Source organism: Coffea arabica, chromosome 1c (assembly GCF_036785885.1).
Source record: "Coffea arabica cultivar ET-39 chromosome 1c, Coffea Arabica ET-39 HiFi, whole genome shotgun sequence".
NCBI classification, from domain to species: domain Eukaryota; kingdom Viridiplantae; phylum Streptophyta; class Magnoliopsida; order Gentianales; family Rubiaceae; genus Coffea; species Coffea arabica.
In genome coordinates this window covers 57,343,951-57,480,212 of record NC_092310.1, presented here as the reverse complement: position 1 = coordinate 57,480,212, position 136,262 = coordinate 57,343,951, and the positions used below count along the sequence as shown (strand labels likewise).

General features: G+C 37.3%; 20 protein-coding genes and 1 non-coding gene across 38 annotated transcripts in view; 10 read left to right on the top strand and 11 right to left on the bottom strand.

Moving 5' to 3' along the window:
* Positions 1–4,622, bottom strand: part of LOC113696126 (B3 domain-containing transcription factor ABI3) — a 4,724-nt gene extending 102 nt beyond the window's left edge. The window contains exons 1-7 of the mRNA XM_072081647.1: positions 4,283–4,622; positions 1,455–4,084; positions 1,192–1,284; positions 965–1,065; positions 794–840; positions 611–687; positions 1–508 (exon numbers count right to left, since the gene is read on the bottom strand). The exon at positions 1–508 is cut by the window's left edge and continues 102 nt beyond it. Of these exons, the coding sequence (XP_071937748.1) occupies positions 362–508; positions 611–687; positions 794–840; positions 965–1,065; positions 1,192–1,284; positions 1,455–3,512 (2,523 nt within the window). The 5' untranslated portion in view covers positions 3,513–4,084; positions 4,283–4,622 and the 3' untranslated portion in view covers positions 1–361. The remainder of the gene's footprint in view (positions 509–610; positions 688–793; positions 841–964; positions 1,066–1,191; positions 1,285–1,454; positions 4,085–4,282) is intronic.
* Positions 4,623–5,813: 1,191 nt separating this feature from the next.
* On the top strand, positions 5,814–9,963 carry LOC140037481 (uncharacterized). 6 transcript variants are annotated; one of them, XM_072081642.1, is made up of 5 exons: positions 5,820–6,689; positions 7,053–7,160; positions 8,887–8,957; positions 9,040–9,265; positions 9,345–9,963. In XM_072081642.1, exons 3-5 carry the CDS (start codon positions 8,919–8,921, stop codon positions 9,392–9,394), a joined length of 315 nt encoding a protein of 104 aa, XP_071937743.1. In that variant the 5' UTR covers positions 5,820–6,689; positions 7,053–7,160; positions 8,887–8,918; the 3' UTR covers positions 9,395–9,963. The 6 variants fall into 6 exon arrangements, with proteins under 6 accessions (XP_071937727.1, XP_071937717.1, XP_071937731.1 ...); XM_072081626.1 differs by having other exon boundaries at positions 5,814–6,689; positions 7,053–8,957; XM_072081630.1 differs by lacking the exon at positions 7,053–7,160 and having other exon boundaries at positions 5,815–6,689; positions 7,697–8,957.
* A 6,248-nt stretch (positions 9,964–16,211) lies between these two features.
* LOC113689896 (uncharacterized) lies at positions 16,212–20,206 on the bottom strand. The gene is made up of 2 exons (XM_027207703.2): positions 17,151–20,206; positions 16,212–17,051 (listed from the first exon to the last, which is right to left on the bottom strand). The coding sequence occupies exons 1-2, from the start codon at positions 20,074–20,076 to the stop codon at positions 16,528–16,530; spliced, it is 3,450 nt and encodes a 1,149-aa protein (XP_027063504.2). The 5' UTR covers positions 20,077–20,206; the 3' UTR covers positions 16,212–16,527.
* A 2,735-nt stretch (positions 20,207–22,941) lies between these two features.
* On the top strand, positions 22,942–25,448 carry LOC140037480 (uncharacterized). 2 transcript variants are annotated; one of them, XR_011841350.1, is made up of 5 exons: positions 22,942–23,401; positions 24,219–24,280; positions 24,370–24,474; positions 24,572–24,707; positions 25,117–25,448. XR_011841350.1 is itself a non-coding variant. In XM_072081602.1 (4 exons), the coding sequence occupies exons 1-4, from the start codon at positions 23,158–23,160 to the stop codon at positions 25,246–25,248; spliced, it is 543 nt and encodes a 180-aa protein (XP_071937703.1). In that variant the 5' UTR covers positions 22,946–23,157; the 3' UTR covers positions 25,249–25,448. The 2 variants fall into 2 exon arrangements, 1 of the variants encoding a protein (XP_071937703.1); XM_072081602.1 differs by lacking the exon at positions 24,572–24,707 and having other exon boundaries at positions 22,946–23,401.
* A 154-nt stretch (positions 25,449–25,602) lies between these two features.
* LOC113714165 (alcohol dehydrogenase 1-like) lies at positions 25,603–28,659 on the bottom strand. The gene is made up of 10 exons (XM_072081594.1): positions 28,528–28,659; positions 28,196–28,332; positions 27,704–27,750; positions 27,223–27,548; positions 27,051–27,133; positions 26,782–26,857; positions 26,623–26,684; positions 26,430–26,525; positions 26,028–26,189; positions 25,603–25,909 (listed from the first exon to the last, which is right to left on the bottom strand). The coding sequence occupies exons 1-10, from the start codon at positions 28,562–28,564 to the stop codon at positions 25,793–25,795; spliced, it is 1,143 nt and encodes a 380-aa protein (XP_071937695.1). The 5' UTR covers positions 28,565–28,659; the 3' UTR covers positions 25,603–25,792.
* A 2,189-nt stretch (positions 28,660–30,848) lies between these two features.
* Positions 30,849–37,040, bottom strand: LOC140037478 (probable sugar phosphate/phosphate translocator At3g17430). The gene is made up of 10 exons (XM_072081583.1): positions 36,814–37,040; positions 35,373–35,693; positions 34,815–34,922; positions 34,444–34,475; positions 34,305–34,355; positions 33,911–33,972; positions 33,562–33,823; positions 32,621–32,886; positions 32,423–32,517; positions 30,849–31,484 (listed from the first exon to the last, which is right to left on the bottom strand). Exons 2-10 carry the CDS (start codon positions 35,457–35,459, stop codon positions 31,299–31,301), a joined length of 1,149 nt encoding a protein of 382 aa, XP_071937684.1. The 5' UTR covers positions 35,460–35,693; positions 36,814–37,040; the 3' UTR covers positions 30,849–31,298.
* Positions 37,041–41,588: 4,548 nt separating this feature from the next.
* LOC113714136 (putative kinase-like protein TMKL1) lies at positions 41,589–44,697 on the top strand. Its single transcript, XM_027237933.2, has 2 exons — positions 41,589–43,093; positions 43,969–44,697. The coding sequence occupies exons 1-2, from the start codon at positions 41,734–41,736 to the stop codon at positions 44,604–44,606; spliced, it is 1,998 nt and encodes a 665-aa protein (XP_027093734.2). The 5' UTR covers positions 41,589–41,733; the 3' UTR covers positions 44,607–44,697.
* Positions 44,698–45,228: 531 nt separating this feature from the next.
* Positions 45,229–49,815, bottom strand: LOC113714128 (probable pectate lyase 8). Of its 2 annotated transcripts, XM_072081564.1 has the most exons (7): positions 49,603–49,812; positions 49,424–49,480; positions 48,757–48,831; positions 46,613–47,255; positions 46,409–46,512; positions 46,189–46,327; positions 45,229–46,096 (listed from the first exon to the last, which is right to left on the bottom strand). In XM_072081564.1, exons 1-7 carry the CDS (start codon positions 49,686–49,688, stop codon positions 45,875–45,877), a joined length of 1,326 nt encoding a protein of 441 aa, XP_071937665.1. In that variant the 5' UTR covers positions 49,689–49,812; the 3' UTR covers positions 45,229–45,874. The 2 variants fall into 2 exon arrangements, with proteins under 2 accessions (XP_071937665.1, XP_071937670.1); XM_072081569.1 differs by lacking the exon at positions 48,757–48,831 and having other exon boundaries at positions 49,603–49,815.
* An 8,608-nt stretch (positions 49,816–58,423) lies between these two features.
* LOC140006033 (protein LATE FLOWERING-like) lies at positions 58,424–58,993 on the bottom strand. Its single transcript, XM_072047580.1, has one exon. The coding sequence runs from the start codon at positions 58,991–58,993 to the stop codon at positions 58,424–58,426; it is 570 nt and encodes a 189-aa protein (XP_071903681.1).
* Positions 58,994–60,871: 1,878 nt separating this feature from the next.
* Positions 60,872–70,337, bottom strand: LOC113714120 (sterol 3-beta-glucosyltransferase UGT80A2). Of its 3 annotated transcripts, none has more exons than XM_072081555.1 (14): positions 69,865–70,337; positions 69,343–69,527; positions 67,035–67,271; positions 66,108–66,219; positions 64,824–64,994; positions 64,376–64,439; positions 64,172–64,229; positions 63,800–63,977; positions 63,427–63,557; positions 62,706–62,808; positions 62,520–62,596; positions 61,655–61,702; positions 61,417–61,566; positions 60,872–61,314 (listed from the first exon to the last, which is right to left on the bottom strand). In XM_072081555.1, exons 1-14 carry the CDS (start codon positions 70,034–70,036, stop codon positions 61,147–61,149), a joined length of 1,854 nt encoding a protein of 617 aa, XP_071937656.1. In that variant the 5' UTR covers positions 70,037–70,337; the 3' UTR covers positions 60,872–61,146. The 3 variants fall into 3 exon arrangements, with proteins under 3 accessions (XP_071937656.1, XP_027093720.2, XP_071937659.1); XM_027237919.2 differs by having other exon boundaries at positions 69,853–70,336; XM_072081558.1 differs by lacking the exon at positions 69,865–70,337 and having other exon boundaries at positions 67,035–67,254; positions 69,343–69,483.
* An 8,364-nt stretch (positions 70,338–78,701) lies between these two features.
* LOC113714114 (3-ketoacyl CoA thiolase 1, peroxisomal) lies at positions 78,702–83,902 on the top strand. Its single transcript, XM_072081552.1, has 14 exons — positions 78,702–78,942; positions 79,673–79,749; positions 79,842–79,926; positions 80,242–80,368; positions 80,703–80,801; positions 80,881–80,948; positions 81,040–81,147; positions 81,235–81,312; positions 81,444–81,576; positions 81,681–81,777; positions 82,962–83,085; positions 83,169–83,277; positions 83,413–83,496; positions 83,638–83,902. The coding sequence occupies exons 1-14, from the start codon at positions 78,841–78,843 to the stop codon at positions 83,745–83,747; spliced, it is 1,401 nt and encodes a 466-aa protein (XP_071937653.1). The 5' UTR covers positions 78,702–78,840; the 3' UTR covers positions 83,748–83,902.
* A 916-nt stretch (positions 83,903–84,818) lies between these two features.
* LOC140037456 (uncharacterized) lies at positions 84,819–87,051 on the bottom strand. 2 transcript variants are annotated; one of them, XM_072081553.1, is made up of 2 exons: positions 86,911–87,051; positions 84,819–86,340 (listed from the first exon to the last, which is right to left on the bottom strand). In XM_072081553.1, exon 2 carries the CDS (start codon positions 86,316–86,318, stop codon positions 85,173–85,175), a length of 1,146 nt encoding a protein of 381 aa, XP_071937654.1. In that variant the 5' UTR covers positions 86,319–86,340; positions 86,911–87,051; the 3' UTR covers positions 84,819–85,172. The 2 variants fall into 2 exon arrangements, with proteins under 2 accessions (XP_071937654.1, XP_071937655.1); XM_072081554.1 differs by having other exon boundaries at positions 84,819–86,327.
* A 2,345-nt stretch (positions 87,052–89,396) lies between these two features.
* LOC140037442 (sm-like protein LSM5) lies at positions 89,397–92,500 on the top strand. Its single transcript, XM_072081551.1, has 4 exons — positions 89,397–89,680; positions 89,808–89,931; positions 91,782–91,854; positions 92,155–92,500. The coding sequence occupies exons 1-4, from the start codon at positions 89,647–89,649 to the stop codon at positions 92,185–92,187; spliced, it is 264 nt and encodes an 87-aa protein (XP_071937652.1). The 5' UTR covers positions 89,397–89,646; the 3' UTR covers positions 92,188–92,500.
* A 2,154-nt stretch (positions 92,501–94,654) lies between these two features.
* On the top strand, positions 94,655–96,790 carry LOC140037428 (uncharacterized). 2 transcript variants are annotated; one of them, XM_072081549.1, is made up of 5 exons: positions 94,656–94,965; positions 95,061–95,148; positions 95,252–95,739; positions 96,076–96,349; positions 96,479–96,790. In XM_072081549.1, exons 1-5 carry the CDS (start codon positions 94,960–94,962, stop codon positions 96,496–96,498), a joined length of 876 nt encoding a protein of 291 aa, XP_071937650.1. In that variant the 5' UTR covers positions 94,656–94,959; the 3' UTR covers positions 96,499–96,790. The 2 variants fall into 2 exon arrangements, with proteins under 2 accessions (XP_071937649.1, XP_071937650.1); XM_072081548.1 differs by having other exon boundaries at positions 94,655–95,148.
* A 1,416-nt stretch (positions 96,791–98,206) lies between these two features.
* LOC140037434 (uncharacterized) lies at positions 98,207–101,701 on the top strand. Its single transcript, XM_072081550.1, has 8 exons — positions 98,207–98,648; positions 99,983–100,063; positions 100,175–100,263; positions 100,386–100,460; positions 100,726–100,832; positions 100,921–100,998; positions 101,081–101,146; positions 101,295–101,701. Exons 1-8 carry the CDS (start codon positions 98,526–98,528, stop codon positions 101,399–101,401), a joined length of 726 nt encoding a protein of 241 aa, XP_071937651.1. The 5' UTR covers positions 98,207–98,525; the 3' UTR covers positions 101,402–101,701.
* A 1,347-nt stretch (positions 101,702–103,048) lies between these two features.
* Positions 103,049–106,044, top strand: LOC113714105 (protein SULFUR DEFICIENCY-INDUCED 1). Its single transcript, XM_027237907.2, has 5 exons — positions 103,049–103,192; positions 103,309–103,602; positions 104,543–104,755; positions 105,012–105,167; positions 105,310–106,044. Exons 2-5 carry the CDS (start codon positions 103,465–103,467, stop codon positions 105,712–105,714), a joined length of 912 nt encoding a protein of 303 aa, XP_027093708.2. The 5' UTR covers positions 103,049–103,192; positions 103,309–103,464; the 3' UTR covers positions 105,715–106,044.
* A 936-nt stretch (positions 106,045–106,980) lies between these two features.
* On the top strand, positions 106,981–109,869 carry LOC113714096 (pantoate--beta-alanine ligase). 2 transcript variants are annotated; one of them, XM_027237895.2, is made up of 4 exons: positions 106,981–107,926; positions 108,145–108,258; positions 108,518–108,667; positions 109,495–109,869. In XM_027237895.2, the coding sequence occupies exons 1-4, from the start codon at positions 107,321–107,323 to the stop codon at positions 109,609–109,611; spliced, it is 987 nt and encodes a 328-aa protein (XP_027093696.1). In that variant the 5' UTR covers positions 106,981–107,320; the 3' UTR covers positions 109,612–109,869. The 2 variants fall into 2 exon arrangements, with proteins under 2 accessions (XP_027093696.1, XP_027093701.1); XM_027237900.2 differs by having other exon boundaries at positions 106,983–107,926; positions 108,518–108,649.
* A 677-nt stretch (positions 109,870–110,546) lies between these two features.
* On the bottom strand, positions 110,547–113,900 carry LOC113714089 (vesicle-associated membrane protein 725). Its single transcript, XM_027237889.2, has 5 exons — positions 113,498–113,900; positions 111,543–111,684; positions 111,307–111,427; positions 111,136–111,198; positions 110,547–110,941 (listed from the first exon to the last, which is right to left on the bottom strand). Exons 1-5 carry the CDS (start codon positions 113,685–113,687, stop codon positions 110,795–110,797), a joined length of 663 nt encoding a protein of 220 aa, XP_027093690.1. The 5' UTR covers positions 113,688–113,900; the 3' UTR covers positions 110,547–110,794.
* Positions 113,901–116,597: 2,697 nt separating this feature from the next.
* Positions 116,598–120,624, bottom strand: LOC113714083 (guanine nucleotide-binding protein-like NSN1). The gene is made up of 9 exons (XM_027237884.2): positions 120,453–120,624; positions 120,099–120,343; positions 119,590–119,704; positions 119,319–119,492; positions 118,855–119,072; positions 118,367–118,634; positions 118,086–118,265; positions 117,724–117,935; positions 116,598–117,174 (listed from the first exon to the last, which is right to left on the bottom strand). The coding sequence occupies exons 1-9, from the start codon at positions 120,469–120,471 to the stop codon at positions 116,809–116,811; spliced, it is 1,797 nt and encodes a 598-aa protein (XP_027093685.1). The 5' UTR covers positions 120,472–120,624; the 3' UTR covers positions 116,598–116,808.
* Positions 120,625–120,732: 108 nt separating this feature from the next.
* Positions 120,733–120,817, bottom strand: TRNAM-CAU (transfer RNA methionine (anticodon CAU)). Its single transcript is given in 2 exon segments — positions 120,733–120,768; positions 120,780–120,817. It is a non-coding gene; the product is annotated as a tRNA-Met (tRNA).
* A 5,584-nt stretch (positions 120,818–126,401) lies between these two features.
* LOC113714066 (uncharacterized) lies at positions 126,402–132,916 on the top strand. Of its 6 annotated transcripts, none has more exons than XM_072081542.1 (9): positions 126,402–126,647; positions 126,975–127,127; positions 127,357–127,671; positions 127,792–128,023; positions 128,675–128,809; positions 128,892–129,016; positions 129,597–129,801; positions 130,753–131,006; positions 132,467–132,916. In XM_072081542.1, the coding sequence occupies exons 2-9, from the start codon at positions 127,021–127,023 to the stop codon at positions 132,531–132,533; spliced, it is 1,440 nt and encodes a 479-aa protein (XP_071937643.1). In that variant the 5' UTR covers positions 126,402–126,647; positions 126,975–127,020; the 3' UTR covers positions 132,534–132,916. The 6 variants fall into 6 exon arrangements, with proteins under 6 accessions (XP_071937643.1, XP_071937645.1, XP_027093671.1 ...); XM_072081544.1 differs by lacking the exon at positions 132,467–132,916 and adding an exon at positions 131,077–132,338; XM_027237870.2 differs by having other exon boundaries at positions 126,403–126,647; positions 132,354–132,916.
* Positions 132,917–136,262: the final 3,346 nt, after the last annotated feature.

Here is a 136,262-nt window from a genome sequence, read left to right as displayed (position 1 = left end):
TAAACATACAGAGCTTTAAGAAATTACATGGTCGAAGAAACCAGTTAAACCAGCAGCAAGATACACACCCACAAGAAGCAAATTTTCTTGCACCCGTTGCGGGCCAACCAAAAAAAAATGAACTGGGATTAACATTTTAACAGGTTAGGAGATTGCTAGATGAAGCAAATTGAAACATATACGTACTGAGATGAAGCAAATTAAAGCATATACTGGACTCTTCCATTTTGGTCTCGAAATGGTTAAATATCCTTTGGACCTTGCTGAGACTCTTATTCCGTTGCAATGCCACAAAAACCATTTGTCAAAAGAAAATGCCACATCTCTTCTTTCATTCATATTGCTGGTTGCTGTTCCTCCTCTAATTTGTTGTTCGTTTCACCGTTTGTTTGAAAGATGCAAATGCAAAGTTATTGGCCGCTTGGGGCACATTACGCTGGTTTCTCCTTGCCGGCTTCTTTGCCTCTGATTTTGACCCTGGCTGCCGAACTTTCACTCCTCTTATCAGCTGTAGTACAGCAAGCAGCGTCATCTTAATTAAATAAACTTGAGCAACTGCTTAGATGATTGGGAGGGCTACAGTCTAAAAAGGAATCAACAAGTTGCTTACGTATTTGCCACATTTCGTGTCCGAGTATATGACGATAAAGTCGCCCTCTTGAAGTCCATTTACGCGCACAAAGTCCCCTAGAGGCGAAAGAAAACGCACTTTAATGAAAGAAACTTTTTATTTATTTTTTGGTTTTGAGACACCTTTTTTAATGGTAGGGATCAACAAAAATGGATTGCTTACCGGTGTTTTCAAGAAGGTACATTCTGCTCTTGTTATTTGGCCAAAACCTGGAAATTAAAGCCGTTAATAGAGGTGGCATGCGAAACACAAATCAGTTTATTTTTTCAAAAACCATTTACGTACTACTCAAGTAACGAAGCTTAAAATTGTTAAATGAACTTGTCATCATACCTATACCGCATGTTCCAGACATTAGAAGTGCCAATGTCTTCCAGGGCTATGGGGATTCCATCCCTTGATTCAAGTTCAGGAAGATGCGTTTCTGCCTCTTTCTGAGGGATCAAATCGAAAATCCAATTACAAAGTAGGCAACATTTACAATGTCAGTAAGATACAATCTCATAATTAAATGATCAGGATACAAATCTATGAATTACAAAATAAATTGAGGAACGTACTTTGGGCAACACAATTCTTCCCAAATTACCCACATCGCTTTGTTTCAACACTTTCTGCAGCAAAAACTTCAAGTTCTTCTCCGTTTTCCAACTCTACATGACAATATTAATAACAACCGTTACAATTCAACAGTATCCAGAAAGCTATACCAACAGATACACCGAAACTCACATGATCAACATTGAAAGAGCAACGAGCGTGAATATATATATATGTATATATATATATATATAAAAAAAGAGGCCAAACATGATGTATACACCTGCTTTCTATCAGATGATGGAACCTGACGCTGATGATTCTGCTGCGGTTGCAGGTACGCCCGATCCACAGGTTGAGTTGGTGCTTGCCTATGTGATGGTTTATCAGATGAAACCAAAGGCGGCATAGTCGAAGCCATCGGAGCAGGAGCAGGCGGAGGAACTGCAGGGGACCAGTAAATCCAATTCCCTGGATTAGCTCGAGAGTTGGAGGTGCAATCATCTCCAACAGCAGGGATCCTCGTTGCATGTTGTTCATTCACTAGACTCTGAGGCTGATTTTGGTGAGTATGATGATGATGACTATGATGATGCCGATATTGGTGCAGAGAAATCCGTCGTTGGCGTGCCATCCTTTTCTTGCGGGCCTCCTTGGTGGCTGAAGAACCATATCTCACCAATCTTTCGCCACTGCCCCCATCAAAAACCTGATACGGATATGGATTTGCATACAGAGCTTGAGCTTGGGAGCCGGACACGGGAAGTTTAGTATTATCCGGGAACGGGTTGTACTGAGCCTGCGGCATCGAATATGGTCCACTCCACGATTGAGGAGAGTCCGTGGGTTGATGATATTCTGCTGGAACGAGATATAGATTTGCATTATTCATAGTTTGGTTCGACACGGGAACAGGAACAGCAACAGTTGCCGCTGCAGCACTAGAATAAGGATCACGCGCATATCCTCCCATGGTGGGCGGGAATGGCGCCGCGAGGGAGTTAGGACAAGACTCGCATGGAGGTGCAGGTGGAACCCAAGGTGATGGAGAGGGAGAAAGGCAAGCAGTTGATGGATCTTGATGACTACAGGGAACAACCGATTTGCAGTTAATCAAATCAGTAGTAGTGGGGCTAGGGTTAGGGTTAGGGTTTATGGTTTCGTGAGCAGCTGCAGCAGCCGGTGCCCGTTCATGATAGTGATAGGAGATTGGGTCAAAGTCAGCTGCAGCTCTTGAACCCATTTCTGTGGCTCTTCTTTTGTGAAGTTGGTATTGTTCCACCCACTCCAGAATGAGCTTCAACAATTGCTTCTTGCCCTCTTTGGTGCTGCCCAGACGTTTGGAGGCGCAGTCAATGGTAGAGCGCTTGAGCTTGATACTCCTCATATCTTCAGCCGAAATGTGATCTTTGTTTTGCTTGAGCCATTCCAGGAATATAACACCAAGCTCGCTGTTTCCTTGTAGAAAGTATAGCCCGCCATCATTTCCATTATCATTTCCGTCTTCCTCCAGAGGCTGATGATGCTGAGAGGGAGCTTGTATTTGGTCTTCCTGGTGGTTGGGGGTCGCACATGCTGATGATGCAGGTTTCCGTTCTTGAAACTGGTGATCGTGATCTTGTTGTGGGGGGTTAACGTTTTCGCTCTCAAAAATTGAGCAGGGGTCCCAGATATCGCTGTTATCCAGCAGATCCATGTACCCGAAATTCTCCATCGCATTCATGCAATTCATATCCCTGTTGCTACAGTAGTCATCAGGTAGTGGAAGAATCTCCATGGAGGCGGTGGATGACAAGGCCGCGGCCGGAGCAGCAGCATTCACCACCTCATCACACTGCCTCTCCAGGGGGTGGTAGCGCTGCATTTCTGCCTCTGAATTAGGGTGGAAAGAATCGTCCGCCTCTGACTTGAAAACTGCCCAAGAAGTAGCCGCGGAGGAGGACGAGGAGGAAGAGGAGGAGGATGTGGAAGCAACGGCCCTGGCAGGGAGGGGAGTGGAGGAAGATGATGAAGAGGAAGACATGCATGGGAAGTCGGGGATGGGAGGGAAGTCAGTGTAGAAGAGGGAGCAAGGATCATTATTGACATCAGCATCATTATCGTCATCATCAAGTAGACTATTGTCTTGATCATGACCACGATGATCTCTTCCAAACCAGATCTCCCTCTCACCGCAACCACCATTAACGCTCATCACTTGCTCATCTTGCTTCATATGATCTTCATCATCATCAAATGCTGTTGCAGGAAAGGCAGATTCTTCCATGATGACATCCATGCCCTTTATTAATCCATCTCCGTCGTCCCCTGCTTGCAGTGCTTCGGAAGCATTCTTGCTCATCCTGCAGTCTGCTTCTACTCGGAAGTAGATGGTGGTTTGAGTTGGGATAGGGGCCTAGAAATTAAAGTGGTCGAGAAATTCCAAAGAGAGGAATAGAATCCGGGGGGCTGAGAACCGGGGGCTTTTTCTGGGGGGGTACTCTTATATACGGCTGGGGATGGGGCAGAGAGTGGTCGTGGGTCGGGGGTGGGGGCGGGAGGGGGCGTGATTTCGCTTTTGTAACTGATTAAGGAAGCTAGCGAGTTAAAAGGGCCCGCCTGTTTTGGATTTGCCCATCAAATCAAAACCTTCAAGTTGGGGGGGCGGATTGAGGAAATGCAACATAAAGCATCTGGGGTTGTTTTCTCTACAATTACAACAAACAACAACAGAGCGCAGTGGCAATAACTGGAATTCACGCATAAAATATCGAAAGAAAGCGACTTGCCTTCATTAATCTATTGCCAATAATCACACAGACACCTAAATCCACATCTACCACTTCTTCTCGACTCCAAATATCGCCATCATTATTAAATCATCATCATCGGTCTCTATAGAATCCAGCACAGTACAGCAGTAATATAATTAATCTACACAACAACAATTGGAGAACTATTTATATTAGTATTAAGACAAATAGGACGGATTAACATGATCTACAGGAGGATTAGCACACACTGCTAGTATAGTACAAGACTACTAGTGTGTGTGTGTGAGAGAGAGAGAAATAAAAAAGCGTCGACGGCCACCGTAATTCGATGAAGAAGACAGAAAGAGAGAATTCGAACCCGGCTTGGCTAACACGCATATACACATTACTTAGCACGACGCCATACAAAAAGTTTTAGTATAAACGCCACCGCCAACTAAGAAAGTTTTGAAAAAGAAGAAAAATCATCAGATTCTGAGACCCAACCGCCATCTCCATGACTGTTCTAGTCTGTTCTGGCGAGTTCCTTTTGTTATTACTACTATTTCTGTTTCGGCGATATCTTTTGTTGGGTAGCAGATAAGTTCAAATCGTTTTATAGCGTTTTACTCTCAAGTGAGAGAGAGAGAGAGAGAGAGAGAGGATTTAGAGAGGAAATTGGATTTTGAATGAGAGAGAGAGAGAGAGAGAGAGAGAGAGAGAGAGAGAGGGGAAACAACCAAAACAAAACCTCGTGCCGCTACTTTCTCCGCTTATCCCCGGATTCTACGCCAGTAGCCATACGCTCTCACCTGAATGGCTGTCTCTGGCGGTGCCCACTGCCAACCAACGCCTCAAAAACCACTTCCATCCTTTCACATTTTTTACTTTTTACTGACTAACATTCAACCAATTTTGAAATGTGCACTTATTTGTCCTCACAAGTCATTAGTAATTGCTTCCTTCATTCATTAGCAATAGAATTAGAAGCAGCTCAATTCTCTCTCAACCCAATCCGACCGAGGTAATTATTGCAAAAAAAAAAAACAAAAGAACAAATTAAAGCAGGAAAAATTATACTCCATATTAGACCGACTGGGGACAGATGATAGAAGCAAGCACTATGGGAGGGAGGATGGCTTGGCTCCTTTGGTCACGGCCTCATTCGTGGATTGAACGGCGACGCCTCTTCATTACCAGCTACGTGTCTCTTCATTTCTGACGTAACACCAGACCAAACAAGCGGCCCAGCAGCAGCAAGCAGCACCTCCAACAAAAAAAAAAACACCTTTATTCTAATCAGAATCGGACGTCTTTCTTACCTTACTGAGCCAATAAACTTTAATTGTTGCTTATCACATTTTAACCAAAAACAAAAAAGACCCGCTGTCCTCTTTCCGTTTCGTGTCCATTAAAAACTGTTCGTCGTTATCTGCTGCGCCCCTCTGTAATGCATTTAACAGCATCGATCTGAACTTATACGTAGTAGCAAAAAGCGACAAAAAAAAGAAGAAGAAAAGGACCAATGAAATTCAGACAGGAGACCGTAAGGTGGCGTAAGTGACGATGGAGTTGAAGCATGCAGAGAGCGCTGATTGGCTAATGAAAACGAACTTTGGGCGTTGCTTATTCGATCACCCAGCGACCAGCCGTTTGTACTTTGGCCGGGCCTCCATTTCATTTCCCTCTCCCTATTCTCACAAGCGGTTGCTGTTCACGTGCAACCGCGCCACGAGGGCCTTAGCGCCCATCATCTTTTGATGGCAAAAGTATAGTCTCACGAACGACTGACCAAAAAATAAAAAAGGAAAAAAAAAAGAAAAAGAAAAGGCGGGTCACTATTTTTTCAAAAAATTTAATAAGTAGAGAGGGGAGGAAGATTTGTACCCACGACCTGTCATCTAGTATTAGCCTCTAATTTTATTTATTTTTCTTTTTTCTTTTTGGGTCAGCGACAGCATCTAAACTTTTTCTTTTTACCCATTTAAATTAGAGAGGTGTACTAGTAAACATTTTCTTGAATTTTTTCTTTTCTAGTTGTAGGTATAGATTTGGAACACTCGACCTTAGCGGATTTTAAATCTCTTTTTGGTGGCCAATTTATCTAAGGGTATGTTTGGTACCCCATAGAATTGGGGTTTAGAATTGGAATTGGAACCCCAATTCTAATTCTTGTGTTTGGATGCTGCATTTTCCATAGAATTAGCATTGAATTCTAATTTCAAGAGGTTCCAATTCCATGAGTTGAATTCTTTATCAGACCAAAAGAATTCTAATTCCAATTCCACATCTAAACCCTCAAAAACGGGTCTACACGACGATCCAACGTGGGTAAAAAATAAAAATCGGGTCAAGTTCATTCGCGTCCCCTTCTCTATCTAATTAACCGTTTTTCCTCAGCACAATTGCTCTGATGTCCACTGTTGCTTCCACCTCAACCCTAACATTTTGCCTCTTCCACCACCGTCTCCCCCATTGCCCTTTGTTCCTCCGGCCATCCCTCTACCCTTCACCACTCCTGCCACGTATCTACCCATCACTTCACCAATCACAAGACTGTTCCGAGTGCTCTCTACTTACCCGTGCCTAATTTTCTCGAATTGGGTTCTTCAGTCCAAAAGGTAACAACTAAAAGCTCTACTCCGTTCTGCTGTTGCCTTTTGGCCTTTGGGGGAACTTACAGCTTGCTAGTTGCCTCTGCTGGATTTCAATCTTTTTCTTTGCTTCTCCTTTCTGGTGGCTTCAAGGATAAGCGATTTGGATCTTGGGCTTCTGGTTTTCTCACAGTAAGTTCAAATGTTGTGCCTTTTCTTCTGTTTCGATGTGATTCTCGGGTTTTTTTAGTGTTTTAGTGATTTTGCTAGCATTAATGTTTTATGGGTTGTTTCTAATTTAGCTACTTGTTGTAGGTTTTTGTAATTCTGGACTAAATTTATGGCCTTTACTTGCTGTGGATATTTTAAAAACAAATGGTGAAAATGCTATACAGTAGAAAATTTCAACGGCAAGATCCCTCTTTTTAGTTTGTTTGAGCTATCCCCAATAACAAGACAGAAACGAAACCATATCCATTTTATCTTTCATATCCATTTCTGTTCAGGTGGACTTGTTCAAGTTTTGTTTGGTTCATTTCTTGTCTTGTTCATCAGATATCTAATGACAAAAGAAGTTCCTTTGCACCTGTTTCTCTGGCTCAGTATAGCTGATGCTGTCTTCCATACAAACAAAATTTTGTTTTTGACTTCTTGAAAGTTGGGGTAAGATGCAACTTTTGTAAATAAATTAATGTTCTCCTCAGTTTAGGCTTCTTTTTTAGTTTCTATATACTTTTGTGTGCACATGTATTTTGAAGCAGTAATAAATAGATTGTTTGAAAGTTATGAATGATTTGCAATTCGTAAAGCACCGCTACAAGATCTGTGATGGAATCCACTAATGGCCGTTTAGCCAAATAGTGGTTTACTATGTGATTGGTGTAAACTACATTTTGCTTTATGCTCAAAAGCTTTCATTGTACCAGACATTAGGCCCACCTCTTTTGGCTTTGCTTCTGAACCTCTGTTAAGATTCACTTTAGCATTTCATTTGATTGGTTACAAATCACGAATTTCTCATCGCAGAGAGACACTTTGTTACTGCAAAATGGAAATAAAGTGTTATGAGAAATGGTTATAGTTATACTGTGAGGCAGTAAGATGGCTGATCAAAATGCTTATGAATTTATTCTCATGTATGAGCTGGAAGAGAAACAAATATGTGTTGTTATCCTAACATAGAGTAATTACTTCTGCAGGCCATTAGCAATAGATTTTCGCATAGAGGCCCTTGGCAACTTTGTACAAATTCTCCTTCTGCTCTGTGTTATGCAATATTGTTCACTGTAGTTGGTTTCTGTTTGTGTTACTGAGGTCTATGCCACTCTTAGGATCCGTTTGGTTCAATGGAAAACATCTTACCGTTAAAAATATATTCCATGCATCCAAATTATCCAAGAAAATATTTGTTTTTATTTTTTCAGTTATTTAAAGACTCTTGAATAGGTTTTTAAATGCTTCTCGTGAAACTAGCCAATTTTCTATTGGTACTACCTACCTTTTGTACTACTTGACACCCTTCCTCACCTCAGGCAAAGGCAATTACTGACACAATCATTCGTAAATTTCAGATGGAAGGCTAAGATATATCATCCCACATATTTTTAGTGCAACCGACATTTATTTCTTAGAAATCTGAACCAGAATGCTGTTACCACTTACCACAGAAGCGTTAATGAATTATGAAATTTTTTTTTAAAGTCTATTGTGGGACTAGCATTCTTGAGATGGTGATTGAGAATTGAGAGGCAAACATGATTGATATCCTAGGTTCGGTGGTGGGACAATCCGAAGTTGAAAGAAGGCCTTGCGTGCTTTAGGGAATAAACCTTTTCTTTTCTTTCTTTTCTGGCAATGTCTTGGAGCATATATGTCCACTTCCATTTGCCATTGCTCAAGATTCATTTGTCTGAATTATACTACTGGTTCATTTGTCATGATTTTAAATTACAGAATTTGGATATTGACATGGATAAAGAAGGAGATGAGCAAAAGGCAAAAAAGAGAAAAGTGGTAGTTGCAAATTATATGGTAACAGTAGCCATATTAGTAGTCTGGAGGCATGAGAAACATATAGTAAAGGAGCCTTATTTTGATTTTAAAGTAGCACGTAAAATATATCTAAGGCATCTTTACTATGGAAACTGCAGAGTTTGTGTAGAACAACTTCGACTCAATAAACATTGTTTTACTGTTTTATGTACAAATTTAAGAGAGCATTGTAGTTTGAGAGATACTATAAATATTACTGTTGAAGAAGCAGTTGCAATGTTTCTCTATGTTCTTGCTCATAACTTTAAGAATCGCACTGTCAATTTTAATTTCATAAGATCAGGTGAGACAGTTAGTCGATACTTTAATATAGTTCTATGTGCTATCATAAAACTAGGGAGACACTACCTTATCCAGCCTGAAACGGAAATGGAAGGTTACGAGCATGAAAAGTGGGAATGGTTCCAGGTAATCAATATTTTTTGATATTTGTTAATGAAGATAATATTTACAAGATTCATCAACTTATGATATATTGTTTGTAATACAGGATTGTCTTGGAACGTTAGACGGTACTTATGTTAAAGTACATGCTCTTCTTAGAGATCAAGGAAGATATAGGAATAGAAAGAATGAGATAGCAACAAATGTTTTAGGTGTTTGCTCCCGTGACATGAGATTTACATATGTATTGCCTGGATGGGAATGTTCTGCAGCAGATAGTAGGGTTCTACGTGATGCATTAGTTAGATCAGATCCATTAATTGTTCCCAAGGGTATGTGACAATTAGACTTATTGAGTGTTTTTTTTCTTTTAACTATAAATGAGTAACAATTTGTTGTCCAACGTTACAGGCAAGTACTTTCTTGTTGATGCGGGTTATGCAAATAGCCCCGTTTCTTAACTCCATATAGGGGTGTTAGATATCATCTTAGTGAGTGGTCTGCTAGTGGGAACAAGCCTCAAAATTTTAAAGAGTTATTCAACCTTCGACATTCAATTGCTCGAAATGTGATTGAAAGGACATTTGGTTTGTTCAAGAAGCGATGGGCCATTTTGAGAGATGCATCTTTTTTTGATGTTAAAACTCATGTCATGATAATTAATTCATGTGTCATCCTTCATAATCTTATTCGAGTAGAACAACCAAATGATCCTTATTTGGATGAAGTTGATGCTGAGATGCGAAGAGTACAGCATGAGGTTGATGATGAAGATGAAGATGAGGAAAATGGAATGGAAGATGATGGTCCAAATAATGATGGTGGCGTAAATGCTATTAATGAGAATCGAATTCGAACAATACAACCAATCAGGGAGTGGACACAATTTAGGAATGTTTTAGCACGAGCAATGTTTATTGACAATCAAATTAGACAAGGCTATCATGGAAGTTGAAATTTGATAGGAACTTATTCGGACTTAATTTAATATTTGAATGGCCATTTATTGAAGAATAGTAGCAATGTATAATTGTGCTTCTCTCTCTCTCTCTCTCTCTCTATTTTGCTAAAATCACTTTGTTTGCATATTCATCTATTGAAATTTCTTGTAAGATACAAAATTCAAATTTTTATAATAGGCACAAACTATGACTTTCCTTCCCAATTAATATCATAGAGTAGGCTTTTGATTTTCTAAAATTTAAAGTTCTTAGCTTTATAAAAAGTATCAAGGTTTTAACTTGATAAATATTAATTACTTTTTAAATTAGAATATATAGTTATTTTTTATTTAATATAATTTAATTAAGAAGAAAAGAAACAAAAATAATATTTTTTTTTGAAGAAAAGTAACTAATTTTTTTCTTTAAAGCTTTAGCAACAATTAGTTAAATGCAAGAAAAAATAAATTATTAAAGGCACTAATTGCTTTTTTCCTTAAAGCTTTAGTAACAATTAGCTAATTGTTAAAAAAATATTATATAGTAAAGGAAAAAGAAAATTTTTATGTAAGCAAATGTTAGTTGGAAACAATTCTAATTCTTAATGAATTCTTCTCGCATTCAAACAAAGAATTTGGAATTCCAAATGAATTTTATATCAATTCTATGCATTTCCCAAACAAAAGAATTCCAACGTTTTGGAATTCCAATTCCTAGAATTATAATTCTATAGAATTTCAATTCCAATTCAATTCCAATTCTGTTGAACCAAACGCACCCTAAGACAAATTGTTGATCAATGACAACATCTAAACTACTGAAGCGGAGATGGAGATTGGGAAACAATTTCAATTTAACTGTGCATACAATAGTTTGAATTCCTAACCCAACAATCAAGAATACATCCTATGTGTTGCACAATAATCTTGCCAAGTGGCAACCCAAAATATAATTTGCGATTTTGGCTACATTACAAGGCTCAACACATTGAATTCTGTTTAATTTATCAAACTTAATTCTCATTAACTTTTTTTTTTTAGTATAGGCAGGAGAACTCGAACTCGAGACCTCTCACTTACACTCCCTCCCCCCATACCACCCAACCCAACCCTCCCCCTAATTCTCATTAACTTGTATACTTTCTAGTCCACTATTTTTTTTTCTAGCAATAGTCCACTAATGTTACGAAAGAAGAGCTAAGCGCTATACCTCGTCTTTCTATATATAAAAGCATGAAGGGTGACCTCTGGTGTTGATTTTTTTTTTTCATTTTTATTATATCAATTTTACCCTCACATAAGTAAGAATTTACATTTAATCGTCACGGACAAATTGTTGGCAGTTATTAACTTCCAATACTTTTTACTATTTCAATGATTTCTATAATTTTAATTTTCACTATCTTTTTTTACTTTCCTTTACATTAGACTTCTGATTATTACTACTCTTATATTATAAAGAAAAATATTTTTTAATATGCACACCTAACGATGTTCTTTTCCCACCAGTAGAGGTGGGCAAAATTATCTGCTAACCCGGAAATCCGTCATATCCGATCCGATCCGATCCGAAAATTAAGATATCCAATTTTTATTATTTGATCGAGTCAAAAGAAGGTCGGGTATCCGCTAAGATGCGGGGCGGGTTAGGGTCACATAAGAAGGTCGGGTACCCGATCCGTCCCGCATATATATATTTTATTTTTATTTTTATTTTTATACACACACTATAAAATAATAAGTTAGAACTAAATAAGTAATTTTATTGAACAAATTGCATTACAAATATGAGAGACTATAGTTTATTTACAAGATTCATTTGTAAAGGCCAAGATCTTATATTTTATAGAAAAAAGTTTAATTAATGTGGACCATATATATTAAAAATTGTGCTACTTATTTCAAAATTTTATTGATTTTGAATTCGTTTAATTTTTTTTCTTTATCTTATATTCTCTTCATATGCTTGTTTCTTGGTGAGAAACATTTTTTTTAAAAAAAATTATTAAATCTTAGATGAATGTGTAAAATATAAAATTAAATTAGCATAAATCATTTTTTTTTAAAAAAATGATAAACGGGACGGGACGGGTACCCGCTGATCCGATCCTATCTCAGTAGGTACCCGTTATAGAGTACCCGCTGATATGCGGGGAGGGTAAGGGTCAGAAAATGACTGACTCGCAAGGTACGGGTCGAGTCAGCCAAATGATGAATGGGACGGGTATCTGACCCGCGCCCACTCCTACCCACCAGTTGTAATTAAGTATGAAGAGTGCCTTTTGAAATAGTACAAACTCGTATTAGTTCTCAAAATTCGGTGCAGATCCATGGTCATAAATAACTTATTCTTGCCTGGGCATTATCAAGGCTTAACGGATGGTTTTATCCAGTGTTGTATTTGGGCATAACTTGGGAATACATTTGATCTTAACTTTTAGGAAAAGTCTTATAGAGGCAAAAGTCCATATTCTTAAAAATTTGCTTGAAAATTTTTTTTGTAAGGAAAATATTTGGGTGGGTTCAACAAATCATGCCTTCGAAACCATAAATCAGGTATAAAGTTTCTTATAAATCACCCGCTAACACAACCTTTATATCGGCAGAGAACACATGAGCTTTTATGAAAAATTTTACTTGATAATACCGTACTGCTACTATATTTTGTAGAAATAGAACCCATGGAGAATTTAACCGTCCGAAAACTTGACGTGGTTTCAAAGGTTAAGAGTTTGTTTTCTAATTAATACTATGGTTAGAGAGAATTTTTTATTGAACAAATAATAGTACAATTTGGAAAGAAATAATCATCAAATATGACAAAACAAATAATGATACATTTTAATTGCAGCACGCACTTGTACACTTTGTTTTATCAATATTTTTACAATTTTACCATTCCCAAAAGATTTCTACATATTTCAATTGAAAATCGGCCAAGAGCAGACATAAATTGTTTTAGAAGAAATATCCTCCAGTGGCTATTTATAGCAACGTGTTAATTATACAACGTGTCAATATGTCTTTGAGTTAATTGCACAAAAGCCACATTCCAATTAAATGTGTCTATAACATCATTTCAATAATTATACCAACACAAAAACTTATATGAGTTGTACACGATGCAAAAACGATTGCAAAATAATTCCATATTTCAGAAATACCCAAATGACTCCATAAATCAAAGATTTAAATGTATCAAAATGAGGGTATTTCAATAAATATATCTAAATATATGATGCTCCTCAATTGTACCAAAAGGTTTAAAAAAAAAACTACACAACATTTCGTATTTAAAAAAAACCCCTATTAATGCAATTGAAATTCAAACCCTTTTTTACCACAACTCATTCTTATATTCTTATACAGTATAAGGATACGAAGGTTGGAACTAATATCTATTCTTTCTTTTTGCGAGGATTGAAATTCTAATTCCACCACAATTTAAGTCATTGAACGGAAAAGATCAGGCTTCTTTCAGTTTTTTTTTTTTTTTTAAAATTTTTTTGAGGGGGCAGCAGTCAAGTAGCAATCATCCTATATTACTTTTTTAAGAATAGAAATTTTCTGCTGGTAACTAGTTAGAGAACTAGGAGCACGATATTGCTGACCAACACTTGGTAATAAGTGTGGGGTATAGAGTTAAAAATTCATCTACCGTATATGACTTCAATGAAAAAAGACAAACCATTCCCCCAGTTCTCCCACCACGTGGCAGCCATGCACGCTAGATCAAAACCTTCAACTAAACGGACGAATAATGAGTTATTATATATAATTTGTTTTCTTGATTTCGTTATCTAATTTTTTCTTTTGATCATTAGGGAACCATCGAAGCTGTGACTGTTTGCATTTGTTTAGATATGTAGGAAATCATGTAGTACTTCTTAACATAGTGAGTTCGGCACCGTAACGTCGTATCATTCAAAGTTAATTGTAAACCCTTGGTACTTAATCTTGTCAATAATTAATTATCAGGATTTTTTTTTTGTTTTGATAATAACTTCAAAAAAAACTTGATGGAATTTGTGGTGTTTCTGAACGTCGAGTGAACGAGCTATTTGTATAATGCAGCACGATTTTGATAAAAATACCTGAGGATTCCTGACTGTCAAGTCACGAATCCTAAGTACAGTCCGATGTAAATGGCAGTAAATATCAGTAGAAAGAAAAAAATTTTGAAAAATGAGATTAAAAAAAAAAAAAATCTTGTATCTGGACAACAGATAGCAGATAATGTGATCAAATTGAGCACACTCGGCTCAGCTTACTAGACTAGAACATTCAAATGATCACAAGGAGAAACTACTCAAGCTAGTTAGGTAACTGGAAGATGCTTTAATTATACGTATGGAAAAGTGCGATTGGCGTTAATTTTTGGTGTTCATGCTGCGCTCGACTTTCTCAGCATTATGTTTTGCGAACTCCTTGGCTTCTTCGGCCTTGCCAACCACCGTCTCTTTGATTTTTTGAGTGGTGTCCTTGACCGAGTCCCAGGCTTCTTGTGCCGTCTGCTTCGCTTTATCACTCATGTCTTTTGAAGCTCCGGCCACCTTTCCGGCCACATTCTTGGTTTTCTGCATCACCTTTGTTTATTTCACAACAGAGACAGGAGACACGCATGCCGTTAGAAATAAAACCAAGATCATCCTTGATCAAGCAAGCAATTTTAACAGGAATCAATGATCATGAACTAAGTTGATCATCATTGCTTATATATATATATATACACACACACACACACACACACACACTATATATATATATATATAGAGGCAATATTATCAGAATGATTTTGTACGGACTGATGAGTAGTAATTACTGGTAACTCACATCCTCTGCGTTAGAAACGGCCGCGTGTTTCATTTCTTGGCCGGCTTCCTTGGCCGCCTCAGTTCCTTGTTTGGCTGCTTTGCTGCCTTGTCTTGCTGCATTGGCTGCCTGTTCGTATGCAGCAGTTGTCGCATGCCGCCTAGTTGCCTGCTATCATGAATTATATTAGTAGACTACTACCAATTAAGAGCATTGGCTCACCCCTTGCAAGCCTTCGCTGGATCACTACTTTTGTTAAGTTTTTTTTTTTTTTCGACAGATCATATTTTTAAGTTGATATATATATAGAAAGAGAGAGAGAGAGGATTCACCTGGAAAGGCTTAATTGGCGCAACACCTACGAAAATCCTAGAGCTCCAAGGCCTGCGCACGATGATTGCTCTTGAGGTTTGGAACTTGAAGAGGGTGGTGGTTAGAGCCATGCTTGCCATCTTAATTATGTTTGAGCTTTTCCTAGGCCTCAATAACAGAAATTGCTGTGAAATACTAGTAACTTCACCTCTAGTTTGCTTTCGTCTTTCGATTAGTCCTACTACTGGGGATATAAATAGGGAGATCAAGGATAGCTCATGTGGCTTTCCTCCAGAGCTATGCACAATTTTCTCGTACCAATGGTTGAAGAAGAATAATTTTGCTGATCCAATATTTAAGGGTCGACAATTATTTGTTTACCGGGTTTTAGGCCAGATAATGTATCCCTGTTTGGTCACGGGAAGCTGAAATTAGAAATGGCGTTGCTGACACATAATTACCCACCACTATAATTTCCCTCAATTTTCCTGTGCTTCAAGATCGATATTGTTCGCAAGTCTTTTAACACGAGCTAGCTAGGAAACTTTTAATCTTTCACCATACGTAATTGTGATTAATTGACAAAACAATTCATGATCTTTCAAATCATATTTTTTATTTGGACCAACTATCATTAGAATAGTTGGCCATCACAGAAGATTCAAGTCTTTGCGAGACGGGAGGTTAAAGGTTCAAATCTTGCCTTCCGTTTCTCTCCATGTGAGTGCATCTTTGTGAGATGGGAGGTTAAGGGTTTAAATATTACCTTTCATCACTTTATCAGTATGTAGCTGCTCCAATTCCATATGGGTGCGTAGTGCACTCGTATGGTCCAATAATAATTCAGTTCCTGTCAGTTTCCATTAGACTATTTGGATCACGCCCTAGAATATATAGACTTAGAGTAGATGTAGGAGTAGATGTAGGGTGGATGGTGACGATTGATTTTTAAAAAAAAAATTCTGATTTTGATATATATATGCCCCAGTACATGTTCTTTTCCCCCTTGTATTCTATGTAATTCCTATCCCATGTATTCGTAAAAATTGCGGGTCTTAAAACGCCCAAAAAGCCCAATGCATCCACTGGAAAATCTTCTGCAATGCCTTTGAGAATCAGGTGAACACCAATTTGTGCAAGAAACTTCCACACCTCGTCCGCTAAAATTTTCAAAACATTATCAAGGAACAAATGTACCATTTCTACTATGGAGTTACAAATCTGCAGCTGACTAGGCCATGATTTGATTTCTTTTGGTTTTTTGTTTCACCCTAAGATATAGTTGCCTCTAAAAGAGTGCTAAATATGCTACATCAAGGGATCATTATTCAAGCTTTAAGCCCTCATCGTCGTTCAAATTTCAACAACGAAATTGTTCAAACACCTTGTGGCCCCAAAAGGGTTTATTCTAAGTCTAGAAGTAGTACTATAATTGTGAGGCTAAAATGAAAAATTTGGACAAAATTTGAAGGACAATTTTGAGAGCTCTCCACTGTTTAAGTCAAGGAATAAGACAATTATGAGAGCTATTCATCTAAAACCAACTTTTCCACTGGAGGAAGAAGAATGCAGCAATGAGGATGCGGTAAAGCTTGAATTGTGACTTTCCAAGCACAAGCTGTTCATAGTTGTTGATGATGGCCCTCCTCCATGATAAACCTTATCATTGTCTTTTCCAGTTCCCTTGTGCTCATTAGCCTGAGAATCTTTGAGCAGCATCTCAACTTTCATGTATTCCTCTTTCTCATGTTTTATTTCTTTGAGCATTGCTGCCACATCCTTCATAGTTGGCCTATCATCTGGTGATGGATTTACACAAAGCACAGCCACTCCAAGGATTTGAGTCATTTCTTCAATTTCTGATTCAGGCCTGGAAAGTAAGCTGGGATCCAACAGCTCTGCACCTGCCCTTTTTTGTCTTACCCAGTCCACAATGTGTAGCCCGTCAGGTATTGTGGGATCGATTGGTTGCTTTCCTGTTAGAATTTCTAACACTACTACTCCATAGCTGTATACATCGCTTTTCTCCGTGATTTTCATCATGTAACCATATTCTGCAAGAACAGAAACGATCGACAAGCAACCATAATTTGTCACATCACTTAAAACACTCAAATCAGTTTGGGGAAAAAAATTGCTAAATTTGGACTAACCTGGTGCAATGTACCCATAGGAACCGGCAACAGTTTTGGAAGAACGAGCAAAGTCTTCATCATCAACGAGTTTTGCCAGTCCGAAATCAGCAATGTAGGGCTCAAATTCAAGACCAATGAGAATGTTGTTTGCCTTGATGTCCCTGTGAACAATTGGTGGAACACAATCGTGGTGTAAATAAGCCAAGCCTTGAGCTGCACCTAGGATGATCTGATACCTCAGTTCCCATTCCAGGCAACCACTGCTTCTTTCATGGAGGAGACTTCCCAGGCTTCCATTAGGCATGTAATCATACATCAGCAACTTTGTATTCTGATTCCAACAGCAACCCAAGAATCTAACAATGTTTTTATGACGAATTGAACCCAGTGTCTTTACTTCGGTGGAAAAAGAATCGCGAATCCCACCCGTAGCTCCAAGTTGATCATTTTGGCGGCTGTATCCTACAGCCATTGTTGATGTCCATAGTTTCTTCACAGCAATAACTTCACCGTTATCCAGGTCTGCACGATAAACAATTCCAGAACATCCCTTTCCAATCACGTTGGATTCCACCAAGCATTTCAGAACTTGATCCACTGTGAAATTTAATTTCTGGAATGGACTAAATTGCCAAGGGGAAATGTCCCCTCCTCCCAACTCATAATCATTATCTTTTCTCTTCAAAGTTCGAACATGAAAAACTGCAAAGAAACCTAGAACTGCCAAGGCCACCGCTAAAACAGCAAGTAGAGCAATTGCAGTTTTCAGTTTCCAGGATCGTCTAACATCTTTGTTCTTTGGCATTCCCATGCCTGGTCCACTGCTCAAGAAGCAAGAATCATGCCCCAAAGAACACAAGCCCTGGTTCCCTGCCAGTTCAGTTGCTGATAACTGTCTGAACAGCTTATTGTCCGGAAGATAACCTGTGAAGTTGTTGTAAGAAATATTCAGGGAAACTAGGTTTTCTAGCCCGGAGAGAGCCATCAATTCTCCTTCAAGTTTATTGTGTGACAGGTCCAGCACAGAGAGTTTGTTTAGAGCAGATATCTCAGGTGGAATTACCCCTGTCAAGGTATTCCAGCTCAAATTCAAAGCAATGTCCAGGGACTCAATTTTAAACAGTTCCATTGGGATATTGCCAGAGAGATTGTTGCCACTTAGATCAAGCAATTGGAGGCTTGTCAAGCGGTCCAGTGTTGAGGGGATTGACCCCGAGAAAGAATTTCTACTTAAAACAAGCCTATTAAGGGAAGTAAGTTGGCTATAACTCCCAGAAATCCGACCAGAAAAAGTGTTCAGAGAAACGTCCAAGACCTGAAGTCTACTTAGAGAAGATAGAGAGCTTGGCAGAGTGCCAGAAAGAGTATTGTTTCTCAGATTCAGCATCTGCAACGCTAGACAATTGCCAATCTCATCAGGTATTGATCCAATGAGATTATTATTAGAAAGGTCAAGAAAAGTGAGACTCCTCAGCAACCCAATTTCGCTTGGAATTTGTCCACTGATCTTATTATCAGTGAGACGTAATCGCATAAGTGAGCTACAATTACCTGTCTCGTGAGGGATAGAGCCTGATATATCGTTGGAAATCAAGAGAAGCTTGGTTAGATTTTTCAGCTGAAAGATGCCAGGGGGTAAGCTACCGGTGAGAAAATTGTGTGACAAATCCAGAGCTTGAAGACTTCTGCAACCAGCCAATCCAGGTGGAATGCTTCCCTCAAGCTTGTTCTGCCAAGCAAAGAAGATATTCAGCTCTGTCAAAAATCCGAGCTCCATTGGAATCGAGCCGGATATCTGGTTAGTATCTAGCTGTAGTTGTGTCAGACTTGTAGCATTAGAAAGAACAGGAGGAATAGAACCAGAAATATTGTTGTTACTAATCATCAACTCCAACAGGTTGGTGAGGTTCCCAAATGACCAAGGAATGCTTCCAGTGAAAGAGTTCAATGAAAAATCAGCAATCAACAAACTTCTGCAGTTCCCAATTTCATCAGGAATATGCCCAACTAGATTGTTTTGCCACAATAACATCTTCTGAAGTTTCTGAAGCTTGCCCAGCTCTGCTGGAAGCGAACCTGATAAATTGTTCTCATACAAATACAAGTCAACTAGCTCTGAGCAATTGCCTATATCCGAAGGTATTTCCCCTGAAAGCATGGTAGTATAAACTGACAATACTTGAAGATTTCTTAGCATGCCCAAAGATGCAGGAAGAGAACCAGAAATTTTAGTATCAGCCAGACCCAGCACTACCAAATTCTGGCAATCTCCCAATTCGTCAGGAATTTTACCATCAATTTCTTTGTTCCCTCCAACTCTTAGGACCACCAGAGATGCAAGCTTTCCTAGTTCAACGGGAAGATTTCCACTTAGCTCATTGTCAAACAAAAGGATATTTTTTAGGCCGATGCAATTGCTAAGCTCTGGTGGAATGTTTCCAGTAAGTTTATTGGAGTGCAGTGTCAAGTCCTCAAGATTCTGAAGCTTACTAATGGTGATTGGGATGCTGCCCACAAGACTGTTTGAACTGATATCAATAGTTCTAAGGGAAGTGCAATTTCCAATCTCAAGTGGGATAGTCCCAGTAAGATTAGCACCAGAAATGATAAGAGTGCGGAGGGATCGGAGAGAGGAAAGGTTGGAAGGAAAAGGAGTGGCAAGCTGGATGGATTGAATGTTGATTTCTGTTACAAAATTATCATAAGAACATTTAATGTAGGGCCAGTTACAAGGATTAGAGTCTAAGGAATTCCAGTCTGAGAAGGAAGAAGGTGGTGAAGGAGAGGTTTGAAGCCAAGAAAACAGAACGACAACTTCATTATTAGCGGCTTCTGCCACAGCTTGCGATAAAACAGAGAGCAAAAGGAGGAGATAGCAGTATTGAAGGTGGTGGTGATTTTGATGGTTGAGAGATTGCATTTGCCTAGGCATTGGCATTTGCATTGGCCTCAAATCCCAATTCCAAACCTATCTTATCGGTTTTGCATTGGGTTTCTCGGTTCTTGAATTCACGTCCTCTATTAGTGCTGTGAATGCAGAAAGAAGCCAAGTATATTAGCACTACGAGTACTACTTTCCAGCTTTGCAAGGAAGCAAGAAAAGAAGAGACAAAGAAAGAGGGTGCAATAATTATTAAAGATTAGGAATCACACCAGCAGCTCCACCTCCCATCTTTCACCTCGGGGTTCTGCTTTCCTGTTTTCTTCCCTATGTACTAGTAGTAGTATTATATTTTGAATAGCCATGGATAGACTGGTTCACGCTTGGCTAGGAGCAGAACCACAGCCATGTGTTCCTGCATTGTTTTCCTCAAAACAATCAGTGACATGGTGGATGGCTTTTTACCTTCATGGTATAATCATCCCACAAATTTTCTCCATACAAATCACAGTTAACAATGAGTGTGTTTGGATTGTAAGTTATTTGAAATATTTTTACTGTAGCACTTTTTGTGATGTGATGTATGTGAGATAAAAAGGTAATTGGGAAGATAAAAAGGTGTATTGAAAATTGTAATGGTGATGTCAGCAAATATATTTGGCCAAATAATTGGCTGTCCAAACACACTCAATTTTCTTGATGCCTAACTCGCAAGATTTCCAGGACAGTGATTCCCATTCAATTCCTTTACCAATAATCTCCATTCTGGAAATAAAAAGCTTTTGTTTATTTTGGCTCTAGTCCAACTTTCCAATCCATAAATTACGCGGTAAAAGACACTTCCAAATCGTAGCCCTCCATTGCACCCTACCCCGGAAAGAAAAAAAAAAAAAAAAAAAAAGACAGAATCCTTCCAAAAGCTCTCCTTGGCATTGCTGGCAGATTTTGCATAAACAATTCCACAGGATTTGCAAATAGAAAAAGGAAGCTGGGCTAATGCTGGATTTGGTTGATAGCAAATTCCCGAGAATCCCAGTTGAAATTGAAGAACATAGTATTAATTTGTTGCAGATTTTTAGGCCTAACCACGTGGTGAAGGTATTCATTTTCAACCGTGCGTCAGACAACACATCATTCCTTTTGCAATACATTTCTTTCTTTCTTTCTTTCTGGTTTTGCCTATAGAGCTAAGTGACGAAGGAGGCCCGGCGCGCGGCGTTTAATCCCAGTTAAAGTCAGTCTCTTTCTTCTTCTTCTTTTTTTTGACTAAAAAATGCAGTTTTAGTCAATCTTCAAATGCAGTGGTTCCATTGGAATGGGGGGTGGTGTGGTAAGTATAATTGATTGAGGTCTTTTAAAGTTTGACATACTATTAATAAACCTACATTGACTAAATAAGGCAGAAATGAAGATTAAAATATAGGGGGCAAAGGTGCAGAGCCCATAGCCCTAGGAGAGGTGTGAGTCAAGTGACCTTGGAAACATCTCACCATTGGAATCCAATTCCCCCTTCTTGTGTACTATACTATTTAAACCCTATAATCAAATTATTCCCTTCCTCAGCATCCTCTTTTTTTTTTTTCTTTTTTCTTTTTTTTAAAAAAAAATTCTCTTATCTGAACCTTCATCAGGCATCAATAACAAGGGGTGTCCACCCGACCGACGGAACAACGTTGTGATCTGGAGCAGTTCTATTAGCTCGACAAAAAGTTGAACCATAGCTGGTTCACACGATCACAGAGTACTCGAGTGGACGGTAACTATAAAGTTTGAAAAAAATATATTTGGTTTTTCATACTTGAGAATCATAAAATAATTAAACATCTAAAAAAAAGTCGTTTAAATTTACTTCATTATTTGTTAAAAAGATCACATAACTATTAGTAACTAGTGTTTTTTTTTTTTTGGTCGGCGGGGCGAGGAGTGGGGAGAATTTGGACGTTGCAGGATGCCATTGTTGAATTTGTTTCTCATGCGAACCGAAATAAGCCACTTACATGATGCCATGACTTGCTCACGTGGGGAGGATCAGACATGAGACGGGCTTTTTTATTCCGTATTCCAAAATCAAAGGAATCCGGGCCATCAATTGCTGCTCAGTTTTTCAATTTTCAGTGTGATTGGAACATCCTCTCATCAACAGCCGGCCAGATCCTGGCAAAATATACAGATCTTCTGTGTGGGGTGAGAAAATGATCCGTTCTTATCCATCCATTGAAGGTCCAACCAGGGAGAGACTTAAGTCCCTTCTTGGGTTGTAGATGAAGGTTCAAATCTTATCTACAGAAAAAAAAAAATTTAAGGGTAGTGTCATAGCATTTTCTTGATTTAGTTGGGTCTGTATACCCACTAGCCTCTAACACAAACCCCCTTAGGCTCCACTTGGGATCCTCGGTGACATGTTTTCTATGCCAACCCAATGCCACCAATAGTATTGCGCCAAGTGTCTTGTTATTATTTACACTTTAATTTTCTAATAATTCAACTTGGCTTGGTTTAACACAAGTGTAAATAATAACATGACACTTGGCGCAACACTATTGGTGGCATTGGCTTGGCATAGAAAACATGTCACCGAGGATCCCAAGTGCTTAGGCTCCCCCTCTCTCCTCTCGCTCTAAATTAGGAGAGATTAGGTTATACAATCTATTGTTGCTCGGAAAAAAAAAAAAATTGAAGGTCCAACCTGTGTTGGCGATCAAATCTTCTTCAGTGTTTGTGATGGGCAGCCCAAAGTTCGGTAGGATTTTATTAAAGCCCAATATGGACTTTGCCCTCCTGTCTTCAGTCTAATTTCAATGTTTTCTGTGGAGCCCAAAAAGGCCCAAATTTGTTTACCAGAACAGTCCATAAGTTGTGGACCGTAATCACTCCATTTAAGCCCAAATTAGTCGCTTTTCTCATGCATTCCCAGCATCATTCGCTCTTTTGATTTTCTGGTTACTATTTCCTGGCAAAATTTTCATCCCCCATAGGCCATACATCCACTCAGCGCTCCACGGCTCCACCGAGACGGAGAGATTTTAATTCCCACCCCATGATATACGATATAACGTCTTCTACTAGTTTATAGAGCATCTTATACAGCCACAAGAACCATTTTTTATTTATATATATATTTATTGAACGAATAAAGCAGTTCAAATGGCTTCAGTAAGCTTATATAGCAGTGGCCTCTTCTTGCCTATTTCACATTACTCTCCCAGCAGTTGTTGCATCAAAACTCAAGCTTTGGCTCTGAACCAATCTCGCTTTCTTTCTTCCAATTCGGTTTTGAGGTTCAAAAGGCAAATTCTGGTGTCAACCGTTCAATTCAAGAAGTTGACGAGCCCCAGACCTCCTCAGGTTGTACCCACTGTTCTGTCTGCACAATCCAATTTCCTTAAAGGTAAGCTGCCACCTTCTGTTTCTAAAAATTTTCTTGCGTATTGGGTTTTTCCCAATTATTATACTTTGTTATGAGGAGTTCTGGTCAGTAGTCTAGTATTGGTTGTTGATATGTCTATCATGGTTGTTGGCATTTTTTTTAGCGGTTGGGCTTGGATTGCTGTCAAAAAGAAACATTTTTGGGGGATGTACTGTCATTCGGATAAAATGGACATTCTGGTGGCATGTTGTAAACCTTTGATAAATTGAATGTAGTTTGGTGCAAACTCCCTAGGTATGTGCGCAATTTGTAGTGGGACTGGATGACCTAAGGGCTGCTTCTATATGAATGAATTGGCTCAGCTACTTAAAGAGGTGAACTACTCTGAAGCTTTTGTGGGAATTGGAAGAAAGAGCGTTGTGTTTTTAGTGAGTGGAGGAAGGGTTATCGGTGTAGAGTAATCGATGCCTACATTTTGTTGGACAGTGTGGTGATAATGCATTGGACTATAAGGAAGTTCTTTGCTGTCCTGCTAGAGGAAAGTTTTCAAGTTTTGCTATAACAACATTGTTTAGCATTTCATTAACATTATCTGTCGATTTGCATCTCGAGTCTTAGTTCTATGTGTTGGTAGAATGGTATTTACCGTTCTTTTTCCTTTCGTGCCTTTGATTTTGCCAAGTTCTTGTACTACTACTCTTTCCTCTAATTATTTAACCGTGGTTCTCTCTCTCTCTCTCTCTCTCTCTCTCTCTATATATATATATATATATATATATATATATATTTTTGGGGGGTGAGGGAGTGGGTTTATGTTTATATCATCCTGGTCAACCAGTTGTTCGAACAGTATGGAAGGTTGGGATGGATGGAATTGAAGCAGGAACTAATCTTGTGCCTGTAAGTTTACCAGTCTCACTAGTGATTTTAAAGCAACTTACTTATTCAAACTGCGATCTCACAACCTTCTGCATTTTGTTTCTTGTTAGGGAGCTATCCCAAGGCCGCTAGCAAGAATTGCAGTAACTGTAGTTGCTCTGTCTATATCACTCATTGTACTCACGTCCTTCCTGTCTACTGCCTTCACCGTGCTGGTATGCTTTCATTCTGTTTTGTATCTCTTTTCTTTCTTTTATTTTTTTTTAATTTCACTATGCCATTTATTTGTTACTGTTGCTTCTTTATTCTCAGGACTACCACTAAATTTTGTTAAAGCTGTCAAAGTTGAAATGTATACTGAATTCAACATTTAATCAGCTAACGGAATTCCACTTGTTTGTGGGGATATGCGGTGTGTTAACTTGCTCAATATGCTACTAAACCCTGGGTATTACTTCTTTCACTTCATGACTTTACAATAGTGAGAAATAGAGTTTAGAAGATTTAAGGGAAAAAAAATTTGTCATTTTTACTAAGAATTGCTTGTTCACTTTCTGTCATGCTTTGCTGCCCTGAGGAAGTCAAGCAAGAAACTAGGAATTGGGATTGCTAATGGTAGGATAGCTATAATGACTATTGCTAAAGTAATATGTCTCTAACTTGGGAACACTGGAGTTTTATGCAGTATGTTGTTAGGAAAAGGATAAGATTTAGACGGGATTACCTTACCCAAGCAAAGATTCACCTTTTTTGCTTGTGATTGTATGTTCCTTCTGCTCAAATTCTGGCATTACATTTGCTGTGCAAGGAGTCAAATGCAGCCAATAATAAAACCTGTCTTCCTAATTTGTGAGCAGGCGATGATGGGACTCATTTACTTTACGTTCATAGCATTGAATAAAGATGAAGGCCCGAAAGGAGATGGAGGTACTACCTCTGTGGAAGACAGTCTTGAAGAAGCAAGAAAAATAATGGAGAAGTACAAGTAACTGAAGCACGACCAAAGATGTTGGTTCAGTCCTTCCAGAGAATTTTTAGCATACCTTTCTCAGATGAGGAGCTTTCGTATCTGAAGATGTACTCCTTCTTCTTCATTCACATGCACTTGGTGACGTGTAAATATGTGCGTAATAGCATAGTTTTGAAGTTACTCATTCAAGTTTTCGAAATGTGTACTTATTATTCTGTAGTTGTCTTGTGCTAATAGCTCGGCGGCTGCTAATTGTCCCAACTCATGAAATCCTCTAAAAGAAATAAATAACACAGCAAGGAGGTGGTGAAGAATCTTTGCATCTGCACGCTTCTTGTGCACGATCCCAGATTTGTGCTGATGTAAATGGAAATTGATAATCAACATGTGCCTCTTTATATATTGGGAATCCATTCCTCGCAATTGCGATATGTTGCATATGCAAGTAGAAAGAAACCAAAAGAAAACACAGTTAAAAAGTACAACACAGAGAGGATTTTCATTACATCAAGAAAGAAGCTATATCAAGCCAGAAACGAATTCTCTTCTTGAACATGAAGGCATCACTCTTCCATGTTGATAATACATCTCAGACCCTCCCCTCTCAACATGAGCTCGAAAGCCCTGTTGATGTCGGAGAATGAAACCCGATGTGTAATGAATTTCTCCAGCTCTAGTTTCTGCAGGATTGTAAAATGATTTCGTGCAGCGTATCAGTACTTCTTTTTTTTTTTTTTTGCATGATAACGGGGCAAAGTGAAATTGAATCTTCTGAGGCATTAGATAATCTGTTACTACCTTGTTCATGTACATTTCAACCACGGAAGGAAGATCAGTACGAGGTTTGTAATTCCCAAAGAAAGTTCCCTTAATTGTCCTCTCATTCAGCAAGTTAATGGGCTTGGTCATGAAGACTGCATCCTTGTTGGGCACTCCCACAAGTACGGCAACCCCCCATCCCTGCATGCTCAGAGAAACAGAAGCGCCATAGTCAATTAAATGAATTTCCTAGCTTCATGATGAACCAAATCTAAGTCGAGAACTATTCATATGAAGTTATATTCTACAATAATTTCTTACTAAAATTCCGTCATCTTCTGTAGCACTAAGCCAAATATAGCTGACACTCAATAGCCTTACAACATCGTCTGAAACAACAAAGAAGAACATTTGTACGCAAGAGCAAGTTTAAAACCGTACGTCATGGACGCATTCAAAGGCAGAAACCATGGCTTCAATGTGACCGGTGCACTCCACACTCCTATCAACTCCACCGTCTGTCATATCTGCAATGACCTGACCAGAAACCCAAAATCATTAAAACGCGGCAAACTAGTTAATTCAAATTTGTGCTCATTCTACCCATAGTAAAAACTCCGGAGACAATCTTCACCTGTTGAACTGGTCTGTCGTGGTCCTTTGGATTTATGAACTCTGTCACTCCAAATTTCTTGGCTAACACCACAAAAGAGGAGATCCAAGCTATAAGGTTTCTCATTCGTGGTTCATTTTCTTATAATTATCGGGAACTAGTTGAGACTGAAGAGCATACCTTCTTCAAATCTATTAGGGTTCAAATCAATCCCAATAATCCTTGATGCCCCAGCAATCCTTGCACCTTCAGCAGCCTGAAGCAACATAAATGTTAAGAAGATGATTCAAAATGAGCTAAGAAGATAGAAAAAAAAAAAAAAAAAAAAAGTGGAAACATAACCTAACCTCTCATACATGGAAAATTATTAAGCTAAGATACAGTAATCAAATGTTTAGTTACCATCAAAAAAATTAACTAGGGACAAAAAGTAAATATATTTCGCTCACAGCTAAACCAACAGCTCCTAGCCCGAAGATGGCAACTGAGGATCCTTTCTTTGGCTTAGCTACATTTAGTGTTGCACCCAACCCTGTTTTCCATAGAAAAGACAGAATGTTTGACCAAACTATGTCATAGAGATATAAACTCATGTTATCATTTTAAGATTTGAAACTTTACCAGTCGAAATGCCACAACTCAGTATGCATACTCTATCCAATGGGGCCAATGGATTGATCTTTGCAAGGCAGCCCGAATGGACAACAGTGTATTCACTGAAAGTTGATGTTCCTAAGAAATGATTTATTGGCTTTCCATCAATAGAAAACCTAGACTTTCCATCAGTGAGCATTACCCCTCTGTCAGTATTTATTCTAAGCAGGTCACACATATTGCTTTCCTCAGATTTGCAATGTGCACACTCCTTGCATTCTCCTGTGAAAACTGGAAGCACATGGTCCCCAGTCTGGAGATCAGACACCCCTTCCCCGACACTCTCCACTATCCTGTGGAGGACAAAGGTTGAAGCAGTGAGGTTTTAGAGAAAAAACCTTACTGAATTAGCACAACAGCACACGTACATTTGAATTATATAATTCGATGGAATACTGGTGTACAAATAAAAGCTCGATATTCAGATATAAAATGTTTTTAAGATTACCCTGCTGCTTCATGACCAAATATGCGGGGAAACAACGGTGCTTGGCCCTGAAAATAACACCTAACAAATTAAGGCTCCTTCCAGAAGTCAAGACGAAGAAGAATTCTTGAAAGGGTATAATGGTTTTCCACCAGAAAACTCAAACTTGGATGTTGTATTTTAACTGAAGAAATTTCTAATAATGCACCTTAAGTGTTTCCGAAAGAAGACGTGATTTTGGAGCGAATTGCTACTACATGCATTTGCCTTGCTAACTTACAGCCGAATAGCATAATATCTATACAGTAGGCAAACCCATCAAGGGACTAATACAGTACTCCGTATGTCAGTCTTATGCATCTCCACTGAATGTTACATAAGAATGAATAATCTGAAACAGACAAGGCAGATGTGCTGAAAACATGAAAAAAGCTACTACAAGTAAGAATTATATGCTATAATCCGTGAAATAACTCAAAGAGGGCAATTAATTAAAGGGAAAAAAAAACTGACTTTAGCTTCCCAAAAATAGAGGTCAGTGTGACAGAGAGAAGTGTATTTGATCTTGATCCTGACTTCCATGGTTTGCGGTGGCGCCACCTCCACTTGCTCCATTACCAATGGCTTCCCTGCTTCCCATGAAACCGCAGCTGCAGTTACACGGCCCAAACTACATTATCTACCTTTTTTAGCTGGATAAGACATTATGCATAGTGATACATAGCAAAACCAGCATGACACATCGCAAAGGTAGGGGACACAATAAAGCCAGAAAAGAAAAGAGCAAAAATGGTAGGGGAAAAGAAGAGAAAATCGTGGAGAACTCATAGTAAATGACAGTATACCTTTACAGGGAATCACAAGACCAGCGGTGCTTGACATGGTAGAAGCTACGAAGATCTAAACTAAGCAATGATTAGGGATGGCAATGGGGGCGGGTGTCCGCGGGGGGCTCTCGGGGCGGGGGGTGGGGCGGGGGCGGGGGGGAATTTTTTCCCCCCGCTTAGAAACGGGGCGGGGGGCGGGGGGCGGGGGAGTATACCCCCGCCCCATCCCCCGCCCCGCCCCCCGCAAAACAAAAAAAAATATAAAAAAATATATAATTATATATAACATGTAAGTTAATTAGTTATAAACTTATGATAATGATATTATTAGTTAGATATATTATATAATGTATATTAGTTTATGTAATATAATTGATATTATCAATTATATGAATAATTCTACATGTTTACTAATAGAATTTATTAATTAGTTATACTAAATTTACTAATATATTTATACTAAATTTCTAATTACACTTAATAGAATAACACTTTTTTCTCAAAAAAAAGCACAAACACAATAATGAATTAGTGATTGCATTTGTACTAAAAGTGAAAACTTGACTATTTTAGTTATATTTATTTCATCATATTGGATTGTATTCAAATAACTTCTGTTTGATTGTTTTTATGAGTTTCAATTGTAAAATTACAATGAATAATAATTTGGTGATGTGTTGATATTTTAGTACTTGATTATTTATTAAAATTTAATTATAATAAAATTATATAATAAAATTGTATTAACCCCACGGGGGCACCCGCGGGGGAAACGGGGCGGGGGCGGGGCGGGGCGGGGGGAGCAGGAGGCGGGGGACGGGGCGGGGGACAGGGGGAACTAATAGGCAACGGGGCGGGGGACGGGGGAGGGGACCCCCGCCCCAACCCCGCCCCGTTGCCATCCCTAGCAATGATGATGACTGATGAGCTTTCTTTGGTCACCGGGCTTGTGTTCCAGTTAAATATGTGCATTGGATCGATGCATGGCCTTTATGTAAAGTTTGGGCCGCTGAGAATTGATTGAATCGTCAAAAGCCACTTGCCCATTGCCCATAGATTCGGCCCCTAGCAATTAGCGAGCACTAAAACTTGTTAAGCGATCAGGAAAAACTTATCCTTATCTGCCACTAGGATTTTCCATTTGAGAGCGCAGCCAAACAAGGGCAAATGACTCGCATTTGTCAATTATTCGTTGTTGGTCTTTTTGAGGCCTTCATATCACAGCTACCAACATTTCAATTTCTTCGATGTATTTTTTATTTTCATCATATAAAAAGAAAACTATTTTGTACTTCTCTAGTTGTGACTAAGAATTTTTTTTCTAATAAAGAAAAAGAAATTCGTTAGGAGAAAGTGAAACTAAAAATACTAGTAGTATTTTTCCACGTTTGTATTTTTCTGTAGGTCAACAGGGAAGGGGGAATCAAGTGTTGCGTGTATTTGCCTGGGGAAGTACTAGTGGCTTTTAATCGTCACGTTGCGTGTTACAATTTTTTTTGAAAGCAGAAGACTTTAATATCCGTTTGCCTTGCACTTCATCTTTGATATTGTTTTGATTCAAATGTGATAAGCTTACTACTTTTTCTAACCACACTTGGCATTCCAATTGGCAACGTCAATTGGAGACACTGAGCAAGTCATAGATTTATAAATCTATTCCATGGATTACAATTTTTATATCAAAGAATCTATTTAGCCACACAATATCATGGGAGTGTGAGCATCCTGACTGGATTTGTACTTTGTCTCGACTAGCACCTCCAGAACTCAACGATCCCACACCACCGCGCCCCACCCCACCCCACCCCCCAAATTTTGCCGTTTGATGATCTCTCCGCCTGTATTTAATCATCTACAAGCATGCTTTGCACCAAACTAAAGAAACATGTGATTACGAGGCTACGAGCAACCAACACTTTCATTCTCCGACTATACTCCTTTTATATAGCGTGATCACCATATTGTCTAATAAGCCAGCAAACGAAGCTTGTGATCAACTATATGTTCATCACTTTTTTTAAGTCAAAAGCAAAGATGCACATGCGCGTAATGGGCAAGGTTACTAGCACCGTCCAAGAGCAAGGTGCAGCAAATCCATCAAAATTTTTAACCTGTTCAGCGGAAATGAACATGGAAGAATAGAACAATCAACAAACATCCAATTACTGCGCTTATACCTTTGTTGCACGCGCAGGTAGATGTATCAAGCAGACCTGCTTTAGCTTGAAGAGAATACCAGAAAACCGTTTCAAGCATTTGAGTAATTTTCTGACACTTTGACCTCGAATCTGCTTTTAGACCATGATATCGAAACACGCCTGAAGAATCCGCACTGAGGATTAAAGAATTAGAATCCATTAGTATTTTCTGCATATACTGATCGTTACATTGCACCCCAGTATTGGGAGGGGGTGTTGAAGGAAATATTGAGGGATCCCTTGCACCAAATTAGAAAACTATTGAGGGCCTTCCCACAAGAGTGAGTGGAAATGAATAACATTTAACTATAGCTCCTAAGTCTGCTAAAGATTTAAACCAAGTCTAGAAAGCAGGGAGACAGCATGCCCAAAAAATAAATCCACTCTTGAACTAAACTATTCCCAATGAATCAGAACAAATATACGACAGTAAGATGCTCTACAAAGCGTGACAGTTCTTCGCCCCCAGAGCAATAAAAATAGGGGGCTACGCACTTCAAACCTGCTCACTGCTTCTCTGCTGAAATATTTTTATGATGTATTGATGGTGATCTGGAAAAATTTAAGGAAGCGTTTCTGGGCTACCAACGATCAAGCTGAGTGGCTGCTATAGTGGCTTTGGCCCAAATGGGATAGCCTTGAGGAAGCCAACAGAGGTGCTTCTTCATCCACGTTAACATCAGAAGCAGAATTTCTACCAATCCTCAGCCCACTGCTACTGTTGATAGTGTCATCTGGGACATACAGATCAGATGACTTCTTTTCCATCTTGAATTCCTGCCAAAGGGGGGCAAACCAACTTAAAACATCTCTAACACAGAATAGAGGAACCCTCAGTGGAAAAAAGAGAAAATAGAGAGACGTATACACCGAATAGCCCCTTTACTATGAAGCCCGTTAAGCAAACAGCAGCAGAAGATGAATCATGGTAAAACTTCAGGATCTTAGTTGACATAAGAGTCACACTACAGGGCCATTTGGAACAATCCCAGTTTAGGGAAAAAAATAATTAGAATATAGCATTTGGTTTAAGCCTATAGCACGCAAGGCATCTCACACAGATGCTCCAATGCCTTCTTCGTGAGTTCTCTTTACAAAGTTCTACAAGTAAAAACAGTCGAAAGCAAACATGGATTGACACGAAATTCCCTCTCTTAACTCAAATTCCCGATCTCAACCACTATATGGCTTGAGTTCTCTTTGCGAACTTCTACCAGTAAAAACTTTCAAAAGCAAACATGGATTGACATGAAATTCCCTCTCACTCTTAATTCAAATTCCCAATCTCAGCAGCTATATGGCACAGTAAACAATCCCATACATGATAGATGCGCAAACAGAGAAGCTGGATGGAGCCAGCCCAAATCAAAAAAACTGAGAGAGAAAGCGAGAGAGAGTGGTGTTGTTGGTTAAGCAGAAGGATAATGACACATAAGCAGGAATAAGGCATAGGATACTGAAGATACTTCTTTCCTAATCAACTTTCAATGATATTTCAGAAACTAGTGAATCCTCAGGAACAAAGATGACAATAGATTTTCCATCTGATAAATAATTACTGGACTACAGAAAAACAGTCCATTCTTCCCAACCCCCAACAATGAAGTTTGACATCGTACTTTAAAAAAGGCCAATCCAATGAGCGAAACCATTGTCTTAATTACAGATTAATTAGTATAACATAAAAAAGAAAACTAAAAGTTTATGATACTTACCTTTGCTGTTCTTTCTGCAAGATTCTCAATAGGAAGTTGTGATGCACGGACATCTTTGACTTTCAAGTAATTATACATGATTACACCACATATGGCTGCCAAAGACCAGGTGCAATTAGATAAGAGGACAAGAGAAACACTTGAGATAGCTTTTAAATTGCTGGTTAATTCCAAGCTCAACATGGAATATAAACCTACCAATGGCATAACCAACAATGTTAAGAGTGGTAATAGTTGATTCTGGGAAAACAACAGTCGAAAGGGCAATGAGTATCCAGTCCTTCAAGACACCAGCAACTCGAATTGTCACAGCGCTGGTTCTACCAATAACTAGAAAGATTGAGAAATTCAATGCCAGGGCACTAAGAGCATTGGAGAAGAATATCCCAAAATTAAATTGAATCTGTGAAACTTCCATTCCAGGCTTCTCCAATAGATACCAGGGCACAAAGAGAAACACAAAGCTGAAGATCAAAGTGATAAAAAGCGTCACAATCACAACAATAAAACACATAAACAAACATCATTGTTGGGGAGATATTCCATGTAAATGTACATAGAATGCAGGCCAAGTCGCCACAAAGCAGCAAAGACAAGGTAGTGATGTAAAACACAATATATAAAATGTCAAGTCTCCGTTTCAGTTAAACAACAAAAGTTAAATATAGAAAATAAAAAGCATGAAATCTTCTATAACTCACTGTCTGTAACAGCTAATACACTACAACTTTGGTTGTCTAGATAGTTTCAATTTTATCATCGCTGTACAAGTTCCAATTCAAGAGGCGGTATATCTCCATCATCCAAATAACCCAAAGATCAATTCATCAAATGTATAAGATTACTTGGCATGCATCTGTTAATTCATTCTTTAACTCCCTCCATCCATACCCACTGTATTCCTCACTCTTTATGTGCATGCAAGCAAACAGATGTGCAACATGTGCTATTTGCTCCGTATAGCTGCCTCAAAACTTTTGAACTAGACATGTTTCAGTTACTTTGGCTTTTGATTTCACTTCAGTATAGATGCTCATGCAATTGTTGCAAGCGGCATTGCATAAACCAGTAGCATAATGCTGGTTAAAAATATATATATATATATATATATATGAGACTAAGAGATTGCAGAATCATACCTGCATGGAGCAATGTAATACAAACTGGTAATAGGATTTAGTGTCAAGCCTTTCTTCTGGAGAAGAACTTGAGTTAAGACCAACCTAAGTGCTTCAGCAAATATTCCTGTGACCTGATAAACTGTGCCGACTATGTTGAAATGGATTTCACCATATGAAGATACCACAACTCCAATGCTAACCAACACCATGTTCAAGAATATATCCCAACGTAGTTTATCGGTACCACAAATAACAGCCATGAGAAAAGTGGCTACTGGCACTGTAGTACAAGGCAGAACACTCGGTTAGTAAAACTCGCTAGAGTATCTAATGGAAAATGCAAAACACATAGAATAGCAAGACATACTGAGGGCTTTGAGCATTTGGATGAAGGCCACAGAGATAAACAAATATGCCGTGTTGCCAAACCTGTAAAAACATAAAACCAGCTGCTGTCAGTTGGAAGAATTCAATAAATGATAAGAACACCTAATTTGCATCTAGTGTCCTGTTACTGAAAAGTTCTAAATAAGTCCACCTTTCCTATGAAACCTTGCAAGCTTCCCAGTAAAAAAATGGATCAGACTAAGCACAATGTGAAATAAGTTTTTAACTGCTCACAAATTAAACTACCAACTCCAAATCATTAGGTGTAGTTGGACACATTTAAAGTTTGTGTGGAAGAGAAACAATAACATGGAAATGCTGATGAAATGTAATAACAAAGAAAGCATGCCCAGCTTCACCAAAGGAGAGATTACCAGAGGCTTGAAGCAAAGAAGGCACTAATGGGGATTACACATGTTGCATAACTGCAAATTCAGTAGAAAAAAGGGTCATAAATGATTTCAGAAGGCCAAAAAAGAAAAGAATATATAAACCTAGATGTGATTGTCTTACATTTCAAAAGTCATTTTGACTGGAGTTACAACCTGCAGCAAGAAAGATTAAGCCATTTATTTATCATTTCCTAAGAGCAGAAAATTGATCAATACTATTGAGATAACAAAACACAGAATTTCTGAAGAAAGCATGCAACAAGGTTTAAAAAAAAAAAGAGCAAAACACTGCAACAAGTATATATAACATGATACAACTGTGTTTTCATTGGTAGACATCAGAAGACAAAAATCAAATTCTACCATCCCTTAAAGTGACTCAAGAATTATGTACAACAAACAAGATTATCTAAGTCTGTCTTAAGCATAACAAATAGCAGAGCAGAAGCTTAAAATACATTACACAAAAAGCAGAATTTCTATCTTTCTTACCTTGAAAACTCGTACTAGAAAGAAAGCTACCAATCCCGAAAAGCCCATATGAATCATTGTAAGCGTTATAGGAAATGGGAAATTGAAATACTTTGGTGAGAGAACCCACTGCACAAAGCAACAAAACATGCTTAGGACCCAAAGCTCCAACTTGTCAAGAGGGATAAATGGATAACAGATGTAATTGTAAATCCAGTGCAAAATATTATAGGTAATCCTTGGCAAAAACATAAAGCAAAAATGGAGATTAAATATAAAGCCAAGCCAAGAGCCAATCCACATGAAGCCACTTTTGAGTGAATCATTAATGCAGTAATTTAGAGATAGCCAATTTCACATAGGCAAACATTTTCATGACAGAGCAGTCTGAAATTTAGAAACTTGAACCAGCATAAATTTGAACATGTGCACCGTGAGAAAAAAAGACTAGGATGGTTTTCTAATGAAGAACTGTAAGGTTCACTTGAAGGTGAACGGTGACAAAAGGTCATCTGTTTTACAGAACAGAACTTGTAACTTTGCAAATGTAGGCAGAATAAAACAGCGAATAGCACATACCTTGTTATATAAAATAACACCTGACGAAAGCAATATATACACCAGAAGATAAAGATAGGTCAAAACTAGCTGCCTGTTAATGACCATGTTGCTAGGTCTAACTTGGCACCCTACTGATAATCTTCACGTCACCAACCTCTACGAAGATATCTTTTAGCCCAAATCTGGATCAAATGATTAAAAGGAGATATTTTGCCAGACATGAGAAGCAGATTTCAGTTCAATTGTGGTTATTCATCCCGTTGAAAGCTTTAATCAAGCGTGCAGCATATGTAATAGAAAAGACTCAGCTGTTGATTCAGAGATGGATGTTCACGGAACCTGAAAAAGGAAAGTAAGTGAGCACATTGGCAGAAAAGCAAGACCAAGGAAGAAATTGACATGTGAAGCAAGGAATCATGACTACAGTGTTTTTAGTGAAAAAAATAATCCAATAAAAATACAAGCTGTCTTGCCATAGAGTCAGCAATATAACAAGCATGCTACAAATCAACCCCAAAAAAATGGATAAATAACAAGAAGGTTTTTCCCAAACCAGCTAACTACGATCACATTACAATGCCACAACGAATGATGAAAGCTGACATAAAACAAATGTTGAAATCTTGATACTTGATGACAGCACATCCACCACACCAAATTTCAAAAGTTTACCACTAATTCCTGTCTCTCAAGTGACACCAGAAACACGGTCTTGAACACAACCTCAGAAAAAGCTGTTGCTCTATTAACAAAAATGCAAATGAAAAGACAAATATGTTCTAGCGACACAACTTGATCTGTTCTTCTGGAGCTCGAATTCACCTAAAACCCGGTTCTACAATAGACGTATATTCAGGAACGAAGAGCTTGAGTTCAGTTTACACTTCCCATCACGGAAAAATCTCTAGATATCTAATTGAGTCGAAAGTTCTCAATATCAATATTCCTAATACACGTAGATATTAGCATTACTCAATTGATCTCAACGACTGATGTACACATGCACGTATCACAAGCTTGGCTTCAGGTACTAAACCACTTAAACTCTTATTATATTAGACCTTGATCAAGGACTAAATTGCATTTAGATCATAAACAAGCTAAACATTTATCTAACGACACCCTTGTTTGTTCGCAGGCGTACAAGTGATAGACTAAAAGGATTCAGCAAAAAACTATGACTAGGATTTGAGAGTTCATTAAGCCAATAGGAGTAGACAAAATCCACCATAAAGACTGCAAACACGAACTTATTTCTTCATAAAACCAAAACGATGGCAAAAAAAAAAAAGCAGCGTGAATAAGCATTGTAGGAAGGCAGGACGAATACTTGCAGTTAACAATCAGATCTAATTTGATTATTCTACCATTGGATTCTTAAACCACTAACTGAATGCAAATATCGGAGCTGGACAATCACGAGGTATACGAGTGAAAGGCGCGCAGAGATGACTCTTACCAAATAACCACACCAAACAGCTTCAACAACAAATAACCAAAACCTTCAAAACCTTATCCATCTGTGACCAAATTGCAACAGTGACGGGACCGATTCGAATCTCTCTCAGATCTGAGCCCTTAGTAACGAACGAGGGAGACAGCGAGGGAGAAAGAGAGAAAGAAAGAGATGGAAAGAAACAGAGAGAGTGTTTATTGTCTTAGTGAGAAGCTGTGCTTAGCTTGCTTGCGTCAGACAAGATCAAGATCGTCCAATCTAATTGACGATGAGATGATGGGTGTGGAAAACCGGGCAGTAATGAATTTGGAAATTTAGGTCAAGACTGTGTAATTCAATCGATTGCTTCGGAGGGAAATTACGATTTCGCCGTTGATCAATTTGATCGTACGGTTGTTAAATACAGTAGCTAAAATATCTTAAATAATACATCATAAACATATTTTTTAATCCATTTTCTTATATTTTTAATCACATTTTTATCTCACATACATCACATCAAAAAAATACTACCATAATTATTTCAAATAATATATTTCAAATAATACTCTATCCAAACAAACCAATAAAATATTTTCGCGTTTTCTTGTTTCTCTGTACTTCTTAGCTGTTAATGCTGTGCTGCCAGACGTGCGGTAGAGTGCAGACTATAGACTGACCGGTGTCTTTACCCTTTTTGTGCTATTGTGGTCAAAGTTTGTTTGGAAAACCAATTAATTAATTAATCAGCACAATTTTTTTCTATAATTTTCCAAATGCATTTTTTTCCTTTTCAATTGTTTTTTTATCTAATATTTCTTTTGTGTGTCGTGTTAATTAAAACAGTTTGGATTAACTATTTTTTTGAATGTTTTTGAAAAATTTTACTGTAGTAGGAGTTTTTATTGTATATTTTAGGATATTTAATAGTATAAGAGTTTTTAGAATATATTTTGAAATATTTTTTAAACATTTAAAAAAATTTAGACTACTTTTTAGAGTACCTTTTAGAATACTTTTAAAAAATTTTAATAGTATTTAAAAAATTAGTTTTTGAAAAATTCAGCAATCCAAACAGAGAAATTTCAAAATAATCGTTAGTTCAAACACAATAATTCTTTTGTTGATTGTTTATACTTTCAGAGTAACTTCTATGCAATATTTGGAATCACTTTAATATGCTCTACTAAAATGTCCTGCACCAATTGTTAGATGCCTCTTTACATTTTATGAAGGTGGGCGTGAAAAGGAATAGGCTAATAGGAAATATGGAAGAGATAATTACCAAAACAAATTATTCTACTTTGATTTATTCAATTCTTGATATCCTCCCTTTTGTAATTGTTTGTTTATTGGTTCATATTGGGGGTTCTCATGGATCGAGTAATGACTCTATTTGTAATTTTGCAAACCCTAATCACATGTGTTGACTAAAATTCCATTCAACATCCTAACCCTATTCAACTTGATTAATTTATAAAAAAATAAGGCTGGGTATACTCGAAGTAACCTAACTCTCTTATATTTTAGGAAAAAAATCAAAATTATATTAGTTGAAATTAAATAAAAGTATTCAGTGCTACAAATTTTTTGAACATTTCCAGTTCATACAGTATTGCTACGTGATTAGAATTTCGAAATGAAATACTCCCTCCGTCTCACTTTGATAGTTCTATTTCTTTTTTCACACAGTTTAAAAAAAAGTAGTTAACTTTATTAGAAAAATAAATTTAGATTGCTATTTTCCTAAAATACCCTCACATTAAATATGGTACAACTTTATGGGAACTTGAATTGATGGTAAAAAATGAATCAACTCTCATTAAATGAGGTAAGTTTATAGTAACAACTACTTACATTGAATAAGGGTATTTTAGAAAAATTAAAATACAACTACATTCTTCAATTGGAAAGTGGACTACAATTTGGGACAGATGAAAAAGAAATACAGGACTATTAAAATGGGACGGAGGGAGTAGTACATCTCGTTTTGCTGGCATATTATCTTGTGAAATGTGCTTGCTTGATTCGATAAGGTGACCGTGAATCTCAAAATTCGGTTGAGATGTATGCGTAATTGCGATAAAGTTGAATACTGAGGCCCGAGAGGTTCATGGGATTTGCAGAATTACGTGCCAAATTTGGGAGAGGAGATTCACGAGTCTACAATCCAAGCAGGCGATTGGAAAACGACTTTCAGCACGCAAATTTGACTAGGAACCAGCATTCATTGAAGTCGCTTTAAGTTGGGCGGCTCGGCATGCCTCATGCGTTGCTTCTGTTTTGTTGGGAGCAAATTAAATGTGGGGCAACCGTCCTCGTGCTGTCATGCAAGATGCACCGACAAACTTGCATGCATCAGTTTTGAAACGTACATTTATTAGAACTTTTACTGAGACGGTAATTATTAAGTGTTTAAATACCTTTAAATATATTATTTGAAGACATATAATGCTTTTGAATAATAGATTATTTAAAATAATTTTTTGAAAAAAATACTATAATAATTTTTTTTATGTGATACATATGAGATAAAAAGGTGATTGTAAAATAATTGATGACGTAAACAAATAAATTTTTGCAAAAATCTACGATCCAAACAAACAAATTAGTTAAATGTTTAATAAGTACTGATTGTATTGCAAAAGGCCTCGGGCGGTTCCCTTTTTGTTGGTAGTGCAAAGTAGGTACAACTATTGGTAACACGCTACCTTTTCCAAAGTGTCGAGCAATTAAAAGCATGTAGTAAATAATTTTTCTGGGGAAAAAGGTGTTAGGTACAATCGTAAGCATCATCATCAATGTGCTGCATCCATGCCAAACAACGAGATGGGGGGACACAAAATGAGAGGTTATTAATCATTAGAATTTCACACTCGGCATAATTGGTTACCTGAACAGCCAGACAAATCATTTTACGCCAGTCCGTAAATCAAAAGGTTGGAAACCCGCGATTAACACGGGTATGAAGCATAAACGAGCAAAAATTAGAGGCAAAAGGAGGTAAGATGCTGAAATTGGACGAGTTGAATGATGTTTGATCTTGGGGTCGGGAGGGATTAATTATTTAATCTGTGTGCTATTTAGTGCCAAGCAAATCTGATATGATTTGGGTGATCATTCGAAAGAAAGCAGTCTAGGAAGCTTAAACAATGCTTGATATAGCACGCGACGCCAAGATTTATGCTTGGTACTATAATAATCAAGAAACCCACGACTGCCTCAATGGAGAAAAAAGGGTAATCAATGCATTCAGATACATAGAGACCATTTGGATTGCTATTTCTTGAAATTTTTGCAAAAAAAAAAAAAATTTACTGTAGCAATTTGATAGTTGTAATATAGTCTTTTTTTTTTTAAAAAAAAAGACAATCCAAAATTTCTAAGACTTTTTATTTTTCAAATATTACATCGCTTGCATCGTAGATGCGTTTTTCAATTACTATCTTTTTATATTTCAACCAACATTTTTATCCGAATTACTTCACATCTCCCAAAAGCACTATAATAATTATTCTAAGTAATATTTTGAATAGTATAACATCTAATTACTACAGTATATCTTTTGCATCAAAACCTATTCTTAGCAAAATTCTAATATTTATTAAACTCGTAGTGTAAACACCGTCTAAGTCTCTAGCAAATCGTTAAAAAAATTTGAAAATGAAATACGTAAAGTAGTAATGTAGTAGTGGTATATTTTTTTCGGATACGATAAATTTTATTCTACACCTGTTCCTACTCTATATTAAGGAAAATAGATGAATCTAAGGTGGTCAACGAGAAGTTCGAAGGGAATTGAATCGTCACTAAATTAGACAAGTGCCTTTACACCTACTAATGAAATTTTCAAAAAAATTCTAGATAAAATAGGGGTCAAGGGATTTAATCGCTTAACCCAGTCCTAAGGGTTCCCCTGGACCCAGTTAGATATTCCCTTTAAATTAGAATAATGCAGGATACTATAGATAATTTTGTTTGTATAGTGAAATTATCCCAAATAATATTTTATTTGCATCATAAATATATTTTTTAATTCATTTTTTATATTTTTAACAAATTTTTTATTTCATATATATCACATCAAAAAAAATATTATAATAATTATTTTAAATAATATTTCAAATAATATCTTATCCAAACAAAAGAGACTTGACCACCAAAAAAAAAAAAAACCCCTCCGCTCCCAAAGAGGTTTAAAGCTCTCCCGTAGTAGTAGTAGTGTCAAGTTTCAACTTTTTAGTATGGGATCCGCAAGCGCAAGCACGAGGGCCCCACCAGGAGAAATCAATCACAATCACTGGATGCATACTACACTATCGAGTACAACAGACAGCGTTGGCCACAGATCTCCACCAGCACCGGCTGGCTAGGGTTGCTCTCAGGCTCGGGCCTCAGTCAGAATGACCAGTCATACACGTGGACGGCTAAAGATAACAAATAAAGCAATCTCTGTTGGCCAGCAGCTCACCCCGGGCCCCAGCTCCTCCCATCTAAAAAGGAAACCATTTCTAAACCTCAGATAAAAATTTTCTGAATTCCAAAGGTGTGCGAGCGTGCAGCCGATTCACGACAAAAGTCATGCTGCTTCTTACTTTATTTAGTAACCGTCCGATTACTAAACATCTCTGAAATATCAGCACCTGAGGACCAACGGCTCAGACATCGGACGGCCAAATTTAAAAGTTAGGATAATCAAAATCAAAATCGTACGCTCGAAAAAATATATAGTACTAGTAACAGACAAGAGGTCTCGCCCTTAGTCAAAAGCCCCGTCAGCTTTACCAAAAAGAAAACCTCAAACAAGAAAAGAACATAGTAGTGTACTACTAAAAAGGAAAAGGGAACCCTCTCCGGTCTCCACTACCAAGCACTTCCTTCACTTTTTTCTTTCTCCTTCCTTAGTACTCCGTGCTTTTTCTCCCACTCCAAATCCATTCATTTATGGAGTTTCTGAAGCTTATCTACCTGTTAATCACCCTCGTTATCAGCCATAATTTGCCTATTTCTTCATCTGCAACCTCAGATGTTGAGCTGGTTTTGCTGAAGATCAAACCTATATTACAGGGCAGCTCTGAGAACTTGCTACTTTCTTCGTGGAATACGTCAATTCCACTCTGTCAATGGAGAGGCCTCAAATGGGTCTTCGCAAATGGGACTTCTTTGGCCTGCACTGACCTGTCTTCTCCACAATGGACAAGCCTTTCGCTTTATAAAGACTCCTCTTTGAACCTGCTTTCTCTGCAGCTCCCATCTGCTAATCTAACTGGAACTCTTCCAAGAGAGCTGGGTGAGCTCACAACTCTGCAAAGTCTCTATCTTGGGGTGAATGGGCTAACTGGAACCATCCCTCTTGAGCTTGGATACAGCTCTGCTCTGTCTGAAGTTGATTTGGGGAACAATTTGCTCAACGGGTCACTTCCAACTTCAATTTGGAATTTGTGTGATAGGCTGGTTTCGCTTCGGCTTCACGGTAATTCTTTATCTGGGACTCTTCCTGAGCCTGCATTGCCCGGTGCTACTTGCAAGAACCTAGAGTCCCTTGATTTGGGGCACAACATGTTTTCTGGAAATTTTCCTGAATTTGTAACTAGGTTTAATGAACTTAAACAACTTGATCTTGCTAGTAACATGCTTTCTGGGCCTATTCCTGTGAGTTTAACCGGACTACATTTGGAAAAATTGAATCTTTCGTTTAATAACTTTAGTGGGATGCTGCCAAATTTGGGAAACGTGAAGTTCGGGGCTGAGGTTTTCGAGGGTAATCCTGGACTCTGTGGGCCATCTTTGAGGGCTTGTAGTGGAAGCTCTGGATTGAGTTCAGGGGCAATTGCTGGTATTGTCATTGGCATGATGACTGGAGCAGTAGTCTTGGTGTCAATTTTGATTGGATATTTGCAGGGAAAGAGGAGGAAGGATGTGGACGAAGAGGAGGAGGAAATGGAGGAAGGAGAGGATGAAGAAAGTGGCGGCGGCGGCGGCGAGGGCAAGCTGATTTTGTTTCAGGGTGGCGAGCATTTGACATTGGAAGATGTATTGAATGCGACAGGACAAGTTATGGAAAAGACTAGTTATGGAACTGTATATAAGGCAAAGCTTGCTGATGGAGGAACAATTGCGTTGAGGTTGTTGAGAGAAGGTAGTTGTAAGGATAGGGGTTCTTGTTTGCCAGTGATAAGGCAGTTTGGCAAAGTTCGACATGAGAATTTGATTCCGTTGCGAGCTTTCTATCAGGGGAAAAGAGGGGAAAAGCTACTCATATATGACTATCTACCAAACAAAACCCTCCATGACCTCTTGCATGGTAAGCCCATACTCCTTTTCTTTTCTTTATCAACTGAATTTACTGTTTTTCTTCATTGTCTATTTGTGGATAGTAGTATCAAATAGTACTACAAAATTAAGCCGACCTTGTAGGATTTTTTTAATGTGATACAAGTGGTTGCTCGTATGACGCACTAAAATCTCTGTTCATGACAAGTAACATAGAGTAAACCAGATACTGCTTGAATTATAGTTGCATATATTGACATCTATACCTTTTCAAAAGGCCATTCAATGCAAGCATTCAATATGTCATTAGACAGACATTACCAGCAAATAGCATACAATTTATGTGACAGACTAATGGAATGTGAAAAAAAAATATCAAGCACTGCATTATGTATGTTATGGTTGACTCCAATAATTTTGATAGTTTCCAGCCTTCTAGCCACCTTTGGCCTACTGATCTCAGAATTAACTCGGCATACTGCCAACTCCTTTCTGCTTCTCTTCCAATAATAAAGAGTGAAAAAAAAGGCCAGAAGAATATAGAGGAAGCGAGCCAGTTTCGGTTCACCCTTCTGCACATATTGTGTTAATGGTGTAGGATAACTTTAGGGTCTTCAAAATGACTTCCATCAATTTACAATGTGAATCCAACTAGGGTTTTGAAGTTCCACATTGAGAGAGAGAATTTTATTTTATGATTGATAAAGTGTTTAATCTCCCTTTGATCTTTTGACGAGTTAGGGAGGCTGGTAATGTTTAGAATAGATGAGTATCTTTCATCTTGACCACATATAAAATGCATAATTTCTTGATTCCGATGCTTCTAGGAGTTGCTATATTCTGTTTTTGAAATGGCTAGAAATTTAATTGGAAACATTCATTATCATGCATCTTGCTGGCATGCAGAATCAAGGGTGGGGAAACCAGTGTTGAATTGGGCTAGGCGACACAAAATTGCTTTGGGCATAGCCAGAGGTCTGGCATTTCTTCACAGCCTTGAAACACCAATTACTCATGGCAATGTGAGATCCAAAAATGTACTTGTAGATGACTTCTTTGTGGCTAGGCTTACTGAGTTTGGACTTGACAAAATAATGGTCCCTGCTGTCGCTGATGAGATAGTGGGACTTGCAAAGGTTGATGGTTACAAGGCACCAGAACTCCAAAAGATGAAGAAATGCAATTCTAGAACTGATGTTTATGCATTTGGGATACTGTTATTGGAGATTTTGCTTGGGAGAAAGCCCGGAAAGGGTGGCAGAAATGGAGATTTTGTTGATTTGCCTTCACTAGTTAAAGTAGCAGTTCTTGAAGAAACAACGATGGAAGTTTTTGATGTAGAGCTATTGAAGGGCACAAGGAGTCCGATGGAAGAAGGGTTAGTTCAGGCATTAAAGCTTGCAATGGGTTGTTGCGCTCCTGTGGCTTCTGTAAGGCCTGCCATGGATGAGGTTGTAAGGCAGTTGGAGGAGAACAGACCAAGGAATAGGTCTGCTTTATACAGCCCAGCTGAAACTAGGAGTGAAAGCGGTACTCCATTTTGATTTCCTTCTTTTCCATTGATTGTGAATTTCATTGCGTTTTCACATCTGTCTCCCAAGGAGCATAAGTTGATAATCATTTCAATCCGCTTCATTTCTTTGGTGATACTTCCTATAACTGTTGCATCACGTCCTGTGGTAGCTAAGCTTTGAACAACACTAGAACCACCTAAAAAGGAAACAAGTAATATAATCATCTTGGCCGGAATCCCCTCCTGTTATTAAACTGTGGTCATTAATTGTAATGATTGCAAAATTAATAAGAAAAGGATCATGAATTTGACAAATTGTTGGATTCAAACTAGTGTTATTTAATTTAATCTCAAAATGGGGTCTCCCAGTAAAAAAAATAAGGAAATGTTGGAATGCAGTTGAGCGTTGTTGAGTTGGTTTCAACTTTCAAGTCAGTCACCTTACAAGAAGGTTTATGCACAAGGTAAATACTCGCCTCACATGACCAATAGATGTGGAGCGAGCCTTGAAAGAAGCTATTGGTAAACAGCGGCATGTTTAATGGGCATGGGATGTCATGCCTCCCTGCACCACTGCCCTGCTCTGAGGAATCAATATCGTCAAGAATCTAGTTATAAGCATAAGCTCAGGAAATCTAATACGGTCGCAGCAATTGCCAGAGAAAATGGAGTAATTATATAGGCATAGCATCACCCTATCCGATTTTATTGCATTAAGTAACATGAGCGAGAATTTACAGAGTTGCAATTTTCTACGTAGTCCAAACCATAATTACATCGTCCTAGAATTGAGTTTCTTCTTTCCTTTTTCTTGTCTCCAATCTCTTAAACTCTGTATAAGCAATTTTGAGGCATATAGGCAGGAGATTCTTCCCCTCGCATGCAGAAGAAAGGGAGGACAAATTAATCGACTCTAAAAATGTAAAAGAAAGAGAAGAAAATGATTGTTTGCATGGGAAGAGGAATGAGAGATGCAGGGATAGAGCAGGGAACATCGGCTTCTGCGCCCCTCAAAGTTTCAAAGTTTGAAACTGAAGCAGGCCGAGGTTGAACAATAGGTGGAACCGGGACTTAGAGATGATGGAGATGGGTTGACTCCGTTTGCCGTGAAAAAAGATGTACGCGAGAGATAAGATACCAATGGGGACAGAATTGAGGAAAAGATTCTGGAAAAGGGATGGAGTAGGAAAATTGGGTAGGCTTCAGTTTAGTAGCTCTTACGGAATGATAAAATTGGATACATGTTCAACTTGATAATCACTGCTGTATACTCTTTCAGCAAGTGTACTTTTGATCCGATTAGCACTGGTGCCCTCTGCGGCAAGAAAGGACCCCCGCACCAGAGGTAAGGGATCCCACTAATGAAGAGGACTTGGCTGCTAAGCTGGAGGCTCTGGCATAGCCGGCCGAAGCTCCAAGGCCAGATGAAGTGAAGTAGGCTCCGTTCAGCATTAGGTCCCCATCAGACCTCCAGTTCCAGTGCTGCCAAACCCCTTCATTTGTCAACACTCTCTTTGTCACCTGTAGAAACCATTCAGCTAGAATTCAATAATTTGAAGTCGACAACGAATTCTGTAAAATAATCAAGAAAATTCCACTTTTGACAAACGAACCTCTTTCGCAAAAGGGTTGGCAGGGGCCAGATATCTGTTCCCCTGGCTGTTAATGGTTGGCTCAGCACTGCCACCAATCGCATACATCTTCCAATGAGTGTAGTCATTGTTTACCACATGGAAATATCCATGCCTGCACCTGCACATTAATTAGCGGAAGTCTAGTGAACAGAAAGCCTTGTAACGCAGAGATCACAAGACAAAATGGAGTGTGTATAACCTTGGCATCCTCTGTATCAGCCCCTCCCCAAAATGGTTGTAGGCAATGGTGACCTGCATACTCTTATCCCTGACGTAGTCGTCGCTGTGGCCCAATAACATAACCTGCGATAAGAATAGCATTCCAGATGGTTAGGCATGTGGTAAAATAGGAAGCTCCACCGTCAATTCAAGAAAGCAAGTGCTCAGTCGGGGGAAAATTGACCTCATTATGGTGAGTGAAGTAGTTATTAGAGATGGTAATTGCAGTAGAGCCCATGATGGCATCAATGAGGCCATCAGCACAGTTGGAAAGAGAATTATGATCAATCCAAATGTGGCTCGAACCAAATATGGAAATGCCATCACCATCAGCCATTGTCCTCCAGCCATAGTGACTTGGAGAGCTTCGAACCATGGCATTACCGGTTTGTTTGCAGTCATGTATGTGGAGGCCGTGAATGATGACATTGGTGATGAATTGGATGGTTATGCAAGCCCCGTTTGCAATGTGAACATTAACACCCCGGCCATCAATTGTCTTAAAGCTGTTCATAATAAGCTCTTGCTTTAGGGTGATCACCATGTCCCGTTTGAACACAATCCAGAGAGGCCTGTCCTGAATTACGGCATGACGAAGTGTTCCAGGCTGGGGGTTAACAGGGTCATCATCACCAGGGTCCGTGACTATATAGAACCTGCCATCACGACCGCCAATGGCATTGCGCCCAAATCCAATGGCACAATCGGCCAGGCGTTTGCGTTGGCGTTGCCAGTTTGGGTCACAGCGCCAGCAATCATCAATAGGATTTCCTGTCCCGCATGAGAAGAATCCCAATTTCCTCCTCTCTGTGTTATTGCGTATGCTCCTGGGAGGAGTTGTAACAAAAAAAAAAAATTTTTTTTTTTTTGGGGGTTAATCTATAGCAAATCACATAGCAAAAAAATTACTGCTAAATTTAAATCATTAGGATGCTCACTTGCTTTCAAGAAACACAATCATTACTTGGTGAATGCTGTGGTTGATTATTAACAGACGTTAACAAAGGTTCGACGTGACAATGTGGTTTGTTTCAATAGAGTATTTTAAGGGCTCTTCTTAACTGTTCGAGGACTGCTGTCTAAAGTCAAAAAAGAGTAGCATGTGAAAGAATGAGAAATCGAGAATCAAAGACACGAATACGGAAATAGTACTACTGCGTTCTCTTCGGCAAGTTAGCGGCAAATGGAAATAAATGCGAAAAGGTTGGCGGTGATTTTCCATCTGCTCCGGCGTCGGTGGGGTTATTATAATACTCTACAACTAGGGAAAGTCCATATTTAATAAGGTAATGGGCCCTGCCAATTTAGCCATCCGTAGAATAAGAATGCCTGGATCTGCCGACTGCTCCGATGAAATCGAAACTAGATCTGAGGACTGGGATAAAGAGGGAAACTTGAAACAGGGATAAGAGGAAAAAGGGAAGACACTCAAAACAAATTGAATCGTTTTGAGCGGATCTCAAGACAGGAGCATGCGGGCATACTGCCAAGAACAAAATGAATCAAGCACAGAGAGATACGGGCCATCATTATACAAATGAGTTAAAGAGTGCTCGAGTTCGAACCTTTTCACTTACACGCAAAAAAGAGAGAAAGGGAGAGAGAGTTAGAGCGCCCCCGGCAAAGCAATTTACTGTCCTTTTAAACAGATTAAATACGGTGACCTATTTCTTGGATATAATATCGCACTACTGGCCATCATTAAGTTCAACAATTTTTTCTTCCAGCAATGGAGTGTTAGTCGATGCTTTGCACGAGAGTAAGGGAAAAAAAACTTCCACCATTATCCTCTAGACGATACTCTACTTTGTTAAACAAGTTGCACAGGCAAAAGGGATGATTACGACGACTTAGAAAGGCACGAAGGGAGTGATCAGCCAAGAAGACGGCAAAATGAGGGCGAGGACCTAGTTTGGGTTGGTAAGAAATGCAGGGATGGGCGTTGAGGCAAATTCTGGCAGAAACCACAGTAAAATCCATTTCTGACAAAAATTGCGTGGGAATGCATTGCTGGGACGGGGTCTATAACAGGGTCCTTGCGATTATTAAAGTGGGGCAAAATTCTAGCTCCTTTCGTAGAAATTAATGCGGCTTCACATCATACTACAGACAAACTTTTAACTGCAGTTTTACATTGCATGGGTAAGTGTTGGGATCATGTGAGGTGTGTTTTCACATTGTCTTTGTCCATGATCCTTCATTAATTGAGGACACACGAGTTCTGTTCTGTTCTGTTCTGGGAGGGGGAATAGATCCAAGTTACGCAAGATAGGAAATCAAATCAGTACGAAGTAAAAGAAAATCATTCCGTTAATCGAGGACACTCACGTATCAACCATGGAAGCGACCATTTCTGGATCGTCGACAGCGTGCTCGTGCTTGAATTCAGCCTCTTCATTTGGCCTGGAAAGAAAAGTTATAAATTGGGAGATTAGAGAGAGAAAAAAAACCCCCCACAACTCGCGACTACTTGCCATTCTCCAAAGCCCACATGCATATTAATTCCATTTGCAACCACAACCTTAGGATTTGATCGTCCATTAGTTCTTGGTACTTTTATTAATATTACACTGTTCGAGACAGCAACACATGAAACAGAGCTTGCTATTGGCTGGAAACTGAAGGGGCGGTTGGTTAATGAATATTCATTCCCTTCTACTCTCTTGTCTATTATTGACATGGCCAGCCTCATACACTTTCGATTTTCTCTAAAGCTGACTCTGGAATCATCAGCACACGAAATGCACTTGTTTCCGATGGCAATCTTGGGATCCAAATCAAAAGAACTTTTCGAGAAGAGACAGTTTCGCTCTGTTTTACCAATGCAGGAATACGGTTTACTAGACCATCATGTTGTTAGTTTCTTCAAGAAATTGTTGAAGACAGGGCAAGAAGCATGTTAGTATGCAGATCACTACCTGTGCTTAAGGACGGAAATTAGGAATTGGAGATGCAACCCGGAATTGGTTCTAAAATGCCTGTAAAAGGAACTAACCTTAATGGGATTGTTGAGTTTCCTGTGCTCTGCAACACCTCGCCGTCCTTAACGTAACTGTGCAATGTAGCGGTACGTAGATGATCAAAAAATCAATCAAATTGCATTTCAACTGAACACTCTTTTTCCTTCTGTAACTCGCTAAACAAAGGTGAGTTAAAACAGACGAAACCCAATACCTGTCTCTTTCTGCACCCGCATTGAGAGATACGAGCATTATGGTTAACAATGAACAAAGACTGAAACATTTAATAGAGACACTCATTGTTGGATAAGAAAGACAACGCACCCTCTGTACTTCTTTTCTCGAAGAAGAAGAAGAAGGAGGAGGAGGAAATGGAAATATAGAGAGATGGAGTCAAAGAAAAGCTTCAATGAAGCAGCCCTTTTATAGTAGGAGAGCAAAACAGCAAAGAAAGCACCGGACTCCTGCTTCTCGCTGCGTTACACTGCTAGGCTCATTAGTCAAAGGGTGTGTGATTTCCAAATTAGATTGTTATAGAGTATTTACTTAGTTGGATTATCAAGATTTTTAAAGTTCGATTCTATACTACTAGCTAGTATTATTTAAAATGGGATCCTATTTTTAAAGTTCGTGTGGCTGATTGTATTGATTGAGTTATTTTTAGTCTATTATGTTGCTTACTTAGTGGTGGTTTTAAAAATCAAAATCATACCTTGGATTGTTTTGAAACCGATAGAATCGGACTTTAAACTTACAGAATCCAAATAAAAACTAACAATTTATTTGTTTGTTAGCTTATAGTACTCTATGAAAACATAAGTCAATGAAGGTAGAAAATGCAATGCTAGCCAAACAATTAAGTTTGTTCAACTAAGATGCATAGTTTCAACTATTATATGCTAATAGTATAAAAATTCAAGACCTTCTAGAATTTATTTTACATTTTGGCTAATATATACAGATATATATATATATATATATATATAGAATGTATCTAAAGTTTTTAAAATATAAGACTTAATCCACAAAATTCTAGTCATCTAAGTGGTTAAAAGTCGATAATGCTACTATGTTGAAATCAAATTTATAAATTTGTAGAGCCATAAAATCTTAACAACAATAAATTTGGAAGTTTCACAACAATAAAAACCTGTTGCTAACCGAAGATCTAACCTAACTTACCTAACTGAAATCTTTCTTTTCTCGCGCTTTCTTACTTTTTTTTTACGTCCGTTGGATTAATTGGTTTTTCTAATGTTTTCAAAATAGATCTTTAATCATTTTGAAATCGTAAAATTAGGTTGTAGAATCGTAAAATTCTATAAATATCGTCCAAAAACAAAATTTGTTTATTTGTGAAATTATAGTTTATGAAAACATATGCTTTTCGATAAATGTAAAAAATACAACTTTAGCACAAAAAAGATCATGTGCATTCTCAAGTATTATATCCTAATATTTAATTTAGTTTATGTTTTGTGAAAAATAATTTATCCTAATGATCAAACTATAAATTTACAAATACTGGTGTTATTCGAATTTGTAAGTTCGTAGAATCATAATTTCTTAACAATAAATTTGGAAGTTTCAGCCATTGCTTATCTATGTTCGTGCCAAGTGGAAAAAAAAAAACCTAGTGCTTGTCCACATCCGAAGGTCTAACCCTAACTCACCAAACTAACTAAACTGCCACTAAGTGAGAGTGACTCTTCGCTCTTCCTTTAACCTCTCGGGGTCGGGGCACGCTGCCCTGCGTCGGTCAGTCACGTGCCATACCACTGGTAAAAGTTACCATCAATTAGGAGTAACACCAAAATTGATCCGCATTTGTTTGGATTTCCCAATATAACTAATAAGGATTGAGTGAGATTATCCTCAACTAAATTGATCATTAATCTCCATTTCAAACAAATGGTAGTTGGTGGGAGCGGAATTGAGTACTGTTTAGCCTCTTTTTCATCTTTCGGAAACAAACGCTTAAGAGGATCTCCTGCCTCTCATTTTATGTATACATGCCATTATAGTTCTGAGTATTTGGTGCGACAGCAAAATGTGCCCTAGTATCACCTTTTGTTTTGGTACCAGAATGTCGATTGATCCCTGAGCTTTATTCATTCTAGATTTTTTTTAAAAAAAAAAAAGAAAAAAAAGAGAAAAAAATCTCAAGCCTTTTGTTTTACTTAAAAAATTTCAAATTTTGTTTGAGATTCAAACTGCAAATTTTTTTTCCCAACAACGATAATTGTTTGTAGGCTATTCTAATCTAATCTAAGAGTAAGAGGAGGGGAAAGCCACACAAATAGTGATTGATGGGAGGTAAAAGTTGAACCCTTGACCTCCCGCCTCCACTAGTTCAAGAGTAGGGATGGCAACGGGGCGGGGTTGGGGCAGGGGACCCCTCCCCCGTCCCCCGCCCCGTTGCCTATTAGTTCCCCCCGTCCCCCGCCTCCCGCTCCCCCCGCCCTCGCCCCGCTTCCCTCGTGGGGGTACCCGCGGGGTTAATAAAATTTTATTATAATTAAATTTTAATAAATAATTAAGTACTAAAATATCAACACATCACCAAATTATTATTCATTGTAATTTTACAATTGAAACTCATAAAAACAATCAAACAGAAGTTATTTGAATACAATCCAATATGATGAAATAAATATAACTAAAATAGTTAAATTTTCACTTTTAGTACAAATGCAATCACTAATTCATCATTGTGTTTGTGCTTTTTTTTGAGAAAAAAATGTTATTCTATTAAGTGTAATTAGAAATTTAGTATAAATGTATTAGTAAATTTAATATAACTAATTAATAAATTCTATTAGTAGACATGTATAATTATTCATATAATTGATAATATCAATTATATTACATAAACTAATATACATTATATAATACATCTAACTAATAATATTATTATCATAAGTTTATAACTAATTAACTTATATATAATATATAGTCATTTATATATATATTTATATTTTTTTTTTGTTTTGTGGGTGGCGGGGCGGGGGATGGGGCGGGGGTATATTCCCCCGCCCCCCGCCCCGTTTCTAAGCGGGGGGAAAAATTCCCCTCCGCCCCCGCCCCAACCCCCGCCCCGTGAGCCCCCCGCGGGCACCCGCCCCCATTGCCATCCCTATTCAAGAGGTCGTTGGCAAGACTCAAACTACTTGAGAGAGAGTAATAAGTAATTTACTGGATTGACCCCCGCCCCCCGCCCCGTTTCTAAGCGGGGGGAAAAAATTCCCCTCCGCCCCCGCCCCGTGAGCCCCCCGCGGGCACCCGCCCCCATTGCCATCCCTGTTCAAGAGGTCGTTGGCAAGACTCAAACTACTTGAAAGAGAGTAATAAGTAATTTACTGGATTGGTGATATGCTGTATCTGCTCTACCATGCATCTAACTTAGAATACTACGCCAAATAATGCGCTAAATTCACACTCGGCCTTTTCTTTTGTTTAGCTAGAATTTAACACGAAAGATACACTTGCCCTCGATGATGTAGATAGTTAACTTCCAATGTGGAGGAGTTTTTGTTGGACCAAATTAATCTAGAAGTCGTAATCTATCGCATCAATTAACTTTGGAGTAAACTGAGTCAAGCAGGCAATTAAGTTTTGGTGTAGCGACTTTAATGAAAAGGTTTGACTAGTGCCATTCCTTATATTCTTTCCAGAGTGGGGTTAACTTAATCAATTCTTTGAATTGATGGATAGGGTTAGTTGACTATAAAGGAGCAACATTATAGTCCTCAGTGGAGAGTGGAGACTCGACACGCGAAAGTATTTCAAGTTGGTTGGGAATGCGCGATCTGTGTTTCTTTGCATTCTACCTACGACGTAAATCTTGCTTTTATTTTAGTATAATATTACTATTCCCTCCGTCCCACTTTGATAGTCCTGTTTTTCTTTTTCATCTGTCTCAAATTATAGTCCACTTTCCAATTGAAGAATGTAGTTGTATTTTAATTTTTCTAAAATACCATTATTCAATATAAGTTATTGTTACTATAAACCTACCCTATTTAATGAGAGTTGATTCTTTTTTTACTATCAATTCAAGTTTTCATAAAGTTGTACTCTAATTAATGTGAGAATATTTTAGAAAAATAGTTACCTAAATTGATTGTTCAACAACGTTAACTACTTTTTCTTAAACTGTGTGAAAAAAGAATCAGAACTATTAAAGTGGGACGGATGGAGTATAATGGTTAATCTTCTAATAAGATTTAAAATTTAAGCAAGTCAATCGGGAGAGTAGGATTTTATGACAAAAATACACTCTCCTTGTGCTTTAAGTATAAAACAAGGATTAGAAAGCTTTTCTCTCCTCTATTTTCTTAAATTGTTTACAAAATTTTTTATTTTGCGCAATACCTTGTCAAGACATTGCAAATATGATGATATCGAAGTGTGGAATTTTATAACCTGTTTGCATGTCATCGAGCAAAGACAATCTTAGAAGGAAAATTTTATATTTATTCCATTATAAGGTCTATTTTTTCTCAAGTGATATGTTAGTAAAAATATTTTCCCTAGTGGTCCTTTTCTTTTCATAAATTTCCAGATTATAAGAACATGTAAATTTTTTCAAATTGAAGCAATTCTCACATATTAGCAGGGCAATTTATGGGTATATTTGTCCATTTATAATGAAGTTGGATCTAAACATGTCTTTTTATGTGAATTATAAAATGCCTTCTCATTCGACCGTTAGTCCAATGACTTAAATGACTAAAAGTTAACGTTAGGGACTAAACTGATAGTTGAGCTATAGTTTAAGAGGGTAAACTGACAAAAACCCTTAATTATAATCCGCTTCATGTATGTATGTGCATGCGGTACATAAGTTTTCTATTCGCAAGAGGCATACATGAAAAATTGGACCTGAAGTTGAAGATCAATACTCTCTCACAAGTCACTAAGAGCATAAAAGGTTAGAAAAGGATGAAAGATCAATTGCCACCCAGTTGAGAGTCGAAATGGGTCGACCTAAATGACTTGCAGCTTCTCTGGTGGTTTCCTCGTTAATTGAGTACTCATTTCACTCACCCAATTTATTTAACCAGGCCTCAACTTTTCGTCGGTTAGTCAATTCACCAACCCCGGCAAGTACGTAGGGAAACTTTTTGTTTTAAAGGAATTAAATGCAGGATTTCGTTTTCCAATACCAAGAAACTACTGCGGATTTCAATAATCTTTTCTGGAATGGTCAACACTTGCAACAGCATGCCTGCATTTTTCCGGGGCTAGCCTAAGAAATCCAATATCATCAGAAGTTAGTTAGATGGTTTGAGATGCACCGCTAATCAAGGGGGAAGGGGAATTAGCTTCTCCCATTGTTGCTGCGAATTATTCAATTCATACCCGCACCAGTCAGGACTTCGCTAGTCTGCTGCCAGTCTACGTTACGCTTCTAACCTTTTGCTTGCAGCCGCTCAGCGATTCGCGGTCCGTCTTCAATAAACAACAATTCTGAATGGTTAGTAATAAAAAGATAAATAAATAAGTGAACCCTATTCTTTAATGGTTAATAATAAGGCCCATAGAAGTAATTTATGAAATCCACGAAACTGATTACGGTTAATTTTTTTTTTTTTATAAAATATCATAATTTCATTAAAATCTGCACTAATTAATGGTAGAAATTACATATCAAATACACACAGATATGAAGAAAGAATACTCCAGACCTAAAAAATAATAAAATTATATTATAAAGTTCCAAGTTTAAAAAATAAAATAAAATAATCATAACTCCACGGACATCTGTGCATGCTTCCAATCACCAGATTTGTTGATTACATGCTTCAAGTCTAGATATGATGGTAAGATCTGTCAAATAAATCCAAGAAATTCTAGATCTGATAATTAAAATTTGAAAAAACTCAGATCTAATAAAAAAAATTATCAAAAACCTTCACTAGGAATCTCTAAGAGAGAATAAAATTCTCACTAAGGAGAGAAGGAACTCTCACTAAAAAATCTTAAGAGAGATTTTATTCACACAAATGAAAAGAAACTATAGAGAGGGCTCTTCCCATGGAGAAATATCAGAAAAATCTAATCTCTCCCATAGGAGAATGGAAGGAAGTTTTAGTTAGAGAGTTTTTTCAGCAAGAAGAAAGGGAGAAGGAGCCTTCCCTGCTAACCTTAGAGGGATTAGTCTGGCCAAAAAAGGCTGGGACACCCCCCTAAGTGAAAAAAAAAAAAAAAAAGAAGAAGAAAGGGAGAAGGAGTGACCTTTAATTGGTGATTACGGTTAATTTTAAATAACTATTATATGAGTATGATTGAAATTAAAACCCATTCATCGTCATAAAAACACCTCCTTAATCTTTATTTGTAGATTCCAAGCCTAATTCTTCAACCCAAATGAAGATGGATAGCATTTGCGCAATCAAGGAAAGAAGTGAGCTGCTGGTTCTGAATGCCGATTAGATGATTTGTTTTGAAGAAGGCGGTGGTGGCTGATTCACCATTTTGCACTTGCTTTGCACCATCATCAAGGGGCCAAACTCGAAAGAGTGAGCCACCAAGTGAACTAACAAGAAAGTGACTGCCTGTAATTAAGTCTCAACTCACCCATCCACAAAGGGCACTGCCATATTTCAACTACATACATGGACATCTATCCACCCTATATGTCCCTTTCGGGGATTTTACTCTTTTTTTTTTTGTCGTTTAATTCATCGTTGTCGCTGGGCATGCGGTTAAGCGCACATTGTAGAAAATGGCGATCAATAATTCTTTTGGTCGTTGAAGTTGACCATCTGGGAAGTGATCCTAATAGAATTCCAACATTAGGTCTGACAGTCAATTTCAATCCAAAACCCACTACCGTAATTCCAGGCACAAGGTTGTATGCCGAGATTCAACAGATGTTTAGCTAACATCAATCAAAATTTGGTAAGCCGAAAAGTTACAAGTAATGGAATAGAAGCATAATTAGACTTTTGTAAGTGGCATAGCAATTAATCTTGTCCATCTTTATCATTCAAACTGAGTCAGTGGTGTATACCTGTGCTTCGTCTTTTTTTGTTACAAGTTAGGCATGATTGCGGCCAAATTACATAAATTTTGGTGAATGATGTTCTGGTGAATCCTCTCCTTGCAAACTGCAGCATTCACCGCACACAAGCACGTGAGGTGCAGGGAATCCTTTCATTGAGAATCATCAAAGCCAGCCCATGTCGTCTTTCTTTGTTCCAATTACTAGTTCTATTTTGTCGACATAACAGTAACACTGGCTGATTCAGGTCTGGCGACGGAATGGGTCATGTGAAAGTGGGAATATGTCTCGTCGCTTAGCTTCTCATTTCATAGTTGTTTTCATCAAAATCCTAATTCCTAATATACTAGTACTACTAGTTCAATTAATTGCCAAGCAAGCACGCCTACATCCATTTTGTGATCCAAGTAACTAGCGGAAGAAAAAAAAAAAAAATTGTAGCAGACAAACTTGATAAAAACCTTGTCTGCCGAACAAGGCCTTTGGTTCGCATAGTTTCTTTTAGCGACGGAATGGGTCATGTGAAAGTGGGAATATGTCTCGTCGTTTAGCTTCTCATTTCATAGTTGTTTTCATCAAAATCCTAATTCCTAATATACTAGTACTACTAGTTCAATTAATTGCCAAGCAAGCACGCCTACATCCATTTTGTGATCCAAGTAACTAGCGGAAGAAAAAAAAAAAAATTGTAGCAGACAAACTTGATAAAAAACTTGTCTGCCGAACAAGGCCTTTGGTTCGCATAGTTTCTTTTTAGCTTTGTATCCCGAACTAACTTATATACAAGTATGTTATTAGAGAATGCACATGAGACTTGCATGATTCCCCTCGAACCATGAAAGAATGGTATATTGACTCTCACAAATTCTAAATTCCCTCGAGTGATCAAGCATTTTACGTTTACAGCTTGCTGGTAACAAATTATTGCTAAAAAGTTTTATGGAGTTTTTGCGGTCATCCTCGCACCACATTATTCTCAGAATCAATCGGTAGCAAAATTATTTGCCAGCAGCCCTGTGATCGACCCCTACTCTTTTACTCTGGATTGGGCTAGAAAAAAAATATCTCACCGGCCCATTTCTTCTTATTCTGGATCGACGACGGCAACAGGAGCAAATCCAGTTCCGCTGCCTAGATTCCAGAGGAAATCCCATTCCAGTGCTGGTCATCATCATTACAATTTACATTTGTCATCTGTGTACTGTAGATCACTCATCCTCCCTCTTCGGCTACTAATTATGGGACAAACGCAAGATTCAATCCGTATTGCTATTCTTCAATCTCCATATCAATCCGTATCAAATACTAACGTTGTACCCAAAAAAAAAAAAAAAAGATTACAATTAATAGGTAGATCTTAATTTATAGGAGCATAATCCGTGAGGTTATGAACGAAAAACGGTTTAGGTCCAAGTAAACCAAAAATATTTGCACACCCAATCACTTGATCTTAAACATGCACTAACTTGCAAGCATTTTCAAAAACACAGTAGTGCAATTGAGTAGATTTTGTATTCACTTAGCTTGGACTAATAATGGTAACCAGGAATCCGGATACTTAATTGAGACAAGGAATAACATAATCCATTTTTGCTTTGATTTTCTGTGGGATTGTCTTTCATGGTTTATCTAAATCAACATAAAACAGTCTTAAAAAATTACATGCCCTGATCATGAAAACAAACTCTCCTATCATCTTAAGAAGGGATTAATTCATGACATCTGAACTGTTTTCTCCTTTTTGGTTTTCAAATCTGCGGAGGTTATATATTAAAATAATTAAAAGTTCACTGATTGAGGAAACCACCGTAATCTTTTTATTAGGAACAGGAGGACAGGTGAAGAAAGAAGTTAAACGGCGTAGATCATTAGAATAAAAAATCTGGAAATAGTTCCTAGCTTGAAAAAGGACTAACATGATTCGAGGTCGGTCAACAAAATTAGCCTAACCATGATGCTCGAGGCCATGAAAAGCGGCCTAGCCAGACATGCAGGTATTCATAAAATATTCCCAGGCTCTTGTTGCCTACAAATGGAGAGACAAATCAAGCTTCTGATCTTTATCCTTATCATCGACACCACAGCTTTGGTTTTTATTTAGCGAGGGCGTAATCCCCGAGCATTCTCCGCTATTGCCATTGCACCTAGTTGAATTTCTTTGCCAATTTGACAAGCTTCTCTCATCCGCTTCATGCTGATTATACGGGTTATTCAAGTAGTTGCAACGATAAAGCACCATATTCTCAAACCGCGGTGCTGCATTGTTTGATCCAAACCTGTGAGAAACTTGATGGCCCGCAGGGAATTGGCAAAGGTTGCCCGCATGAGCAGTTAGGTAGACAGAAGGGTTGAGAATACCAATAGGATGATTGGGAGCAAATACTAGTGGTGGTTGTGGGAGGGAAGAGTAGGTGTTCAATTCAGGAGAAACCCTTTTATTCTTCCTAGCTGCACTCCTCTCTTTCTTATGGGCATTTTGATGACCTCCTAAAGCTTGTGAACTGTGAAACTTTCGCGAACAATACAAGCAAGGAAATGATCTTGTTGCGTCCTCAGCGTTGGTTGGTGAGACATGGACTCCATTCTCGCAACTCATACCTATAATATATGACGACAACATAACAACGGAAGGATTAATGACAAAAGAAACATGAAAACATATAAATCAAGCGGTTATTATTTTTTTAAGAAAAAAAATTTTGTTTAAGAGGGGTAGGTAGATTGAGGATGGATTGGACATATTTACATATGAGGCAGATGTATGTAGTATATTCAAACAAACCTTGAGTAAGTAGGGGATGTTGGCTTTCCTTGTGCAGAAATAACAGGTGGAGGAACAGAATGGAACTAGTTTAGTACCTGGGCTGGGGAGGGGTTTGATGATCTGATCAAAAGAAAAAGAACTTAGTTGCAAGGATGGTGGGAGTTCAGTCAGCAGTTATGGGAGGCTTGGGAAATGTGAAGAGCTGTCTGTGGTGTAAGTGGGATCATTAAAAAGAGTGCATGGACAAAGAGCAAGAGAGAGCGTATGGGCTTGGGAGTGGGAAACAGAAGAAGAGATAAGAGGAGGATAAGTTACTACAGAAGCATCCTCCTCCAATACGATACGTTTATGCATGCTGAAGCAAAGAGAGGTGATATTGGTGGAAGCAAAGATAGAGATGTGTCTATGTAAAATTGGCTCGGGGAAATGGGTTCTCTCTCTCTCTCTCTCTCTCAGCTGCCTCTCTTCCTCTGACTTTGGCACCTGGGTTTTTCATGCAGAGATAAGCGTCATGAATCATCACTCTTCTTTTATTTCACTCCTTGTCATCGTCAGCAACCAAAAATCCATCCCCATACCTTGAGAGAGTTTTGGTTGTAACTATTTCCATCGAAGTAACCAATTTACTGCGAGTGACACGCTCTTTTGTCCAACCAGCATCAAGCGGTGAATCAATTAAAAGGTATGCATGATTCAGGAAATTGGATTAGACGCAGAGAAAGTGAAGTTCTGAGCTGTAATACCCAAAACGCCAATATGGATGACCGGGGGACAATTCAAAGACAAAGCTAGAATTGTCCCCCACTTGGTCAGAGAGGCAGTTGCCTGAGTCCAGCTTCTCTATCTCTCTTTATGCTAATGGCCTATGCTGCCATTTTTAGCTTTATAATAAATAGTTATGGGGGGGATTCGGCCACTACGCACTGGTTCATCTGTACCATCTGACACATCCACCGCCATTTCCATGCAACTTGATCAGCTTTCATCCATTCGTCGTTGCTTGCCTGGGTTTTCCACATGACACACGTACAAGACAATTTACCACGGATTGTAGTGAATACTGCTGCTGCATAATGAACCTCCCCATCGTTTTTTCCCAAACTGTGTCATAGCACTCACCAACGAATCAAAAGAGCCTACAACTTACAAAACCACTTTGGTCATAAACTTTGCTTGAGAACTGCAGTGCCGATTCTCCACGCCAACCGCAAATTTACAATGCAATTAATTATCGGTCGGCAAATGTCCCCGACCAGAAAACAAGGCCGTAGATTTGCTTTCTTTAACCATGAGAAAGAAATCAAGAATGCAGCTCAACAGCATCTCCCGAATTAATGACTCGCTGCGACGGCCAACCCCAGAAGGCAAATATCATAACGTTTTCTAAGATTCGGCATACGAACTAGTTTAAGCAAAGCCCAATTTAATATTGCCTTGGCAGTAGGAGAATTTTCCTAATCCCCCCCCGCCAAAGATCGCCCGGCTGGTCCTGGTAAGAAATCAATAACCATATCGCACATATAGATTAATAAGCATTACAAAAAAAATGCATTCAAATGATCCTTTAAGAAAATAGTAAAAAAATCATACCAGCAGGACCCCCGTGGCCAAGTGCGAGAATAATCGAGGATGGGGGGTGGGGGGGAAGAGAGAGAGAGAGAGACTGTGTGTTTATAAACGGATACATCCATCCAGCAACAGATTCAGGAATGAATGATTAAGAATAATTTCTTAATTGAATGAAGATTAATCAAGATGATCGGTAACCGCCGAGTGCATGAATACATTTCTTCCCTTTGACTGGGGATTGGAATTGGCGAGAGGAAAAACTAACCCGATTTTGAAAAGCTATAGACAAGGTAAGAAAAATTAGGACTGGAGAAAGGCCAAAAGAAAAAACGAGGTGCAAACATAATTACACTATCAAAAATCTACGACTAATCAAGAATAGACAAATCCAAAAGCATGGTACCACAAATAAAATCCTAAGAGCAGCCAAAGCATTTTCTTATAGACAGAAAGCTTGAAGCTGCAGGTACTGGCTCGGGCTCCATTTTTTTACGCGGCAGATGTTTGAGGAAGGCTCTCACTGCTCCTGTTACTCCATCTTCATCCTCCATAGCCTTTGCAAGCTCAACTGCACGCTCTTTAACCTGTGCATCATCATTTGAATAGCACCACAAAAAATATTTTTCCTTACAAGGCCTCAAACGGAGAGAAGGGATATTAGACAAAAGCAAATTTCGCACAAGTACCTCCGCATCTAACATGAAATTAATTGCATAAACCAATTTTGGAAGTGTGAATTCATCGACTGGTATAGGAGGAGGACCTACACCTCTAGCATGTACTCTCTCACCCCAAAATGGTTGGTCACCAAAGAAAGGTACAACCGTTGTTGGACACTGCAGTTTGGACCGATTGTCATGTACAGCTTCAGAAACAATAATCAAACAATCCGCTATATGTTACATTGTTTCATGTTCTACTTACCGCAGCCTTAAGACCAGCAGCTGTTGTTCCAGCACCTCCATGGTGCACCTGAAACAAAATGCAAAACAATGGGGATTAAGCTCACCTGCTCATATATGAGTGCAGGTAGGATACTTTTTCAGGTCCAGCTCAGAACAAAGAGCACCATTTAATCAAATAGACATTGAACCAAAAATATTCATCTGATCTGAATTCTTAGATGCACAACAGAAATTACAAATGACTTAAAAGTAAGACCAAAACTCTCATAAAGAAGCTACAGGTGTAGATTTCACAAATTGGCAACGCCAGCTCGAATTTACTATTGGAAACCTGTGCTAGAGTTTGTTATACCAAAAACATAAATCAATTAATGCTAGAACTGTCATGTTTGCTATTAACTGTATGCTCAAAAAACTGGTTTATTAGCTGCTCAAATGGCTGCAGACCATGTTGGTCCACATAATAAAGCTGACTCTATCACCGCCCTGTGTTTTTACCCTTTTTTTTTTGTTCTTTTTCAAGTTTCTGGCTGTATGCACACACTGTATGCCCAAGGATAGTGAAATGTCAACTAATTATTAAAACTAATGCCATCCCTCTCTCTGTATGAAGTTCAGAGAGAACAATGATTTTTAATGCTTCAAGCTATCTTGAACTCATGTCTTTCCACCAACTGTAGTGCAAAATTATGGTCATACTCGTATCCACCAATCAATACACAGTCATCAAAAAATAACATTTGAAAGAGATTTCATGAACTTCTATTTCTCCATGCTTAAAGCAATATGCTACTCTGAGAATTCCAAGAAAACATTCATGTCCATAAACACATAATAACACCAGTTCAAGCAAGCACATTGCAACAAAGATGACAAAAGCTTACCACGGCAGCACATTGCAAGAAGAGCCAATCATGAGGGACATTATCCAGCAAATATATGAAGTCCTTTGGTTCAGCCACTGGAAGGAAATCAGCTAAATCAATAACAGAGAATCCCTATAGCAAGAAGTATGAATTTGCCAATGCAATCATAAACAAGAGAATCAAGGACAAGAAACAAAAACTTACAGTTACCAAGGCCTCCCCAGCCTTTGTTAATGATGCCTCTTTGCCCAGTTTTCTCCAATGCTTCAACAATTATTTGGGTCATTTTCTCTGGCTCTTGAACAGGCTGAGACAAAAGATACATGCCAGATTAAGGTAAAAGAGACACAAATCTGGATAGCCAAGGTGCATGAAGGCATGTAATAGCAGTTTATAATGTCAAATAGCAATGGAGATGTATGAATAAGTGCCAAAGTATGGAGCATGTTAGGTGAATTTTCTCACTAAATGAGGGATAGCCAAGAATTTTTCCAGCGTATTTTTTAACAGAGGATCTGTTAAAACCCAACCAATGACAAAATAGTTCTGTTAACTCCTTTTTGGTTCAACTGATGTTGGTCCATCAAGAGAGGGGAAAAAATTCTACCAGCTTGATGGGATTGAAGTCTGTGAACAAGATGTAAAAAGTTCGAAAGCTTAAAGCTGTACTTAGCAGAATCATAATCAGAAAGGCATTTCAAGAGCTGCTTGGAGTATTCATAGGGAAAAGAATAGTTATTGTCAAAGCAGTGATTTCAAGTGATGTTGTCCAAGATGATGAGGGATTAGCTGATTGGTAACTGAAATTCAAGGGAACCAAAGTCAATCAGGACTATCTTCTCTATATCAAAACCAAAAAGAAAGTCAACCACCATGACAGGAATGGTGAACACATAACAGTAAAGTTGGAATTTTCCAAACTCACAAGGCTACCAAATCCAATGTAAATGGGTTTTGGACCAGCGTTAAGCCAGTTTACAAGTGGTTCAGGAGGCTGATAATTTGATGCTAGATCAAGGAAGCAAAAACCTACAACATCCACCTTTTGTCCCCAATCTACAAAATAAAAAACACAAAGAAGGGTCAGACTCTAAAACATCAGTCCAGGCTGCATTGTATGCCAAGAGAAAGAAAACAAGTCACAAGCTATGAGATCTAGAATAATTAATATCTAATTGTCAATAGACTGCATACCCATTCAACAAACTCAAAATTGTAAAATGTTCAGATATAAAACCTCCTGGATTCTTGGAAAATGAAGCATAACTTTCTCATAATAGGGGGTATCTGTTTAATACCTTTTGGCTTAGGAACAAGGTGGGGACTCCATATGTAACCATGTGGAATATCAGACTCAGAGCCTTGTGAGCCGCTCAGGTAAGTGACTGGCCGTAGCTTCAGTTTTTTCTTTCTTGCATCATTTATCATATCCCTTATTCCTAGCCAGATTAAGGAGTCAACAATCTGATATGAAAGCTGCAGAATTCACACGAACAATTGTTACCCAGGAAACAAAAAATTCTGGTGAAGCAAACCAACAATTGAGAAGAGGAGAGGATAAAACTAGTGAGAGAAAAGTCCCAGAGGAAAGACAAGAGAAAGGAATTCTGAAGCACAAAATTTCAGATAAATGATGACAAGATCGCAAAAAATTACAAATGAACAATTACCCTATATCCTGCTGGTTGTTTAACACGGGATAAAGGATGGGGAAATTCACTAGTTGGCCTGTTGGAAAGATAAGATGCTAATTGGTCAATATATCCAGAATCAGCAATTGAAAATACATAAGGATAAGAAGGTTAATCAACAATATAAATGAATTTGAACTAAAACTACATTTGTTATAACTCTGCTAACCATATAAAACTTACGTCCATGGCATTGTAAAAAATATGTGGAGTGGAACTTTTAATGCCTCTGCAACATGTGTATGTCCTGAAACATAACTTAAATTGGTTAGCTGCAGATATTAATGTGTTTGCCTGCATTTTTAGTGACACTCTCCTTTAATCATCTAAACTTGAACTTTATGAGGTGCCCAACTACATAAAAACCACATAGGTGTTATTATTGGACTTTTTGGGTTGTGTCAAAGATGTTAACTGGACTTTTTGGGTTACTTTATTAAATTAGTTGAATTATAACATGCCTCTGCACAGTAAAATAATGAAAGAAACCTGCTGATTATTGACATGCATTTTTTTGTTGTTGGGGGGGGGGGGGGGGGGGGGGAGCTTCTACTACAAGGCACAGGACAAACAATTGTGTAATTAAGTGGACAAGAATGACCAGTAGATTTAATAGACTATGGAATCTAACCATATGCTGGAGGATTTGCAATAATTGCATCAGCTTTGAAAGGAATTCCCGTATCAACATCAGGTTCTTTACAAGCAGGGAGTAAAGAATTTATTATTTCCTTTATTTGATTCCGTTGGATAGGTATTTCTGAAGGTCCTGATGGCAGAAAACCTTTGTTCTTAACCATGTCTGCAAAAATTCCAATCAAAAGAAGGGAAAAAAAAAAAAACAGAACCGTTATTTAACATCCTTGCTACTGCACAAGCATTCACCAATGAGAAAATGCCAAATTTGAAAACTTAGTGGTAATTCAATTGTGTCTCAATATATTACCAAGTTCAGATTTGACCGCCTTACAAACTGCTAAAAGCCCCAACACCACAACTTAGAGTGCATTAAAAAATATATTAGCATCCCAAAAGTTTGCCAAAATAGAGGATGATCTACAAACCAAGATCAGATGCAACTGAAAGACAAATCTTCGAACTGGGGAAGTGCTAATAAGAAGACGAAAGCAGGGTTAAGTCGAGAGCCTGGCAGGGACAATATTTGGAGTGAAGTCGTAGTTAGCACATAGCAGCAGGGAAGAAAGATGCGCTTTATATTGGAATGCACATTATCCACTTTTCAAATGTTCAAGATATGGCTAACTAAAGGAGAAACGAATTTTTAGAGAGAAAAAGATGATGATTTGAAGAATCTAGTCCCAGGAACAATAACCTGATAAAGCATACTAATGCACTGCAAAATGAAGATGGACATTATAAACTTTACACTTCAGATGTTTTAAAGCCTGATAAACCATAAGATTGCTATGTATACATCATGATTATCAGAAAGCATGTCTTATCTAACTGTAAAGACACGTCTTTTAGAGTCAAAAGTTGCTTTCCTTTTGTGTGGACGCATTTCAGTGTGACAACAGTAAAATGTATAGACAAATAAGAATTGAGAAATCTGGTATGCACAATATTTGACAGGCAAAAACAGGAAACAAATTCAATGCATGCCTATATCCAATATAATTGTCCATATCGTCTTAGCAACAATGTTCCAACCCATCATCCTAAACCAGTTGAAAACTTTACAAGATGTTCATGTGTCATTTGATTAGGATATAATCAGAAGTCTTGCCTGCATTAATTGATCAAAACATATCAAACAAGTAAACACAGAAGTACATCCTCGGCAGTTTAAACCAAACTTTAACATCAAATACAAGATAAGTACGTCGTGAACAGAAAAAAAACAATCATTTCATGACAATTGTATTAAATTAAACAGGAAAAATGAAGTACGGACATCCAGCAAGGACTTTTGGATCGCCACCAAGAGGATAGAATTCCAACCCAGAAGTCAACACAAACTCTTTAAAATTTGAATGAGTTGCCAGCCTTACACGATGGCCATAGTCCTGCAACAAAATCTTTATCAGTAAAATTTCATGAACTCAATCACATTATTATCTTTAATGATGGTTGATCGACTTACTAATCCCTGTTTAAGAGAGAAGAATAAATCATCCAAGATCTAGTTTCAAGGAGATTGCAGCTCCAATGGACTCAGCTTCTTTAGCTTTACTAGAGTTATCAAGTGCTAATCATCTAGGCCAAATTAGATGGCCCAAAAACATGGTAAACCATTTATATTCCAATAAGTAAACACTATAGAAGGAGGCTCCCAAAAGCCTATTTTTATTGATAGATTAGAACTGGAACACCAAAAGAAACATATGACAACCAACATCCTTTTCCCAAAATGGATCGGTGGTTGCCCAAAAACATGGGAAGAAAAAGTGGTTGATGTTGCAGTTACAATATCCAGATACTAGGGTCTAAGCTGTTGCATTTATGACACCTGCATCCTCCAATGGTGCAGGCAAATGAAGAGAAATCCAAATCCAGTATCTTCTAAACTTTAGAACAGAATAAAGAAACAGTGGCACTCCACACAATGCAAATCATGCAAACCTCAACTCACAGCTGGACAGTATCATAGATGGTTGGAATGATAATATACACATGACCAGTAGGCAACCAACTGAAAGAGTACAAATGACCAGAAAACCCAAAGATATCCTAGTTGGAAGGAAAGATAATTTGACATTAAGAAACCTATGTTTCTTAGGGAGTGGAGCTGCATACTGCATGAGCATATACATAATAAGTTCTCTTGTACCTAGAAATGATGATAATCAAGATATCAGTTAGCAAGGCAGAGCAAATGTACCTGCAATTTCTTTCCAATTGCAATAAATGGTTGCACATCACCACGTGTTCCAACTATAAGCATCACTATCTGTAGTGGTGGAATATAGCGAAGTTCTGTATCATCAAGAGGTATGTCATCAGCTTCAGATGGTTGTTCACTGGCAATTCCTATAGCCTGAGGTTCAACATCTCCAGGAAATTCAAACTCTACAGTTCCATCATCTTTGACAGTAGCTATTCTGTTCAACAATTTGAGCTGCAATTTTTTAAATGTTTAAAAAAAGATTGCAAGCATGTAAGTACTTAAAGTGTCACCATGTGCAATAAGTAATCTACAGTAAGGAGATCACCAAGATTTAGAAACTTCATGACACTGTATGCAGCTATAACATTAGTAGTATTGCACCAAAAAGCATCTTAATGAAACTGATGCAAATTGGAAAATAACTGCTCTTAATAGATACACCAAGTCAGTATCTGATCTTTGTAAATGAATAAATGCATCTAATAACAATAATAGGATAATACACATTAAGGAGACCTCAATGCATCCTTTTATGAACTGAAAATGCCAAATAGTCATCGACCTTGTAATCTGAAGAACAATATTCAACAACCTGCGTCAGACATTGAACTTTTCCAATACAAACTCCAACCCAAGAAACCAATTATCTTGCTTAAGCTCAGTCAAACTTGCAAAATGTTCACCAACTTGAAATCAAATTAAGCTAATTTTCTTTAAATGCTGGACTGTTCATAAAAGGATTAAGATTCAAAAACTCAAGGAATTTCACAGGTGAGAACTGTATGCTGGAACTTGCTTCTGTAATATATTGAAGCAAGTAACAAGTGGACACTGGTTGACAATATAAGAAAGCTGAAGAAAAATGCACAAGAAGTGAATTTATAGGGAGAGACGTGGCCTATTGTCTACAGCTAAACCAGTGTCCCTAAGGCAACATATGATTTTGTTTTTTCCATGGCATGATTTCCACATGGCTTCCTATTTGTGTGATAGAGATGCTAAACGTTTCCTGTAGTGTAGAGATTAGCATTTCATAAAAAAGAAACCAAAAGAACAGAGACAAACAAAATTCTATAGTTATCACAGATATTAATTAGTCACACTTTCCTCACCCTAAAAACTCCACAAATATGGGGCATAACAAATAGTTCAAGACTGTTTTTTTTTTTTCTTGCTTTTTGAGTGGTTCAAGACAGTGTTAGTCTGGTAGACCATCATCTAACTCCATGGTTGTTACCTTCGTGCACCAAAGTGATATTTCACATATCTTATTTTATCATTGTGTTTTTTGTTGATCATCAATACATCACGCTCTCTCAGGAAGCTCTCCAGGATATTATAATATTAGTGTTAAGAACACACAGATATGTGTCCAATTTAGAAATAATTAATTTATTACATGAATTAGTTTTGCGCAAATTATGTTTTTTTACATTAACATTTTTCATTAAAGAACTTTGATTTATTAATATTTGCTTCAATGAGATTATAGTTAATTTGGTAGTTACAATACTTAGGGTAGTTATGAGCGGCTATGTTGGCAAGCTGTGATTAGGTGATTAGGATGTAAATTAGTTTTTCTAAGGGTAAAATTGGAATTTCAAAAAATGCAAAAATGTTTACAACAACTGCTACTATACTAGCTTTATATAATGTATAGATACGTATTTATGGTGGCATTTGAATGTACCAATGAGGATGCATGTACCAATGAGGATGCACGCTTCTACAACATTCCCCATGACTGCAAGTTCAAACCATACGCGAGAGCTGAAAGGAATTCTTTCTAACACAAAAGCTGACAACTGTAAGAACTTCCACACACTCTTTAATCTTTTCAATTGACCATTATCAACAGCATTTCTTCCAAGACCAAATGGCCAGAACAATATATTCAAATTTTTAATTGGTCTTTCACCAAATTCATGCTTCAAAATTGATTAATTTTAACTATTGAAGAGAAAATTGACCAAAAGAAGGGAGATAAAGCAAGAAAGAAGACAGATAACAGGTAGACGAAAAAAGAATGAAAGCAGGACATTATAATAAACTTCTTCAACTCTCAGGTTGATCGATGAATGCCACACAAATACAATATTAGTCGTTTATGTTAGCAATCACTCTAGCCGGTAAACTAATTTTGACAATAAATAAAGTCCAAGATCCACATCATAAACCCTGAAGAAAAAAGAAATAAAAATAAAATAGAAAGCCCTTAACAGTCTAGCACCTTTTTTTGTAAATGATGCGCAATGTTGTCATGTGAAAGAAACACGCAAACACAATAAGGACATAACAATACCTTCTGTTGCACAGGAATTTTGTCGTCAAAAATTTGTGCTGCCTCTTCAGAAAGTATGTTATGATGCCTCTGGCCCTCAGTTTTTGCTCTTTCCAACGTAAAATTATTTAAAGGTGGTTCCAATTTGTCTAAACTCAGAATTTCAGGTTGTAATGTAGTCACTCTGGAGATACTCCCAGCGGTTCCTGGCAAATTAATAGCAATTAATTCAATTGGAACTTTTACCATTCCAATGCCAAACAACAATCAAACAGTCACATCTCTCATCTTACTTCCATACCAAAACGTAGACACCCTAATTTCAAGAAAGAGAACTTAAAAAAGAGAGTTCCACTTCGAATTGCGCAAGAACTGAGAAGTTTCTAATTCATCAGAACCAAAAAGGATGCATCAGCCGGGAAGGGGGTTCGATTTAGCTTAATCGTCGTAATTTCGACCTTCATGTCCTACTACTTCGCATGGGAAAAGCAAAAAAAAAAAAAAAATTTGCTACGAGTTCAATCAATAAACCTGAAGAGTCACCTCCGCCATTAGAAACTGGAGCATCACTGCTGCTACAGTCGACGGTGTGTACTTCACCACCATAACCATTTCTAATACTTCCGCCTTCAGCTTCCTTCTCTAATTCCACGGAAACTTCGCTGGAAGTCGAAGAAGTTCTAGCCTGGTCAACTTTCTCCAACGACTCCGCCATCACCGTTTCCGGCGAACTTCGCCGTTCCTGCTCCTTTCGATCCAGATCTGAAGAGCTTTCCAGAACTCCAGAAATATATATCGGTAAGGTAGCTATGGATACGAGTGTTGGTGAAGCAAAGAGTTGAGGAAGTAACAGTAAGGACAGAGGAAAAGAAAAAAGAATTTTTTTTTTTCCCCCCTCCGAAAAAAAGGCACGTTAGAGGGAGTGGGTGAAGGGTCTGAGATTATGCTGGAATCGAGCGGAGGACAAGAAATAACCGCAACTAGCCTACAGCAACGGATTCTGTCTAATCATCAGATTCAGACCAGAGAGCTTTTTTTTGTGATTTTCATTTTATAATTACGTATGCTGACGCCAAAATGCTCGTCATTGCCACTCGCAACTGACTCCAGTTGGACACAATTGCGGGTCGTTTCAAAATTACAATTGACCCGTCTACCATTTGAATGCTACAACCGGCTTTCAAAAAAGAAAAAAAAAAAAAAAAGGTTACAGTCTGGCTCAATATCATATTTTTTAACTACCTTCACAATTTATCAATTTTCTTGAATTTAATTTTGTTTTGATTGTATAAATATTTGTTCATGCTACAGCTTGAACAATTATCAAAATAAGCTCAATATTCAAATGTTGGGAGTCAATAATAAATATCAAACTCATAAAGAGTAGTCCTTTACAACTAATAGACATTTGGTTTGAAAATGATGTACATTAATATTTTGTTTCATATTTAAATTTTAAAAATTATCACCACTTTTAATGAGAATTTGTAAGCATTGACATTAAATTTTTGAGAAGAAATAATAGTCATCTATTTCTTCACTTTTCATTGTGTAGACGGTAGAAAAACAAAAACAAAAAGGAGTAACAAACACCTTTCTTTCACTATTTCTTCTTAAACTATACATCTAGTCATACTCAAATCTATCTTATTTCAATTTATCTGTCATTTTTTTTTTCACTTTCGATCCTACTATTCTTAGTATCCCATTTCCCTGTTATTCTTTTTTACTTAAACTCCATATGATTGTAAATCTCAAATTGATAAGATACAATTAAAACATAGATTTTTATTCAGAAAAACAAAAAGATTGCTAAGTCTACTATGAAAGAAGTACGGAGGAGAAGAAAATTTGTTGTTGAAATCTTGGTCAAAGTTACTCATTGTTCAATTCACCTCTACTGAAACAAAATAAAAATTTGAATATTGGGCAGCCTTTTTGAAAAAATATTGAATATATCCTGCTAATTTGTAGATGTACCCCCATTCACTAAAAAAAACTTGTATTTTTGATTGCTAGTTTTGAGAAAAAACATTAAAACAAGGGATAATTTTAGAAACCTCCTATGAGGTTTGTCATAATATCACTCAACTCTCTTAAAATTTTTAAAATTTCACTTACTTCTACTATCAACTTGATAAGACTAAATATTCATATCAAAGGTCACAATTTGACAACACTGCCTCTTGTTCTTAATAACTATTTAAGCACAAAGCCAAAATAAAATAAAATTTTAAAACCAAAAAATTAAAATTAAAAAATAAATTGCTAGCTAATAACGGTTCACATTTCTTTATATTAGGATCATGGTGGAATAGCAAATGACGTAGATAAATTAAATTTAATCAAGGTCAACAACTTAGGAGGATTTTGGTAAGTAATTAATCTCTTGAAAATTTTCGTGCATAGTTAAGTTACAATTAAGAAAATCTAGATATATTTTGAGGAATTATGTTTTAATTCATGGTGTAGTTTAAATTGTATTGAAAACTAAAATAATCTCTTCTTCACATGCGTGAATTTTTCAAGGTGTAAATTTTATTTTTGTTCTAACACGACTAAAATAATAGTTTCGTCAAAAAATTTACACCTTATAAAAATTTAACCTTATTTTTTTATTATTGTTATAAATTTCATAAGTAGGACAATATAAAGGTAGTATTGAAACAAAAGTTGTATCTTTATTGTATTTCTTCTAAAAGGATTAAAATGTTACAAGAAATGTCAATTTAAGAAAAGTAAACGAAATTTTTAAAACTTCAGAAGAGTTGAGTGATATTACGAGAAACCTCGACGGGGTATATGAAATTATCCCTTAAAAAACACCATTTTTTATTTTGAATAAAAAATGCAATATCCACACAAAATAACTCAACGCATGGCTGTAATAAAAGGTCGGTACAAATGATTTTGGAATTCAGATGTCACATGCACGCGAGTCTACGAGCGCAATTGAGTCAGAGCATCGTCCTCTTAAACTTTAATAAATCTTATCATTGGGCTGCTGTACGGTCTAGACCAGAGGAAACTTTTAACCGTCCGAATTCTTGAATGAGAAGTAGTCATCTCGTATGGCAGTTGCCCGAAATTATAGTAAATGCTTGTAAAGGCACTAATTATATCAATATAAATTGAAGTGACATTTTGACTAAAAAAAAATATCTTGAATGTTGACCACCGTTGAGGCTTCCTCTCAAGCTCACAATTTCATAGACAACTCCTCCTCCTCCCGCGGCTTCTAAAGTATCATCGTGGAAGTGTGATATAAGAAGAGAAAAAAAAAAAGAAAAGGATATTGCGCGATGCGAACAAAAAAACAACTTTAAGGCTTTGTTTTGGAGTTGAGAATTTAGACAGAAAAAAGGGAAAGAAGTCTGAATATGTTTGGATGCGCGATTATTTGAGATATTTATTTAAAATAATTACTGAATCAATATATGCAATATGATGTATGTGAGATAAAAAAATGATTGAAAAGATAAAAAGGTATGTTGGAATGATGCAAGTAAATTATTATTTTTCAAATCATTCTTGTCCAAACAAACTTTTCTTTGTTTGTTAGTTTTTACTTTTTAGTAAGAACAAAAAATGAAAGAAATGGGAGGATTCAAGCGTCACAGCAGTCAAAACTTTTTCTCTCAAATTGGACGGAAATGAAAGGAAACTTTGAGGAAGCTTGTCAAATATTTTCAAAATGCCCATTTTGTCCTTAAAAAGTTATTGAATAAATATTTAATGACTTCCGTATCCAAAATTATTCCACTAATTTTTAAAACTCTCAAACAACATAACATTGTTCTCTTTCTCTTCTCTCATAATTTAAGTTTTTCCTTAGTTTCTTTTCTATCCTAAACTCCCAAACTAAGCCTAAAGCTGATTAGAGAGTTGTGCATCAATATGACCACAACTAATGCTTTGTATGGTATCTCACATTTCAATTATTTTTACCATGTTAAAAAAAAGATAAATTATTCGTACTTACCTCAAAATTTTTGAGTAGTATATTGCTACATTAGAATTATGTTAATAATTGCAAAATTTCAGTCTGTAGATGCATTTACTTGATGTATAACTATGCTTTATAATTCATATACTGACAAAACAAACTACACATAAAATTTCTTTGGTTTTTTATCTGGACATAATAAGTGAAATAATAAGCTATCAATGAGAAATATTCTCACAACCCATTTTGATAAAAAAAAAAAAAGAAACAAAAAGCAATTTGAAGATAGAAGAATTAAAAGACAAGTTTTGTAACACAAGAGCTAAACCACTTTTACATCTTCAATGGCAAGTTTCGCTAATATGCTCACCTTTTGATCGCAAGAGAAATTAGAGTATGCAGCATATGGTTTTGCTGATCTGCAATGGAACTATCAAAACACTTTTTCCAAGTGAATAATACCCCACGATCGGGTCGGTGCGACTGGGTGCGAATTGCCATAGCCTTGTATCAAAGGCAATCGCGCAAACATATTTAGCACGAATGCGAGAGACGAGACAGTAAAAGGTCGGGTGATTACTGATTACACCTGGGGTCACGGATGCACTTTCCTTGAACGGACTCCTTCCTTGCAAGCTAGCGGGGGACAAACGAGAACGGTCCAGGTCCCCTCATCCACTAAAGGATGATTCTGACGGTTGCGATCCTTCAACCACTCAGTCTGTAATCTAATAGCCAACGCAGAGTTTGCTCCGGTCAAGAACTAATTCACTTTACCCAAGAGAAGCTGGGTTTTGAATCCAATCGTCCGGCCCGACGGTTGTTTGCCTTGTCTAAGAAAATTTAGAACTGGAAGTTCGATTAGTCATCTACAAAGGAGACAAAAAAAAAAAAAAAAAGGACCGAGTTTGAGTGGAGTTCGAAGTATTTGATACTAGCTACTTGATTTTGACTCGTCAATAGTTCAATTAAAGACTCGACTCAAATTCAATATTGATCGCGTTCGAATTGAGTTCAAACTATTTATAAATAAGGTAAACGAGTTAAATTTGAGTAGAAAAAAAATTAAAATTCAAGTACTTGATTGTTTAAAATACAGAAAACCTTCTTGTGATTTGACTAATTAACACGCTATCTCCTCATTATTTAAAAACACCCACACTACCCCCCTCGTGCTTTGGATTAGAGTAGAATTACGCTTTTTTACCTGCTATGAACCGGTAGTCTGTCTATTACTAATTTTTTTTCTTTTTTATTTTATTTTCCTTTCCTTTCCTTTTTTATTCTTTTCTTTTCTATTCTTCCTCTTCTTCTTCCTCCATTTCACATTCTCCACAACTCACAATATCGAAGCAAAGGTCTTGGCATCTGCTAATTTTTTTATTCTTTCTTTTTTCTCCTCTCTCCTGCTCCCCTTCCCCCTCCACCACTTCACACCACCATCCCTTCCCACCAGAACTTTGCACCACCATTTCATACCACCATCCCCCTCGCCACCCAAACTCTACACCATCCCTTCCACCACTTCATACTCTCCCTCTTTGGCACCCTTACGCCTTGGCGTGAGGCATAACAATTAGCATAGGAAGAAAGCACACATCCAAAATTACTGCTCCAATTCTGTCTTTTATTCTCTCCTCTCACTCTGGATTAGCCAAGAAAATACCTAAATTGTTTAAACCCTATATAATTGCAGGCAAAATTACTGCATCAATTGCATTGGAGAGTCATTGGTAATGGCAAGTAGTCCTCGCCTTTATTTGTAGGTTTTTGGGGGATCGGAGATTTTAGTTTAGAATCTTCTTTCAATTCTTTGCTAAGATGAAGCTTTCTTTCCCCCTCTCCTCAAAGCCCTAAAATTCGACCCTCAAGAAACCCTCTGACGCTGCCACCGACACCGAAGAGTCAAAAGAATTCATTATCGAATTCGACTTCTCCAAAGCCCCAATCGCAAAAAATCCGGATAATCGGATAATTCCTCCTAAGCCCAACGAATGGAGGCCGACTAAGAAGATGAAGAACCTCAAGCTCCAACTCCAATCTAATGCTCAAGAGCAACCGATGCTCCAATTTGAAGTTCCCGTCTGACCCGACTTCTGAGAGTATGTACTACGATCTTAATCTGCGTAATTCGGGTGATTGGGCCGGAGCGAACCCACAAGAATTTCCTGATTCAGCATCTAACGAGGACCCTGTGTTGCATAAATTGAGGGAGGATTTTGGGGTCATTGTTTTGAAAAAATCTTTGGAGACAAAGCAGCGAGTGGTGGTGGCGACTGGCGTCAGTAGAGAGAGATGGCAGAGCAAAATAGTGAGAGGGTATGAATAATTTTTAGAAAATTTTAAAAGTGCATAACTAATTATACAATTTGTAAAAATACAAATGATAGTTAAGTCAAAGCACCAAAATTGAAAGAAAAAATGACAATAAAATAAAAAATAATAATAATAATAATACATCACTTGCAGGTAGCATACAGGTTACCGGTTAAATTTCACTTTAGTCTAAAGTACGAGGGGGTAGTGTGAGTGTTTTTAAATAATGAGGAGGTAGCGTGTCAATTAGTCAAACCACAAGGGAGTTTTGTGTATTTTATCCTTTATTATAAAATTATGAAATTCACTAAAAAAAAATTTGAGCTTAAAAACTCGTTTGACTTCGATTTGATCGAGTTTGATTAAAGTAAAATAAGCTTAAGCTCGAATTTGTGTGGAATATCACTGTAGAAAGCTTCTTAAATTTGTGTGGTTATGCGGCTTCCGCCTAGCCACCGAGGCGGCAAGGTACAAGATGTTAGTTAAGTTATGCCTGACCACATTACATGTCCTGGTCAAGTACCTCCCAGTCGTACTCTCCATAACCGGTACTGATAGTTGAGCAGTTTTTCGATTCCAAGAAAGCTGAAGAAAGTTTTTTCGACTTTGGAAGTGTACAATTCTGTTTTTGTTCCTCGTTTTTCTGGTACTGGTATTTGATAAGAGCTCACTGCAACTGAATACTGGGTATTTCATCATGAATGAATGCAGATCAAATCTTAAATGAAGTTGTGAAGACGTAGAAGGAAAGAAATCAGACAATTGAATTACTATGATTTCTCGCTGTTCTTCTTCCATGTTCTATTCTGTTGACTGAGCAATGAATTGTACAAGCATACCTAACCTTTGATAGCCATCTTACAAGTCACGGTGCAACAAAATCAAGGCTCAGATGCCAATTTGGCCCCGTAAGTGCAGAAATAAGAGAGATGTTGTTGCAACACATGGGATTTTATATAGTATTACTTTTTTTAAAAAAATAAATACAGCCATCACTCTGTTTTTTATTTCATTTATTCTGGATTTGAAACAACTCACTTTAATTAATTATAATTTAGTAGGCCTTCCTGATTGTCCCCCCCCCCCCTATAGTGACTTGTTGTGAGGACTTTAAGGTGTTTGATAATCCCATTAACTACCTTAAATTACTTAATTAATTGCTCCTTAAAAAAAACATGTTTGAGGGCAAAGGGTTGTAATTATTATTATTTTTTAATCTAAAAAAAGGACCTGACCCCACTTCAGACCCCAACCCTTATTCGAGTTGTTGGGCTATTCCCCATTTTTGTGACAAGACTTGAACACTGGACCTCGGGGGTACTAACCCTTAGTGAGACCAGCTTGACTGCCTTGGAAGGGCGGCAAAGGGTTGTTATTAATTTCATGGCTTGTTGATGAATTTCTTAAGCTTAAATAATTCCCCGAAACTTCAAGGGAATGGAGACCTTCTTTCTTTTCTTTCTACAAGTCAACGATCATGTCCCACACACCACCATGAAATCCTTTTTTAAAACGAATGGGGCAAGAGAATTCAAATAAAAATAGCTTAAAAAATATTTGAAATCTTAACAAATTTATTTTAACTCAATTAAGATGAATTAAAAGGGGTAGTTGTAATTTGCACGCCTAAACTACTCATGATTAATACTTTGCCCCCTAAACTATAAGTTATAGCAACATAGTATCTCACGCTTTATAGTTTATTGTAGACTTTCTCAATAGCCTAAATTACGTTGGAAACTAGTTAGCCCTTTGCAATTAAAAAGACCATAAGCTCCTTACCTAAGTGAACTGCGCTAGGTTGGCCTTTTTTCAGTAGCCACATAAATGCTTATATTTTGTTAATATTTATATTACTAGAAAAAAGTAAGAAATATATTAAATACAAGAATATATAAAAGTGGGATGGGATGGGATGGGTTGGGTGATTCGAGAGAAAGAGATAATATAAGTACTATAAGGTTTCGGGTTCAAATCCTCTCACTTATATTTAAAAAAAAGTTAAAAATTATATATATATATATGGTGGATGGTGGCATGTATACTCTGTCGGGGTGCTATGGTGAAAAGAGTACTTCATGTAGTTTAAAAAAAAAAAAAAAAGAGTTCTTCTTATTTATATTTCCGAATTTGATTAAGGTTGAGATCTCAAGAATTAGAGATTTTAAATTTAATCCCCTGCCCTCTCTCCACTTTTTAAAGTTCCATCATTCCCCTATTAAAACAAGTTTAAATAAATAATAAAAGAAGGGTTGCATCGTGCTGTAATTTAATAGTTTAAGAATAATCGGGGGGTGCTGAGTGCAAATGACAGTAACAAGTCTAATAAAGCTAAGGTCTTTCTTAATTTCCACACGAAGATCAAGTGTAGCTTCGTCAAAAGTTCCATGAGTTTTCTTTCTTAGTTTCCACGGTGTGATTCCCATTGAACTTTCGGAGCAAATGCAACAAAATCAGGGAAAAACTCGGATTGAGATATCCACCCACGGCCCTGCCCACCACGTTCTTCATGCATTTCATAATGCCAAAGTCCCCACCGGCAGACAAGTGCATTACTGCAATCGGTGAAGACACGCATACCCAAAACCAAGACCAACGCCAAAAACGAAAAAGACTAATACTCCCTCCCTTTTTTTATAACTGGCGTTTAAAGAATTGCACGTCAATTAAGAAAAGTTTTCATTGCTTAAATCTATACACCACTTTCCTTTTATACCCTCATTAATTATTCCATTCACCCATGTTTTCTCTCACTGTATTAAATGGTTCAACATACTAGGAGTAAGAAGAACAAAGGGGTTCAACATACGGTGAGAAAAGAAGAAAGAATATGGAAGGGCAGAGAGAAGCAATAATTACTAGGAGTAAGAGAGATAAAAGGGTAAAAATGTGAAAAAATAATAAATGCTGCGTAGGGATAGTAAAACGACAGATAAAAGTACTTAGAAGCAAATTTCTTAAACGACAGTTATAAAAAAAGGGAGGGAATACCAACAAGCTTTCGGTAGTTGAACTTGACCCAAAAACGCCACAGCAATTTCGGTTTTTAAAACTTATTTACCATTAAAGTTGCTGGTCAGCGATAAAATTTGAAGGCCATATTGCATTCAAGGCTGCTACCTCCACTCTATATATACAAGTATCTTGCCAAATTAGCTTATTCGAGTGCAAAGTGGGCTTTAACATCGTTGATTAATTGATCAAGAAACAAAGAGAGGGTAAAAAAGAGTTGGTGAGAACTTGGAGGAAGCCAGGAAATGGAGAAAGCTATCTTCAGACAAAAAGTTTTGCTGGAACACCTGCAACCCACTTCTTGCTTTTCTCATCAGCTGACCCATGAAGAATCTTCTTCAATTTCTGTAAGATTTATAATTCTATTGCTCAAATATATTCTGAAATGAAAATTTTAGATCAATCACGTTATTAATGGATGGTTGTGGCCCGGCGGGGGCTAGAATTTACGTCAAATGGAGGGTGATTGCAATAATTTCATTACCCAAAGAGAAGATTTTTTTTTTTTTTTTTTTTTTGAGAATAATGACTGTCAACAGTTTGCTTGATGGAATGCTGGAACTAAGTTTAGAAGTTAATTGATGTCTACTGTGTTAGGTTACTAGCTAGCATTACCCTGTTATATAGTTGGATGTTGGGACGATGGTATTTTGCTGTGTTATTTCAACGGCAGTTGAAACAAGTAAAGAACTTTCTTATTTAAAGAATATGGATTGCTTCATGCTATTCTGCCAAAGCAATCACTTCTAAGCTAGTGCGCGAATCATAAGTTTTTGCTTATTTTACGCAAGATTGCAATTAGAATTGGTAGCATAACTTTTGATGTGATCCAACTTCATAATATGATAATCAATCCGTGGCTTTCAAGCTAAAGAACATCTCTTAAATCTGTGCTCAAGACTTTGTTTTAGATCAAGATAGGACAAGTTTTCGTTTGGGGGAACTAAACTGTATCAAAGACTTTGCTATGATCATCATTTGTCTATTACCCAGAACTTGCAGTCATGACACAATATTGTACTTTTCGATTCTCATACCCTTTTTTTTTGTATAATTTATTTTGGGATACTCGACTAGCCGTCAATTTGTCTGGCGGGGGATAGTGCTGCTTACCAGAGGACAGCTGCTTTTGGAGATGATGTAGTCATTGTAGCGTAAGTTACTTGCAGTCAAGATTGTTTTGTCCTAGTTTGTGCCAAATGGCTCTTCTACCGTCAGTTTGATAACGACAAGTCATGTTCTACAGGGCATATCGGACTGCGATATGCAAATCAAAACGTGGTGGCTTCAAAGATACCCTTGCGGATGATTTACTCGCTCCAGTTCTGAAGGTCAGTTGCAGAACAGATTTTCATGTTGTTCAAGGTCACAGCTCTAAGTGATTTTGGTTAGAATATTGTAGCAGCCAAATACGTTTTAAGTTTTTAAAACAGAAATGGATTTTCTGAATAATAATTTAGATTAACAATAAATAAGTGTCTTATTTGGAACGTCTCATGCTTAGATTTCTTTGTCTTTGCTTCTTAAGTCAGCTGCCCATTCTTGTTCTATCTTCTATTATTATAGCATTTGTTATCCACTTCTATAATTGGAACTTCTCATTCAACAATTATAGTGTATCATCCTACATTTATCATTCATTGTAGGCCTTGATCGACAAGACAAATATTAACCCAAGCGAGGTGGGGGATATAGTTGTGGGCACTGTTGTAGCTCCAGGTTCACAAAGAGCAACTGAATGCAGGATGGCCGCATTCTATGCTGGTTTTCCTGGTAAATAGTTCATTCTTTTTTCTTTTGTGTTTAATTTGTTGTCTGGATGAGTGGACATGTGATGCTTTGTTTTAGTTGGCAACCAGGAAGAGAAAAAATATTGCAGAATATAAATTGTACGAATATTTATAGTAGCAGCCTTCTAAATTGGAATCATTTTATGATTGGTTTAAGAGGATAAACTAAATGAAATGGACATTCTATTTCTGTTATAAGTCCTTTCTAACAGATACGGGAAATAATTCCTTTTGCTGGTTATTGTCTGCATTTATCTTCAATGTCCTTTACTTGCAAGTTGTGGTTGTCTCTTGTATAATTTTGTACCTTTTTGCAGAAACTGTGCCCATCAGAACTGTCAATAGACAATGCTCTTCTGGCCTCCAGGCAGTTGCTGATGTTGCTGCATGCATTAAAGCTGGTTTCTACGACATAGGTAAAAAAAAAATTACCTTTCGAAATAATAACTGGTGATAGTTTTATTCAAATTTCTTGTTTAATTCTTTCCCATGCAGGGATTGGGGCTGGGTTAGAGTCAATGACCACTAATTCCAATGTTAGCATCCAACAAGCTAATCCACGAGTAAGCTCAGCTCTACTTTACTCTTTACCTTTTGGAACAGATCTTCTGATTTGTGAAGTAGCATCCTCAACTGGAGATATTTGTATGACAGGTCGACTCTTTTCCACAAGCCCGGGACTGTCTTCTCCCTATGGGCATTACTTCTGAAAATGTTGCAGAGCGGTATGGGGTAACACGGCAAGAACAAGACCAGGCTGCTGTAAGTCATGGACCTTTCTATTTATTTTCTTCTGATGCATGATTTGGTGGGAGAAAAATTTTTGAACTCGTAATATTGCAACAATAGGTTATGTCTCACAAGCGTGCTGCTGCAGCAACTGCATCTGGTAAATATAAAGACGAAATCATCCCAGTTTTCACCAAGGTAGTAGACTCATCTTTGAAAGTGAAGCCTATCTTTTTATTGTTGTTTATATAGCCCACATAGAAAAGAATATGAAGCCCAAATGTAAGTCCTCCGTTTCGAATGCTTTCTAACTGAGATTACCATGAAAGATCAAGGACCCTAAAAATGGAGAGGAGAAGCCAGTTACAGTTTCAGTGGATGATGGCATTCGGCCAAGCACAAACTTGACAGATCTGGCAAAGTTGAAACCTGCGTTCAAGAAAGATGGAACTACAACTGCTGGTACTCAAGTACTGTTTAGCTCTAGTGGACATTAGACACTGCCAAGTGCCTTCATATCTTCATTCTTTTATTGAAGTCTGTTTGAACAAGTATACCATTTGTAGGGAATGCTAGTCAGATAAGTGATGGAGCAGGTGCAGTTCTTCTGATGAAAAGGAGTCTAGCAATGGAAAAGGGGCTTCCAATTCTTGGAATATTCAGGTATGCATGTTGTGGCAAGTTGGTATACCTTCTTATAGATGTTTTTTCAACTTTTTATAGAGAACTGGCATGTACCTCGGCAGTTAATTTTGTCGAGCTACTATTTTTTGTAAGCTGGTATAGCTTTAATGATAATCCTTTCTTAGTTCTCAATTTTTGTTAACCGCTTTTATACTCCTTGACATATCCTTAATCTGATGACATTTTTGACTCTTGATCTATAAAGAGTGAGAGGATGTCATGGGCCTTATTTGTAGTACTAGATGTATATCAACCGCATTGTATTTAGAAACTTCCCTGTACACCTTGTTTGGATGTATTGGGTTGTTTTCTGGTACAAAGAATCCACTCATTACCAACTGATAAGAAACTTTTACCAGATTTCTGTTTCAATTAAAAGCACAAAGGTCCTTTCAAATGTCTCATTGGATACAAAAAGGTTGAAACTTTGAAAAAAAAGGTGCCAAACTCATAAATACATTTGTTTAATTTTTATTATATCTGGCCAATCTTTTGAATGCTTAATGTAGCTTGCCCACCTTATATGCCCATTATTTTGAAGTCCTTTTGAAGATATGTATTTAGCTTGGCTAACAAATCCTGTAACTCTTGTGATTTTATCAATTACTTACCTGAGGCTGCTTATGCTAAATCTATGATCTTCACCCACTAAAGCTATCATGTTTATCTGATGTTCTTATTTTCCAAAGGAATTAGTCTGGACTGAAGGTTTGTCGTTTCTCCTGGAACTAATCGTTATTGCAATAGGCCATGCTATGTTCAATTGAAACTTACTGACAAGTTAATTTACTCATGAAATTCCATAACAAGCAGAGAGACTGATTTAAGAGTCATAAAAGAATTGGAGGCACTTGGCTACCATAACAATGTATATTTAGTATGATTAAGCTAGATTAAATATTTTTCTATACACAAAAGCACATTAAATTAGCATTTGGTGATTCCTGAGACAGGTCAATTCCTTCTCTCTGCGGAAGCAGCTGCAGTCATTTCTGAATGTTGAATAGTATCGGAGAAGAAAATGAAAACGAAAGAATGATGTTTTCTGAAATGAGAATAAAATGCTTGGCATAATGCATTATTCTAATCAAGAGTTAGGAATGTTGAGCATGCCTGAATTGCTCTCAAGAGTTGACATCAACTTGCTGCTGCTTCTCATGCAGGAGCTTCTCCGTTGCTGGAGTGGACCCTGCAGTGATGGGAATAGGTCCAGCAGTTGCAATTCCAGCTGCGGCAAAGTCTGCTGGTCTTGGAGTTGATGACATTGATCTGTTTGAAATAAATGAGGTACTTGATTTGTTTACAGGCATTTTAACTCTGCTTTGTTAATGGAAATTTTCACCTTAAATTAGAATCATTGAACTCCACAGGCATTTGCATCGCAATACGTATATTGCTGCAAGAAACTGGAGCTTGACATGGAAAAAGTTAATGTGAATGGAGGAGCAATGGCTCTTGGACATCCTTTGGGGGCTACAGGTAAAGTCTGCATCTCTAATTGGATCAGTTCTGACCCTTGTGCATGTCTCCCTGAATTTCTGGTATCCTGATCTGTGAAACGCACCAATCTGCACAATTGCCAAAATCATAATAACAGATTGCAAATTTTGTTAGGTGCTCGTTGTGTTGCAACTTTATTACATGAGATGAAGCGAAGGGGCAGGGACTGCCGTTTTGGTGTGATTTCCATGTGCATAGGTCCCTCCCTACATTCTCTCCATTACTGTGTTATATACCTTCTTCTACTTCATTGTTATTAGAGAGGATCGATCATGTAGTCAACAGATAGTCTTCTGGTAGACAATCTTTACCAATCTTTTCTCTGCTTTGCATATCTAGGTTCTGGAATGGGGGCTGCAGGTGTATTTGAGAGAGGTGATTCAACAGATGATCTTTGCAATGCTCGACCGGTCAGCAAAGTTAATCTTTTATCCAAAGATGTCAAATGAACATCTTTCTTTCTTGATGCTTTTGCGGCATTTGAAGCATGGTAATCAAATACGATGCTGTCTTCTGTTGACAGCAAATTGTAACGACATGCGATACATTATGGTAATTTTTTTTTTTTAATTCGTAAAAAAAGGAAGCATTTCGATTTTCTACATGTTACATGAGATCCTTCCAGCTAGTTTGGGAGTTTAAGGGGTGGGAGAAGAGGAGACAAATATCCCATGAATGCATTTTCAGACGACACACGGTAAACTAGCTTGTGCTTTATAAATAGTTAAATAAAATACCATTCTCTCATGGAATTACCTGATCTATTGCTTAAGCTTTCAACAAATTATAACAGAGGTCTTAATTAGGGATTAGAAATGAGGAAAAGAGAAAGAAATTGAAAAAAGATCAAAGAAAATAGCACTTGCTTCTCCCCATCCTCCTTTAAGATTCTTTAGATTGATTGCTCCATTTCTTAGGTCGATTTCAAAAAATACATAAATCAAACAAATACAGAATAAAAAAAAATTCATAGAAGCTGTTGTCTTGGCTATTATTTCACATGGTTAACAGTGCTGCAACTTGGCAAAATATTGAACTCCCGGAGCATCCAAGTCCTGACAAACCTGTTTGGATTGCATTTTCCGTCATTTTTCATAAAAAAATTACTGTAGTGATTTGATGTATGTGAGAAAAAAAAGTAATAAGAAAATGTGATCACGAAAAACGACGTAATTTTTTGACGGAAAATCGCAATCCAAACAAGGAGCATGTAAGATTTTTATATAGGTATTTCCTTATATGTCAAGTGCCACATGTTAATGGCAAATGACAATGCCACAGCCCATCTTTTATTTCCACAGCAAGTTTATGCTAAAATAATAACAAAACTCTCTCTCCCAACTCCAAATTGCATTTAAACTTGAAAAGGGCAATTTTAACATTCTGTACAAAAAAGACTTTGGAATAAATAAATGAGCTGTGGAATGACACGAGACTGAAATTCCAGGAACCCCAGGTAGAGGGCATCAGAAAAAAGAAATCCTAATAAATATAAAGTCAAATATAACAGAACACCCAAATAATCAAATAGCTCGTTCTCATATGCAAATGGAAATATACATGTGAGTGCAAGACATTCAAAACAAGTCGATTTGCATTGAAGTTTTCCAAAATCAACCTGCACCTTGCATCAAATCGGCAGTGTAAGCCGATTATCTTTGGTAAACATGCCCCTGCTCATTGATTATTTGCCCTAAAGCTGATGGATTTTCAAGCCATAGTTCTCAGCTCCCCAATCCAGTATCTATCTTCATTTGAAGCCAATCTGTGCTGGCACCGAACACTATGACAAAAACCAGAACGACCTCCCCTTTAAATGGAAAATCTTTCCCACCCACGGAAGAACTATCGGTGCTGAGTAATTATAGCAAGCATCATTGACGATCTTCGTTAGCCCTTGAACGGGTCAACCGCCTACGCCTCCTGGGGTTTAAAGAAACATCCTCACCACTATCACTTAACACATTTAGCTCAGGTTCATCTTCCTGATCATCTTCATCATCATCTTCATCATGTTGCAGACCTAAAAGGTTCTCCCCCCAAAGAAAGCGGCGCCTAGAGAAAGCTCCAGAAGAGCGCCGGTGCCTTGACAATGGCCTTGATCTGCCACCCCTCAGCTCAGCTTCAGAATCCACTGAGCCAATCATCTGAAACAACAAGAAAGTACTCAACAACCTGCCGCCCCCCTCGCCTGAGAACCTATCTCCATTTTCAATTACATAATCCCCAAGTACAATGGCGCCTGGCATCGCAGAGCGTATGGCACTGACTATATCATCATACTCTCTCTGGTCTTGAAGGCGCCGCCAGGCTCTCTGTCTTGATGGATCAATGTCAGCAGGGCGAACAGTTGGGTGAACTCTTCTTGCATGTCTACGCAGTTCCCTATAATTACCGGAGAATGAACATGATTCACGAGAGCAACTTCGATGCTTTAGATTGAGGTATCTTCTTGCCTCCTCCACGACCTTCCAACCCAATACACTTCCACGACATAAAGGGCATCTCAAGTTTGCAGTAGTTTCAAAAGAATTCCCCATATTGTTCTCTTCCAACCCAACACCTTCCCATGAAGACGTAGAATCCCTGAGTTGTATTGTTTCTTCTTGCATCTCCAAGTTATTATCCACGACCTGAGAACTATTTTCTCCCAATTCTTCAGTTGCTACCGAGCCAACAACTGCTACATCACCACGATCTCCTTGACCTTCAGTCTGGTCACCTGAACTTCTCGACCCCAAGTTCCCATTAGATGTGCTAACCATATCATGCTGGCTTGTGGGGTTCAAACTAGGTGAAGTATCTTCATCTCTAAGTTTCCTAAAACGGTCAAGGCAATTTGAGTGCCTGTAACTTGTGTCACAAATATAGGATCTGCAGCCCTTATCATGGGAACTGCACAACAGAAGAACTGCATTATGTGGGTGATCCATGCATATGGGGCATGAAGCTTCATCCCATTCCTTATAGAGGGCATGCATATCTGCATCATTTGAAATGCTTCTTTTTCTACTAGCCATCTACGTTCACTGGAATAGGTTGCTAAAATGGAAGTGTTAGCATAGTGGCCTTATTAGGTTGCAGTACAAAATGAATGAACCCAAAAAAAAAAAAAAATGTTTACAGGGCAGAATTTTTGTTGCCCAGACTATTTCAGAAGATTATTCCTCCATGAAAAATTCTCAACTGCTCAAACACGGTGAATAATGTAGAAGTGCCTAAAACCAGTCAAGGACGTGCACACACACACACACAAAAGGAGACCGTTACCAGAAAGAAATCAACTGACTAGAGCACAAAAAAATCACATTTCAAATCTACTGTCAAATCATGTTATTAATAATCTACCAGGTTCCTAAACAAGTTAGAAATAGAAAACTTGAAAAATCATACCAACATCAATTCAAATCTACTCTCAAATTGTTTTATTAATCTCCGGTAAATTAACCTAATGTATTTGCTAAAATCAAATGAAACCTGCCTCAACCAAACAATTAAACCACCATGGCACGCCAGGGCAACCAACATAAGCTATGCAATTACTTTACATATCAAAATTCAATCAACTTGAAGAAATGAGTAAGCATTATCATTTACTGCATATATACTCACCAAGTAAAGGCACTGAGTTTTTCTTTGCTGGTAGCTTCTGATTCTTATGAAACTGATCAGAGTTAGCAAATCAAAAGTAAAAGATTCTTTATGCGACTTTTAGAATAATTGTTGGCAACCCTTCACGAGCATTTATGAAATATAATTCAGTAATGCAGTCTTAGAATTCTTCAAGTTACACAGCCTCACACAAAGAAATATTGCCTATATCTTGAGCCACAGTCACCAAGGCAGTCCTAAAAACCTGCATTTATATGGTGGAACACAAAAGAGTCATGTGCGTAACCTCCAGTTACAACAAACAACTTAAAATAAACTAGAATGCTGCAGAATCTTTCTGATAGAAAACAAGCCAAAATTTAACCAAAAATTCAGCTGGAAAAGTTTCAAATCCGGACAAAGAAAAGCCCACATATCAATTGTGACTAGATTGCACTTAATTTGCATTCGGTATACTCTAAAAAGCATGCACCTCTAGTTCATACCAACCTCGTAAGCAAATAATCAAATACCTTGACGTTATGAAGCATCAATAGAAGCCAGAATTCTGAAGAAATGTTGGTTCCATTAGGCAAAGTATATCCTAAGGACTAATAAACTACAGGGAGGTAACCTTAACCACAAAAAAAAAAAAAACATAGAGGCAACGAAACAGGACATGATGTGAACTAACACTCCAAATCCAGACCCCTAATGGCAAAATTATTTTACCCAGAGCAGTAAAATGCTTCGCACCAAAAGATAATTCTACGACAACAACAATCATGAAGGCAGATACCCACCAAAACACAAACTCATTATCTGATTTTCCCTGTGAATTCCTTATGGTTAAATACCCTAAGAAAAATAGCAAGACCTTCAGAAGCTTGTTAAGGTCCATTTAAATGGGAACAGAAATAAGTCCACCAAATTTTTAATCCCAATAACAAATATCAAATATTAAAACAAAGAACCCCAATTCATAAACAGCCCATCCCGACCAACACAAACCCTAATCTGAACCCACCTCAATAGATCACAAAGATCCTTCCTTTTCTAGCTAATCAACCCACAAATACAGCATATATGCATCAAAATCCGTCAACTTACAAAGATCAAAGGTGAATCGGATCAAGAAACAACAGTTTAGGGTAAAAACAATTACAAAAGCCCCAAAAAAGATGCAAAATCAACAAAATGAAGTTACGAAATTACAATTCACGAGGAAATTGAATTCGTCAGGCGATTGTCCTTAGGAATTGATTGATTGATAGATTGATTGTCGATTTCTCTTCATACATAAATTTAATTCAAGTGCGTGGAAAATTAACTTTCTTGTGCCGGGAGAATCACGAGATGTTGCGGTGAGAAGGGGTAGAAGAAAAGTGAGGAAATTTTGGAAATTGGTGATTCATTAGATATGGTGATATAAGAGCATATTTATAGGTGATAGCCAGTGGAAAAGAAATCCCAAAAGCCAAATAGGAGTTGTAGTAAATTTTTGTAATACAGAAAAGAAAAATGGGGAAACGTTGTGGTGCAGTTTTAGGAGGGGTTTGGACTTTTGGATGAAAGTGTTGGAATGGATTGGAGGTTGGAGCCTTGAAGAAGAGGCTGGGAATGTAAGAAAGAAATGGTAAGCAATCGTTTTTTTTGTGAATTGTTGTCTCACGAAACCGTCTTCCTTTGATGAAGGGTAAATTCGCGTGCGTGTACGTATGCATGCCGCTAACGTGGACAACACATAGGCCTGCAAGGGTACTTCTTGTGATTTTTTCCGTATTAATGATGTTTGTCTTCCCTTCTTTTTTTTTTCTTTCTCCGCAATGATAATAATTATATAATCTATTTTATCCTAAAGAGGAGGAGTCTAAAGAGATTCGTGTTAGGGGTTAGTAGGTATACAATTCTTACTAGATCAAAAGAATATTTTAACATTATTTTTGAATTTTTTTGCTGCAGATAAAATTTGAACCCTCACCTTTAATCCAAGAAAAGATTCCTCTATGGTAGACAAATGATTACATTGAAAAGGAAAAACAAATATGTCTACCAAAATTTTTTTTTCTTATCATTAAGTTGCACTTAAGATGCCATCTCAATACACACGCTCATAAGTGTTAATTTTTGTTTGCATATATACGTTTTCTCAATTTAAGATACTTATTAGATAGACCCGTAAAAAAAATACTACATTGTCACTTTTTTTAAATGCAAAAAAAAAAAAAAATCTAAAAGTGCAATCCAAAATTTAATTTAGCACTTAAATTTAATAGATTCATATTTTAATATGTTTAGATACGTTTGATAACTAAAAATTAAATATGTGAATTAATTAAGCGATACTGAATTATATAAATAAAACTTATTCTTAAAAATAAGTAATAAAATATACATTTAAATATATTAAATTTAATATTTAATAATTTAATAGCTTCATACTTCCAAATCAAATTTCAGTTTCAATCTTATCAAATGCACCCTAAGATGCATTAATTATACAAACAACACCTAAAAAAAAACCAAACACGACCTGTAGCGATTTAGTAATTGATTCCTAGTTCAACTAGAAACCAAAGGCGCCCTAATTTTGTTTCACCTGGCAAGGCAAAAGGCTGAAACACCGTGTCGACACTCCGGTGCACGCATCACTCGTTGCGGGTCATAAACCCTTTTCACAGCAAAGCCACAAAACACTGCTGTTCAACAGAGTTGGGGAAGCTATAGAAGAAGAGACTGAGCAGCGTCTCCGCGCATATGGCCAACAATCCCTCGCAGCTTCTGCCATCAGGTCCCTCCCTTACTTGTCTGCTTTGCTTTGCTTCTGTGCTTCTCTATTTCTCTCTGATTTTCAACTACCAAAAAAAAATTTGACCTGAAAATTAGCGAAATTGACCTTAGGGCTTTTGGATATGCAGAGTTGATTGATCGGTGCATCGGCTCCAAGATATGGGTCATAATGAAGGGAGACAAGGAGCTGGTTGGTACTCTGAGGGGTTTCGATGTCTACGTCAACATGGTCCTTGAAGACGTCACTGAATAGTATGTTATATTTACCTCAATTATCTGTATAGCGTATATGTTTTACATGATCCTCACACGTACACGCGTCTTCCTTTCGGTATTTCTATTGTGTTTTATTCTTTATTTTTAATGAAATTTGGTGTATTCTTTATTCAATGAAACCGTCAATGTCCTATGCAAGAAGCTGGGTGTGTCCCTACAGGATTCAGTATTCTTTTGGCTTTTCACGCTTAAGTCAGAAAATTATGGGAAATGCTAGATGTAAACTGAAGGAGCTCAATTTGAGCTCTCAAGCTTGTTAAATGGAGTCCTTTGTTTATGCTGTGAACTGGAAGAGCATTTTGTTTAACTGAGGCAAATTTTCTAGAGGGAAATTGGTGTTTTTCCTTTGACGTCAACTGTCCTTCACATTTACCTGTGATGTATCCTGGTGAAAGCCTGAGTGATTTGTCACTTTTTGCCTAATTATTCCATTTTGCCCTTTATGATAATTCAAGGGTACCAATAGCGAACTTAAAAGAAGGTATACATGTCCATTGGATTGTTTAGAATTCAGTTTGACTCCTGTATGACCACCACTTTATTCAAATAATACTCATGTTTAATTGTTGGGGTAAATGAATTTCAACTTTGTAATGAAGCCTTCTAAGCTAGATGTGGGATTTAAATCTGAAACACAAAGGAATATTTGCCCTACCTGCTAGGCTGTCAGCGGATGTCTGGTTAGCTGGTTTGACCAGAGGTTACTACGGGACTTTCTAACTGATGTGTGAATAGTGTCTTATTGTAAAATTCTTCTGAGTTTTGTCATTTATCCTTTCAGTGATACTTAATGGATGTTTTGAACTTCTTGTGATTTGTCTTGGCATGTAAGTCATTGCGTAGTTTGGGTATTGTTCACCTCTAAAGCACTTTTTCTTTTTTAACCTCGTATCTGTGTGTGTGCGTGCGTGCATCAAGGCATCTACAGGGTTTTTTTTCTTATATCTGCTGAGTAATAGACAGGGTGTTCTGAGGTAATCTTTACAGGTTGTGTTGCTGTCCACCACCAGATTGGGTTATAATGCATCATTTTCATTAAACTCAGTTATAATTTTTATTTTAGACCTGTCTATGTACCTGATTCATAACTTTGGAGTATGGCACTATAATTACGACTTTGTTAGTGATACAACCTATAGTTTAGAACCTTTAGGAATCTAGATATGATAACTAATGGCACCGCCAGTTGGCAAGATGCTGTAGGGGACACTGGAATTGAAGATTTACATCTGTAACTTTTTCTAAAGAAGGTGAACTGGGGGATTGTTGGATTCGTATCAAATTGCATTTGTAGCACTTACTGGATTAGAACATTACCTTGATGATGATAGAATATGTTAGAAAACCCATTATTCTCTAGGTTATAAATTTCTATTGGCAGCCTACTCAATGCCTTGTGAGCGTCCATCTTGATTCTCCACTAAGACTATCTTCCAAGCAAAAACCCAATCAGACTCTGTAGTGCAGCCTAACATAGAATTCCATATTAAGTGTTGCGGTTGAAATTCACCAATAATGACAAACTGAAGGCTTTATCAAATGTTAAATTTAGTTAAATGCTTCTGGAAAACTTTTCCCCAGATTTCTCTAGTTTTTTAGTGTTCTGAAAGTACCTCTTAGCAAAGGTCTCTAGTTGCCCTATTTAGCATACTTATCTGTTATTTTCCTCTTTAAGACAACCCCCATGACCAGATAAAGAAACATAGGAATGGATGCTGTGTGTCTCTTGTGAAACTTATCATTTTGCACAACTACTTTTCTTATTCCAGAGTTTACAAGGTTCTGTTTCTGATCCAATCGTACTCTTCTTTGTTGGTAATTTGCAGTGAAATTACTTCTGAAGGGCGCCGAATAACAAAGCTCGACCAGATTCTGCTTAATGGAAACAACATTGCCATTGTAAGTATACAAGATATTTCATGTTAATTTGTGTTAATTCCTGATATTCACTTTGTTTTGCTGGGTCAGTGGTGACAAGCAGTTTGTGAAACTTTTTGTTTTCTCATTTATATATCATTGATACTCTTGAGAAGTTGGACAGTAACATTCGAGTCAGCTTATTTTTCTCCTTTAGTTGTATTGCTTTCTAATCTGCCAGTTGGTTTTTCTGCCTTTTATTTGAGGCTATATTTAATGGTTATCTAATAATGCTGACTCAAGAAAGTGTCATTTTTGCTAATAGTTTCTTCTAAACTGCAGCTGGTCCCTGGTGGCTCCCCAGATCCTGAGTGAGGAAGCTAATTTTTTGGCTCCCGCGAAATTGTAGACTTTCCTGAGGGGCCACTTTTACTGATCTTAGGCCATCGATGTCTAATTAAAAGTGGATTCTGTAAAATCTTATAGGAGGAGCCCTCTGTTGTTTTACTGGTATGGTATAACAGTCTTTCAACTGTTTGAAGAATTTAGTGGTCGGCTTGTGTTGAGGATTATTGCAAATTTAGTGCAAGTATTTAACGTTGGCTTGGGCGCTTAAACAATGCACACTGCAGTCTGCCAGTGAGAAACTAGTTTCAACAACACTAAGATGTTTCTTGAATTTTGATGATATTGCCGCATTGTCAATTTTACTTGGGGATGAAAATTCTTCCTGCTATAAATCCCAAGAACATCAAAGAGCTATGCAGAGTGCTAGACAAGCCAGAATTTGTTTGGTCCGTTCTCTTCGATTACAAACTTATTAACTTTAGGACGCTCTAAATAATTGAAAATGATTGTTGCTGTAATGCGACGGCTATGGCCCATTTGTAGGAAGCTTGGAGAGGATAGACAGGTTCAGCATCGTCGACAACACTTGTAGGAATATTGGAGATTTGTCGTGGGCTTTATTAGCTGATGGACAGTGTTCCCTCAAATTGCAAAAGGGATGAAATGACATCCAGACAAATCGGGTCCCTGTATTTATGACATCAGTGGGGGGAGAAATAGCCTTTCGGCCCATAATATTAAGTGGCCCGCTGCCCATCCAATGTTTATTTATTCGTGGAAACTAATCATCATGATTTCAAATATACGACGGTAATTCTGTACTTGTTTTTATTTGCTTTTTGAAGGAGACTCTAATAGCTAGTTGGGGAGTTCAGATTTCAAAGGAAGCGAAAAGAAAGGAAGAGAAAAATGAATTGTCCAACAAATGGAATTTGACCATTTTCAAATTTGTTATCAGGAAGATAAATAAAAGAAATTTGTTTTTCGTTTTCCAGAGACCGGAGAGTGGGACCGGGAGATGGAGCTGCGGAAACAGCGAAATGAAAAAGGTACAAACAAAGAGATGTGGCAGCTCAAAATACACAACTAGTACTACCGCCAATATTCTGGTAGGCGTAATTTTATTGATGGGAGTTGGATCTTATCTCTTGCGCAGAAGCCATAGCCAGCTGCCGTCCGCCGGTGTCTAATTCAGTACTGTTAAGAACTCTGCAGAATCTGGTACGTGTGCGTTTCCAGGAAGCCAGAATGAATGAGGGCAGCCCTGAAAAGAAAAGCAGTTTAGGAGGCCACGTCAACCCAAACCAAGACCAGCTAGATGGACCGTAGAATGGCACGTCCACTCAACTGGAGGTGGATGGTCATGGGATTGGGATCAAATCAAATAGTACCACTGACTCCGAGACTCTGAGAAGGAAAGGTTTGGCACAAATTCATATCGTCCGTCTCTGCCTAAGTGCAGACGCATTCCTTGTCCTGCATCATTCAATGCTGCTAGCTAATTCGAACTTTTAGCATACTTAAAATATTCTTACGGGCATCAGTGATTCCTGATTTCGCATTCCTTCTTTCTTGAAGACTTTTCTTTGGTCTCATTAATGTCTTCTTCTTTCACCTTCGTGGGCTGAGATTGAGAACATATATCGCATTGGTCATCGGGGAGGGAGGCCCATGTGAGCCCTGCTGTGTCCCTGTCTTTTTTGTTTGTGCCGAATCCAACAATGCCCCATTAATTACAGCCGCCGTTTGATTGATGATCCTTCCAGCGTACTTAGACTACAATAAAAAAATATATATAAGCACCTCTTTCTTTCAATTCCCACATGCCTTGATGATCTATAATATACGATTCCGGAAGTTGATGATCTATTCCAAAAATGAATTGCAATTCACAATTGTGACAAATTTTCTCTTCATATTCAACGACTCTCTGCCATGGTTCAAAGTCACGGTAACGGCTTGAACCGTTTCATATCGGTCTTGGCATATCGTTTGCGGTCTCGACGAAACGTGAATTTTTGAAATATTTAATATTCTAAAATTTGTAAAAAATATGATAAATAAAAATTAGTAAAAATAATAAAAATTCAAGTTGATTCGGAATGACTCGGCCGTTTCAACTCTTCACGGTGACGTCTCGGTCTGTCACATATCTCGGAAACGTTTCGTCGCGATCTCGTCTCGGATTAGACCAAGACGGAGACGTCTCGGCTCGGCCGAGTCTTCGAACCATGCTCTCTGCTGATTAGCATGCAAAGAGGAAGGCATCACCGCAGAAGGCATTCCTATTTACCTCCACCCAAAATCTTGGAAGCAACGAGTAGGATATACCCCATTAAACTGGGGACGGAACAACAGCTGCCCTACATGTGTATGGTTGAGAAAAGTGCCACCAAGGCCGAGTCCATTATTATGTACTAAATATGAAGTACATTATCCTTAGTGATGTTCCATTAAGCACAAATTACCTCCTTAATACCCGCCACATGATCATCAACTTATAAAATAGGCTTCAGTGAACTGAGAATCACAAGCCAACCAGCCCCCACTAACTGCATGGTTGTCCCAGCATCTTCATACATTCATTTCAATTCTTGCATTGTCTTCATCTTCATTTTGGTCTGATAGCCTATGAGGGTGTAGGAATCTCTGAGCATAGAGACATCCCAGCTAGATTTTTTCTCTTCGCTGTCCAAAATTTGACCAAAAAAAAGTCACTCCTAGACCCAGTTAATCATTTCTCTCAAGTCAGGAAACTATATAGTACAAATTTAGCCCTTTAAAATTATCAGCAGTAACATGCTGGTGAGCTAGCTTCCGTATATTTTTATGACAGAAACATCAAGTAGTGGAATCATCCCTCATGCTGAATTTGTTCTTCTTACATGTCTATATTACAGATCCTGCAATGGCTTCAGAAAGTAACTCACGAGCCTCCGAGACACAAAGATTATTGTTTCACCGGCAACAAGAAGGAAGGTCTAAAGGGTAACATGACACTTCCGTATACTAATGCAAGCAAACATTTATTGCATATTAGCTGATGAGACATAGCTTTAATTCTTAGCATCGTTTTTTGGTTTGTTTTCAGGTGATCAGGGAGTAAAATCCAAAGACACGGCGTTGTTGTCGAAGAATCCTAAAATAAAACGAAGACGGAAAAAGGCAGAGCAAACAGATTTAGCTTGCAAGAACTTGAGTCCTTTCAAGCTTTTACGTAAAAAGGGCATTGCTAAGGCCTGCTTCTATTGCACTCTGAATTTGAAGAAGGTTGGCAGCTGCCATAAGAGGCAGCAATTTGTAAATTCAATGAAGATGAAAAAAGAAGACCTTGCTAGGGGATTAGGGGTGATCAGTAATCACAAGGCTGAGAATAAGGTTCTGCCGATCAGCGATCAAAACACTGCATCATCTTCTTCAACTAATGACGCTGATCATCGATGCGCTAGTACTACTGCAGAAAAGAAAGAAAAAACTAACAAGGGAGACAAAGCCAAAACACTTTCCAAGATGAAGGAGCTTTTGAGATGGGCTGCTGCTGCCAAGGTTGAGAAGGGAGGAAAATATATTAGCCGCAAGGTATATTTTAACATTTTGTTTTTCAAAACTTCATTCTCTACGTTCCGTCTTCAATACATTAATGTCGACTCCTCCATTGAAATATGAGCCACTTCCCCAATTAATAAAAGAATAGAAAAAGAACAAAACATTACACAAAAGGATATTGAGTGGACGAGTACTGCTGTATTTTGTCTATTTGTTGCCACACCCATAATACGCAGAAATGAACCTTTTCTCCCTATACCCTTACTTATTTTTCTACCATAACTCTGCTAAATTTTTGTTGCAGAAATGTCCTAAGGTCACTGATCGAACATTCCCTCCTTGGTCTGCATGCTTTTATCTGTTTTTCAGGTTTTACACTTCAGAAATAAAGCAGCCCTTAAAGCAGTTCCGGACGATGATCAACTTAGCAATGACTCTCCCAAAATTAGTTTTAGATGGGAGGTAGAAAGTTGCTCCACCACTTCTTCTGCCTATTCTGCAATTTCATCAATCGCTTCATCGTCAAAGAACTTTGATCAAACGTCAACTACTCAGCTACAGCCTTCTTTACTGTCGACTCCCCTCCACAACTTTGATCTTTCTGTTGTCAGGCCCGGAAATTGGATCACCACAGATTCTGAATGTAGGAATTAATTTCTCTCTCTTTCCTTCTTTCTTTCTTTCTTTTTTTGGTTTTTCTGTATCCCTTTTCTCGAAACAATATTTAATTAATTTCTGATTGTAATAAATAATCCATGGTTTTGATGAACAGTCGTGGTGCTCGAGTTATGAAGATTACTATCTCTAAAACTGGGTCGGAGATTGTTGGATTGATTCAACAGTGGGCAGAACAATTGGATTCGAACTATCGCCCACTGAACGCACGTCAGTTTGATCAGCGTCCGGTGGTCGTAAAGGAAAGAGGAGTTAGGTATGGCACTGATGCAATGCAGCAAAATGTAATTCTTTAAAATGGACTTGTGGTGATTAATATTTGAACCACTTTTTTAACTTGTATCTCAGGATTAACTCTTGTAAAGAGAGTGAAATTTTCCCAATCTATTACTAATGAATTTCAGATCAAGTACGGGCAAGCTAACATGACTAACATCGCTCAACCGATTTTCTTGCATCAATTAAGTTTTGGTTTTGATTTTCTCTTCTTGCAAGGCATGTTTTCAACTGATTTTGACCTTTTAGTAGTCGAAATCACAATTTTTTTTTTTTTTTTTTTTAAAAAAGAGTAGATATCCAATGACCTGGCCAGAAAATTATAGCAAGTCTCATTCTTATTAATGCTAGATCCAACCATGGGTCTGGTTTTGGATGTGAAATTTATCAACAAGCATTCATCCGTTTTGGGAACTAGGGGTGTAATCAAGTCAAGCCGCTCGCGAGTAGCTTGCAAGCGGCTTGGTAAAAAGCTTGGCTCGAGTTCGGGCTACTCGTTACATTCAACGAATCGAGTTCGAGCTCCAAAAATAAATACTCGAGTGATCGACGAGTTTAATCGAGTTTTCATATTATATATGTATATTATATATTTTGAGGAAAAAACTATAGGTGTATTTCAAAATTCGAACTCGAGTAGATCGGGCTTGATATTTACTCGAGCTTAAACGAGTCGAGTTCGAGTTTAATTTTATTTTATCGAGTCGAGCTCAAGAAGTACTAATTCTGATCGAGTTCGAACTCGAATATGGTGCTACTCGAGCTCGACTCGGCTCGATAGTACCTCTGCTGGGAACCATAATTAAATGAGTCACGGTGGAGGTTAAAATTTGCGACCCAGCATGCACCTAATCCACCAACTCAGGTGTTTTGGGACCTCAAGAAACCGAGGCGAGCAAAGGCTCCCTCCCCGATCAGTCTTCAGTAGTAACTAGTAACAAGGACGGGACCGCGTAGTTTTAGTTCTTTCTCATTTAAGTGCCTAACCAAATCCTCTGCGACCACCACTGCTTGTTTAGTAGCAGTAGTACTACTATTTCAGTAGTTGTATTATCAAACAGTAGTGTGAGTGATCATTGATTGTGAGATTTGTTCATGTCAAGTGAGATGGACGTGAGGTTTATTAGCGCTGGCATTATTATTGTCTTGTCTACCTCGACACACATTCACACATTTCCATAACAACAATGGTTTAGTTTAGTGGTACAGACGGATCTCCCCCTAAAATATGCTAAAATCGGACTAGGAGTAGGAGTGAAGCAGACGTTACATCCAAAGGGAAAAAAAAAAAAAACTAATTGCATATTGAATTGAGCTGACACGGACACCACCTTGAAACAAGTTTGCAAGTGGGGAGCGGTAGTCTAAAATGGGCTAGATATTGGGCCCAAGAACCCAAAGAAAGGCCCTATTACAGCACGTCCAAAGCAAAGCCCTATTATATGTTAGACCTTGGGCTTCATAATTTTCAGCCAACGATTGCAGTAGTGCTCACGGAAAACAGCCCGAATAGAACCCAGTTGATAAAAGAGGACCCCTAAGGCTTCTGGGGCCGCAGGTGGCTGATAAAATACTGGTGCCTCTGTGTCTCTCTCGCTCTGCGGCGGAGGAGGGTTTTAGTTAGTAGTTTTCGTTTTGGCTGCTTGATGCGACTGCTGCTACTACCTAGCAGTTACTACTCACTACTGCAGCCTTTTTCTTTTTTCTTCCCTCCTTTCTTTCTCTCTCTCTCTTTAGCTGTATTTTCTTCCTTGCGTGAGCATATATATATATACACACACATACGCATCTGTTGATATTGATATAGAAAAGGGTTTTTAGGGTTTTTCTCTCTCCTCTCTCTCTCGCTACCCTCTCTCAATAGCGCCATGGATAGGTACCAAAAGGTTGAGAAACCAAAGCCCGAGTCTCCCATTAGCGAGAATGAGATCCGTATCACTTCTCAGGGCTTGGTCCGCAGCTACATCAGCTACGCCACTAATCTTCTTCAGGTTTCTTTCTTCTTCTTCTTCTTTTATTTTTTTCCCCTTTTTTCCCTCATGAATTTATTAGCGAAATTGCTTCCCTCCTCCCCCTCTTATGTATTGTGCTCTGGCATTTTTATTATTGTCTCCATCCCCCTGTTTTTCTTCTTGTACTAATTTTGTTCAGAATGTGGGTTTTCTTATAATTTTTTTGTCGTCTGTTTAGTGTTTTGTTTACCTTGCCTGTGAAAATAGCCTGTTTACTTTGTTAACGATGGTCTGTTTTTGTTGAAAGACTTGTGGCATTGTGTTAACCGTACCCAGTACCCTCTGCATTTTTTGAATATGACGCCCTTTCGTATTTTATTACCCGTGTACAGTGCCTAACTTTTGGTGCCATGGTCGTGATTAACTACTTGGTTAGACGGTAGACAACATCGTCCACTTCTATTATTCCTATTATATTAGCCGCATGGTAGTTGCGAATATTTAGCTGTTTTGCACTCGATGTTTTGTATCATATGTCTGATCTATTCTCATATTCTATTGACGCCACCATATTTGCATAAGTGGGTTACTGTTGATTAGATATATAATCTCACAGCCAAATATGGTTTTTGGTTTTATTTCTCTTAGTATGGAGCTAGGTGTGTGATATGGTGTCTTTAGAGGGACTTGCAGTTTGTGGGGGACGTGATTCATAATTTGGTGACGTCATTGATTGACCCGAGCGGTCAAGCCTATTTTGAATTGGATGCCTTCTAAGCTTGTGGTGTCTTTTGCTTGGTTGTGCTTGGAGGTGGTACATGAGTGTGTTGTTGCTCTCTTGTGCTAGAGGTGAAAATAGCAATTAGATTACTTTATTTTGTTACATAATTAACTTGTATGCAGTTCTTGGAAAATTCTGCTTTTATGATAGTGACCAAAATTAACTTGCTTTTGGCCAACCTCTTATTTTACTCCCAAACAATAATGCTTTTGTACACCCTAGTGTAGAATGGTTTCAGGAGCAAATTAAAGAGATCGGCTTTTGAAGCACGTTACATAACAGCATTCTAGCAGTTCCCATGGTGGTTTATCTTGATAGACCACTCTGTACTAAAAAAAAGTTTATTGATAAATGACAATTACATCAGGAAAGTTTAGTGACAATTACAGGGCTTCTCATGATGCATAAGCTGATATAGGGGATGGATTTCTGGGATCCTGAAGCAATCAGGATAATTTTCTGTCATTTATACTCTCCTTGGGAACTTCATTTAGACAGTATTGCTAATTATTTTTGCTTTACTGCTTAAATTTCATTCACTTCCCTGCAACGACCTGCTGTCACACTATTTAATTTGTGATCTACTTTCTAGGAGAAGCGTGGAAAAGAGATTGTCTTGAAAGCAATGGGACAGGCAATAAGCAAGACTGTGGCTATTTCTGAGATTATCAAGGTTCTCAGTTTTTGTAAAATTGACCTCTTGCCTTTCCTTTACATTGCTACTGCATTCTTGTTGCTTGTGGGAGGTTTTAAATGAACTTGCACATTTTTTGTTATGGTGTAGAGAAGACTTCCTCGATTGCACCAAGACACTGCGATCAGTTCTGTCAGCATTACCGATGTGTGGGAACCCATTGAAGAGGGTCTTTTGCCGTGAGTTTTTTGTTCCTTCTACTGTATGCGTCTCTTTCAGTCTCCATTGAGCTTCTCAGAGCTCTTGGATTCAGTTTACCTATTTTGGTGAATTACATATCCGTTTGTAATGTCTGATACAGTGTGGAGCAGACTCGGCATGTCTCCATGATTTCAATCACATTGTCATATAAGGAGCTGAACAAAAATTCCCCTGGGTAATATTTTGCTTGCCCAATCTGAATGTTTATAAACTTCATACTCTTTGTCAACTTTTTGCCCTTTTCAAATTGTTGGGTTGCATTTTTATGGTAGATTTCTACTTGCTCCATGGTTATTAATTTGCTTAACTGCATTATTACTTTTCCCATTTTGTGAGGCTGGCTATATGTGGTTATTTAATTACGACTAACGTCTACTTTTCTTTCTATTTTTGCTTGACTTGATATATTAAATACTTTTGAGTTGAATATATGTTGACAGTTACCAAGCTCCTCCATCTGAGCAAACTAGGTCTCAGTATAACTATCAGCAACAGCAGCAGCAGCCACCCAGACAATCACGTGCAATTTACAATGCTGGTAATGAAGGTAATGTTGAGGAATGTAATGAGAGTTGGGATAGACGTGAAGTTTGGGATTTCTGTTCACCAATGATTTGATGACCTTTTATTTCCAGATTCATATGGGCGAGGGCGGGGCCGTGGTAGAGGGAGAGGACGAGGTTGGGGCAGAGGTGGATATGCAAATTATCAAGGTATGGATAAAGAGTCTTGTAGGCCTAATGTGTATGATTAACACATAGAACATTAGATCTCATCCACATTCTTTCCTGGCAGAGAATGGTGGCTATTCAAACTGGGGTGGCCGTGGCGGGGGCCGTGGAGGTGGATATGGCTATCGTGGTGAGTAAAATTTCTTTCCAAAGTGCTCTTACAGCTGTGCAAACACGGCTAGATTCGGAGCTTGGGCTGTATAACATTATGAAGTGCTTGTGTTGAAAAAAATGCGATTATGTTTGTGGATTTTTGACGTCCTTGCCTTTTCCGGTAGGTGCTGGATATGGTAGAGGGAGAGGTGGAGGTGGAGGTGGCAGAGGCTATGGTCGTGGGCGTGGTCGCATGGGTCCCCGTCCAAGGGGTGGAGGGAACCAAGCATAATTGCGGATTGGTAGTTTTGTTTGCTTTAAGCTTAATGCTTGCCTTGGATTAGGTGGTTGTTTTCAGAGTTCGTGTTTACGATAGCTTGATAATTGTGGGTTACTTAATCATCCAGGGGTTCTAAGTGGTGATTTTATTGTTTTCTATGATGAAGCAAGCAAGGGCAAGCTTGTCTGAAATATTACCTTTTCAAAGCCAAGAGCGAATAGCCCAAGTATTTCAGATTGCTTTGTTCATTTGACTCCCTTAGGACCACAAATATGTTTTTGTATCTAGTTCAATATTTCATCTTTTGCCCCATATTCATCTTTTATGTTCAACACTTGTGCCCGGTATTTTCTTGTGTAAGCCTAACATGGACTAGTGCTGGGAAGTTAAAATCAGATGTAGCTGTGTAGGTAAAATGCCGTTGCAACGAATGTCGATCTGGTCAAGAGGAGGTCGGGTCAAAGGGGGGTGGACCTTTTATGCGCAACGTTCGATTTAACAGGTGTGATCATGGCGGGGGTCTATTGTTGGGCCTCCTCGTTCTCTGCTACGTGTTTTTGAATGTACTAAAGTAAAAAAGATGGGCTTGGCCCATGAATAATTTGTATCAGCAATGTTTTTCTTGTCTGGAGCCTAGGCCCTCCTCCATTACGGGGATTGTATGGTGGACCGGCCAAGATCGCGGCGACGTGACCTGACCTGATCTTGGTCTGTCTTTTTTGTTTTTTGTCAATTGTCATCCTTATTTTTACTTCTATTTTAATTACGGAGAGGATCAACTGAGGATAGAATCATTATCGTAGTGCACCTGTCTAGATTTGAAGCAGAGTCACCAGAGTTTTTCGAGAATTCTTTGATTTTAGAATGGACGGCTGAGATTGAGTCGGGTTGCGTTTGATTTGGTGAATCTCAGACCGTCAACCGCCGGAGATCCTGCATCCTCAGTAAAAGAATAAATAAATCAATAAGAATCAAGACCCTGCAGCTAGAGGGGATAAAATCTGGCTTCAAGGAAACAAGGTAAAAGTGTGGGAACTGCATTCCTCCGCGAATAGAGTAATGCTTTACCCACTCATACTCCCAAAAAAAAAAAAAAAATTGAGTTGGTTAATTATCCATTATTGTTTTGCTTTGGGAAAGTATTTGTTGACTCCCGTCATTTCGTTCATAGTAATTGATTCCATGAAGACGTCCAGATGCATAAATTGTTAAAAGCCTATTATTACCGTGGACAAAGCAAACAAAACAGAGGCTAGCTGCAGGAAATGAGATGGCAAAAAAAAAAAGGCATTTTCATTTTGGAGGTAAAAATGACTAAAGAAATCGAACGCATGCAAAATTGATACGGTAGCACTAATCAATAATGAGCAAGCCTTACTTCAGGTTCCAAATTCTTTAGTCTGTATTTCGGCTTCTTAAGGGTCCAGGTTCACCCGTACAAATTATTGGAAAGAAATACTACTACTACTCGTAAAGAGCTTTTGAAATTGCTCGTAAATATTTTGGACGATAATCATTAATCAAATCTAGAATCTGAAAGAAATAGAAGCAGTAACTGAATGTGGTGTGAAAAAAAATCTACTCGAGCTGATCAACAAGCGAGTGTTAAAAATGAATGAGGAGAGTTAAATAATAATAAAAGGTTTGTTGTGCACCAATGATGGGGAATTGGAGATTAGTACGAGACACCAATCAACATCTCTCCGACAAGATACATCGTTGAGAACTTGGACGCTTTGGTGTCTAGGTTCACGGGGCCTTCCCTTCGCATGTATAATCAATTAATTGCATCTGTATACACAAGTACGTCTCTCTTTCTCTCTGTCTCTCTGTGTGTGTGTCTGTGTGTATATATATATATGTGTGTGTTTGGACTGTGTATTCTGCCATCCATTGCATCCTCTTCTTTCATTCTAAAGGGTAATGGCGATCCAGCTCTAATACGGCTGCAAGTAGCAAGCTAGGCTGGTAGAGTTAGTTTGTATCCTTTTTCTCCTGCTGAAGTAATCCAGCTAGCGGAGACTGCAGAGACTGTCCCTTCTTGGAAGAAAGGGGAAAGAAGACAGAAGAAAGAAATGGCTGAAGAAAGTTCGAACAAGAAAATGAGCTCTCCAACCAAAGAGATGAATAACGGTGACAAGGACTCGCTCTTTCACGTCATCCACAAGGTTCCTTTTGGTGATGGTCCTTATGTTCGTGCCAAGCATGCTCAGGTTTATTTCTTCTTGCTATACGATTTTTAAGTTATCACTTATACTTTTCCATAGATTATTCGAAAGAAAAATGGAGAATATTTCATATTATGAACTCAATGTTAAGTCGGGTTTTTTTTTTTTTTTTATATGTTTTAACATTATTGTATTACCTGGATGATCCAAGGTAATCTAAGTTGTGAAGGTTTTCCGCTAGAAGATACTGATTTAGTCGTTGAGCATGGTTCAATCAAAGATGCTTCTAAGATAATGGATCGCTGAGAACTCGATCGTAATGTATTTGAAATGAATTAAAACGGTCGAATTGTCCCGGACGATTCATTTAAAGTCAAATCAAATTTTTATTATTTTTATTTATCATATATTTTTTTATAAATTTTAAAATATTAAATGTTTCAAAAATTTGGATCTCACGGCGATCAATATGTCGAGGCTAATGTAGAACGGTCCGGACCATGATCGTGTCCGCGACTTTAAACCATGTCGGTAAGTCATCCATATGAAATACAGTATCAAGAAAAAATTTGAAACCTCCGATGGTTAACCCAAACTATCAAATCATGGCGCTCGAAATTATATTTCACCCTTAATAGATCTCGATTAATTTTAAATCGAGATGGCAATAAACAAGATGAAATGATAGCTTAACTAATATAGAATTCTCTTTAATGTCTCTTTTCATAAACGAATTCATGCGCTTTAGTATAGTATTTGGTTGGAGCGGTTACCTGCCTGGCTTTTTACATCAGCAGCATGGATAGCAGGATATATAGGGGGCACCTCTCCATCATTAATTTGGGTCGAAAACAGGAAACTTCGCACCTTGTCTTTTTTCCACCAGTATTTTTTCATGATATACTTGCTATATGGTGACTAATACAGCACAAGAAGTTTGCTAAATTTATTTTCTCCGTTCACACTTAATTTGTTGTTTCCTCAGCTAGTTCAGAAGGATCCGGAATCTGCGATTGTTTTGTTCTGGAAGGCTATCAATGCAGGAGATCGAGTAGACAGCGCCCTTAAGGACATGGCAGTGGTGATGAAGCAGCTGGATAGAACTGAAGAAGCCATCGAAGCTATCAAGTCTCTTAGGGGACTTTGTTCTAAACAAGCTCAGGGATCACTGGACAACGTCCTCATTGACCTCTACAAGGTAAATAGTTGTCTAGCACATCCCCTTGTTTCTTTAATGGTGGCAGTACAAATTCATTATGGCTCCTTAATTACCATCAGGCCTCCTAGCTCACATTAATCTTTCGTACATTGACTAGCTTCTTCATGCGAGCAAGAACTATCCAACTTTATGTTACTTATGTCACATATTAATACGTAAACAATTAATCCCTCATTTACCAGTACAGTTAATGAAACCTTTCAAATAATTTGGTACGCGTTTGAACCTCACGTAGAAATGTGGAAGAGTAGACGAACAAATATCGGTGCTGAAGCAGAAGCTTCGGATGATTTATCTCGGACAGGCTTTCAATGGAAAGCCCACAAAGACTGCACGCTCTCACGGGAAGAAATTTCAAGTTTCCGTCAAGCAAGAAACTTCAAGAATACTGGTACGTACATACTATATATATATATATATATATATAGAATAGATCCAAAAATAAAATGTCTCACCACGTCCAAGTCATTGAGCCCTTAATTATATAGGACTGCTGCTAGTTCTAATATCTGTGGTAATGGTGACGACGACAGGGAAATTTAGCTTGGGCGTACATGCAGAAATCGAATTATATATCTGCAGAGGTAGTCTACCGGAAAGCACAAATGATCGAGCCTGATGCCAACAAGGCTTGCAACTTGTGTCACTGCCTAATTCAACAGGCACGATACGACGAGGCACGTTTGATTCTTGATGATGTTTTGCAAGGAAAACTTGCGGGTTCCCATGACCCCAGGACCGGAGCTCGTGCTCAGGAATTGTTTTTGGAGCTCCAAACAAGGCAGCCTCCACCGCAATTTCCAGGCCTGGATTCAGAAGATGATCGTGACTTTGTTGATGAGCTCGAGCGGCTGCTGGATGTGTGGGCTCCTCCTAGATCCAGGAGGCTTCCAATCTTTGAAGAGATTACACCTTTTAGAGATCAAATGGCTTGCTGATTGAAAACCAGCCTTTTGTTCTCGATATGTTTTCCTGTGGTTTGCTTCAGTAGTTTTTTCTTTTCCGTTTTTCGTTTCTCTTATTAGAGATAATGAATTTGTTAGTACTTGTTAGGGTGTGTGGATAGCAGATGGGATGAGAAGAAATCATGGTTTCGAAGAGAAGAAAGATGCTAGATAATGGGTCTCCCATGATCCCACTCCGAGCCCTCATTTGTGAAGGAGTATATATGTACATGGATTTAATTTACTTGAATGAATTTGGAGAATGAACCATTTTCCTCAAAAAATTTTACATCACGTGCTATTATATTTGTATCATTGTATGAATCCTTTTGTCTTTCACTAGGAAAATCATACGAGATAATTAAGTTGGCGAATGGCTCCTTAATTACACTTATTGGAACAATATTAGTATATCCTCTTGGGGAATCCCTACATGATTCAGTAGTTATATACCAGTCCAATAACAAGGTATCTCAACATCACCATTGATACTTTGCAGAATTTGTTATCTCTAGTCACATCACAAGAAAAGATTTACTACCCACAATCTTAAAAATAAAAATTTTAGTTTGGAGGTTCACATTGGAATGTTTCTCTTTGAAAACGAACTTGTACCTATTGACCTTGGAATTTGGCAGGATCTGAATATTCTTCATTCTTAAAAAAATAATAATAATAATAATCTTGTTCAGCAGAATCTTTCTCTATTTTTCATAATTCACGTCTAGATGCAACAGTATGTCTCTTTATTTATTAGAAAGATAAAGGGATATTTATTTAAATGTGCACGGTAGAGAATAAAAAAATTCCATTAGAGAGGAATAAGTTTTTTGACCTTTTGCTCTCAATGTCCATGGATCGGTGTTGTTTTTTTTTTTTTTTTGCATGTAGATTTTGCTCTTGTTGGACATATTTACGGCTTGGTTTGTGAATTATTAGAGATATTTTTACTGTAGCACTTTTTGTGATATGATGTATGTCAGATAAAAAAATAATTGAAAAGATAAAAAGGTGTGTTGAAAATTGTAATGATGATATCGACAAATACAAATAAACCACGATCCAAACAAACCTACTATCACATAATCTAGTTTAGCATTCATGTAGATTTGGGCCTTGTTGGACATATTTAAACTATCACGTAACGTACTTAGCAACGAGTTCAAAGATACGGATTATTATTGACAATTTTCTTTTCAGCCAAGATCCATGGCGGCGAATCTGTGGTCTGCGAACCAATTTAGTTGGTACTTTTGCATTACTAATTAGATACCGGTTCCCACAAAACATATCGCCAGACGAGAGACGACCATTATATCTATCTATATAAACTAGTATAGTAACAGAAAGGAACACCGCCGCCGCCTCCTTCATATTTTGTCATTTCTCTCGCTGCTGTTGCCCTTGACGGGCCTGCATCCAGATTCCACACCACAAGCTCATCCATTTTCCTTCCTCTGCAGTAGTAGTAGTAGTAGTCATATTTCCTCCTGCCTTCATCATCTGTTACAAATTTCACACACAAGTTCGAAAAACTACAGAAAATTTTGATCTTGACAGAGCAAAAAGTACAAGGATTCCTTTTTAAGTTCAGATTTCCATGCAAATGGCCACTAAAAATCCCTTAATCATCTCGGACAAGGATAAGATGAGACAGTGGTCAAGAAGCATGAGAGCCCAAGGCAAGACAATTGGGTTAGTCCCCACCATGGGTTACCTTCATGAAGGTCATTTATCCCTCATTAGAGATGCTCACAAGCACTCCCAGTCAGTTGTCGTTTCAATATATGTGAACCCAGGTCAATTCTCCCCAACTGAAGACCTTTCAACATACCCTTCTGATTTTCTTGGTGATATTGACAAGCTCAAGTCCATTCCTGGTGGGGTCGATGTTGTTTTCCACCCGCACAATTTATATGATTATGGGGATAATAGCAATGATAGGAGTTGTTGGAATGATAGCGGAGATCAACACGGGGGAGAAAGGGAAGGGAGAGAGGTTGTGTCTTGCGTGGAGGATGGGGGAATGGGGCATGAAACCTGGGTTAGAGTCGAAAAATTGGAAAAGCCACTGTGTGGGAAGAGCAGGCCTGTTTGCTTTAGAGGGGTTGCTACAATTGTTACCAAGTTGTTTAATATTGTTGAGCCTGATGTTGCTTTTTTTGGGAAGAAAGATTATCAGCAGTGGCGGATTATACAAAGAATGGTTAGCCTTTCTGGAGTATTGCAAATTTCTTTTTCTTCATTCTGATATTAGTACGGAGATAGTATTGCAGGATCTGTCATTTATGTCTACTTTTTCTACTCCAACTTTTGCCTGACATTAAAAATGAAAGCTTTACCTACCAGAGAATTGGAAAAAAAAAAAAAAACATTTTTACTTTTTTTTTTTTTTTTTTTTTTTTGTTGGGGGAACTCGATCAGGTTCGAGATCTCGATTTTGGGATAAAAGTGATTGGCTCTGACTTAGTGCGAGAACCTGATGGCCTTGCAATGAGCTCCCGTAATGTGCGCCTTTCACCTGCTGAAAGGGACAAGGTACTTTTCAAGTGCATACATTTGCCTCTAGAGCTTATAGTGATGTGGTTTTGTTAATATTAATTATATTGATACATGTCTGCCTGTGTTCGCGGTTGTTTCAGTTGCCTGTGTTCTTGAACCTGCTCTTTTACTAGGAATGTTTCCTGACTGAAGCAGCTTATTGTGTCTTGCACTTGTTATTTGTGCTTAGTTTAATCTGTCAAAATCATGGCACGTCCCGGTGCCAATGCTCTTTGCTCTTCATGGTATTTTGCAGGCGCTGTCCATAAGTCGCTCGCTGACTGAAGCTAAAGCTGCAGCGGAAAATGGACAAGTTAATTGCAGAGAATTAATGAATTCAGTGATCCGGTCTGTACAAGGAGCCGGTGGATTAATTGATTATGCAGAGGTCAGGCAGGCATCATACGTAATTTTTCTCCTATTTGCATATTCAACTGTTAGTACTCTTAATTAATACTATCTGGTAAAGCTGAACCAAAGCATTGGGCTTTCGAGCTCGGTGGCCGTTCCTTATGTGCCATTTGTGGTCAACCTTTCATGTTGAAGTAGCATTAATCGTACATCACTACAAAATATAAATCGTTGCGATTTTTGAAGCTTGATTGATACACAGGCAGCAGATGAGGGTAGTTTAAGCATAACTATGGCATGAAAGTCATGCTACAATGTGGCTTTTCTAGGAAAAATTCTGTTCAATAGCTGTCTGTATCTACATTAAATAATTAGATAGACGTTGCAATTGCCATTACTTTACTCAGGTGTTAGCTGTCAATTTTTCAGAGCTGCCCCTTAGTGCTCAATCGAGTTTTTTCGGAGCACTCGGCGCTGCTGCTGAGCCATATAAAAAATGCTTATTATAAAGTGTGAATGTCGATGTTAGCGTGTAACCAAGACAAGAACACCTGAAACCTTTGAGTGCTCGCTCGAGTTTTTGTCGGTTGCAGTGCTGATGAGCAGTATAAAAATGCTTATTATATCAATAACCCCAATGTTTCCCCCGTATTTCAAGATAGACTACCCAACCTCTGATTGATTGTGTGATAATCACTTGATGTCTGCATTCTTTAAATCCTTCCGTAAAGGTGCTTCTCGTTTTTTTTTTTTTCTTCTCTCTTTTATAAATTCTATTCAGTAAAAAGATCCGAGGTTTCTGCCAGCTGAAAATATCACAAGTTCATATTCCGTACCTCAATTTAGAACGGTTGACATGTTCCTCCTCCATTTTGGAAACAGGTTGTAGACCAAGAGAGTCTGGAAGCAGTGGAAGAGATTAAGGGGCCAGCTGTCTTTTGCGTTGCAGCATGGTTTGGAAAGGTCAGGCTGATCGACAACATGGAAATCAGTCCATAACAACGAACTGTTCACTTCACAGAGATGTACCCAGAAGCCTGCTTGTGCAATAGGATGCCAAGTTTAGAATATATTAACTCCATCCATGGTGCCGTTATTTAAGCGGAGAGAAAAATCACCAGAAATTTATGCAATCAACTTATCAGAATTTTGGCTGTGTTGACTGCCAACGAGAAAGAGAATGAATTCTATCTGTTTCTGATCTTTGTCGATAATAATTATTACTTCAAAAAGAATGAGAATGAATTCTATTCTGAAGTGGTGTGTGGACTCGTAAAGCTAGTACACCTACAGTGCCATCTTGGGCCTCCTATTGAGAATATCTTATAGTTCTACTCACATGAACCGTATCAGCGACTGGGTCGAACCATTAACAAAAGTCCATCGACCATGCATCAGCGTACTAGCGGAAGTTTCATGTGTACCGTTTACAAGCTGGGAAAAGCTCATATTTACGGAATCCTGTATTTTAAATGGAAGAGCATTGGTAAACAATGGGACGGGACTCTGCACTAGATGCAACAACAACTAGGAGGATGAAATACCCCCCACAAAAATCTAACGAGAGTGAAAGAATAGAACAGCGAGCATCACTAAACTTCGAGGATAGGGGGCCGGGTTTTGGACTTTTTGAGTTCTAAGCGTGCCAAGAGTTTCAGAGAGGGTATTTTTCTGTTTTCGCCTTAAGATTCATTTTCGTAAATCTAAATAAATTGAGGAAGCAACCTAATTTAAGAGCATCAGTTATGCAAACCCGGGTACAAATGCTCCCCTTGACACATACAATCTTGTTAGATAAAAAATAAACAGTCAACTAGGCCTGCGGAATTAGCAATGGAACCATTATCCATTAAAAAAAAAGCAAAGTTGATAATGTATCATAATTTAACGCAAGCATTGTAATTATTTAGTTGATACCATGAGCACGCAATAAATTCAAAAATACAGGCGCATGAACCATCATCATATTTTTCCTGAAAACATTCCGGACTCTTCTAATATATTCAACGAATTCAGAAATACAGACTATACAAGCATTGTCTCAGAGTACCATCCCTATCAAATGGGTAGGCAAGGGCCACCAAAAATTTATACGTAAACATAACGCTATGTTATGATATCAAGAAAGCAGCACAAGTTCTCCGTCAATCACCAGCCTAACAAAAACCATAGCACAACCAAATCAATGACATTTGACGCCACCACACACGGACAACACAATAATAAGAATCAAAGCAATGATAATGCCCAGGACAATAAGCTTTATCTTCATATTCTGTAACCACATTTTCCTCCTCATCTTGGTTCCCTGTGTCCTGAAATCTTGTGCCTGCACATTGGACCAAGGCAAACTCATTACCCTTACGTACCAAACAGTCTGAAACTGAAAATAAGTGCCAAAGGGAGCCAGAGATAAAGTCAAAAATAAAGAACTTGACAGGAGATGATGTTTAAGAGGGAAACTTCATGAAAAAACGTGATCCAGTGTATAACCAGAAATAGCAAGCTATTACAGTCACAAACCTGAGATCGAAGATTCTCAGTTTTATCAACCAGAAGCTCAATCTTCTCTCCACGATCAAGAACCTGCAAGACCAGATTCATCATATCCAATCCATAGACCCCTTTTCCAATCTTCAGAATCTCTCAATTCACAGGCAGTGCACAAGTAGTTAAGGTGCCAACTACACTAACCTTCTCAATGTTTTCCATCATCACCCCTTTGACTTCTGAAACCTGAGCCTTTACTTTTGAAAGCTTGCTGATCTCCTCTGGATGATCCACACAGTATTGCATCTGTTCCTTCAGTTTGGGCCTATAGATACATCATCATGCGTCATTTCAACAAAGTAGTATTATCATATGCAAAAATATTATCCAAAAAAAAAAGGGAAAAGGAAAAGCTCATGAAGAAGAGTAGAATGAAGTACCCAAATTCTCTGTTAAGACTATTAGCAACAGCAGTAGCAGCTTTCCCACCGCCATATTTCTTGGTAAAATCCTCCTTTATCCGCTCCAGAAAAGCTATTGGAAGCTGTCTCCCAACAGATTCCACAGCAACAACACAATATGCTGCCAAACAGAAGTATTTGGTTTGTTAGCTAAACAACACTCAAACCAACAATGATACATATCCACAACCACATAGAAATGGACTAGAGGAGTCTGGAAATGCTCGTCTATAACAGAAAACATTCAATTCCCTTCTTTCCCTGAAAACACTAAGGCGGCTCCACGTGAGTAGAGAATATTCTCAAATAACTCATTTCAGCAACAGTCATATACGGATAAGAAATTATAGGAAGAGTGAGAATACTCTAATTTTTATCAATCATACTTCTATTGACCCAACAGATTCTCAAACAACAAGCTTGAACTATGTCTAGAACCACATTGTCGTATAAGTCATTGTACAACCAAGCATCACAAAAGCAGGAAAACCACCCTAAAAACCTAAGAATTAAATAGGAGAACACAGGCAACTAAAGAAAAGTCATTGTTATGTGTTAAATCAAAATCAAGAAAGGCATACAACTTGTTTTCCATACACGTTTTACCATTTCTAAGATACAGAACATCAAAGTAATTCCCATTTGCTTTACAAGCAGTAAGTAACAGTCACTGACAGTCTCGATTATCAAACAAAAAAGGCAAATATGCTTTATCAAGATAGATTCAATCTAGAGCAGACAGGCAGCATGAAAAGAAAAATAGTTGCACTTAATTTTAATAGTAGGGGCAGCAGGGAAGGAGGAGGGTGTAAGCAATGGATAAGGATAATGTCCAAGTACAAAGTCAATTCAAAGGAATCAAAGCTCATGACAAGTCAAGTCAAACAAATCAAAGATCAAGACGTTAGACTAATTCATGTTTACTATAAAAAAATATACATAGGTTGCTTAAAATCAAAAGTACATTATTCTAGAAAGGGTTTTTCATCATTAAACTCATAGACTATAGAAATTTCAAAATTAAGCATTCATAATTGCGAAAAAGAAGTAACTAAAAAAAGTATGTGGAATGGAAAAACACAAACTCCTTTAATAGCAATAAATCTGTACAAGTGAAACTTTAAATTTGTATACAAAGTCATGCTGCCTTGAAAATATAATGGAACCAATGCACGCGAACAAAATTCCCATTTGATCCTAGGCCCCATAATTCTCAGCACCTTAAGCCACAGAATGTCACAGAGCTAAAAAATTACCAACTTATTAATTACTGTGATATCATATAATAAAATTTCATTAACAAATAGCGATCAAACTTCAATCAGAGAATAAGAAGGTACTGATAGGAAGCAAAAAAGATCTGAACGCAACATAATAAGAGAAGATCCAAATCCTTATCGTAGGATCCATGCGAACACCAATAAGAAGTCATCTTCTAATCTGCAACTGAATATACGTCTAACCAAAAAAAAAAGGAGAAAATCTAACGGAGCCACAGCCCGCGAAGAGTAAAATCACCAGTAAATGTAAGAATTTTAGAACTCAATCTCATAACATTCATTTCAATGTCAATAATTATTTCAGAACTGCAAAACCAAGAGTCTGAAAAGTCGCAGAAGACGCTCAGTGAAAATAAAAAGTCCAATTGTTATCAACTAAGATCTGAATCAAAAGAGCGAAATCATCACATAAATAAAACGAATAAAAATAGTAAAGTAGCTGATTCACCAAAATTTAAAAGAGAGAGAGAGAGAAGAAGAAGAAAGAGAGAGAAAGAAATGAAAAGAAAAGAAGAGCAAAACCACGAGCCTTTGACTCTGTAGTAGTAGTAAGAAAGACAAAGCACCGATTAACTAGCGGATCAAGCAAATAACATCGTAACAAATCGAAGCGGCAAATGGATCGGGAAAGGACGAAGAAGGATGAAAACTTACTGAAGCCGTCTTCGACGAGGTAGTTAAAAGTGTGACCATCGCAGTTATAGGTGAACTTGTTGTTCGTGGCCGGAAGTTTCTGAAGGCACTGCGATGCTATGCTGGTGAAATTTCCAGTGAACTCAGTGTACTCGGCTAAGATCACCGTTCCTCGGGCGACGAAGCTGTAGATCAACGACTGCTGCCCCATTTTCACTCTTCTCTCTCTCTGGTAACTCCCTCACAAAAACCCTAGCAGGCCTCTTCGGAATCTAGAGAGAGAAAGTGAGTGAAGAAAGAAAGAGGGGCAAACAAATGAAAAGAGGATAAATCGCGAGAGAAAAAGAAATAGAGGAAGCGTGACGATGCGGGGAGAGGATTGGATCGAGTTTGATTTTTGTACCGTTCGACCATAAAGAAGAAATTTCGTCTTTCTTGGTTTTATATATTTTTTTTTCCTTTTAATTTCTTCTTTAAAGATTTTATAGAAATATAGGCGACTGGAGAGACTCCTTCGGTGGGTGCCGTGGGATGGTAGGTTGTTTAACAAACCCTCGTACATCATCGGGAATAACGCAAATGCCACTGTCACTGGCCCACAAGGTGTAAGTTTTAAGGTTTTAAAATTTTGGCATTAATTTCGTTATCAAAAAAAAAAAAAAAATTGGCATTAACTCAACTAAGCTGGCTGGTAATGGGAATGGCATTAATCACCCGAGATGCCAATGCCAAGTTCAAAATAATGCGAATGGCATTAATGCGAAGAATTTGAAGTAGGATGGATAGTCTCTCTTTTATATCCCGTGGGCCGAAATGGGAAGAGCCGGTTTTGCTTCAAACCGCGTCATTTGGCAACGGCCAATGCTAACGGAGATTTGACAATAATCCGTTTCTTGGACGCGTGGTCATCTAGTTCAACGTCTTAACCTAATCGAGCATCGACCAAGGCCACAGTTATGTATAGTTGTCGTGGGCGGAGCCACAGCCAACTTGGGGGTGCATGCAATGGCCCCCTTTTCTTTTTTTGAAACTACATCCTAATACCCTATAAAAATATTTAAATTTTTATCATTGCCCCACTTTTGCCCTTCTTAAATTTTGATAGTATTCTCTAACCCCACAAGTGTGCTAAATTTTTTAATTTGTCCCCACCCACCATGTTTACAATGAAACATTAAAATAAAGAAACTAGACAATGCTCTTCTCATCATCTTTCTAACAATTTTAATTTGCTAAACACTAAACCTTCCTTAGGTGTTAAACCATATGAATTACAAGAAAAATCAAACATTCATTTGATAGTTTGAAATTTACCCATTATCATCCACCTATTAGATATACTACAATATACCCACTCCCCCTCCCCCCTCTAGTACTCTTGTGTATAAGTTTAATTTTTTTTCTTTCTAACATTTTCTTACTGAAAGTAAGAGTTTCAACAAATAAACCTAACTCCCCACAGTAACTCCAAAAGTCGATAACTTTGGGAGTCCTGTGAGGGACTTATAAATCTAACCCCAACCCCCAATTTTACCGATGTGGGATAGAAACCCCACATGGTGTCCTGCTGCTAGAAGATAAAGACCCCCCAAGCCCCTGAGAATGAGTTTAATTGCTATGCACTTTTATGCATAACTTTAAGCATTTATGTAATTTTACACCATTAGATTACCTGATAATTATTACATATAAACACGAGTTGTAGATAACTTTTTGAATTTCTTTTTTAAGTATTGAATAAATCGGTGTGCATATAATAGACATTTAATCATGCCTAAAATTTAGAAGACAAGTGTGTTTGGAATGCACATTATTTACACCTCATTTACACACATTGATTTGTTTGCATCATCAACATATTTTTCAATCATCTTTTTATTTCACATACATCACATCAAAGAAATGCTATAGTATTTTTCACAAAATTATCTCAAATAATTGTTGACCTTTGCACAAAAATCCTTGTTAAACCACTCGTCATGATACGATGATGATCAAACAACTAGTTCTTCTCTGTCATGAATGATGTGATGATGTTCTACTCTTAGAAACTGGTTTATCTTTTGTACCCAAATAATTCGACTTCACTTGTTAGTTATTAGTAGGGCTGCAAACGAATCGAGCATCTCGCGCCGCTCGCAAGCGGCTCGAGTCAAGCTCGAGTCGAGTTCGAGCCGGTTTGAGTCAAACTCGAACTCGAGCTAAGACTATTAAATTCATTAGCTCGCGAGTATTAGCTCGCGAGCCGACTCGCGAGCTTGAGTATATATATATTTTTTTATTTTTATTTTTATTTAATAATAAAATTACGTATATTATATATATATATTTTTTCATAGTAAAATTACGTATATATCCTTAATATTTTATTATTTATTTAGAAAAAAATATTATTTTATTTTTTTTTAATAAAATATTTATTTTTTATTTTTTTCGAACTCGAGCTCGGCTCGACTTGATTCGAGTCGAGCTCGAGCTCGAAAATTGCCGGCTCGTCGAACTCGAGCTCGGTAAAATTTAATCGAGATTCGGCTCGATTAGTTCAAAACTCGACTCGACTCGACTCGTTTGCAGCTCTAATTATTAGTATGGAATACTTTAAACAGATACATAATTCCCTCCATCTCAATCAGTACTTTCTAAGGTTATGCAGTTGGCTACTCAATCCCTCGATCGGCACTTTCTAAGGTTAAAAAATAACATGAAGAAACGACTGAATTACACGCATGATTCGCTTGTGTTGGCTCAAACGTTATGTAGTCGTCGTACATTCGAAGAACTTGTTAGTTGTCACATCTCAAAGGCGCGAATTCTGCTACTAAATTATGACCGATAACTACTTCTAATCTGATTTTGGTGAGTACCTAAAGATGATCAGGTGATATTTTCATCTGGCGCTCCAAATCGTAGCAGCACCGAGAAGAAGAAACAGCATGTGCTGTATACTTTTCCTGATCCTGACCAGCCGTCTGTAACATCGTCGGTCAATTGGTGAACGGTTAACAGCAAAGGTAAGATAATGCTATGCCGCCATTAACCGTTCTTTTCCTCCTTTCTTGATTTAACTTCTGGGTTTTTTCTGTTTTTTTTTTAAAAAAAAAAAACTGCAGTAACAACAACATTAGTTTTGCCCACACAAAAAAATGTGCGACAGGAAAAACGTCTTGGCTCACCAAAGTTTATTTTCCTCCAGGACAATAATTAGCTTTACCGAGACAAAATATTTTCTATCTCCTGCTTTCTCATAAAACATCAAAATCATTGCTCAACTCGTACGGAGAAGCTTGCTTATAAAAGGGAGAAAACGGCTCAAAATTATAAAACAAAATTCCTCATTCATTTTCTAAATCAACTCCAGATGGCAGCTCAAATCTGTTTTTTGAGCTATCATCCTCCAGTCCAACTCCCTCGCCAATTTCCATGGCAGATCCCTTGCTGACATAATCTACCTTGAAGTCATAATCATCTTCCATAGCAGTTGATTTATTGTCCTTTTTCCTCCTCTTCTTCTCTGCCTTTTTCAACTTAGTGTTAAGAATACCTTCCTCGGCATATAGCCTCTCATTCTGCCTGCTGCTGGCAGTTTTAGCCTTCACAGACCCTGCTTCATCTTCTGATCTCATGGACTCATCTCCATCATCCCCTACATTGTCTTCCAGATTTTCACTTTGGGGCAATGACGCTGGATAAGCATCATCCTGCAATGTCAAATATAACACATATGAAGGCTAAATGCATATAAACACGATGTTCAGAAGTATCACAATGAACTACAAGGCAATGTAGAATTGCAATTTGTATCCAAAATATGCCCCCACCCTTCCCACCCACCGTGTGGATAATTTTGTATTCAAATAGCTGTTATCTGATTTACAGTAGTTTAAATTTGCAAAACCAAGCTATGACATTGCAGACAGACTAATTCTACGTATTAGCTGCACCATTACTCCAAAAAAGCATCTAACAGCAGACTTTTAACTCTTTTGCTAAGACTGAGACAAAGTGCCAATGGGAAAAGGCCATCAGTTCCATCCCCATCACATTAAAAGGTAGATTGCCTTTCTCCAAGAGATGAAGAGTTCAAATCTCAAGTTACTTGCTTACATGCATAAAGTCTTCCACGTAAATAATCAATCTCCTCTGAACTATAACAAAAAGCTATTGCCTTTGAACTTCAAGGAAATGAGACGACTTAAAAGTCACAATGCATGCTCATGAGTTGAAAATGATTGTTCAGACCGACATACCTCAAGCATCTTTTCATCAAAATTGACAGGAGAGTTTGAAGGAACTTCAACAGGGTTAAAATCACTGACAGATTTTAGGCTACCAATAAATGAGGACTCGTTGCCATAAACTTCATCCACATTGAATTCCTTTCCAAATTCTGATACAATTTTTGCCTCTGAAGGCTCTCCATCATTTCTAGTTGGAGGCATCGTGTAATAGGGAATTTTACCTGGGAAAACATAGTGAAATGTCAAATATGATACCAAAATATACTACCCAAACGCGCATTTGACTAATTTCAAGACAAGAAAAGATGTATGGTAAAAGTCAATTATTTAAATATGCTGCAAGAGAGGAGATAAGTGCTGATAACACATACCCTCATTCCAGTCATGAAGAACAATTCTTGCAGTAGCATCAATATCCACAATGCCGCCCTTTTTCAGCTTACCCCTGACAGTAGCGACCTTCTGGAGAAAGTCATCAACTGAATCAAAGCTAGGAACCTTGTACAGCATTACCAACATTCTGGCAGGACACAGTGTGAGAATTTCTTTAACTGCATCATCCAAAAATAGGTATTTAGTCAGAGATTCATTAACTAACTACAAAATGGCAAAGATGTAATTTACTGCTTCAGACAAAATAAATTTCAATTACCAGGAAGAACTGGGTCGTCCAACTTCTCAATTCTCTTGCAATTTCGAAGAGCAATTGATGCATCATCACTGCCAGCAGATTTAAGCATCACAACCCCAGGGCAATCCAATAATTTCACATTCTTGTCCAACTGTACCTCTTGCATAGATCGTGTTAATCCAGGAGTAGCACCAACATTGACAACATGAGACCTCTTCAAGCTGTTAATCAAACTGCTTTTACCAACATTAGGTAGGCCAATAACCCCAACTGTGATGGATTTTTTGATCTGCAGCCAAAACTTGCTTTAAGAGGACAGTTGAAGCAGATATCATCCAGAAAACAACAAACAGAACTCCCATGGGAAGGGGTGGCAAAATTAAATTTACATCCTACAGTGGCTAATGCAAAGAAAGGTAGGGATGAAGGAAGTTTTAGCGCTTTAACGATTTCACTTAGTCAACATCCAAAGAGTTCTAATAGCATTTCGTTCAGATGTCTAATAATACCTCATGGCTTCTTGAGTAGTTTTTCAGCAGTTTGATAAGAGTTTCCGCTCCAAGACAATCACTAGTCTGCATTGAACTACTCGTCTTTCGTGCTTTTAAGGAAGATTTCCACCCAAGATTTGCCTTCTGTTCTTGGGTGCTGCACTTGAAAGCAACTGTGGGCAACTCCTCCCTAAGATATTTGAGCCATTTTTCAACAGCTTCCCGAGGGACAAGATCTGACAAGAAAGGTTAAGCAGAGAAAGTATTTCAGCAGGATTGCAATTAAAATGGTGTAACATCATTCAAGCCATTATGGCCATTTTCAATTAAGGTTGATGCTAAAATTTGAAGGTCATTGCAATGCCATTAAAAGACCACAAAATTCTATAGACATCACTGGCTACTCAGAATGCATAAATGTTGCCAGGAAATCATTCCGACTATTGGTTATAGTAATTTCAAAGCAGGCAAAAGAAGGAGACCTATTTTATTTAGCAACAAAACAAGATTTTTCTCAGGTCCAGATCTCATGACCATCTTTTCCATATCCACGCAACGAGAACCAAGGGGATCTCGAGCATCAAGCACTTCTAAAATGACATCGGAGGCTTCAATGACTTTGACCAACTCCTTGTAAAAAGCCCTATCTGAGTTATCTGCAGCAAAACAAGGCGAATTAAGATGTATCAGGCAGAAGGAAAGCAAAAACTCACACCCCCACGCTAATATAAGCATGATAAGCTTCTAACTTACCCCGGTTTTTACCCAGTGAAGTTGACACATCATTGAAATCCTCACCAAAATTCTGCCTTTTACTTGCTACATTGTCTTCATCATCCTCTAGTAGTCCCAACTTTCTCTTCTGTGCCTGAACAAGCAACATCAAGCAATGTTTTAGTGGAATTATTGCACTTCAAATGAAGTCATTCCCACATTCTACTCTTAAGACTGAAATGTCAAACTAGGTACTTCTTCGAAGTTTTCAAGGCAATCTCATGTAAAGAAGCAACACCACATTATCAATCAAACTCTGACATAGCACGCGAAGTGAAAAATGTTAGAAAGTCCCTCATTTCAACGCTACCCCTATAAAACCCAAGAGAAACCTAATAAAAAAGGACTATATATCCTAGCAAAAGACCTCTTTTTTAAGAATGATAAGCCTCCACATCCCCCACATAGTTCTCTATATTGGATCCAAATTAGCACCCCAAAAAAAAACAATGGTAAAAAGACAATAGTAGTATGATATTTTTCAATACCCTCTCTTTCCGAGCAGCTTTCTTCTGCTCGATTTCTTCAAGGGCACGAGCGCGGCGGGCCTCAAGGGCCTTCAGTTCTTGTTCCTTGAAAGGCCAGTCATTGGGGATACCAGGATCCTTCTCCTTCTTGGATTTCTTATGGAGTCCGAGCTTCTTCGCCTCTTTGGCCTTCTTCTTATGGTGCTCCTTCACCTTCCTTATGATCTTGTACTTCTTCTTCAACGAAACCCTCTTACTCTTGCTCTCTGCAAATCATAAACAGACGCCACCAAAAATCAGAATTCTACCAAGCTATTACACTACAGATTACCAGACATTCCAAAAAGAAAGAGGGATTATAATTGGATATCATACTCTTGCTCTTCTTCACCATGATTGATTGTTAAAACGATTGGAAATACCGCAAGGGTTTTACGATATGGAAGTGGCGATGGTTTTTCTGATTAGGGTTTCTGGAGAAAGGTATACAGCACGAAAATATGTAGCGGCCCGATGCGGGGAATTAGAGAGTACGACGACAGTCAACGATTTTCGCTGTATCTGTACTGAAGTTATAGAGGCGCTAGGACTTTTCTTTTTTTTTTTTTCCGGAAACGATAGCAGATGCTAGGACTTTTCGATTGCCAAAAATTGTTGGGGTGAGAGAGGCTCGAACTCTCGACCTCAGGATTACTCAGAAGCTATGAGACCTACGCGCTAGCCAACTGCGCCACCACCCCAGTTGTTTTTCGTCCACCAGTTTTCAATATAAATATATAATGTCAACAAGGCCCAAACAACCGCCCACTGTATCTTTTTTTGTTTATTAAATAATCTAAAATTTATATGTAAAAAGTTCATTTTATTTATTTATTTATTTTAGCAAGGAAAGGGTGTGATTTAAAAAATGGAAGGAGAATAGGGATTAGAATCTAAACCTCTAAATTCTGATGCCTTAACCTTATTATATGGAAATCCAAATAAGCAAATTTAAAAAAAAAAAAACTGATCATTTAAAATCAATCTAAAATTGTGTGAGAGACAATCAAACAAGAAGAAATACTGAGAACCTTTAAACACTTCCATTAAGTGCTATAACACCTTAGTTAGGAGCCATCGGAGGTTTCAATATCTCAAACTTCTAAAACTCAGAGTTCGGCATAAAGCGTATTCGTGGGGTTATATGATAAAATCATATAAAATAACATAACATATAATAGAAGTGTAAATAACATCATCCGAGATAAAAAAGGAAACAAAGATTTTGGATAAAAAATAGTAGGAAACAAAAAGTTTTGGATAAACAAGTTAAGATAAAAAAAGGAAACAAAAAATTTGGATAAAAAATAGTAGGAAACAAAAAGTTTTGGATAAACGAGTTAGGATTATGTTATTTACTCTCACACTACCTCCATTCCTATTTTGATGAGATCATGTTGCTCATATTATAATTTTTTCTCCTACCCTAATTAGATGATAAAGTTAACTCGTAGGTAAGAAAAAGAAATTAGATGAACGCTAATATGGTCTCATCGAAATAAAAATGAGATAATGGGAGTACAAATAACCTAATAAAAGTGCAAATAACATCACTTTTTATCCCATTCCAAATGTATGTTACATCTTTTTTTTATTGGTTTTCTTTTAAACTTGTCCGCACATAATGGATAACAAAGTGTTAAAAGTTCAATTGAACTTCTAATACTTTCTCAAAGAAAGGGCTCATTTGGGTTTACCTAGTTCAAGACAAATCTAACATTAAAACAAAATTTGCGCGTGCCCGTCTGTTTTTTTCCTTCAAATGTTGGACTCAATTTGGCCCAATAAAACATTGCACTGGATAACGCCATGGAAAATTTAACAAATTACTTTGAGACGCAAGGTTTTATGGACAAAAAACTCATTTTCTGTTGGACTTAATATAACAATGAAGCCAAATTAAAACTTAAAATGCATTTGATAAAATTGAATCATGAATTCGTTAAATTATTGAATTATTAAGTATTAAGGCCTTATCTGATACCATAATTCAGCATTTAAACTTAATAGAATCAAATCTTAACATATTCAGACCGTTTGATAACAAAAAATTGAACATATGAATTAATTAAATGACACTCAATTTTCTAGGTAAAACTTACTCCCAAAATTAAGAGTCTGTTTGACAAACAAGTTTTTGGTCAATTTTGTATATTATAAGTTTTTTAACAACTTTGACTACAGTAAGCTCAAAAAAATTTTCAAAATTTTAAATTATATATTTAAAAATATCAAAAAATTTATACATTTCAAAAAAAAATTTCTACAATTTTTTGCAGTATGTTACATTAAAGTTTTAAACAAATATTTAAAAAACTCATTTGCCAAATAGGGTCTAAGTGATGGGTTATTCACTTGTCACTTAACAATTCAATAATTTAATAGATTTAAACTTCCGATTTCGGACTTTAGATTTCATTTTTCAGATTTTAGTTTTATCAAACGCATCATAAATCTAATATATTCAAATACATATCATATTCAGTGATAAGTGAATAGTTTATCACTTAATTTTTTGATTAGATCTTGTCTAGAAAATTTAGTACCACTCAATTAATTTAGATGTTCAATTTTTTGTTATCAAATAATATGAATATATTAAGATCTGAATCAATTAAATTTAAGTACTGAATTGAATTATTAAACAGGACTTAGTATTCAAAGTTATTAAAAGAAAAAAAAATTTGACGCACGCTTGAACTTAATCGTGCTCAACTTGGCCATTGAACGAATTTTAAATTTGTAGACTAAATAATCGTGGGGCATATGCTCTCTTGATTACATCTACGAAGAATAATTCGAAATATAAATAGGTGCAATCTCAATTATTAACCTCACCATACAATAGATCATAGTAATCATACAGACCTTATTCAAGTTGGAGGGCTTAGAAAAATCCGTATAAACTTAGAAAATTTAATGGTTCTTTTAGGAAAATCATTCGCTCAACTCATATCCCTCGATACTGAAAGCAGCCTAACAATTCAATTTGATGGTCAAAATCAGTAAAAAAAAAAAAGAAAAAACGTAATAAGAGTCCATTTGAATTACTGTAGCACGTTATTGTAATATGACTAGGGAGGGACAGCCCGCGCGACGTGTGGAAATTTGGTGCTTGTGATTCAAGATAATTAATAATTATTGTTTAATATTTTGTAGTATTGGAACTGGAGTATGATGATTTTATCGTGTGATTTTAATAGAAAAATGATAAGTTACATAGTGAGTCAATAAAAATAATGTGCAATAAAAATTCTTATCGTTATACTATATAAGAATCCGTTGTGATCAAAGGTTATGTTTGAATTTCAACTGCAAAGATAAATATAGTTTGAAAATGTAAAAATGTTTGAAATGCAATTGAAAAGTATCCAAATGTCTCTTTTAAAACTTATCCAAGATGATAAAATATTTTAAAGTATCAATTGGACCCTTCATCTCTCGAATCTATATATATTCGTAAAAGATCCCTCAAGCAATGCTTCTGATTTCTCCCTCGACTTAAGCTCAATCTGAATTATTAAGTCAAGTTTATCCATCAGTTACTTTGCGTCCAATCTAATCTAAAATAATTTTATTTTTTATTAACTATTTATATAATTTGGTGGGTATAATACGACTTAATCATATGTTTCTTACAGAGATAACACTATCAAAAAATGATAGATAGTTAAGAAACTTAAGTGGTATTTTTCAAAATTTTGTAGAAACTATTCAGATTTGATGTTTTTTGCTAGGGATATTTTTTTTATAATCTCATAAATAAGTTCAAATCTGCATAATTGTTAAAGATCTGAATTGAAACTATCTTGATTATAAAAAATTGGTGCAAATAATATTCTCTAAATTTGAAATTGTAGAAAATGGTAAGTAAAATCAGAAGAAATTCTTCATATGAATTCGAATTGCAAATTATAGGTAGAAACTGTTTAATGATATTTTTCAATATTTACTTGTATAAGTATCCAATATAACATCTCTACTTAATTGACTCGTTTGAACTATGGATAATAGTTGCTTCAATCAAATCAAGAAACATTATTTATCATTGTACAACATATAATTATGAGTAAATGAATTAATACAATGCAATCAAAATGGTGCTGTAGTTAAAGCATTTAAACTAATCAAGTTCCATTACAAATTCTTTTACATGGTATAAAAAAGTAATTTTTTTGTATTTGAAACTATATAAACAGTATAATACAAGAACAATATCATAACATGGAAAGCAAATAAAGTGCAAATGACATCTTAGTACTATGTAGCATGATTAATTTTCTTTTTTAGTTTCAATGAAGTACAAAATTCTAAGTTAATAAATTTTACAATCATAAAATTCTCAATTAAAATAAACACAAGTTGAATATCAAATCATATTACATGAAAAAATAACTACTTGAACCATAACTGCTGGAATATAGTCAACAGATCCCTAGAGTCAAGAATAATATAAAAAGTTCATGAGAAATAAGGTTATTTGACTTAAATAAAGAGATAATACATTGGTTGATGAGGAAAAGACGATAAAATTGCTTTTCTGATTATTTTAGAAAGTGACAACATTATCTCAAATTGTACTTTGACCAGAGACAGAATCTCTGGAATCTACTAAGAAAAACAATATAATTAGTCAGTTTTTTGAATTAGAAGTATCAAAAGGCAAACTATATGGAGTTTTTGAATAAATCAATCATCAGAAAAAAAAACTACAATCGAAGAAGACAAACCAAAGAACTTACCTCAATTTAAAGGAAACCGAAAAAGAAGAAAGGGTATCGGCTAAACATGGGGACATAAATATGATAATGATTGTTCAGATAATAATTAAGTTAATTAATTGTAATTAAAATCCAATTATGTAAACATCCAATTAATTCCTTAACGGATGATAAAGGGTCCGTTTGGATTAGCTGTTTTTGGGGTTGTTTTTCAAAAACAGCACTGTAGCATTTCGTTTTTCAAATACAAGTCCGTTTGGATTAGTTATTTTTGAGGTTGTTTTTCAAAAACTATATGAAAAACTTTTACTGTAGATGTTTTATGGATTATTTTTAGATGTATTTTTAAAACATATTTTCAAGTATTTTTATAATTTATAATTTTTATATTTTTATAACAATATATATTTATGCATTTATAATACATTTATAAATATTTATAAATAAATATATTTATATATTTATATAAAAATATATAAATTATAAATGTATAAATTATAAATGAATATCATATAAATGTATAAATGTATAAATTATAATTTCCAATTTTTATATTATTATATTTATATACATTTATAAATATTTATAAATAAATAAATTTACATATTTATAAATAAATATAAATGTATTATATTATATATAATACATAATATAAATACATTTATAAATATATAAATTATAAATGAATATAATATAAATGTATAAATTATAAATTATAATTTATATATTTTTATATTTATATACATTTATGCATTTATAATACATTTATAAATATTCATAAATAAATATATTTATATAAATATAAGTAAATGTATTATAAATGTATTATATTATATATAATACATAATATAAATATTTTTATAAATGTGTAAATGAATATTATATAAATGTATAAATTTTAAATTTTAAATTTTTATATTTATTTATAAATATATTTATATATTTTTGTAAATACCTTTATAAATATTTATAAATGAATATTTATATATATTTATAAATAAATATTTATATATATATTTATAAATGAATATTTATATATATTTATAAATAAATATTTATATATATTTATAAATGAATATTTACATATATTTATAAATAAATATTTACATATATTTATAAATAAATATTTATATATTTATAAATGAATATTTACATATATTTATAAATAAATATTTATATATATTTATAAATAAATATTTATATATATTTATAAATAAATATATAAATGTATATTATTATAAATATATAAATTATAAGTGAATATTATATAAATGTATAAATTAATATATTATAAATATATATTAATATTATGTATAGGTGTATTAATATAATAAATATAAATGTATAAAGGTATTAATATCATGTATAAATGTATAATTAATATTATGTAAATTAACATAAATGTATAAATGTATAATATTATATATAATACATAATATAAATGTATATTATAAATATACATAAACATATAAAAAGGCTGGCGGAAAAATGCATTTTAATTTTTCTGGAAAGAAATTCAAGTAAATTTTCGTGGCTTTTCAGTTTCAAAAGTCAAGAAATAGGAAAATGTAGAAAATTAATTAGGGATTTCAACGGTCATGCTTTCTCTTATGCATACTTTTCCAAGGCTATAAGAAACAGGGTTCGCACACATTCAATCCGCAAATCTTTACGTACTGCCAGAGTCTAATATTGCTCCTCACTCTCTCTCCAATTAAAAGCCCTGATTGCTAAAGTTCTGTACGATAATATATTCGGATTTGCTTCATTTCTATCCTGGGTTTCTCTGTTGCCTAGCTGCATTTGCGAGGTATGCTCATACAATGTTTGTATAAATGCCTAAAAGGGCAATACGTGCACTAGCCCTGTTCGGTAGATACCTATAGACGAACTCACAACAAATTCGAAGAATTTTTGGTTATGTAGATTGACTTATTTTACGTTGTCATGTAAATTCTTTCTTCAATTATTGTTTTGGCTGCTACTATTATTTTGGGCAAGTTATCATTTTGATTGCTGTTTCGGAACTTTTGTTGAGGTTACTTTAGGATACTGAGGGGTTGTCCATATCTTTATTTTCTTTTCATTATTTTGTATTCGTTGATCTAGAAGCTGAGACTGTTTGGACGCCTTTCAGCTTGTATACAAGAAATAAAATGTCTTGATCAGTAGTGGGGTCGTGAATGGCAGAATATGTTGTGGTTCCACTAGGCGTGCATCTGCCTGTGTACAGAAATGGTACAAATAAGCAATTCTTAACGCTTGCAAATGCGCAGCCTCTATTACGCAGGTGTCACTCTCACTGAATCAATCAGCGATTTAATAGTATTTTAAATATATTGAGCTTTATGTTCTCTGTTGCACAGTCCCAGGCTTCTTGTTGGGGAGGCTTCTGATTATTTTGTTTGGAATTATGATCTTGGGGTCCTTGCCCTTGGCTCTGTGGCACTTCTTAACTGCAGTCCTTTTCAAACCTCGGGGGTCCTTTAATGAATCTCGTTTCCTTATTTGTTGTTCAGGCAGTATCACTCTCGAAGCTGCAAGAGTATTCAGTTTTCGTCATGGAATTCTTCAAAGCTAACGTGTCACTTTACAAATCCAAAAATTCACGCAGTGCGGGAGAGTTTCATGTGTTTTTGCCTGGGTGCCCTTGTAAATGCTGATTTTGTGTCTGCTCCTGAGTGGGTTCCCTATGTTGATCAGGTGCTTCTCATGGCCAGCATATTTCTGACCTACAGTGCAGGAGTAATTCCTGGTGGAAAGCCGCTTTCAGATGCTCGTCGGAGCACCTCAAATGATTTCACAGTCCCAAAAAACTCTTCCCTGTCGGGTAGGTAAGGAAGTTTGTGAGAATACATGGTTGAAATACATCATGGTTGGCCAAATTATAAGCTGGTTAAATATGAAGGCAGTCCTTAATTTAATCAATGCCTGCTGTTTTCCTTTAATTGCAGTTCCATGGGGAATGATAATCAAGATAACCTTCATTTTGCCTGGGACTTAGTTGCAGCCAAATTACTGGATTCCCTATATGCCAGGGAACAGGCTGTAAATGTTAGCGACAGACTTTCTGGCATCAATGAAGACCTTGCATTGCATAGGTCAAGTTTGCGTGCTCTTGCAGAGCTTCCCAGGATTCGCTGCTTGTGGACTTGTTTTAATTGGCTCAGGAAAGAGGCAGGCACTGTCTGTACTGTCACTGCCTTGCAGTCATATTTTTCGTTATTTGATGTCTAAATGTATCTTGTTTGTCAAAAGACAAGATGCTTTCATAATTAATCTCAAAGTCTTATGCAATTTCCAGGAATTAAAGGAAAGTAAATTTCAGGAATCAGAATAGAGGAAAGATTACTCAGTTTAAAGGAACTTCTTTTGCAATTATTTTGTGAAAGGTAGATAATGTGGAAACAACTTTTGGAATATGGAAATGCAGTTCATTTTCATTCCCATCATTTGTTCCTACCTCATTTGCAACCTTGGCAAAGGAGATTTGCTTCTCCTTTGCAGTGGTTTTTTATCAATAGACTTTATTGCTATTTGGTTACGGTATTATGTTTTTGAACAAATCTTGATCCTTCTTTTTGAAAATGCTCAGCTTACACTGGAGTCTTGACTTTTCATTGCTTGACATAAAAAAAGAAAAAAAAAAAAGAAACAAGATGATGGAGATTGTAGTTAATTTGGCATCTCTATATGTTGACTTTTGATGTGTAAGTCAAAAAACTATGTTAGCTCAAACTATGTGTAATTAATTTTGGCCTTGAACGTCTTTCTTTCGCTTCGATTCTCCTTTTTGGTTTCCTCAGTAGTAAGGGCATTGATAAAAATTGGTATCAGGTGGATCATATCTCCGGAAGCTCTACTGTGGATTTGACTATGGTTATGACACGAATCTTTGAGAGCTCCTTTCAGCCATTGTGCCTGACTTGGCTTGAAGAAGAGCTTTGCCTTAAAAATAACAGTCCTAACAAGGTCTCTTTTATCTTGCTTGGCTTCTGTTTAAGAAAGCGAAATATGTTGGCTTCTGAGATTGGTTTTACTCCTATCTTACCAGGCTCTTCTTTCTTCGATGATTGAAAGATTAAAAGGATATAGCAGCATTTTGAAGTACATTAGAAAGTCAGGCAAGGAAGATTTATATGCAGAGCTGATAAGTGCTCTTAGTTTTGGTTACAATGGGTATGTAACATACTACTTTTGCTTCTGTTGGCTTTTTTTTTCGTGTTGTCTCCACGATTTTTCCTTCAAATGGCCAATTTGATCCCTGCTTCATTCATGCAAAGTAACATTTGGTAAAGCAGTATTCCTGAATCCTGTATTCCATGAAGTTTCCCAGCTACTTTACAGGTTGGCAGTCTGTAGGTGAAGCTAAAGTGAAGTTCTAATGCTACACCTTTGTTTGTGATTGATTGCTTGAGATCAGGAGTGAAAGAAAGTAGGTTGAGAATGAGTTTATCATAGAGTAACTTATGGTGTAAGAGTATGAATTTAAGCAATCATTTAGCTTTCCTTTTCCTGCTTTCACCGCATCAAAATTTAGTGTTACCCGCACAGCAGTAAAACCTGTGCTTCAAATGCATTGCAACATTTTACGTAACATTTTGCTGTGGCAAAATTTTTGTTTTTGATAAATCAGTCTTAGGATGTATAATTTAATTTCAACTAGACTGGTTTAAAAAAAAAATGTAATGTTGCTAATACAGCATCATTTCTTCTAATCTGGATGTAATTTTTTCCACCTAATTATGTGGTCTACTAGGATGAGTGGCTGTTATGGACCTGGCTTTTTTACCCAGCATGGAGTCTCTGTTTTAGAAGATTTGGTTATTACCATAGCGGAGGGAATTGCAAGCATGTACTTGGAACTTATATCTGTAGATGGTAGCATGTCCACTGAAATGAACAGCCTCGGTTTAAATTTGTGTACTTTGTCAACCAGAGCACTTCAGAGATTACGCAATGAGGTGTGCATTTCCTTTGTAAAATATTACTTTTCATTTAGTCTTTGCACCGAGGTTTCCTTTTGCAGTTGTCCTTGTCTGAAGTACATAGTATTATCTTTTCCTATGTTTAAGGGTGTTAAGTTTGAGAATCTGTTTTTATGATTTTCATTATGGCATTGATGCATATTCATTTCTGGAGATACTTGTTGCTGATAATTTGCTTGGGGAAAAGATGAGAAATTGGATTCTTTTAATTCCCTGCATTCCAAGCAGATCAACTGTCCGGCAACATGGCTATTAAGCACTGTTGAAATATCTTTTCTTTGACTATTTTGGGTCAATGGAGCTTTAAGTAGATTTTAACAACTTTCTTCTTTGCATTGATGAAAATGTTGGGCTGTTTATGCTAGATGGCCCAAGGTTGTTTTAAACTTTGATGACTGCTATTCAGCTGTTATTCCTTTTAGGTTAAGAACAGATATACTTGGAAATTCATCTCTTTCATTTAAAAAATGTGAATGAATGTAATTTTTTATTATCTGGTGAATTAAAGCTTTTTGTGGGTTTGAACATTGATCACATCAATGAGAATTTAAAGATAGAAGTCAATACTTAATGCTTGTGCAGAGAACAACATAGTATACCTGATTATGTGACAGGTTAGGAGATCAAGCTTTTAGTGGAGATGATTAATGAGAAAATTTCTTGATAATCTGTATGCGACTAATAAATGGCAGAATGATGACTGATTTGTGGTTTTGTATCTGGGTAAGATGGCCTCTTCATGTGTATGGAAGGCTGCATGCTTATTACCTACAAAGATGTTTTGAATGGTTATATAATGCCTGCTGGCAATGAGACAGGGCATACGCAACTGCAAGTTAGAAATATAGAGTATGTCGCCTACTACACTTTTTTTCTTTTTACAATAATACCTAAAGGTTCACCGGGGAAAATCTATTTTGCTGACAGGTGGCATTGCACCAGTGGTTGCATCAGAACATGGAATCTGTTGTTTCTATGTACGAAGATCGCTTTGAATTACGTACTTTTGAAACCCAACTTGTTGAGGAATGCAGCCAAAGGGAGGCTGAAAACTTGGGTTGGTGGAAGAAACTTAGCCTGCAGAGATCTAGAACTACATCACCTTCTTTATCTTTTCTCATCATAATGCACACTTCCATATCTATTAAGCGGACCAAGGAACTAAGGGCTTTGACTGGGTGGTAAGTTTCACTGAGCATCCTACTTCTTCTTTCCTTCTTCCAGCCTCATGCAATCTCCCTTTTCCTGCAGTTTGGTTTTGGTAATGGTCAAACAGACCTGGACATAGTAAATTTTGGTATTATGATGTATAGCAATACAACATGGTTAAGGTAATAAGACTTGGACTCTCCCAACTTAGTTTGTACTACTAGATCTGTTTTAGTTATGAAGTCTGGGATTGTTGTAGATGGGACTAATGGATAAGTGATGATTCCATATGGCCCTTGTCCTTACTTGTGTTTTAATTGGAAAAGGAAATGGAGGGAATTGAAACCCCTTATATGCTATTAAAGCTGGGACTTTTGTGAAACAAATGAAGGGTGGGTGGTTGAAATTTTGCACTTCTGTTGCATCAAGTCTCAGATTTGAAGCAAATGCAACTGAAGTGTGGCCAATTTGCATGTTTCTCTTCTTTCATGCACACTTGTCCGGCTAATGAGGATCTTACTTGAGACCTGCATCCCAGCATTTAATAAGGGGAATAAAAAATGGAAACTTAAATTGGGGAAGGAATGTGACTAATCATGAGTTTGACATTCAATATTGGTGTTTTGGTTGTGTTGGGCGTGATCAACACTCATGCTTTGCATGACTGGATGTAAAAGATTTTGATCCAGAAAAAATTTCCTGTTAAAATACCGTTTTCGAACAACTTTGGTGCTTGGATGCCAACTTGAAAGTCTTTTCATTATTATATGGCGATGTGCTTTCAGTTAAAAATTATTTGTACAGTATCCTCTCTGACTACAATAACAACTGAAGTTAAAATTCTCACAGGTAAGAATGATGTTTACTTTCTGTACATGTTGAAAGCAAATGAGAAGTTAGTGTTAACTATTGTGCTATAGTGTTTTGTGTTTCTACTATTATGGGGCGTGCAAGGAGGTATATGCAGGAAGATAGGGAACTCATGGTCGGAATATGTATTGTATTGGAAGCTATAGAAATGTTAAAGTTGTCAGAGGTTGCCTTTTTATTTGGTTTCATTTAAGTTGGGCCTTTGAGAATGGACAAAGTGCTTTTAGCTAGGAAAGGAAAGTAGAATTTGTTTTACATGGGAAATAATATCTGGTGTTTGTTTGTTCGGTACATGGTATTGAAGAATAACCAAGTGGGTCCTTATTGTTGGAATTAGCACTGTCACTTATCTAAAGACGCGGTTTGAACTACCATTTAGATTAAGAATAAGGTTTTTGGTGTTCGTTCTTACTGCTCTTGGGTTATGTTGCCAGTGGGTGTAAATTGCATATGAGTCTGAGCCTTGACTTCCATTGACTAAGTGGTAACATATTTCTTCTTTGTTGCAGGCAGTATTACTTCAGTCTGTTTCTTGAACTGTCTGACATTGCAACACCATTGATTAGAACTCTTATTGGTAAAGTCAGTGATGCAATCTCCTTCTTTCTGGTCTGTTTGATAGGGAGATCATTGGGGCTTATCTACTCTGGAATAAGGCAGTCTCTGCGATGGAAGTGAGACATGCCTAGTGCTTCCCTTGTTGAGTTTTTCTCGATCATGTGTGTCCTCTTGGCATTGATATGGGGCAAAGTTCCTTCTGGAAGAGAGCACTTTGTTTTTGTTTTGAGGGTTTTTTCAGGCAATTGTTCACTAGTTGGATATAATTGCGCTTACTTTATATGGTCAAGGGTCGGTTTCATTTTTTGCAGCTGTATTTGAGACAGATGCCCCTGTTTTTCTAGTAGCTAGAAGATTCTTTGTTTGAGGGCCAGTATACTTGAAATGTTATAGTCCTGTTCTGGAGATCCATATACATTGTTCGAAACCCATATCCGCCGCACATATTTCCCTTTGTAATAGCCTGAGTTCAGAGACAACACATCGTAATACTGGAATTGTTGGTCTACTGTCATATCTGCGATCAAGTTTTCTTATAGTAAAATCGTGGATAGGTAATTTGCGTCTCTTACTTTCATGGGTGGTGGGCTTTAGAAATTGGCTAGGATTTGATATCCTTCCATTTGACAGCCAGACAGGAAGGAACAATTAGGCTTCCAGATTTTGGCATGGAGCAGAAACGTGTGGAAGAAGCTGATCAAGATTATATTTGTGTTTATTATCTTCCTCCAAACACATGCATGATCAGATGCTGCTAAGCTTTCTAAGTGGCTGGCTTCGACTGAATCATTGCAGTGCTGAAGCTGTTTGGTGCATAAAAGCACGCTTGGGTTAAAAAGTAAAATACGGGTTTTTTTTTCCTGGACTACACAAGAAAAATCTGGCGTTACTTAAATACGCCCGTGCAAGTCAAAGCGACCGAACCTAAAAAGTTGGACTGGTAATGTCCACTCAGATGGTGCGTCTGACTATTGTTACCAATAATGGAGCTATTCTTTGAAACTTTCATTTATGTATGCTAAAACCCCTTTTCTTCCGCTGGTTATAGTAAAATGTTTGGCCGCCTCCCAGTCCCAGTGAATGGACGACCACGCAAACCCATGCCCTTGACTAGCCTTGGTCCTATATCTTATTATGCAGCGGTTCCAAAGTACTACTTTTTGGACTTTTTAGTGGGAGTAAAACCTCGAATTTCATGTTATTGTAGTAGGACTTGTACCTTGGTTAATTATGAGGTGAGCAATAGTTATGCTCGGGGTTTCGGACGAAAGAAGTCCGGTGTATCTGACTAATTGGCTGTCCTGTCTCTCAATCTTTTCAGGGTCATGAAATTGTTAATCTCCTGCATGTCAAAATTATGGGTGGGTGTTTTCAAGGTTAATCTATTCCTTGATTATCTTGAAAGCAAGTAACAGAGACAAGATTAGAAAATGACGGGCACAAAACCGTGTAATACTTTTCGAAAGATCAAAAAAGTAAAAGGACATTTGAGAAGATAATCCTTGTGCCCTACCATCTTTACACCAATGTCTCTTTTTGTAAGAAACTTCTTAATATACGCTAATCAAATGAGAGTGTCTAAACTTTGTGTAAAAGCATGGTGGTTTCCCACCCTGAGCTTTCTCCTCGTTTACTGGTTTCCCTTGCATAAAAAAAGGGGAAGGGGCGTTGGAGATATTAAGTTGGGTGGTCTATTTGCGTCAGAAAATCTAAATTATAAAATCCATCCTAGTGCTTGCTTGTCCAATTTAAACAACATTTAGAAACATGACAAGGATTATTGTCTCCTAAGAAAGGTTACATATCTTCTGTTTTTTTCCCCCTCAAACTATTTCTTAATACTCAGGGAAAGAAATGAGAAATTGAACCAATGACTCTGGATCTTATCCTCAATCGCGATAGCAATGCCTTCTCGACCAAATCTTCATACATTCTACCACATGTTTAGTTAAATCTTTTAGGGTGCCTTTGGGAGTCGACGGAAAAGAAAGGGAAAGAAGAGAGAGCTTGATTTTCCTTTGTTTGTGAGTTTTAAGTAAGAGAAGAGAAAAGAAAGGAAATGGAGGGATGAATAGTGGACAAAATTTTTCCTCCCAAAATAAAGAGAAAGTTGGAGGAAGCTTGTAAAATTTTTTTAAAATACCACTTTTATCCTTAAAAATGTCTTGAATAAATATTTAATGACTTTAATATCCAAAATCATTTCCCCTCTTCTCTATTCTATCCTAAACTCCCAAACTTAGCCTTAGTATAGGATGAAGTTAGATAATAGAGCAGGTCGAAATGTATCTCCTGATTTTTGTGGAGAGGTATGGAAATGTTTACTCAAGCCCACATAAATGACGAGTATGAGTAGAGACCCTTTTACACTCTATCATTGTACAATCATTTTATGAAGAGACTAATATGGGGTCCGTACCCGTGGACCATACCACTAGTGGGTCCTATCCATTTCCCAAAATCCTGATTGCCAGCCTGGTTTGAAAATGAAAGAATACAATATACATAGCGTGCGTGAGTGAACGAGACCATCATATTGATTTGATTCTGGTGATGTAGTACAACCTCGATATGGCATCTCGCTGATACAGTTGGAACTTGGAAGGCCAGAAAATTAAGTGAAGAAAGAGAAGATAAGAAGAAGAAGGGTTTTCCTTTTGTGGTCTGGTTGGGCGTGGGAGGTTGAATATAAATTGGATTAGCCACAAAAATAAAAGCAATAATTAAGAATTACGAAATGGGCAAAGTTGCAGGCAGGACTGAGCTGACGGGGCTGTTGCAGAAAATGGAAACAATATTCATCCCCTAACCCATGCGTGCATAAACCGCCAATATTGAACATCATCATCATATCATATATAGCTGTGTGTGTGTGTGTGACTTTCTTGCTCTCCATTACGTGCATGGCTTGAATTATGTCAGCAAAGATGTTGCCTGTCTTCGCATTTTTTTCATTTCATCTTGTTTTGTATATTAAATTAAGGTTGTCATTAATAATTTATTCGCGCTTGAAGCGCCCCCCACCTCTGGTGCGGGTTGAGTGGAAAAAGAAGAAAAACAAGAAGGGGTGGTCTGAAATATTTGCAATTCACGCAGGCAGCAGTAGAAACTGGATTGGACTCGTTAATCTGTGCATTAATCAGCAATGAATTGATCAGTGGTTGGCTGCTGCTGATCAGTTGCAGGAAAAAACCTGTTTACTTTTTTTGGTATTGTTCATTATTATGTATGTGAAGTTGTGAACACGTGCGGTCATGAGTGCTCTTATCAAGCAGGAATGAATTGAGGAAGGAATATGACGAATGAAGAGGACAAGTAATGGCAATACTCTTTCCAAAAACTGCTTTGTCTGCGGTTCTTTTGTGGCCTGTAAATGGGAACAATATTGGCCTTCTTGTATCGGTTCTAAAGATAAGACGATGAAGGGCCGGAGGTTTCCTGTGTTGATATGTTTAACGTGCAGGAAAGGGGACATCATTTGTTTGACTAATTATATATGTACTGTCTGGCTCAAGCTGTTACTTCTATAAGCTAAACCACTCGCAATCTGCTGCTCGAATTGCGTTGCCATTGAATTCCTCCATGGGCAATTGATTGAGCTGGTGAAACACACAGTTCAAAGTGGAATTTCACATTGAATCATGATCAGCTGCATATATAAAACTTTGGATAAATCCTTTTTATACTATCTATCTACATCTAGCTACGAATGTGTATACATCAAAGGGTTTAGATGCATACCATATTATATCAGTTTAAATGTCCAATGACAGTAAAGAAAAGATTAATTCTAAAAATTTAAATGTCTGCAACATAATTTATGCATCAATATTTAAATCGATTTTCTTAGTGGGATGGGA

Excerpts from the sequence above, each read along its gene's own strand:
- LOC140037428 (XM_072081548.1), top strand. The coding sequence starts at position 95,046 with ATGTCTATATTACAGATCCTGCAATGGCTTCAGAAAGTAACTCACGAG. Across the intron at positions 95,149-95,251 it reads CAAGAAGGAAGGTCTAAAGG|GTGATCAGGGAGTAAAATCC; the intron begins GTAACATGACAC and ends GTTTGTTTTCAG. Across the intron at positions 95,740-96,075 it reads GAAAATATATTAGCCGCAAG|GTTTTACACTTCAGAAATAA; the intron begins GTATATTTTAAC and ends TCTGTTTTTCAG.
- LOC140037478 (XM_072081583.1), bottom strand. The coding sequence starts at position 35,459 with ATGGTCATTAACAGGCAGCTAGTTTTGACCTATCTTTATCTTCTGGTG. Across the intron at positions 34,923-35,372 it reads GTGTTATTTTATATAACAAG|TGGGTTCTCTCACCAAAGTA; the intron begins GTATGTGCTATT and ends TGCTTTGTGCAG. Across the intron at positions 31,485-32,422 it reads TTGCAGAAAGAACAGCAAAG|GAATTCAAGATGGAAAAGAA; the intron begins GTAAGTATCATA and ends CCCCTTTGGCAG.
- LOC113689896 (XM_027207703.2), bottom strand. The coding sequence starts at position 20,076 with ATGCAAATGCCAATGCCTAGGCAAATGCAATCTCTCAACCATCAAAAT. Across the intron at positions 17,052-17,150 it reads CTATGGGTACATTGCACCAG|AATATGGTTACATGATGAAA; the intron begins GTTAGTCCAAAT and ends CTGTTCTTGCAG.
- LOC140006033 (XM_072047580.1), bottom strand. The coding sequence starts at position 58,993 with ATGAGTTGCGAGAATGGAGTCCATGTCTCACCAACCAACGCTGAGGAC.
- LOC113714083 (XM_027237884.2), bottom strand. Across the intron at positions 119,705-120,098 it reads AAGCTGCTCGGAAAGAGAGG|GCACAGAAGAGAAAGTTGGG; the intron begins GTATTGAAAAAT and ends TTGCTTGTTCAG. Across the intron at positions 117,936-118,085 it reads TCTTCATGACTGGAATGAGG|GTAAAATTCCCTATTACACG; the intron begins GTATGTGTTATC and ends ATGTTTTCCCAG.
- LOC113714114 (XM_072081552.1), top strand. The coding sequence starts at position 78,841 with ATGGAGAAAGCTATCTTCAGACAAAAAGTTTTGCTGGAACACCTGCAA. Across the intron at positions 79,750-79,841 it reads GATGATGTAGTCATTGTAGC|GGCATATCGGACTGCGATAT; the intron begins GTAAGTTACTTG and ends CATGTTCTACAG. Across the intron at positions 81,148-81,234 it reads AAGAACAAGACCAGGCTGCT|GTTATGTCTCACAAGCGTGC; the intron begins GTAAGTCATGGA and ends TTGCAACAATAG.
- LOC113714120 (XM_027237919.2), bottom strand. The coding sequence starts at position 70,036 with ATGGCGGAGTCGTTGGAGAAAGTTGACCAGGCTAGAACTTCTTCGACT. Across the intron at positions 66,220-67,034 it reads CAATTGGAAAGAAATTGCAG|GACTATGGCCATCGTGTAAG; the intron begins GTACATTTGCTC and ends ATTTTGTTGCAG. Across the intron at positions 64,440-64,823 it reads TGCAAATCCTCCAGCATATG|GACATACACATGTTGCAGAG; the intron begins GTTAGATTCCAT and ends GTTATGTTTCAG.
- LOC113714165 (XM_072081594.1), bottom strand. The coding sequence starts at position 28,564 with ATGTCAAGCACCGCTGGTCTTGTGATTCCCTGTAAAG. Across the intron at positions 27,549-27,703 it reads TTTGGTCATGAAGCAGCAGG|GATAGTGGAGAGTGTCGGGG; the intron begins GTAATCTTAAAA and ends TGTCCTCCACAG. Across the intron at positions 27,134-27,222 it reads GAGTTGTGGCATTTCGACTG|GGTTGGGTGCAACACTAAAT; the intron begins GTAAAGTTTCAA and ends TATGGAAAACAG.
- LOC140037456 (XM_072081553.1), bottom strand. The coding sequence starts at position 86,318 with ATGGCTAGTAGAAAAAGAAGCATTTCAAATGATGCAGATATGCATGCC.
- LOC140037480 (XM_072081602.1), top strand. The coding sequence starts at position 23,158 with ATGGCTTCAGTAAGCTTATATAGCAGTGGCCTCTTCTTGCCTATTTCA. Across the intron at positions 23,402-24,218 it reads ACAATCCAATTTCCTTAAAG|TTGTTCGAACAGTATGGAAG; the intron begins GTAAGCTGCCAC and ends CTGGTCAACCAG. Across the intron at positions 24,475-25,116 it reads CTACTGCCTTCACCGTGCTG|GCGATGATGGGACTCATTTA; the intron begins GTATGCTTTCAT and ends ATTTGTGAGCAG.
- LOC113714089 (XM_027237889.2), bottom strand. The coding sequence starts at position 113,687 with ATGGGGCAGCAGTCGTTGATCTACAGCTTCGTCGCCCGAGGAACGGTG. Across the intron at positions 111,685-113,497 it reads CCTCGTCGAAGACGGCTTCA|CATATTGTGTTGTTGCTGTG; the intron begins GTAAGTTTTCAT and ends TCTGTTTGGCAG. Across the intron at positions 111,199-111,306 it reads TGATGGAAAACATTGAGAAG|GTTCTTGATCGTGGAGAGAA; the intron begins GTTAGTGTAGTT and ends CTGGTCTTGCAG.
- LOC113714136 (XM_027237933.2), top strand. The coding sequence starts at position 41,734 with ATGGAGTTTCTGAAGCTTATCTACCTGTTAATCACCCTCGTTATCAGC. Across the intron at positions 43,094-43,968 it reads CCTCCATGACCTCTTGCATG|AATCAAGGGTGGGGAAACCA; the intron begins GTAAGCCCATAC and ends GCTGGCATGCAG.
- LOC140037434 (XM_072081550.1), top strand. The coding sequence starts at position 98,526 with ATGGATAGGTACCAAAAGGTTGAGAAACCAAAGCCCGAGTCTCCCATT. Across the intron at positions 100,461-100,725 it reads CTGAACAAAAATTCCCCTGG|TTACCAAGCTCCTCCATCTG; the intron begins GTAATATTTTGC and ends ATATGTTGACAG. Across the intron at positions 100,833-100,920 it reads TTACAATGCTGGTAATGAAG|ATTCATATGGGCGAGGGCGG; the intron begins GTAATGTTGAGG and ends TTTTATTTCCAG.
- LOC113714066 (XM_027237870.2), top strand. The coding sequence starts at position 127,021 with ATGGCAGAATATGTTGTGGTTCCACTAGGCGTGCATCTGCCTGTGTAC. Across the intron at positions 128,024-128,674 it reads TCAGGAAAGAGGCAGGCACT|GTGGATCATATCTCCGGAAG; the intron begins GTCTGTACTGTC and ends AATTGGTATCAG. Across the intron at positions 128,810-128,891 it reads AAAATAACAGTCCTAACAAG|GCTCTTCTTTCTTCGATGAT; the intron begins GTCTCTTTTATC and ends CTATCTTACCAG.
- LOC113714128 (XM_072081564.1), bottom strand. The coding sequence starts at position 49,688 with ATGAGTGTCTCTATTAAATGTTTCAGTCTTTGTTCATTGTTAACCATA. Across the intron at positions 48,832-49,423 it reads AACTCAACAATCCCATTAAG|GCCAAATGAAGAGGCTGAAT; the intron begins GTTAGTTCCTTT and ends TTTTCTTTCCAG. Across the intron at positions 46,097-46,188 it reads CCAACCCTTTTGCGAAAGAG|GTGACAAAGAGAGTGTTGAC; the intron begins GTTCGTTTGTCA and ends TGGTTTCTACAG.
- LOC140037442 (XM_072081551.1), top strand. The coding sequence starts at position 89,647 with ATGGCCAACAATCCCTCGCAGCTTCTGCCATCAG. Across the intron at positions 89,681-89,807 it reads CTCGCAGCTTCTGCCATCAG|AGTTGATTGATCGGTGCATC; the intron begins GTCCCTCCCTTA and ends TTGGATATGCAG. Across the intron at positions 91,855-92,154 it reads ATGGAAACAACATTGCCATT|CTGGTCCCTGGTGGCTCCCC; the intron begins GTAAGTATACAA and ends TCTAAACTGCAG.
- LOC140037481 (XM_072081626.1), top strand. The coding sequence starts at position 8,352 with ATGTCTTGGAGCATATATGTCCACTTCCATTTGCCATTGCTCAAGATT. Across the intron at positions 8,958-9,039 it reads AAAAGTGGGAATGGTTCCAG|GATTGTCTTGGAACGTTAGA; the intron begins GTAATCAATATT and ends TTTGTAATACAG. Across the intron at positions 9,266-9,344 it reads TCCATTAATTGTTCCCAAGG|GCAAGTACTTTCTTGTTGAT; the intron begins GTATGTGACAAT and ends CCAACGTTACAG.
- LOC113714096 (XM_027237895.2), top strand. The coding sequence starts at position 107,321 with ATGCAAATGGCCACTAAAAATCCCTTAATCATCTCGGACAAGGATAAG. Across the intron at positions 107,927-108,144 it reads GGCGGATTATACAAAGAATG|GTTCGAGATCTCGATTTTGG; the intron begins GTTAGCCTTTCT and ends GAACTCGATCAG. Across the intron at positions 108,668-109,494 it reads AGGTCAGGCAGGCATCATAC|GTTGTAGACCAAGAGAGTCT; the intron begins GTAATTTTTCTC and ends TTTTGGAAACAG.
- LOC113714105 (XM_027237907.2), top strand. The coding sequence starts at position 103,465 with ATGGCTGAAGAAAGTTCGAACAAGAAAATGAGCTCTCCAACCAAAGAG. Across the intron at positions 104,756-105,011 it reads TCCTCATTGACCTCTACAAG|AAATGTGGAAGAGTAGACGA; the intron begins GTAAATAGTTGT and ends AACCTCACGTAG. Across the intron at positions 105,168-105,309 it reads AAGAAACTTCAAGAATACTG|GGAAATTTAGCTTGGGCGTA; the intron begins GTACGTACATAC and ends TGACGACGACAG.